The sequence below is a fragment of the Prionailurus bengalensis genome, chromosome C1 (genome assembly GCF_016509475.1).
Source record: "Prionailurus bengalensis isolate Pbe53 chromosome C1, Fcat_Pben_1.1_paternal_pri, whole genome shotgun sequence".
In the NCBI taxonomy this organism is placed as follows: Eukaryota; Metazoa; Chordata; class Mammalia; order Carnivora; family Felidae; genus Prionailurus; species Prionailurus bengalensis.
Genome location: NC_057345.1, coordinates 88,029,442 through 88,173,620, shown reverse-complemented (window position 1 = coordinate 88,173,620; position 144,179 = coordinate 88,029,442). Strand labels below are relative to the sequence as shown.

Sequence of the window (144,179 nt, the reverse complement as noted above, 5' to 3'; positions counted from 1 at the left end):
TTGTACATTTCTCGGTGACTAAAGTCTCACCAGTAGAATATGAGCAAACTTAATGCATGTCAATTATGGACCTAAAATTTGAGAAGTGTTGTCCTTTCACCACATTCTCTTTGTTCTTTTCCAGATCAGATGCAGAAAATCATAAGGTCCTACCAGACTATTTTGCCATAAAGAGGAGATTGAATCTCTGAATCACCAAGTGGATAAAGGTCTCTCCTACCAACATGCCTGCAACTAATAATATGTTCATGTTTGACTAATCTGTTTGAGGTCCATTCAGTAGCTATCCCTGTCCTAAATAATACCAAAGCTGTTAACAAAAATGCAGGGCTGGGGAATCTCTAATAATATATGCCTCTGGAGTAGGGGATGGGTGGTACATGGCTGTACAGGACAACAGATTGGAAAGCTTGAGATCTGTGTTGTATGATGTCAATGTACTTAATAAAATGTTGCCTGAGATGACTTAGAAAGCTGACCAAGTCCCTCCTGAGCCCATACTCCAAGAGAAACAGAAAGACCCAGAATAAAAATATAAACTGTTTGTTCTTTACTATTTATACCAAGGTATTAAGAGAGCAAGTAACTCGGGGTGCCTGGGTGGCTCAGTCCGTTAAAAACGTCCGACTTCAGCACAGGTCATGATCTTACTGCTCATGGGTTAGAGCCCCGCGTCAGGCTCTGTGCTGACAACTCAGAGCCTTGAGCCTGCTTTGGATTCTGTGTCTCCCTGTATCTGCCCCTCACCTGCTCATGGTCTGTCTCTCTCAAAAATAAATAAACATTAAAAAAGAGAGAGAGGGAGAGAGCAAGTAACTCAGGCAAGAACTGACCGATTTGCAATAAAATGAAGCAGCTAGAGTTCTGAAATTTGGGGCCTTGCACTTTTGACATCACAAATTGCTTTTGCACTCCCAGTAGTGGAAAATAGAATTTTAAAGACAATGAAAGCCAAGGGCGTTAAGTCTTTTCAGTTAAACAGTGGGACTCAGCAGTATGGTGGAGATTGATTGATTGATTGATTGATTGATTTCAAGAGTGCCAGTGAGGGAAGGGCAGAGGGAGAGGGCGAGAGAGAATCAAGCAGGTGGGGCTTGATCTACAATCAGGAGATCATGACCTGAGCTGAAATCAAGAGTCAGATGCTTAACTAACTAAGCCACCCACGTGCCCCTGAGGTCTGTTTAGCAATGTTATTTTCCAACCAAAAATGAGCAAAGAAACAAGAAAATAAACCATTTGTGTATTTGTGTGTGCAAAGTGGGGAACAGAATATTTCACTTTATTTTTATTCATTTATTTTTTTTGAAAAAAAATATTTTAAATCAAAAGATTGGTGAAACCTGTCTGCTCTCTACTGATTAAAACTCATTTCTTCTTTCTGGACACAAAAATGAACTCATATCCATAATATATAAAACAATTCTCAAACATGATTTAAAAAGTTGAAAAATAAATTGAATAATAAGCCAGTGGCTTAAATATGTTCTCCAAAAAGAGATTAAATATAAATTTTCAATAAACATGAATAAAGACACCCAATTAATTTATTGGCAAGGATGTGGAATACTCATACTCTATTGGTGACAGTGAAAAATGGTGCAGCTGTTTTGAAAATGATTTTGGAATATCTAATAAAGTTCAGGAAGTGAATATAGCCTGCAGTTCTAGTCCTATATATAAATTTTAAGGAATCTCCTCTCCATTAAAACCAGGATAAATTTACCAAAAAGTTATACTAACATTGTTCATATTAGTTTAAAGTGGGACATAAGCCAAAAGACCATTAACTATAGGGTAAACAAATATGCTGTACAATAATGTAAATCAATAAAAACAAATAAACAACATCTTCACACAGCATTGTGTGAAGGATTTAAAAAAAAGGATTTACCTTTTTTAAAATAAATGTTTATTCATTTTTGAGACAGAGAGAGAGAGAGAGAGCGAGCGAGGGAGCATGAGTGGGGAAAGGGCAGAAAGAGAGGGGACAGAGGATCTGAAGTGGGCCCTGCACTGACAGCAGTGAGCCTGATGTGCAGCTTGAACTCAAGAACCGTGAGATCATGACCTGAGCTGAAGTCAGACGCTCACCCAACTGAGCTACCCTGTAGATTTATCTTAAACCTATGCTATTGACTACAGTCAGCAAAATTTAAAGAAATAAGTGCAATATAATTGTATGTATTTTTATGTGTGTATAGGTACAATATATATATATATGTATATGTGTATATATACATATATATATATCTCATAAGGAGATGTAAATAACATTATTTATAGATGCAGAGAAAATACAAATAAGATAGACTATGCTCCATTGTGTAGTATTGTCATCCTAGGTGAAGATCAGTTGACAACCCACATATCTGATAAGAGGTTAATATTCTAAATATGTAAGAATCTCCCCAATTCAATAGCAATCAATCAATCAATAACTGGATTAAAAATAGGCAAAGGACTTGAGTAAATATTTCTCCAAAGAAAACATACCAATGGCCAATAGGTAGATGAAAAGATGCTCAAAATCACTGATTATTAGGAAAATGCAAACCAAAACTACAATGAGGTATCACCTCACACCTGCTAGGATGATTGTTATAAAAAAAGATAATATAAAGATAATAAGTGTTGGTGAGATGAAGAGAAATTTAAACCCTTATACAGGGGTTCCTCAAAAAACTAAAAATGGACTATCATATGATCCAGCAATCCCACTCTGCACAGATATCTGATGAAAATGGAATTGGGGATCTCAAAGATATACCTGCACTTTCATTGCTCACTGCAGCAGTATTCACAATAGCCAAGATAGGGAAACAAACTAAGTTCCCACCAACAGATGAATGGATAAAGAAAATATGTTGTGTACTCTTATGTCAGCATCAAGTCCAATGTGTCTGTTTCTTTTAAAATGGTAACACTGTATCGGGGCTTCTGGGTGGCTCAGTTGGTTCAGCTTCTGACCCTTGATCTCCGCTCAGGTTATGATCTCATGGTCTTAGGGTCGAGGCTGGAGTCCGGTTTGGTGCAGAGCACAGAGCATGCTTGGAATTCTGTCTCTCTCTCCCTCTGTCTCTGTCCCTCCCCCATTCTTGCACATGTTCTCGCTCTCAAAATTAATAAACTTTAAAACATAAAATGGTAACATTCTCTTAATGTTCACTTGGAATCAGGAGATAGGGCCTTAGGTCTGCCTGCATTGGGGATTTAGATTCTATTGGCAAAAGAATACCACAGGGAAAGTTTCCTGTCTTGGCTTGGGCTTTGGTTGGAACAAAAAAACCTCTCATGAGACTTTTAAACCATGGAGTTTCCCCACTACAAATTTATTACTATCAGGTTGATCTACACCAATAATTCACCTGACCTAGCAGAAAGAAATACAATAGTTGACTTATGGGACACATTCTCATTTCAGCATACATGATTCTCACAAGCAAGACCTGCTGGAAAATGACTTGTCAGTCCAAAGTTAGAAAAATGTCCTGAAAGAAACCAAGATGAGTGAGAGAAAGAAATGAAAATAAACAGCAGAATTAGTGCCACAGAAGTAGGATGGTAGGGCTATTTTTAAAAGGAAAATAGTTATAACTTTTGAATTCTTATATGCCAGTACCCTTTGTTGTTATTTCCTTTAACCTTCATATAATCACTGACATAGGTGATTTTATCCTCATTTTATAAACGAAGAAATATTGGTGTGTATGGTGTAGATGGCTTTGCAAAAAACACAAGGCTACATAGTGCAGCAAATGGCCACTAAACACCTGTGTGCCAGACTCTGAGGATGCTCCTAGACCTGCCTCTTCTAGAGCTGCATTCAGTTCTCATCAGGCACTTTGGGATCAAGAGGTTAATCCTCCTTCTGACCTACTCTCAATTCTTTGGGGCTTGATTTCTTTTCCTGGCTGGCCACCCAAATACCCACCAAGTGGCCCTTACCCTGTTGAGGACTTAATGCTGAAGACAACTTGGTGAACAGATTCATGGGTGAAATCAGTGTAGAGGAGAGAAAGGGCTACATTTACAGAGAGATTAAGGCAAATTTTATGTTGGATATTATTAAAATGACATTAAGTTATAAATGTGAATAAAGGCAGAGGAACAAGAAGAATGTAGTGTGAGTTTAGATAATAATGAGAAGTCAATTATAGGTGGTGATGATGGAAAAAAAATCAATATTAGATGGAAATTTCCTAATAGTGATGCCAAATAAATTTGTCTTACCTCCTTCTCTTCCCTGGGGAATAAAAAAGTAAAATAAAGTCTAAAATAAAAGAAAAAAGAGAAAAATAAGATATAATGAAAATGATTTGAAAAAGAACTTCTAGAAGTCTATTTGAAATAGGACTTCTAGAAACACATACACAAGTCATGAGAATTAATTCTTCAATTTAATATAATTATATAATTCAGATATTTCTGTAGTGATAATCAGATGGACACAGCTGAAAAAAGAATTGATGAGCCACGAATTAGGTGAGATAATATTATATAGTAAAATGATGAGATAAAAGAAAATGTTAATAGAAACGGAGAAAAAGAATGAGAAAATCTCATATATTCTAATAGGAAATTTAGGAGAAGAGGATATAGAAACGAAGGCAAAAAACAATGTCCAGGGAAATAGTGACCAAATGGTGATGGAATCACTTATTATTTCCCAGCAAAGAAAAATTAGAATGACACTTTACATCACATATAATATTAATTCTCAGTGTATGAAAGACCATAAGAAGTAAAAACAAACTTTGAAACATTTAGAAAAATATATATACAAAATGAGATGTAAGGCCTCTCATCTGGAAAAAAAATGAAAAAGCACAGCTCACGAAGAAAACAAAATTTATAATGTTAAGATTTAAAAATAGTCAGTAAGGACTGCCGCTAACTAAGTGAACAAGTCATAGCTGTAAGAGGGCATTTGTAGCACGGAAGCCAGCAAAGGATTAGGGTCCAGAGTCTACAAATCAATTCAGAACAAAGCAATGGAATTCCCAACTGAAAAATAGACAAGACCTGTAGAAAAAATGATAGAATAGGAAATACGAATGAACAAGAAATATGTGATAAAATGGATCCTTGGCAATTTTCAGAAGTCACTTTACACTCTCTGAACGATTTAGGCTTTTACTCTGTTAAATTATACTTTGTTCCTTCATTGTTATTTTTTAAAATTTATGCAGCAAATTTTACTTCAGATTTTACTGTGCATAATAACGCACAGAGCTATGTAACAAAACGGTAAAGGCTGTATGAAGTTGACCCAACTTGCTTGTCTCATTTACTCACAGAAAGTTTCAGTGGAACTTGTAATGCTCCATCCAGGTCTTAAAAAATAATGTAGTAGAATGCACAATACAAGATTTGGCAAAGTGGGCAATAAATACAATTTTGTTTGAGTTATTCCTCTATAGTTTTCTGTATTCTTGACTAGTCATGAGAAATTAATAACATTTAAAAATAAAGATATTGGGGGAGAAAGACTAGAAGAAGATAAATGTGCTGTTGGAATTTTACCATTACCAAATTCTGATTACAGGAACTTTGTGAGTTCCAATGCATCTGAAGGTAAAATTATAATTAGTATTCACATCTATTCTTCACAAGTCTTTAGCAGAGTCTGCTTATTTTAACAATTGTATTTGTAATGCAGCCCATGCCTTGACAGATACTAACAAAAGTAAATCAGCAAAATGATTCTCCCTCTTCTTCCACCCTTAGGCTCTGGGCAATCACAAAAACTATGAACATCTGCTTGGATTCTGATTGCCATGTTCACTGATTCAGTGCACCCAAATAAGCAACAATTAGTCTGTTCAGCATGTGTCAAAAGATCTGTCAAGTTAATTCAAATTAAGACAGGATAAATTGAATCCAGTTGGCATCATGAATATTTGTATGCAAAGTTTAAACAAGCATCAGCTGGGCTATGTTATCTTTTATTTACCAGCAAAACAAGAATATATTGTTACATAATTTCAGAAATAACTATTCCTCATCATATTTTTACTACGTCATTGGCTGGATGTGTTTCATGGGGTGAAAAAATTATCTAATGGATTAGAGTAGACTACTGTACTGCATTAGATCAAAATAGTATCATTTTTCTTGGACTCGTTATCTTAGTTCCATTAATTACTTCCTAGGTACACAAATGGGTTTCAAAGCTTGAGATGCGTGAATTTCCACAAATTATGCTTCCAAAGATGAGCGGTTTTTAGATATAAATCTCATATGTCCATTCTACAAAATGTTGATGTTTTTAGGTGGCCAGGTGATAGTTTTCCATCTCCCTTATTGGATAACAATCTGTAGTTTCAAACACCTCTGTACTTAAATGAAGAGAGAATGTGAACACTCAGAGAATTAGCAAAACTCTTAGGAAGCTGGCAGGCTCTTAGCAGAAGACAGAATGATTGCCATGGCATTAATTATAATCTATTCCATTTTCCAACCGTCACAGCTAGACAATGCCCCATGTTCCATCTCTATTGATGTTTGGATGGAGTCATGTAGAAGGTCATCTAATGTGCTGTACGCTATTGATCTTCAAAGGAGAAACTACATAGTACTGCTGTATCTCTGACTAATACACTCAGATGAAACATAACTTTTGGGGAAAAAATAGAAAATTGCTTTGCCAGGCACTTAAATGTTTACTTTTAATGAGTCATGTTCTCCCACTTTTTTGACACCTTTTTCTCCCACTTTCAACAGTGAGAGAGGAAGAAAGAGGCTGTTAGAAATTGTGGTTCTGATTGAAGGTGGAAATAGAAAAATTGAAAAAAAAAAACAGGAAGAAGAATGTATCTTTTAGGAAATACAAAACAATAAGGCCTAGGATTTAGCAGAGGGGAAGTTCACAACAATGGTTAAGCAAACATTTACCAGGAGGCCTGCAGGTCTGGGTATTGGTGAATATTTGTCCAGAGATTAAAGCAGGAGAAACTCTAAAAGGTATCCATTTCTACAAAATAGGAATAAGTCAGTCCTATTCAGGCAAAGGAGGTAGACAGTTCTTCCCTTCCTTTCATCTCATATGAGTATCAACTAGACACTAGGTTGGTAAATAGCATCATCTGATATGATAATACATAAATTTTAATATAAGTTCTGGCTGCTAGAATTGGCATTTCAGAAGAAGAAAAAAGGAAGTAATAAATAACATTTTTCTCAAATGGTTAAATCATGTTGACAGTGACATCCTGCTAAAAGCTGATAATGGTAGGCATCTTGGGACTATTTCTAGGAGCTATACCTTGAAGCATAAAGTTTTGCCTTTAAAGAGGCCTGATACAGGTTAAATGACTGGTCTTAGTAAGATAGACCATACATTTATTTTTATTTTTATTTTTCATTTTTTGCACAGTGTTATCTAGTGCTAACTCCATGGGGTGTGGGGGTGCAGTGTGCACATGCAAGTGTGCACATGTACACATTATCAGGTGTACATGTGAAAGCTTAAGCAGAGAAATACTGAAGTCTAGTTAGATTGAGCTGTATTTAATATCCAGTTTCAGATCAAAAGTTTTTCAGTCATTGCCTATTCTCAGGTCACATGGCCCTCTGTTTACTCCATCTTCTATTTTCAGAAACTTGTGGGGCATCATGTTTGGTTTGAACTATCCCATGGAAATGCTAATCTGTCTCTTCAGTGAGAAATATGTAATCCATTTTTTTTGCATTCGAACTATGGAAATTTGAGGAATTGGGGTGTTTTATATGATAGTTATTAGGATGCACAGTCAACACATGATGATCTAATCAATGCATGGTGAGATTTACTCAGAGGCTTCAAAGACATGGCAAAGGTAAGGGAATTTGCAAACTACCCTATCTTGAATTGCTTGCTCCTTTTCTTAGATCAGGAAGTCAACATCCATTGCAGAAAGTTTCCATGCCAAAACAACTCTCCAGCCCATGTGAGGAGGGAGAGGGCTGCTATTCCTTGTTCTTTCCAATGTTTCTGCTGAGAGCTGAGTCAATTCATCATGACTTCCTCCAAACTAATACCTGGTACTTATTCTGCCATTTACCTCACAACCACCCCTTCTGCCTTGGAAATATTTACAAGCTTTGGAGAAACCTGGGCAAAGAAATAAGATGAAAAATTGTATAGTCTGTTTCCTACTTTGCATGTTGCTTTAAAAAATATAGAGACTCCTGCCCTGACCGCCAGAGTGCAGAAGCTCTCAAGTGAGCAGCTCCATGAAGAGTGAAAGAAAATAGAACTGAGCGGTTAAAGTCTGCACCATCTGAGCTCAGATACAGTCATTCTGAAACAGGCTGTTTTCACAAGCTTAGTAGAAAGACTAAGATTAGTAAACTCTTCTCATATCTATAAGCCAGGTTGGCCTTTGTCTGTCATGGAGCTCTTCCAGGAACCCAGAAGTTGGGTCTTCTAAAATAAACCAGGTGGGTATTTAACCTCTTCAAAACCTCTTCTCCCTTCCTGAGTCATCCATGTATCAGGGTCTTGTGAGTATCCCCATATCTGTATTTATTTAATTCTTACATTGAATCTAAAAGCAATAATTGTATTATTCTCTATTATCATAGGTCTTTATATTTTTTGTTCAACATTTCAATCTTCTGATTCTTTAAAATGTGTTGCCCTCAAAGATACTAGCTATCTCAACCAAACCTTTGTCAGAAGTCTCTGTGAGAGCCATACCTTCATTCTTGACATCAAAATCGTAAAAAATGTTTCCATAGCTCTGTGTTAAAATCTAAGTTTTCTGTCACAGACAAGAATCTTCCTCTAAATTTAGATTGCATTTAGATAAAAAACACTCTAAGGAACAACATGCTTTACAATTCTATTTTTAATAAGCTATAGATATACATTTGTGTTCTGTAAATATATTCCTTTATCTTGTCCACAAGTTTATCTTGAGAATTATCATCAAATAACTGAAATCAAGAAATCTTCTCTTTGGGAGACATCTGCCATCTGGCCTGAGAAATATCATTCGCTCTACTTATTGATAATTACTCTTCTATTTTCCATCAGGAACTCATTCCATGTGGCATTTGGAAGTCAGTTCAGGACTTTCCCCAAACATGTCCTAATCCTGACCGCTAGGGGAACTTGGTCCAAGGCACAATAATCCCATTCTCCCAGGATGTTATTTAAAGTTTTTTTTTTACAAAAACAAATTTCAACTTATAAAAATAAAGAATGCACAGATTTTCTTCACCCAGATTTTCCAAGGGCATTATACTTGTTTATCATTCATTTTCTGTCTCTCAGTAGATACAGCTATTTTTTTTTCTGAAACATTTCAGAGTAAATTGCAAACACTCTAAATGCTTCAGTGTGATTTAAAAAACAAAAACAAAAACAAAAAACAAAAACAAGGGCATTGTCATATACAACCACAGCAAAATTATAAAAATCAGGCAATTAACAATGATACATTGTTAATTATATATAACATCAATTATATAATCTACCAGCCTTATTAAAACGCCATCAATCATTCCAGCATCACATTAGTTGTCTCATCTCCTTCATCTCCTCTAATCTGGAATAATTCCTCTACATTTCTTGCACTTTGGAAGAATTCATAGCAGTTATTATAGAGTGTCTCACAGTTTGGGTTTGTCTGATGTGTCTTTGTAATTATCTTCACGTTAGACATATTTGCCAAGAATACCATGGAAATAATGCCATGTTCTTTTTGGTACATTATGTCAGGAGGCATTGTTTTCATTAGTTCCATCACTTGTAATGTTAAATGTGGTACTTTGCTAACTTTGTGTCTGCCCTTTATCTCCAATGTAAAGTTACCGTATCAATAAGTACCTAGTGGGGAAATACTTTGAAACTATGCAAATATTCCATTTTCCATACTTTTCTCCACTAGTTTTAGCATCCATTGGTGATTCTTATCTGAACAATTAATACTGCCCTGGTGGTTTCCAAGTTACAACTTTCTATTTCCATCATGCTTTCTATAAGAACTTCCTCCATCCTCAATTTATTTTTTTACATCAGTGTAAACTCATACATACCTATGTTATTTTACAGATTATAACACATCACTATAATTATTTTCATTGCTCAAATTCCTCAGATTTAACTAATGGGATCCTCTTCAAGCTGTGTCCTTCACCTTTTTTCTTTGGTTGGAAGGAATATAATATATTCATGTAATATATATATTATATCATATATAATTTCATGCTATTACTTCTAATTTGTGTTCAACTGGACAATATTTATTCCAACTTTTTTTTCCTTCCATACTTGCAACTCTGTTTTCTAACATTGAGGGTCCTGGCTATCATATCAAGAAAACATTTGTTTATTTTCTTAATAATCCTAGAATACATACAATGTAGCTTCAGAATTCTTAGCCCATTCCCACAAGAGCTGCATATGATGCAGACTAATCCTGTTTAATCCACATTTGGAAACTACATTCTGAAAAAATGTTTTGAAAGATGGTGTAAAATTTATTCCCATTCATCTTCCTCAACAAGATCCTCTCATTTAAGAACTTAAAAAAATTTGAGGTAAAATTGACACACCATAATACTGTTAGTTTTAGGTATGCAACATAATGATGTGATATTTATGAAATGGCCACCACAACAAATCTGGTTAACATCTGCCACCATATATCATTACAGAGTTTTTTTTGAAAAAACTTTTTAACTAATACTATCTGCCTCCCTTCTTTTCTTTGACTTTTTATAACCTACTTTTGTGTCTTCGCTGTATGACTGCACCTTGATTTTCTACTTCTACAGAAACCTGTTTAATCTTTGTTCAGAGGTGGTCTCCACAGCAAACTCTTCTCATTCCTGTCCTGATACCAGCCACCTAGTGGCCAAAGGTTTTGTTCTTAATTTCTTACCTTGCAGATTGGCAGGGCCATTGCCTGTAGCTATTGTTTTTTTCTACCGATCTACAGAATGATTTTTTTTAAGGAAAAAAAAAGGCATTTTTTTTATCTTTTGTGATTTTATTATATTTTATTTTTTGGAGGGTTGGATTTCTATTGGTTTAAGTGGTAAAACTAATGAATATATGATAAACTAAAATTCCATTTTGACCTAATGAAGATAATGAAATATTAGATCATATTGAAAATCATCATGTGAATTCTTCAAGATCTGGCTGATATGTTTTTATAGTAGTTTTGAGAAATCTAATTTGATTCAAAAGTGCTTATACACCAAATGCGTAATGCATGTATTTTCTTTACTGACCATATCCTACCGGAAATAAATTAAACAAAATTAATATCTAGAGACAAAATTATGTTTTACAGGCATAAGTGCCATTTAGGGATATTGGATGCAGTCAGCCTTTAAAAATGTCTCTTAACCAAAATGATAATAATATGCAACTTAAGCAAACACTAGGATGAACCGTTTGGTTGTACCTAGGTTGGATTGCAGACAAATTCTCTAAGCTTTCTTTCATTTCAATCTGAAACATTAAGACGGCTGTTTGCTTTGCAGATTATATAGACACGGCCTTTGTAGCAGGTGGTCCATATTCATTTAAGGCTGCCGTCAGTGCCTTTAGCACTTATTGGTGCTAACAAGAATGTGGGCCACTTTAATCCACTGTCAAATCAGGAGTGAGTGTTGGCACAGAAGCCAAAGAGAGAAAGTACATAAACATAAAAGAAGTTATTACGGAAATGAAAAAATGCAAACAATGGATATGATTTAATTGAAAAGAATTTTCAGATGAAATACAAATGTGCCATTTTACCCAGTACATTTCGGGAAGCCAGTAGCACAAGACACATCATGGAAAGATCTACAATGTTTAGATTTTGCTATTTCCTTATCTATGATACTGGTCATTGATGAAGAGGTTCGAGTTATTAAACATCAAATGAATTGAGTATAAACTCGGCCTAAATAAGTTGGGCTTATGTGAAAGGGAATTGTCTGTTGAATTTGGTGTTTACTATCTGGCTTTATTACCAGGTCATTTTTCAAAACTAAGATAGGAAAATTTGGCAAACATAATATTCTTGGTCACCTCAGAACTCATTTTGGTACCTTCAGTCTTACTAATTTACACTGGCATTGACCTTCAATTTACAATTCTATGAGTTTATAAATCTCTCTCTTCATGATATAATACAAAAATGACCCTGTACTTTATCCTCTATAAAATACATTATTGTACTCTGTGAAATGGAATTATTTTCACCTTATGATTAGAGTGATAATATTCCTGATTCTAGTAAATTGCAAAAGCCAGAATAGGACATACGGGATAGGGTAAGGGTGTGATGAACAATTCTATTCATAGTTGAAAAAAAAATCAACAGAAACATTTGGATTAAGAAAAAGCATTAATTTCTCTCTACCACATGATCCCATAAACATATTTCACTTGGGAAAACTTCCTTATTTACTTTATTACACTTTCATCCATTGCTTCTAAGCATACCACTACTCTTTATAATTCATTTCACAATCTAAGCTTGATCTTGGGGAAAAGTAATTTATTGACAATTTTATTTCTCTTATGCTACATATGCATTTTAGAATGAATAACTTATGGGGTTCCTGGGTGGCTCAGTCACTTAAGCATCCGACTTTGGCTCAGGTCATGATCTCACGGCTCGGGAGTTCGAGCCCCGCGTGGGGCTCTGTGCTGACAATTTAGAGCCTGGAGTCTCCTTTAAATTCTATGTTTCCCTCTCTCTCTGTCCCTCCCCTATTCATGCTCTGTCTCTCCTTCAAAAATAAATAAACACATTAAAAGATTTTTAAGTGAATAACTTATGACTTAGAAGAATAAATTAAATTGGAGACAATGAATGACACGGTAAAAGCACTCCCTACACCTCCGCCTCATTTTCTGATGCTCTAGTGTCAAACCACTCCTGAAAATGCTTTATGCCTCAAAGTCTAAAGCTGCAAGTTCCTAAGTTGGAGTACTTTCTTGCCAGACTTTCATCTTTCGTGAGTATTTCCCAGTGGTTTCTGAAATGACTCCCTCTGAGGATAGTGTTGAAATGTTGTGCGCACGGCTGATTGTAGAAGCCAAGAAATGATGCAGAGCTGCTCACGTGAGCTCGTCTAATTGTTCTTGTACTAGCAACCGAGGAATTCTCACAGATGGGTTTATCATAACACTTTGTTAGCATTTTTGTATAACAACTGCCTTTTCATCTAAAGGAAACCCTGGAGGAAAATGCAGCATTCAGGAATAGGGTCTGAATATTAATTAATTGATGCTTCCAGTAAAAAGTTTTCTTTTCTAATATGCTCAATGTACATAGTGAACTTTGTGAAATTTAAGTTTTTTCAAGTGACACACAGAGGTCATACTTTCTACATTTATAATAAATCACTTCATTGGTCTTTAATTATGTCATTTTAGAATCTTTTATTTTGATATCTGCTATTCTATTGATTAATTCAGGATATTTTGCATGTTTGCTGTTGCAATTAATATTTCTAATCAGTGTTATTGGGTGAGTATTGATTAAGTGCAGATATTTCAATAAAGGGGTTACAAGCTCCAACAGGATAAATAATTAAATTAGAACAGGTTCTTGATGAGGGTTTTAGTTTGCTTGCTTGTTTGTTGTTTGTTGACTGGAAGTGTGATTTTTTTAGCAATGAATATTATTGTTTAATTAGTCATAGAAGCTAACATTCAAGTTACTAAGGTCCTAAAGAAATGATATTGAATATGGGGCTGTTTTTATACTTTAACAAGTTTGACATATTTATTGTTATGATTTAAAATTTTTTTAATGTTTATTTATTTATGAGAGAGGGAGGAACACAGAGTGTGAGTAGGGGAGGGGCAGAGAGAGAGGGGGACACAGAATCTGAAGCAGGCTCCAGGCTTCAAGCTGTCAGCACAGAGCCCGATGTGGGGCCCTAACACACGAGCTGTAAGATCATGAGCTGAGCTGAAGTCGGACTCTCAACCGACTGAGCCACCCAGGTGCCCCTTATTGTTATGATCTAAATCAAAAAGGAAACATAGAGATAATACAGACTTGATTAGGTACATTTCAGATGTCAAGTAGGTGTCCCAAAAAGAGCCCACTTTTGCCTATTGCTTATTGAATTCTGTTTTTAAAGTTGATTCTGTGTGTGTGTGTGTGTGTGTGTGTGTGTGTGTGTGATAGTAGCAAGAATAGCTTTAATTCAAGGTTGCATAAATCCTTTATTCTGGTTTTGTTTTCCTAAGGTCTACTAAAATTATCTTTCTCCTATTGTTCACATTGAGATGTTAATAAATGAGCAATATTTTATTTAATATGAAAAATGAACACAATAATCCATCTGATATTCCTCCAATTCATTATTTTCTCTTAATGAAAATATTATTAATTCATTAACACATTTTCAAATAATCTTTATGTCTAACTCTATTAATTTAAAATTCTGTCAATTAACATTAATTTATGTCAATGGTCTGCATTTTATTTGTTTATGGGAAGCGTTATTTTATTAAATTTATTTGCTAATACAACTATATAATGCACAACTTTTATTTTTTGTATACATAAAGTAATATTTTAATTTTTTCTTCTGAATTTTTATTTAAATTCTAGTTAGTTAAATAAAAAACAGTGTAATATTGGTTTCAGGGGTATAATTCAGTGATTCATCACTTGCATACAACATCCAGTGCTCATCCCAACAAGTGTCCTCCTTACTACCCACCTCCCTCCATCAACACTCAGTTTGTTCTCTAAGGGTCTCTTATGGGTTTTTTTCTCTCTTTTTTTCACCCTCCCATATGTTCAACTGTTTTGTTTCTTAAATTCCATATATGAGTGAAATCATATAGTATTTGTCTTTCTCTGATGGACTTATTTCGCTTAGCATAATACATTCTATCTCTATCCATGTTGTTGCAAATGGCAAGATTTCATTCTTTTTGATCACTGAATAATTACTCCATTGTGTATATATACTACATCTTCTTTATCTATTCATTAGTCAATGGACATTTGGGCTCTCTCCATAGTTTGGTTATTTTTGATAATGCTGCTATAAACATTAGAGTGCATGTGCCCCTTAGAATCTGTATTTTTGTATCCTTTGTATAAATACCTAGTAGTGTAATTGCTGGATCATATATAGGTCTATTTTTAACTTTCTGAGGAACCTCCATACTGTTTTCCAGAGTGGCTGCACCAATTTAATGCACAACTTTAAAAAGTGATACATTTTCTCCTTTCATCAGTCCCTATTTGTGATGTTTATCTTTCTTGTATTCTAAGAATAAAGAAAGATGTTTAAAATAAAATAAGAAATGAATTATTCTGAAAACTATCAGTGCTTTAATTTTGTCCCAAATCTATAGTAATCTATATACAGTGAAGAAAAATATTAGTAAATTTAGAAACAATCATTCTTCTGGTGAAACTCAAAACATAAAGCTACCTCCAATGCAAAAAATTTAAAAAAATGCAATGAATGAATAAGAATGATGCAATGAATCAACAACTGCCAGCTATCATGTTATAATGATTAAGACTATTGCCTACTTTTAAAAACATTTATGATCCAAATGCATTCATTTCAGTGTAACATGTTTCATTTAAGGAAGCTTCTCTGACATGCAGAATTAAAAGTATAGTTAACCCTTAACACAGGTTTGAGCTGTTCAGGTCCACTTACTAATGCATTTTTAAAAAGTGTTTATTTATTTTTGAGAGAGAGAGACAGACAGACAGACAGATAGAATGCAAGCTGGGGAGGAGCAGAGAGAGAGAGAGACACAGAATCTGAAGCAGGCTCCAGGCTCCAAGCTGTCAGCACAGAGCCTGACGCGGGGCTCGGACCCAGAAACAGAGAGATCATGACCTGAGCTGAAGTTGGACACTTAATTGACTGAACCACCCAGGCATCCCACTCATGGATTTTTCACAGTACAATATTGTAAATGTATTTTTCTCTTTTTTATGATTTTTTTAACAACATTTGCTTTTCCCTCGCTTACTTTATCATAGAATACAGCATACAATACATATAAGATACAAAATACGTGTGAATCGACGGTTCATATTTTCAGGAAGGCTTCTGGTCAATAGTAGGCTTTTAGTAGTTAACTGTTGGACTGTTGGGGGACTCAAAACTTCTACATGGATTTCTGAGTGTGCAGGAGGTCAGTGCCCGTAGCCCTAATGTTGTTCAAAGGTCAACAATATTTCATAGAGTAATATCAGAAAGACACAAAACTTTCTTCAGAGGCAGGCCAGAAGTGGCAGATGACACAGCAACCAGGGGGCACTGCAGCTTTATGAAATTACCACAGAAAAGATGACAAGAATTTGCTCTGAGATTTCTTAAGAGTTTAAGTATGATTTTTAACTTCATGTGTTCTAATTTTCAGTGACCTTGAAAGAAAGGTTTGTTAGGAGTTTATTCTTAAAAATTAAGTCAGACTTTTCTCAGTTGTTCCATTTTAAAATATGAGTTTCATTTTAAACACTTAGATATATAAAAAAAGGGAATGATTTATTTTCTTTCTTATTATTAGTTAAAGAGCTGATTCTCAGGAACCTTGAGGGATTGGTAGATGAGGTTAGAATTTTAATGTTCTATTCCATTCAATCTATTTGCAGAAAGATGTATTTCTATTAGGGAAAAATCTAGATTTAAAGCTAAAAGTTTTTTTGTGTAACATTTGGTATTTTGGCCTGCTCAAAAGTTTTTGATATTTCCAGCCTTTAATTTAAAAGATGTTATTATGTTCAATTTTATTGATGAAAATTCAATATATATTACTTCATTAGTACATAGTAGAAGACATTGAATATAGACCAAAGGAGTCTTATTTCTTAATATAAAGTCAGTAATGCAGGCTTTTCTCTAACATATTTTCCTAGAAAAAAATAAAATAAAATATGTTCCTAGAATATGTATAAATTGCAGCTTGAAGGGGGGCAATTAGGTCAATGCTATTTGTTAATTTTTTGTTTATTTTCAACATTGTTAAAATATCAAGGTTGTATGTGTGTATGTAGTAATAAACATTAATTTAAAATCTTGCATAAAGGATAAGTACTCTGAGCCAACATGAGTTGCTGTTGGTTTCTTTTAGTGATATGAAACCAATGATCTCATTCTGTAAACTTGTTACGTGGGCATATAGATAATGGACCTTCAACTGCCTCGGTAGGAAGACCAAGGTAACTAACTGTTCACCATCACTTTTAGACTCTGAGCCACACCTCAGACCACTCATCAGCCATAGGTCAATCAACCTACTGTTTCCTCCCTGAAATGTCTATATCACTTTACCAGAGACATCCAAAGCAGTTTAAGCAACCATAGTACTTATCCTAACCCCTTTAGGCACTATTTACATACAAGGTCTGAATTTGTGTATATATCACTATGGTAATCTCATTCTCATAAACTGTATTTCATCTCACTTCCATTTTTTAAAAGAGACAGGGGATTACCTTAAGACAGTGCGTTAATATTGTTTTATCTTCCCATTGCAGTTTTGCAATTTGTATTATATAGATAAGAACACCTAATTCATCAATTTAAGATCACTAATATTCTCTTTAGTTAGAAAACATGAGCTCCATTTTGATATAGAAAAGTTGATATTATACATATATATAATTTATGTTTATGTTACATTTATACTTATTTATTTAAATTTTATCTATCATCTATGTATCTATGTATCTATCTATCTATCATCTCTGACTTTATTATTGCTGGCTTCTGTATACTTGCCTTCTACACTTGCACCTGTATATTTCTTCAGAGAAATACTCCTGTGCTACAGAGAGTGGAAAATGTTTGGGAGTTTGGGAGTTTATATCCTTCTGGATGGCCCTCAGTTGAGTAACTGACTAGTGAGTGAATCTGAAAGTCCAACTAACTCTCTTGTTTTGAGCAGGCCCAATGTAGTATAATTTAGGCTTCAGAGTTCACCATGGGATCAGACTGAAGCTCTGAAGCTGAGATTTTGCATGAAAGCTCACAGTTGTCTGGCTTTTACTTGCTTTTTTTTTTTTTTTTTTTTTTTTTTTTTTTTTTTTTTTTGCTTTCCCCACTTCTTTACCAATTTCTTTTGGGAGCACTACTTTAAGAAATCACTTGCATACATATCCAGTCTCAAGATCTGTTTTCTCAGGAATCTGACTTAAGGCAAGGAGTAGCTATTCAAAATTTTCTATAACTATTCAAAATTTACTATCTTACAGAAAAAAAAATGTTTTGATATAGATAATCCAGTGAGTGAGTGAGTGAGTGAATATGTTTTCACATAAAAGACCAGGAGGGAATATTTGGTGCTTATGGTTTGAGAAACATGGTGGACTGAAATAATTCTGAAACGTCTGCCCTAGTGTGAAAATACAGGATCAAGTATAACTAAAATCAATTAAGTATGTAGTTGCACATGAAAACACAAAGAGAAAATCCCCCATGTCAGGAATGTGCATGCCTCAAACCATGAGGGGCGGGCAGCAAATAGTGAATTCCTTTCATCAATTACTAGTTATTTCCTGTGAAAACACACAACACTGGAACTTCACCAGAACAGAAAGCTAAGTCTGAAGTTATTCGACCAGTGTAGTCCAAGAATCACTGAGGAGTTTCTAAGATGCACAATGAAATAAATATTTAGGAACCTAGAGATAACAAAAATTAATGATCTGATAAAATATATTGTTGCAGCTTAGGTTTCCTTAGGAAGCCAACTCTGGGACAGAGATTATCATACAGTTGGCTTATTGGGGAGGGGTCCTGGAAGTAGTTCTTGTAGAAGAGAGAGGAAGAAAGCAGGATAAGGCAGAGGGAAAAGTTGAACTGTGAAATCTTAAATAAGCTTCAGCTGATTGTATGGGGACTTTTGAAGCTGGGATCGCTCACACATGAGTGAGTCTAGTATCCATTCCCAAAGATGATTAATCTTTTGGTGCAGGATGTTCCAGAGGAAATACTTTGGACCAGGTGGCTTTCTTTAAGCCAAGGCCATCCAGATAGGAGTTTGATGGCTGAGAGTAATCCACCAGCAGTACTGGGAAATGAGCCACTCATTCCTAAATGGGGATCTGAACAAGGTGTCAGAGATAAAGATTCCTATCAAAAGTTAAAAAAAAAAAATCCAAGAGAAATGATGAAAATCTAGAAGTATTTCTTTCAAAGTAAGTCAAGATTTGTGAATATAACCATTTTTGTTAGTATTACCCCAATGGCAGTGGTGAGTAGAACAGGAGTATGGAGTATAAGAATTAGAAATAAAGAAGAAACATTAACATTACTCATAAGTGACAGGATTAACTACATATGTCCATTTTCTCATCATGAGCTTAACCTTTGACTCTCTCCAATCCTCATCTTCTCTCAGACACATGTTTCCCCCATAGCTTCAATTGTCTCAGGTCCAGAAGATTTTTGTTGGACCTTGTGTTACTAGACTTCCCTGGCATGTTAAGCACCGCTGGCTACTACCTCCTGGAAAAGTTCTGCTCTCTTGCCTGAGGTGACTCAACTCTCCTTGTTTTTTCCTGCCCATGCCGACGTTTCTTTATGGGTATCTCCTCCCCTGCCAATCTCCATGATGCAATTTTTGGCCCACTGCTCCTTCAACTTTACAGCCTGCTTGGATAGCCACATTCTCATCTATATGCTAATGACTCTCAAACCTCTGTGGCACTCTTTGTCCTCAAGACTCCTTTGTCAAGGCTTTTAGACTTGTTTAATCAATTGCTTCCTCATCACCTTCAGTGTCCTGTAGTCACCTCAAATTCGGAATGTATAAAACTAAACTTATCATTTTTCTCCCTCACCCTACTTTTTCTACATTGCAGATTAATTACTGGAACCTGAATCCGGACCTAACTATAAGAGAAACTATCCACTTAACCACATATGCCTCAATGTATTAGATTTTTTTTAATATTTAGGAAGTTGAATTTTCCATACAAGCTTTATGTGTATTCATTTGAAATCAACCTAATCTCACATATAAAGAATTTAAATTAATAAATGACCCTCCTATTATCTTACATATTTAAAAGAGATTTAACATATGCTGTGTATAAAAAGGTTTTCAAATAAGTTTTGTTGGATTGATGTTTCTCAGTGAATTCTGTATCAGATGTAAATGAAAGAGTCTAAGGTCTTTATTCATTTTCACATGGTATGTAATAAAGAGAGATTTATATCATTTAAACATTACATACAGTTGGGAAGTCTTTGAATAAAAGGTTACACAAATTATATTTCAAGGTTCTTAAAAATGTCAACTATCTTATCCCCCTACTTAACTACATTTTGAATATAACCAGAAAAAAATAATTAAGGTATATATGTGGCTAGCTATTAACTCTATGAAACATATTTATTTTCTCTAATAAATATCTCATGTATAAAGTATTACTGCAGGAAATTAGTACAATTCTCCTGCATGGCAATCTCAGAACTATAATAATGGTTTACAATGTATTATATACAATGATTTATATAAATGTATGATCAGTGGCTTATACATATAAGATTGTATCCTCTTACTTAAGAGAACCTAAGTGTAAGCATTCTCTGGATGATATGGCTACTCAGGGAAGTCATCAGCTCTTAGGGCTAGGAAATCATCAGATATCCACAGGTTAAAAACTCTAAGTCCAAGATTGCTGCAAGAGCTTCAGGATTCCATTAACCAGTTTGTGAAGGCCTGTACAATACCTGACTCTCTATGTCCAGAACTTGGTAATATGGAAATCATTAATTGCAAGAAAACCTAGAAAATGTCATCTTTAAGTCGAATGATTTGCTTCCCCAAATAAACTTTGCCTATTTTTCTGAGGCAAAAAGAGAGGCAGGATATGGAGTGGCACCTAGTATTCTAATACCTGAGTGAGCAATTACCTTATTTAGGTCTGTTTGAATTGAGCCACACATTTCCATTTCCTCTCTAGCAAAGTGTTCAACATCACCTTTGACTTTTGTCAGACAATAAAATTTAGCTACAAGTAGTGTGTGGAGAAGAAATTAATCTAACAATCTTACAAGGCCTCAAAATTTAATTTGTGCACTTTGTAGCGATAATTCACAGAAAAAGTAATATTGAGCAATTCAGCTACAAGTCATGTTACTCAGAAGAAATTTCAAAAATATTAAAAATAGTTTACTGCAAAAGCTTTGAAAACATTTCAGAGCTACAAAAAATTTCAACAATGCCAGATTATGAATGGCATATCAAACTATCTTCATATGGAAAGAAATAGGCTAGGTATTAGAATTCTCATTTTTGGTTTGTGTATTTATAAGATTTAATCAAATTCAGTCAAAGTTTCTATATAATACATATGTGTAGTGCTTATTTTCTGCATAATACTCAGTAATGTCAACTACAAACTGGCCTATACAAGAATCAGTCACATAGAGATTTGATGTCGCAACGGATTATTTAATGTTATCATGGTATGTCTGAGTGGTAAGCTTTCTACTTTTTGCTCCAAGCACTTCTTAATTCTGCTTCTATTTCCACCTTTCTTTGACCACCTTTTTCATTTCCTGAACTAGGGTTCTTCCTTTATTTGTTTCCTTTGTCTCTATTTATTTTTCAGGGAATGCACAGTTCTTCTGATGAAAATTTAACCAGAAATGATCCAGGAACAACCAAAGTCCACACTCCCACCCCTCAATCACATCAGTCTCTCTCTCTCTCTCTCTCTCTCTCTCTCTCTCTCTCTCTCTCTCTCTCTTTCATGTAATAATAAACAATTCTGGAACAGTAAATAATGACTCACATTCTACTCTAATTATTATTCAGACTATCAATCTGTCAGAAGTATGAATGTCTCTTAGAAATATCCCTAAACCACTGCTCCATCAAAAAGGTGGAAAAACCCAGGTCAAGTTGATTGCTATTTATGTATTTATTGGTAAGTAAGTTAAATACACATCTATAGGCTTCTTTATTTGGCAATGTAATTTTTATTCCATCTTTTCTATACTCACTAGACCCCTTTTATGACTATTTTAATTCAATAAAATTGACTTAAGTGATTAAAACAAGAATTATTTTAAGTTATCTTTGTTGCTACCTGCTCCATAAGTCCGCGTTCTATCAATTTGCAATGATGTAAGAAATAATGTCAAAGTAATCTTCTAATTCTTTACAAATAATACTGTGATTTTTAAAGAGAGGCCTATGTAAAATGATCTGCTCTATTAATATCTGTTATAGAGTTATTGATAAGCTGAATTTACAATTTATAGATATGGTTCATAAATTTCAAGTACTGAAAGAACCTATAAGAAATCACAAATATCAGTTTTAAAGTTCAGAGTGATTTTGTGAAATCAGTGAACATAATTCCTTTGTATGATATAAGCTGCATGCAGGCCACACAGATTCCAGGAATTTGTACTCATAATGAAACAACAAAACCAAATACATTTTTTATATGGATAGAAAATATAATTGTTTTATTCCTTTTTATCTGCCCCTAACTTGCTATGTGACCACAGTTTTTCCATAAATAAATAAGAGTGAGTAGAGACTGTATGATTTCAAGTATCATTTTTAATACTAAGAACCTATAATATTGACTTTTTTTAGATTATACTATGACCAATTTCCGTGCTATCCAAATATGTAATACAGAGTTAGGAATGTGGCCAGAAGGTGGAATTTTACTGCAAACTGAGATGAGATTTAAATTGCAATCATCACTGAAATGGTAACAACAGTAACAATAAAAGAGCTAAAGCTTTTTTGACACATAATTTAAGTTGTGCTGAGTAGTTGGCAAATGTATCCTGTTCCTTGATGTCACACTGACACTTTTCATCTCATGGAAATAGAAAATATTATTAGTTTTACTTTGATCACTGTTTAAACATAGTTTTGATAAATATTTATTTGCTAAATATGTCTCTACTTTGAACCAGAAGGGTCCCTAGGTACTCCAGACATGTTAATTACCAAACACATACACATTGTCACTGCCTTCAAATAACTTACATTCTGATAGGAAAAAACAAGCAGCGGGTCATAAAAAATACAGTAAGCTAAATTGCATTAAATTCTAGGAATAGTAAGTGTGATTGGAAAAAGAAAAAGTGGAGCAGGATGGGGGAATCAAAATCTCTGGGGCGAGACAGTAGTAGATGCAAGGTGGAGCTGATGGCGTCTCACTTAATTTGATAAGAAAGAACAATCAAAAGTCGAAATTGTAAGATGATGAAATTGGAGGCCAATGGAATTTAAAAGACTACATTCTATTTCCATATAATGTGTTAGCCTATATCTAGGGGAAATAGTAGAAATTTATAATTATTAAAACAAATATTTTGTTTGCTTTCATGTCCCATATCACCCCAGTCCTCTGTATCAAGTTCAAAGTTTTTCATGGGCACTGTCTTTGAACATTCTCTGGAAGATATTCCTTAATGAGTAAAGTTGAGAGCCAAATCGACAATTTTCTCCTTCTTTAATACAACAAATTCTATTTTGCTTTACAACCCCAATAAACGTTATTTATGTTACTGAATGGCTCCTGAAATATTAATAAATTTCCTGGTTTTTAATTCTATTTTAAAAACAGCATCTCAAAATATCCCATCTAGGCACTTTTTAGGTGTCCTTAGAGAAAAGCAGCCTTCAAGAAAACATTCTTGGTTTTTTAAATAATAATAAAAAAAGTTATATGAGGGGATATAGATGAGGGGAAATGAAAGCTAAAAACCAAGCCTTGGTTAAGGTATCTGGAGATTTTGGTTTCTTGGTTTTTGTTTCAAGTTAGTTTTTTTTTTTTTTTAATGTTTATTTATTTTTGAGAGAGAGAGAAAGAGAGTGAGAGAGTGGGGGAGGGGCAGAGAAAGGGAGACACAGAATCTGAAGCAGGCTCCAGGCTTTGAGCTGTAAGCACAGAGTCTGACAGGGGCTCGAACCCATGAACTGTGAGATCATGACCTAAGTCAAAGACTGATGCTTAACCAGCTGAGCCACCCAGGCGTCCCTTGTTTCAATTTTTTATTTAAATTCTAGTCAATGACACCCAATGTTCACCACAAGTGACCTCCTTAATATACCCATCACCCATTTAACCCATCCCCCCACCCGCCTCCTTCTAGCAGCACTCGGTTTGTTCTAATAGTAAGTGGAGCTTTTGTATTTTAAGATTTTATTTTTTTACAGCAGTTTTGGGCTTACAACAAATTAAACTTTTTTTTTAAACTTTTTTGTTCTTATTTTGAGAGACAGAGAGAGAAAGAGCATGAAAGCAGGAGGGGCAGAGAGAAAGAGACAGAATCTGGAGCAGGCTCTAGGCTCTGAGCCTGACACGGGGCTCGAAACCACAAACTGTGAGATCATGACCTGAGCCGGGATTGGACACCCAAATAACTGAGCCAGCCAGGCACCTCAGCTTACAACAAATTTTAGAGGAAGGTATAGAGATATTTCACTTATCCCTTGCCCTCACATGTGTATAACTTCCCCAGTTATCAACATTACTCATCATAGTTGTTTTTTTTTTAACTAAGAATGAACCTATATTGACACATCATAATCACCCAAAATCCATAGTTTATTTTAGGGTTCACTCTTGTTGTTGTATTTTCTATAGGTTTGGACAAAAGTCCAATGACACATATCCATCAAGGTCGTGTCATAGAGTATTTTCACTACCTTAAAAAAATCCTCTGTGTTCTGCTGCACCTGAGTAGTTCAGTCGGTTAAGTGTCGACTCTTGATTTTGGCTCAGGTCATAATCTCAGGGTTGGTGAGTTTAAGCATCGGGCTTAAACTACATCGGGCTCTCTGCTCTCAGCACAGAGGCTGCTTCAGATCCTCTGTCTCTCTCTATCTCTCTCTCTCTCTCTACCCCTCCTCTGCTCACACTCCTCTCTCTCTCTCTCTCTCTGTCAAAAATAAATATTAAAAAAAAAAAAAAACTTCGGTATTTATCCCCGCCCCCACCCCATGCTACCACTGATCTTTTTATTGTCTCCATAGCTTTGCTTTTTTTCAGAAGGTTATACAGTTGGAGTCATATAATATGTAGCATTCTAAGATTGACTTCTTTCATTTAAATATGCATTTAAGGGGGAGCCTGGGTGGCGCAGTCGGTTAAGCGTCTGACTTCAGCCAGGTCATGATCTCGCGGTCCGTGAGTTCGAGCCCCGTGTCAGGCTCTGGGCTGATGGCTCAGAGCCTGGAGCCTGTTTCTGATTCTGTGTCTCCCTCTCTCTCTGCCCCTCCCCTGTTCATGCTCTATCTCTCTCTGTCCCCCAAAAAATAAATAAATGTTGAAAAAAAAATTTAAAAAAAAATATGCATTTAAGATTCCTCCATATTTTTTCATGGCTTAATAGCTCATTTCTTTTTAGCACTGACTAATATTCCATTATTTGGATGTAACACAGTTTATTTATCCATTCACTTGCTGAAGGACATTTGGTTGCTTTCAACACTTGGCAATGATGCATCAAGCTCTTATAAACATATGCGTGCAGGTTTTTATGTGGGCATAAGTATTCAATACCTTTGGTTAAATACGTAGGAGAGTAATTGCTGGATTGCGTGTTAAGATTATGTTTCGTTTTGTAAGAACTGTCAAACTCATATAGATTAATACATATTTTGTAAGATTCATGCCTAGTATTTTATTTGGGAAGGTGTTAACATAAATGTTATTTTAATTTCAAATTCCATTTTGTCATTCTTAGCATATAGGAAAGCAACTGACTTTTGTATATTAACCTTGTAGCGTGGAACCTTGCTATAATCACTTACTGGTTATAGAAGGTCTTTATTTTTGGATATTCTGTTAGATTTTCTGCATAGATGATCATCTGCCAACAAGGACAGTTTTACATCTTCCTTCTTAATCTGTATACCTTTTATTTCCTTTGCTTGATTTCTTGCTTGCATTAGCAAGGACTCTCAGTATGATGTACAAAGGGAATGGTGAGAGATGTGTGGTCACATTTTTGAGAGGTGACTCAGTTTCCCTCAGCAATCAGTCATATATTCATGAAACTATTAAATAAGGGAAGTCAAATCGGTACCATGTGAGAAAGAGAGTGTTATGCCTCTTTTACAACCATTTGAAGAAAAATAAAATAAAATGATGTGAATATTGAATTAAAATAAAATAATTCTAAGTTGTTTTTCCTTAAGAAATGAGGATAGCAAATAAAAGTCACTAAACATTTATACAACAGGAAATAAAATAGTAAGTAAACAACAGTCTTCAATAATTATAGACAGATGAAAATTAGGAATGTGGAGTTGAGGGATAAGCTGGGGGAAAACCTCAGGGCCAGGATCATTTATTATTCATTCATTCATTCATTCATTCATTCATATACATTTTTGGTACCTATGACATGCCAAGTAATATATTAGGTCCTAGGGATGATCAGAGCAAAAGTTCAGCCTCCTTTGATTTTTAAACTTCTGGAATCCCTTGAACACGAATTTCTTTCTTCTCTTTTCTTTTTTTTATTTGTTTATTTTGAGAGAGGGGAGTGGGCAGAGAGAGAGAGAGAGAGAATCCCAAGCAGGCTCAACAGTCTCTGCACTGCCAGCATGGAGCCTGACACAAGTCTGGAACTCATGAACCCGGAGCCAAAATCAAGAGTGGGACGCTTAACCGACGGAGCCACCTAGGTGCCCCAGAGCATGAATTTCTTTTCTTTCTTTTTTTTATATATATAATTTTTTAACGTTTATTTATTATTGAGAGACAGAGAAGGACAGGGAATGAGAATGGGAGGGGAAGTAAGAGGGGGTGACACAGAATCTGAAGCAGGCTCCAGGCTCTGAGCTGTTAGCGCAGCGCCCGACATGGAGCTCGAAACCCTGAGATCATGACCTGAGCCGAAGTCGGCTGCTTAACAGACTGAGCCACCCAGGTGCCCCTAAAGCATGAATTTCTTTAGCGGTGAACAACCTTGTTGGCTGCCCCTAGATAACACCTGGGAACTAGGCAGACACCATCCATGTCCCTCTGGAACATTCAGATGTAACTACCTTCAGGCCAGTGTCCTTGAATGATGGTCTGACAGGCATATGAAGTCAGTATGAGTCCATAGAAGACTGGACTTTGCTGCAAAATGTATCTCAGGTTTTTCAAGCCATTGCTTCTTGCTCCTTTTATTTAATTAATACCCCAGCAGCTACCCCTGCCTACACTTGCTCCATAGAAAGTAGGAGTGAAATGGTCTTCACCTATAACACTGAATCCTTTCTCTTGTCTGCCTCTTCCTCTCTGGCATGTGTGACGTAAATATTTATCTCAAATATTTGCTATTTATCTCAAAGAAACAGTAAATATTTATCTCAAATATTTGCTATTTATCTCAAAGAAACAATGAATAATGCAATAAAAATTAAAAAGATAAAGTGTGTGATTCTCCATAGGCCACACAAGTATTTCTAATGAAAAATAGGTATTTTAATTGGGGAAATGAAATACACCATGTTTCTTTTTTTTTTAATATATGAAATTTATTGTCAAAGTGGTTTCCATACAACACCCAGTGCTCATCCCAAAAGGAATACACCATGTTTCTTAAATTTTACCAAAAAAATGTCTCTAGGTGAAGATTTCTTTTGTGTGAAAATTTTAAAAATACTGTTAACAGTTCACAATCAAATAAATATATAATGAAATTGTGTATATATGAAGCAAAAATCTTGCTTTATGAGTTCAGCAGATTCTCTATGATTGAATCTAATATGTCCTTACAGTTTTGAAAAACTATACTAATGTAATTTATCCATTATCAAACTTAAATTCTCAAGTGAGATATATTAATTTATAGATATATAGGCATTGCCAAAATTATTGGTATTTTATGATAATGATGTTTATTAAGACCCACAGAGTAGAATTTTAAAAATCAATTTGGCAAGCAGAAAAATAAACTGTGATTCCCAGGCCAAGAACTTTATTGTTTTTATTGTCAAAAGTCCCTAAAGTATAATTAAAACTTTTACTCTGATTTTTTTTTCTCTATAAGACTGTTCCTGATTTAAAATTTGTTTTCCCTTAAATAGTCCATCATGGTTTGCATCTGACGATCATACATTTGCTGATAATTTGGCCTCTTTTTTTTTTTGCAATTCCGTATTTTCTAGTACCTCTATCATTTTATTTTAGACTGCCAACTGACAATGTTAATTATGAATATTTCAATGATTCTTTATTGCTATAATTGCTAATACTCATATATTTACTTGTTTATTGTGGACACCAATGGAAAAATAATCTGCAGATTATTATTTTCATTTTTCTCTACCACAAGCCTCTGTTTATCTGGCTAAATTAATCTATATCTCATTTTTTTCTCAGTGATCATTGCTCAGTGCTTCATCTGCCTTTCATTTCTCTGAGAAGTCATTCAGCTCGCGATCTCTCCTCTTTGTTTCACATAATACAGTCATATTTAACACTTTGTTGCTGGTTCTCAAACTTTGTAGACTTGAATTTTTCAGGTGAAATAACTGAGGCATTTTCTTTGCTTATTAACTGAGTGGGTCCTACAGAACATTTAATGTTTCCATAGTTTCGAAGATCCTCATTTCCTATGATGAAACAAGTTTTCATCACAAATAAGAAAGATGAAAACAATACCCCATTGTGTGAAGGATTCCTAGAAAAGGAGCTCAATAGGATAGAAAATGGCTGTTCTGGTTTTGTACATCCCCAGGAATTCATGGTCTTCTAAGTTCACTCTGAGCTCCAGTTAATAAGCATAAGAAACAATGACATATGCTGTCCCTTTGCATCATTGTCTTTATAGGAAACAAACAACCCCGAACCCCCACACACACCCCGTGCCTTCACCTTTGCCAGTGGGCTCCTATCAGTTAGGTGTGTGAGAAACACCTCTTCAATTACAATGTCAAAACCAAATATAGTTGCTTTTCCAGGTGTATAAATTCTGTATTCTATCATCTTATTTGAATTTTCAGTTAAATTATTTAAAAAATTAAATAGAAAATGTACTTGCCAGCTTTTCAGGTTGAAACTAGATCAGGTGGTAATAAGAATCTATTATAAATCTTACTTCTAAAAAGTGATACAAGTGTTATGGAATACCTCGTTTCCTCTGAATGCTATTATTCAAATTTAAAGAAGTACTAATTTCATTCATATCTATACAAAGGGGTGAATTGCAAAGTTGAAGGGAAAACTGAGATATAATATTTTATTCTCTAGTTTCTTGTCAGGATTATCATTCACATTTACTGTATTTTGAAGCCAAATAGGAATGAAAACTCTTAGACTGGAAAAAAGTTAAACAACACCTTTGTTATCTTATTTATGACAATGCTTAGAAAAGCTCTGTACACTGGCAGACACTGAGGATAAATGCCTTGGACAATTATAGTGAAAAATACTTTGGATGATTGTCATGATGATGGCAATAAAGACAATAATAAAGATAAAATCTTCTCTCTTGATGTGTCCTTTACTTTTTGTCAGAAATAGTATCACTATTCAATGAGGGCTCATTTTGAAAACATGATCTACCTTCTGTACAAAGCCCTTGACCTATCATTTATAAAGGAGCTGAAAAACATCATTTTGCTAGGTATTGAAAATCACTAGTTCAGATGAGATAGATAATGTTTATTTCTTTATCTTCAGGTAGTTTTCCTACAGCAAAGAACTGATAAACAAAATAACCCCAAAGTATTAACTCACAAGATTTCATATATCAAACTATCTTAAATGCAAGTCAGATCTTGACAGCTACTTATGTCTGGGTTTGCTGATGTTATTGGAAATTTTAAAAGGAATAGGTTTTTCCCTAAAATAGCTTTATGTGTCAGGTGCAATTCAATTTAAAAGGTGACACAATCTTTACCTATTCGAATTGAATGCAAGAAGCTAAAATAATCTTCCTCATATAGGCATTAGTTAATTTGCGCAACACAAATTATCACTCTGCTGAATGTCATTATTTCAGCTTGTCCATGACTTGTAAGGATGTTTATTTCCTGGTGCCCCTCTTGTTCTCCAATTTGAACTGATTCCAAATCAGCTATAATTAAATCAGGCCTTTTTCTACAACCATACTGGTCATTTTGTCCCATTTTTCATTAGTGCTTTGAAAACTTAATTGCAGGACAAAATGCAATTCCTTAATTTGCCTTACAAAGACAATGAGTTTTTCAAGGAGAGTCTATGATTATTTTAATTAAAAACCCTTTTCTTTGAAAGTTAAAACAACTTGAGCCTAACATCATCATTTCTTTAAACACATTAACTCGTTAGTGCAAAAATGCAATAGTAGCCCTGAGCCTGCATTACAAATTACATATTTAATGTGCCTTTAATCATTCACAATGGGTTCCCTGATTAACTAATATTGCTAAATACTTGGCATTGCATACATATATCATTAACAAGATGAAAAAACTGAAGCTTAATTCCGTTTTATAGGTACATCAACTGTTGCCAAGCATTTCAGCCAATCAACCTTGACCTAAAGTTAGAACTTGTGTTAGTTGTCATGGGAAAATGAGGACATTCAAATTTCAAGCTAGTGAATTTAGAGGAGTTTAAATTAAAATAACTTGGGGTGCCTGGCTGGCTCAGTTGGGGTAGTGTGTGACTCTTGATTTCGGTTGTGGGTTCGAGCCCCATGTTGGGTGTAAAGGTTACTTAAAAATAAAATCTTGGGGCGCCTGGGTGGCGCAGTCGGTTGAGCGTCCGACTTCAGCCAGGTCACAATCTCGGGGTCCATGAGTTTGAGCCCCGCGTCAGGCTCTGGGCTGATGGCTCAGAGCCTGGAGCCTGTTTCCGATTCTGTGTCTCCCTCTCTCTCTGCCCCTCCCCTGTTCATGCTCTGTCTCTCTCTGTCCCAAAAATAAATAAAAAATGTTGAAAAAAAAATAATAAAATCTTAAAAAAATAAATTAATTAAAATAACTCTGATAGATATATATAGTACCCCAGAAGTTATTTTTTTATTCTAGGTGAATATAACTTATTTTTTCTTAAATTGAATGTTCTGAATAATCAATCAACATGACTGTATTCTATACCATGTGATATGGTTTTGTTTGGCTTTGTGTTTGCCATTGTTCTATCCGGATAATATAACCAAATATATTTAACTCTTACAGTCAAAAGAAATATTGAATAAAGTCAATTTAATTTTTTCCCTTGTCTCCTTTTGGCTTTAGCCTTCTCCATTATTTCAGAGTTGACAGTATTATCAAAACAGGAGGTACTCAGAGCTAGCCTTATGGTTCATTTATCCATGACTTATTTATTCTACAAAATTTTAGAACATTCAATGTGTTTCAGAAATTAGCATAGACTGTGGAGATACAGACATTAAATGACATTGTTTCTGTTCCCTGAAGCTCAAATTCCAATAGAGAATCAGCTATTTATTTATTTGAATCAGCCTTTTAAATATACAAATATAATAGTCTAATTTCCAACTTTAAGAGTCTTCTATGACCCAAATAAAGGGATCCTGTTTTGGTTAGTCAGATTAAAAAAAAAAAGTCCCTACTCCAATGGTAAACTTTAGAATATGAGCTCATGACTTTGGCACCATAAGGGAGACAGGTCCCAATTGTGAAAGCAAAATGGATCAATTAGTTATTATGTTCTTGGATTCCATAAATGGCAGAAAAAAATGATATGAGGCTGATTTTCATATGCAATTTATGAACCATGAAACATCAATTAAAGCATTTAGTAGTCAAATACTGAACAGGTCTATCAAGATAACTAGAAAAAGTAATTGACCGATGTTAAATGAATGATTACATATAGTAAAATAACTACATTAGCTGTAAAACCTAAAAAAGAATTACTATTTTAATACCTTATATTTTAATACCTTATACCTTATATCTTAACTAATTCCTTTCTCATTATAGATTGTCTGCAATAGTCCTCTACTAGTCAATGAGGTGATGTCCCCGTATGTGATAGGCTCTCTGTAAAGATGTGTTTACTTACTGGCTAAGAAACTATTCCTGGTCATTTTATTTCTGTATTCCCATTTTATACCTTTTTTCCACAAAGCCCAAATGTAGTCCAAATTTTCAGGATCATATCCTGTAATCTTCCTACAATGGCTTCAATTTGAAGATCGGCTTCTACTCCTGATAAAGCATGTCATTTAAAATAAAAATTCAAGAGTAGATGGAAATTTACCTCTCAATCCACATCATCTTGGTACTAGGGTCTCATACATATTCACTTATTTATTTTGTCTCCGTGTTCTCCTGATGATTGCTTGTTCTGTTTCTGCCTCTCTGACATTTACTTACTTGTTTTGGTGGCTATACCCTTCTCCTTCATGACTACTTGTATAATTAGAGTCCATTGTACAGTTTATTTCTGGTCTCTGTATATAGTTTGTTTTTAATTGCTTATCGAAAACTGAAAAACACCCCTATCTATTTTTGTTTGTAGCTTTTCTTCACCCATCCTCTGCTACCTAATGCTATCCACAGCAACAAGGTCAACAGAAATTCTTAGAGTGCTTTTACAAACTATGACCACTATCAAAGTTAAATTGTATACTTTCATTGTATCATCCTACATATTTATATATAGTTCAACAAATATGGGGAAAGAATAAGAATGTCAAAAATTCATGAGAACATGGAAGCATTTATTTTCCTGATACATATATGTATTTTGAAATAACACAAAATACAGATTATATACCATTTGTGATATATGTATTTTAATAATAATTTACATATTCAAATGTACCTTAAGAGTCCTTGGTAAACATTCATCGATACAGTCTATGACGATTTTAAAGAAGTGTTTCTTGGGGGATGCCTGGATGGCTCAGTCAGTTAAATGTCCGACTTTAGCTCAGGTCATAATCTCACAGCTTGTGAGTTTGAGCCCCATACTGGGCTCTGTGCTGACAGCTCAGAGCCTGGAGCCTGCTTCAGATTCTGTGTTTCCCTCTCTCTCTGCCCTTCTCCCACATGTGCTCTGTCTCTGTCTCTCTCTCTGTCTCTGTCTCTCTCTCTCTTTCTCTCTCTGTCAAAACTAAATACACATTAAAAAATAAAAAAATAGAAAAGAATTGTTTCTTGGGCTTTCATGGAGATCTGAGTTAAATGGAAAAACCAAATTATCCCCTATCTGCTCTATATCATATTCCTCTATCTTACTACCAAGAACACTATGAAAATCTATGGAATGTGTTTATGCAAAGCTATGATGTACTTTGGTCATTTACTTAATATGGGTATAAGAAGGGTTTTTTATTATTTAAGGGATGGAAGAAATTGCTGATTATTTTTTTTCAGAGATCTAGGTAGAATGTTATATTATCAACCTCTTTGAATGTATTAACTGGCTGTCAAATGCCACAGTTATATTTTCATGGCCATTGTCAAAGTGCATTTTATGTCATAGAATACTTCCTTTCAAGCATACAATGTGCCAGAGTCAGTAGGTAAGCTGAAAAACTAGTCACAAGCAGAGATAATCAACAAAGAAATCCAGCTGCTAAGAGAATAAATCTGATATAACAAACAACTGACAAGTGTTGAGGACAAAAGCACTCAAATTTATGATATCTGGGTCTATGATATTTCCCATTAACTAAATAATAATTTTGTTTACAGGAAAGTAAGCTCTTCTTGTGTGTGAGGGGACTTGAATTATTAGGCTTAGTATCTGCCTATTAATAACCAATCCACAAAGTAGATTCTCTTGGATTACTTTTACTGTGTAACACTCCACCTCCAAATTTAGTGGCTTAAAACAACCTTCCATTTACCTCATGATTCTGTGGGTCAGAAATTTGGGCTGGGCTCAAATGGTAAATCTTCTGCTAAACCTGGCCTGACTCACTCATGGTCTGGTCAACTTGATGGGTTAGTGGGAGCAGATGGGGGAGGGGGCTACCAGGGAACAACTCATTTCTGCTTTCTGTGATCTCAGCAGGCTTGTGTAAACATTTTCACATGGTGCCCAGAGGGTTCCAAGAGCTTTGAGAAAAGAAAATCTCTACTCCCAAATGTTTTGCAAACTTCTGTTGGTACTTAATTAACATCTTATTGTTCAAAGTAAGTCACATGGCCAATGCAAGATTGTGGGATACCACAAAAAGTTACTTAGAGGAAGTGAACCCAAGAAGAATTTGGGGGCTATTTTTGCATTTTATCCCCATAATGTATGCAAAGTGCTTACTTTGGCAGTAAACTAAAATACTGAGTCATCTGTAGATTGCCAGATTTTTCTTAGGTAAGTCATTAATTAAAATCTGGATCTGATAGGTCTTGGCTCAAAGGACTATTCCTGCATGTATTATCAATTAACTGTGTTACACTGGGCAAGTAAACTGCATATTCAGTATATCACCTTACAATTTATGAAATTGTATGAAGGGTACTGGGGGCACCTGGGTGGCCCAGTCATTTAAATGTCTGACTTCAGTTGAGATCTTGATCTCGAAGTTCATGGGGGTTTGAGCCTACATCGGGCTGATGGTGTGGAGCCTGCTTAGGGATTCTCTCTCTCCCTCTATCTGTGTCCCTCCCTCACTTCTCTCTCTCTCTCTCTCTCTCTCTCTCAAAATAAATAAATAAATGTAAAAAATAAAATAATAAAATAAAATAAGGGTACCAGATTATATGACCCCTATCAATTCTTAAAGTTTTGTTTGATATTTTTCAAAAAAAATTTTAATGTTTATTTATTTTTGAGAAAAAGAGAGAGAGAGCATGAGCAGGGGAGGAGCACAGAGAGAGGGAGACAAGGAATCTGAAGCAGACTTCAGGCTCTGAGCTGTCATCACAGAGCCTGATGTGGGGCTTGAACCCACGAGCAGTGAGATCATGACCTGAGCCGAAGTCAGATGCTTAACCTACTAAGCCACCCAAGTGCCCCGAAGTTCTGATATTTTTTACTCCAGAAAATAATTCGTAAATACTTCCCAAAAGCAAATCCCCTTGTGTACAAAATGGGACACTACAAAGAAACAAAAGCTTGATATTGATATGAAGAAATTTGCAATCTAATATTAATCACAACAACTACATATTCAGAAACTCTGTTATCATACCTACATACACACTTTCATTTAATACTCATTAAAATCCTGCCAACTAATATTTATTTGCATTTTTGATAAAAGGAACAAAACATAAAAGAACAATTAATTTCCTTGAAATCACATATCTATGAGGTAATCTTGGCTAGGATGTGGATCCACAGTTCTTAATCATTCCATTATATTTTCTCTGGGCCCACTGAGTAGAACAACACATATCAAAGATATATAAAATGAATCAAATATATGTAAGCCACATATAAAAAGATAGGACATGTCCAAGTGCACGGGATGTAATGAGTTTCTGAGTACAAATAGTGAAGTGCGAGTCAGGAAAGGCCTGCTACATAATTTTAGCTATAAGGTAAAATTGGAAGGAAGTGAAGCTTAGGGTACTTGGGTTACTTGTCCTCTGAAGAAGTAATGAGAGAATGTTTTTGACTTTAGCACAAATTTTGTTTTAGGAAATAGTGGCATTTTCATCCAGAAAGGTAACTTGAGTAAAAATTATATTTGACTTTGTAAATTACCTTGAGTGGTTTGGACTTATTTTTGCTCAATAGGCAGTAAGGATACCTAGAATGTTTATAAACAGGGAAGTTATATCATGAAGTGTGTTGATTAATTTGGCATAACTACCTTTGAGGCTAGGAACTAGTTAGAAAATTATTAAAATATTTGGGTAAAGCATTTCTCAAAGTGTGCTTCACAGAACACTAATTCTTAGAGGTTCTAAGAGCTATTGTTTTTTTGGTTGCTGTATTAAAATAAGATTGGGAATTTTGTATTAAATAAACTAACAAAGTTTCTTTATTGGAAGACATCTCTGCTAATGAGTATTTAAATCTCTACAATGGGATAAAGCATGTGGCATTTTTGAAATGGATGTAAACACACAGAAAGTCCTCTTTTTTTTGAAGAAACTTTCAGAGGGCCAGTGTTCTCAAATGCTCTCAAAAATGCTGGCTTGATTATAAGTGATGGAGAATACTAGCAATAATGAAAGAAAAGAATTTAGGAATATTTCTTTTGGTGAAGAAAAGTGTGATAGGATTATGGATTGGTGTAAACAATATTAAAAATAGATCCACAATTTTGAATTTAAATGACAAGGAGATAAACACTTAAAATGATGACGTGTGATTGATTAGATAGGGCAAGTAGAAACAGAGGCAAGTTCAGGTTTACGTGAAGAATCTAGGTGCTCACCGGCATTTGATGAATATTCTCTTCATTCTTTCCTCTCTGCTAGCCAGTCAATTTTCTACTCCTGATGTCTCCTTCCATGTGAAGGACTCCTGATAGAGTAATATTGTTGTCCTCTTTCTGACTGCCTCTTTGTTCGATGACAAGAGTGGCTTATCTTATTGGTGAATTTCCAATTTTTGGTTGGAGGAAAGGGGGATCTTATTATTCAAAGAAAAAGAGCCATGTCCTCTTGAGGGAAAGTCTGGTTTTCAGTGCAGTACTGCGAAGTGGTGCAACAATGTGCTGAACTGGAAATACCATAGTAGTATCAAAACTAAGGCATGTTCTCCAATCTAGATTTTCTCTGTGTAACAATTGGTATTTTGATTTTCAACTACTTATTGTTTTTATCTGTCTCTCAGTTGGTTCACAACCTAGTAAATGGATTTCCTCAGCTTCTTTGAAGCACCCATGAAGGCCATGCCACAAGTCTTGACTTTCATACCTTCTCCATCCAAGACAACGATTTAACCTGAGACCTTAGGATCCAAACTGTAAATTCACAGTAGAGACAATCTAATGGACCATTTGGGACAACTGTCTTTCTCTGGTTTGGAAGGCAGATTCACTTGGTACAAATACAGCTACTGTGGGCAATTATATTACAAAGGTTGTTGGTTAGTTTAACATGACTAGCTTTAAGCCTAGTTTATTGTGAGCTCGAGAAAAACTCCATGAAGTATAGATGGGTTACATAGTTACATAACCAGGCAAGACCAGCAATGGACTTGGATTTTAGGGAAAACTGAGTGCATATTAGCATTGGTATATATAAAAGTGTTTATTTTGCTTCCCCTAAGATGTCCTTGTATGTCATGAAGGTCTGAGATAGGACAAGTGAGACAATATGAATTCATGTATATTCAGTGCATTTACAATGGCAATGCCTGAGTTAGCGCAAAACATAACTTTTCCAAAAGTTCCCTAGATCTTTTCCTGAGAGGGACTAGCTCAGTAACCTTTGGATCTACATCTAATTGCTGTTTACATATAGCTTTTTGCATTAAAATTTCATAAACAACCTCCAAACTGATCAAACCAATAGAAGTATATGAGTTTTTTCTTTCTCAGCTGGCTCATAGCTAGCTCTCTTCATCAATCAAGCCAAGCTGTGCCCTTGGCTTATCTCACTACTGTGGTTGTAAGAAGGTAAATCTTGAGCAGTGCTCATTAACTCATTTATTTTTCCACAATGTCTCCTGAGACCACTGATCTGATATACTGTACTTCTCATCTACTAAAATTATAACACTTCCTTTTCTTGATACAATAAGATTTCCTTTCTGATGGTTATTATCCAACCCTTCTGCAAAATTAGAATATATCTTCTACAATTTATTTCTTCCCTTGCTGAAAAAGGCCCTCTCTGTATATATTTTGTTAATATTCCATTTTCATAAATTATCACTCATCATCAATACAATATATTATATCAACAATGTTGAGGTATAATGACAGGATATCCTTTTGGATACAATACTGTACAGGCATTCAACTGCATTGTCAATAAAGTAGGCTCATACTGGTCCCAGAGAAGACTAGCCCATCCTCATGTTAAGTAATCACCTTGAAAAAGTAGATATCTAAGGTCCACTTAAATGAATTATTTTTTATTGGTTTTGAAGATAGATGATGATAAAGATAACAGTTGAAAAAAAACAAAACTTCGTATGGTATCATGAACAATATTTTATCACTTTGATGTGATCTGTTTAATAAGGAGACTAATATGCTTATTTGTTTCATACTAAAACCTGAAAATATGATATGTATTTGATTCTTCTTCCTGCCATTAAGTATTTGAGAATCCCCTAGACTCTCAGTCCTAGAGTGATAAGGTGAAATAATAGTGTTAAAGAATTTGCATCATGGTTCTACTTTAAATCATGGAAGAATAAATATAAATATGGAATTTTACAGGCTGTCACTTCAATTTGCCATTCCCCATCTTTATAAATATCCTTTAGCTTACAAAAACAAATATTATTTACAAGAAAGAATTCTCTACTTTATTGCTATGAGAATCAGAGAAGAAAATGAATATTATATTGTCTTATATCTGGGAGTAAAGTAACTTTCTAAAAATTAACTGATTTTGCCTTCAGTGTCTAGATATTTACCGTTAATAATTTACTATGAGTATCATGACTTTAGGACAAGGATTCAGAAGGTCAGCTTATTTTTTGTCCCATGGAAAATACCTCAGGAATGAATATCAAGGGAGGAGAAATGTAATAATTCAGGTACTTTTATGATAAACAAACCAATTATAAATGTCCCCCAAACTGTGATCTGTTCAGTTTTTCAGCCCTTTAAATATTACCTAAAATTATATTTCAAATAACTTCATGTAATTTGTTGTGGTTCTAACAAACTCAGGCATTGACATATCCAAGAATGATTCCTTTACTTTTGCATGGATTGCATTAATGGCAACAGACAAGTTGTCATAAAAGATTTTCTTGCTGTCTTTTGGTACATCTAATGTAGGGACATATGCACTAATCAGTGTCATTGTTTGAGCTCCCTCCAGCCTCAATTTTAATGTCTTAAGCCTGAGGCTGACCATATGGCTCAAAAATAAGTCTTTTCACCTTCTAAAAGGTCACAGTCTATCTTTAGTTACATTTTTAAAACTGCTTTGAGCTTATGATTTAAGTACCTAGGTGACTTTCAGAAATGATAAATCTTCCCTGAGAATAAATGTGACTTGTTTACTGAGGAACAAAACAAAGCAAGCCCATGTATCCAAATACATTTTAATATGTTGGAAAAATATATCTTAAAAGTTATGGAATATTGAAATTTGAGGGATTTTTTAACTATTTTCACATGTAATGAGGAAGAATCAAAGTTATCAGTGACAAGTCTTTAATGTTGAGGAATCTAAATGAAGGCACAGTGGCATTTTCTTATCAGATAACATACTTTCATCACCAATAATCAATTAGGAGAAACAAAAGCAAGGCTTCTGGGTGGCTCAGTTGGTTAAGCCTCTGACTTCAGCTCAGGTCATGATCTCGTGATTTGTGGGTTCAAGACCTGAATTGGGCTCTGTGCTGACAGCTCAGAGCCTGGAGTCGGCTTCAGATTCTGTGTCCCCCTGTCTCTCTGCTACTTCCTGGCTCACACACTCTCTCTCTCTCAAAAATAAACATTTAAAAAATATATTTTAAAAAAAAGGAGAAACAAAAGCAATGTATTTTAAAATTTCAAATTCTGGATTGGAACTGCCACAATTGTTGATTTTTAATAATTTTTCTTTTTCTTTGATTTTTTTTACTATTTTCTGATTTTACTCACATTTCAATATACAATTCTTGACAAATGAGAAAGCAGAAATTCCTCTTTTTTTTTGTATTCTGGATACTATTTCTTAATCCAAAACACCAAAATTAGTAAAAGGAAAAAAATGATTCTCAGTTGCAAGTTATTTTACATTCGAGAATTTAATAAAATGTTATGAAATGAAATAAAACTTTTTCTAAAAATCATTATGTTCAAAATCTAAAACACAAAGTCTAGATGAACACTTCATTAAGTGTCCAAAGTGTGTTCAGGACCTGAGGGATTTCCCCTGCCTTCTTCAGACCAGATACTCCCAATCTTTGAGTCACTCTGGTCTGAAGAAGGCAGAGATCAGAGACATACTTTCTGAAATGTGTAAATTGTGTAGTTATCACAAAAACTCTACCCTGGATGCCTACAAATCTGCAGTTTACCTCCTACTATCATTTCCCATTCCTATAAGATTCTCTGACTTAAACTTTGTTCTCCGTGTAAGTACTTCAGCCTGACCCACATCTAGGGTAGAGATGCTGATCATTTATTTGGTTCTTGCCAAGCTCATCATTTCAATAGGAACTGATTCTTAGACACCTAAGACTGCCCCAGTAATATCTAAATTTAAATTACCTTCCTGAAGGATGCTATTTCTCCTAGTCCCGCTCACAGTTGTTGGTTGTCTTATTTTTTCTATTGGTCAGTTGCGAGACTCCTTCCATGCATACTGGCCAAGTATGCAAACAGACAAAACCCCAACATAAACATGCCTTTGAGAATATATTTTATGAGTGTTTTCTTAATACTTGGAATAACATGAATGTATTTTTTAAGATCAATATATTTTCACAGGTAGTTATAAGGGTGTTCCTTCTCATGGGATGGAAATGAGATTACTAGACTGTCAATACCTGAAACTAATATTGCACTGTATGTTAACTAACTGGAATTTAAACAAAAACTTAAAACTGTCAATAATTTTCTGGGTTTTTTAAAGGCAAGTCAGGCCAATATCTACATGCCCCTTCCCAAAAATATGTGACTAGAGTGGGTAAGAATAGTGTGTTCTGTCTGTAAAACTTCTGCTGAAAGATTTCTTGGTGAAAAATTTATCCTTGGTTTTTGTTGTTGTTGTTTAAATAAAAAAATAAAAAAAACAATTATCTATCAGCATTCCAAATGAGTTAATAGACCCGGGTGACTGAATGCCCTCACTGGATCAACATCCTAAATTTACAATCACTTATCTGAGAACTCATCCAACACACACACACACACACACACACACACACACACACGCATGCACGCTCTATATATCTTGTGATTACAACAATCAAAGTATAGTCTAATCATGGAAAACAACTACAACTTCGGGTGTTGTTTCATAAATAAATAATTTTCTTAAAATACATACTTACAGAAAGTCATACAAATTATAAGATTTGTATCTGACAAACTATTATAAAATGAAAACATCTATTCATTTACATCCAAACAACAAATACAATATTAAAACATTCCCAGAAGATTCCTTTTTAACCTCTCCTAATCTCTATATTCTCTTTCCCCAAAGGTAACACCACCTTAATTTCTAACATAACAGATTTATTTTGTCTCTTTTGAACAGTATATAAGTGGAATCATATGATATGCATTAGTTTGTGTCTGTCTTCTTTAGCTTAACATTAGATTTGTAAGATTCATCCACATAGGTTCATGCAGCTGAGTCTGTACATTTTCATTATTGTGGAATATTCTATTGTATAAAAAAAACAATTACCCATTCTAGTGTTTATAAACTATTTGGTTTTCTAAATTTTAGCAATTAACTAAAACAGCTATGGAGATTCTATACATATATATTGGTCCATATATATTTACATTTCTGTTGAGTTTGTGCTTAGGAATGGAGTTAGTAAGCCAGAGGACTTGCATTTTTTCAACTTTATGAAATAATGACAAATGTTATTTGAAAGTACTTGGACTTACACTCATACCACTAGTGTAGAGCATTCCAGTTGCACTATATCTTCCTCCACACTTGGAATTTTCATTCTGTTTAATTTTAGCAATTCTGAACACAGCATAGATTGTAACATTTTTATTTTAATTTGCTTTTGCCTGGCAACTAAAAAGAGTCTCTTCATATATTTTTTTCTTTATATTTAGGTATTCTCTTTTGGGTAGAGTGTTTGTTAAAGTCTGTTGTCTAATGGATTGTCTATTCTGTCTTTGAGTTGTTTTTATACTCTGGACTTAAGACCCCGCGAGTCATACATATGGACAACTGTCCTACTTTGTCTTTCATTCTCTTCATTTTGTCTATTAATGAAGGGTTTATAGTTTTAATGTAATCTAATTTAAATGTTATTTACTTTGCAACTCATGCTTTTTATTACCTGTTGAGGAAGTACTTTTTCCTTATCATGAAGATAGTTTTCCATATCATCTTTTGGAAGTTTTGTTGTAATTATTCAAGTTGATGGAAGGTAGAAGATGCATTTTTCTATATTATTCAGTTATTTTATTATCTTTTTGAACAGAATATCCCTTCCATTTCCTCTGAAGTTGTATTTTTGTCATAAACCAAGTGTCCGTTATGTTTGAATCTCTTCCTAGACTCTTTAGTCTGTTCTATTTGCCACATTTTTTTTTTTCAAAAACTCATGCTGTGTCAAATACTCTATTGTGATCATTTTGATATCTGTTCAGGCAAGTCTTCCTAATTTGCCCTCCTGCAGGATTATTTTAACTCTTTTTGGCTTTTTAAATATATTTTTGGTTAGCTTGTCATTTTCCCTAAAATAAAGGTTGGACTTTTGACCAATACTGGAATAAAGCTCAATAACTATTTGGTCAAATAGTTCAATAACTATTTGGTCAATTTAGGGAGAGATGATGTCTTATTAATATGGCACATACAGTATTTAATATAGGTCTTCTTTGATTTTATTCCTTACATTTCCCACCCTCTTTTTTTTTTTTTCTTCCTGACTTACTATACTGGCTTTTATTGCAACCTATATAAATGATAAATCAAAGTTTGAAAGTGCTCATTCTTGTCTTATTTCCTGATGACAGAGGAAAGCTTTTAACATTTCACCATTAATTATGAAATTTCTTCTCATTGTTGTTTTAAAAAATACCCTTTATCAGATTATAAAAAGTTCTTTCTCGATTGCTGAATTTTTATTATAATGATGATGATGATGATGATAATGACGACTGTTAAATCTTATCAGATGTTTTTTATGAAAATCTCTAAAGAGCAATTTTATTCTTTATTCATTTGTACACTCTTAATTATTTTTTATTTTCATAACACTTCCACAACAGTAAATATTCTTACAATGCAATTTATAGTAGTACCTTATTTTTTGTAGTATATAAACATGCCATTTCCTATTTATTCAGTTCTTAGCTTTCTGAAGTTTAGGCTGACTCAATATGTTTAAGTGACATAAAAAATACTGCTAACATCCAGTTCTATATAATTTTGGGCACCTAATTTTTTCCTTAAATTTTTTTCTTGATATAGACGTATTGAGTCAGATCATATATATTCTTAATTCTTTAGCGAAATATTGTGAAACTTCTAATAATAATTATACTAACCAGCCCTTCAGCTGGTAGTATCTAAAGCTATTCCATCTCCTTATACTAGTTATTGCATTTTAAAATATTCTTTGCAGCATGCCATGTGAAATTGGTATCTCATTTTAATTTTCATTTTACAATAGACTTTTTAATTGGAAAGATAGATATACAACTATTATTTGCAGAACTATTAATAATAAATTTTGGCTTATGAAAGAGATAAATCTGTAAAATAGGAAATAGACCAAACAACTTGTTGCCTCAACTTAGTGGGGGTGATGGCCTCACTTTCGGAAAGTTCTAAGCATCAAATACTTTTGATCTGGTTCCAAATCAAAATTTTCTCATTTTTCATAAATGATTATACAAGATGTGAGCTATATAAACAAAATTTCTTTTAAGTTGCCCTTAATCAATCTACAAAGAGAATTACATTGTAAAATTGCATTTGATGCGTAACATATGTCCACCTTTAAATCCAAAACATGGGATAATCTCTTACTTTTCATAGAGAACCTTTAACATTTTAAACATATTATATAAAAGACCAGTGAGTGATATTTTTACATTTCTTCTAATGATAAGTTGTTTATATCATTCATAACACTAATTCTTGTTCATGTACCATGAAATGCTTCAATTGAGACCCTTTTTTAGATTAGCATTTATTTCTCAGTTTTCTGGTCACTTTTGCCATTACTTCATAGATGATTTCACAACAGAAATGCTGAAGAAGCAAATTCACCTGGCCTCTACCTGAACTACAAACAATATCCATGCATTATTTTACATTCTGTGTTAAATATGAATCTCTAAGTGCAACTCCAATCGCTTCACCAAGATGCATAAGGATAACATTGGTAATTTATAGCTCCTTCTGATAGAGAAGAATATTATATAAAATGTAAGGGGTGGTTCCCAGGTGCTAGTTTCACGGCGATTTACAATATGATGTTGTTTCCTTGCCTTTTACTGCAGGGAGTTAAATAGGAAAAGATTGATTTTGCTACTGTTGTATTTAATCAAGATATTTAGAGAGTGAAAGACAGCTGTCAGTTGCTACGTGAAATGCATGGTGAAAGAAACTTTTATTAATTTTTAGATAGTAGATTCAAAGTAATTTTTATTTCCTTCTGTGAGATGCAGGGCTTAACTATATGATCACATTTTTAAATGGATACACTTTCAAAAGCAAGCCAAAAAAAGCTTTGGAAATAAACTATGAAGCTTTTCCTCACACAGATAAAATGACAGTTACTATAGTGAGTGGTCATTTAATAATTACGATGATTATGGCCATCTAGTCTGAAATTTTCTGTAATCACATTTTTGGTTTTCTCCTGAGATCTGTCCCTTGGAATTGAAGAACTTGTATATCAATCATTTAGTATATAATGTTTTGAGCCTCATAAGAATAAAGTACCAACTTGTGTCTAGACACGCGTGGAGAATATAATATTACACAAAGACATGCATACAGAGCATTACTCACGGGCCTTTGGCCACAGTCTAGTAAAACCTCCCTATAATTCACAAATGATTGAGACAATTCTTTGGTTTCCTGGATGGATAACACATGGATAACACAGAGTTAGAGTCATTTCTAACTCTGCAGTTCCAGCCAAAGTATTTTACGTTCTTGCTGGAGGAGCCCCTGGCAATATGATTTTCTTAGCTTTAAGTTTGGTTGTATGACAGAAGTCTGTAACGGTAAACTCCTCCTAAAGAGTAAGTTTCCCAGAAATTAACTGGCACTATGCCAGTGTTCACTTTTACTAACTGAATCTCCATATATTTAATGCTTTAGGATTTGTGGCTAAATCGGTATGTATGTAATTTCCAGACACACTTTGGCTTTGTCTTATTCACGTGAGCGTTCTTCATTTATACTTACAAATGTCTTAGGCAAATGAACACCTAAACTAATGTTCTTGCTTTTTTCTACTACTTGGAGTAGATCTGTCCAATTTTGGAGTTCCTTTGATGTTTAAGATCATCCTATGACTGATCTCAAAAAGAGATACAAATTTGTTGCACCAATTTCCACCTCCACCAGCAAGTTACGAGAATTCCAGCTGATATCATTGGTACGACTTGCTGCAGTGTCTCTAAATTAATCCAGGCTGCTGAGTTTGTTTTGTTCCTTCTGGGTTAGAATTTGCATTTTGTAAATGATTAAAGATGTTGAGAATATTTTGTATTCTTTTTGGCCTTAATTTGGATCCTCCATTATCTACTGGTTTTTTTTTTTAATGGATTTATAAGTTTACCTGATGTAAGTTTTTCTTTTTTTAAAACAAGATATGCATAGTGAAAGTATTTTCTCATAGTTGGTGACTTACCTTTTCAATCTCTTACTGGTGCCTTTTAATGGATAGACCTTTATAGTTTCTGTATAATTTATCAATGTATATTTTATTGTTTGTGCTTATTGTTTCATGTTTAAAATCTGCATATATATATATGTATACACACATATGTGTCTATGTATATGTATATGTGTATATGTATACACACATGTATATATATATATACACATATATATGTATATATATATATATATATATATATATATATGAAGCTATTTTCCTGTAATTTTTAGCGAAGCTGTGTATTTCACCTTTCACATTTAGGTCTATGAACTATCTAGAATTTGTTTTGTTTAGTGTGAAGTTATGATCAAAATGTAGTTTGTTCTCATATGTATACACCCATGTTTCCCAAGTTCACTGCACTTGCATCTATTTTGTAGTCAGATGGCCTTTGTGTGGGTGTTTTTTTTTAATTTTTATTTAAATTATTGTTATTTAACATATAGTGTAATACTGGTTTCAGGAGTAGAAGTAGTGATCCATCACTTACATATAACACCCAGGGCTCCATATAGGAAGTGCCCTCCTCAATTGTGTGGGTGTTTTTTTTTTAATTTTTTATATGTTTATTTATTTTTGAGACTGAAAACATGAGTAGGGGAGAGGCAAAGTGAGAAGGGGACAGAGAATCCAAAGCTGGTTCTGTGCTGAGCCACCCAGGCGCCCCATGTGTGGTGTTTTCTTGATTCTCAATTTTGTGCAAGTAGTCTATCTATCCTTGAACGGACGCCATACTGTTTTCATTGCTGCAGCTTTATAATAATTATCAAAGTTTTCAAGTGCAAGTCCTTTGCTGTTGTTCTTCATTGTCTTTAGAATTTTCTAAGCTTCTTTAAATTTTCCATTTTCTTATGAATTCTAGAATTATCTTTCCCAACACACCATTCCCCATACACAGGAAAAACAAAAAGAACAATTTTTTGATATCATGATAGTTATTGGATTGAATCTAAAGATCAGTTTGAGAAGAATTATCAATTTAATAATTTTAAACCACCCAAACATCAGTTAGGTATCTTTCAATATTTTTCCTGCATATCTTTGTTATACGTATTCATAGTTATTTGATCATTGTATGATTTTGCAAGTGGTGTTTTTAAACTCCTGTTTACTGATATGTCATTTATAGATAGAAAAATCCACCCTTTTTAGGTGTACACTTTGATGAGTATGGACAAATGTATACAGTTGTGAAATAACTATTAGTTATTTCCCTATTGAGAAATATATCCCTATTGAGATATAGAATACTTCCATCACACAAAATGTTTCCTTCTATCACCCTATGGTTAATACCACTCCTCATTCCTAGCCCATGATACCCACTGACCTGACTTCTATTCCATTGTTTTGCCTTTTTCCAGAATGTCAGGTAAGTAAACTCATATAGTATGAGTACGGTGTCTGGCTTCTTCCACTGAGCATGATGCATGTATCTGAACTTTTTCCTGTATATGATTAATTGTATTATACTGCATGAAACTACAACAATTTATATGTCCATTCATCAGTTAATGAACATGTGAGTTGTTTGCAGTTTGGGGCTATTATTTATAAAGCTTCTATAAACATGTGAATGGACATATGCTTTCTTTCTTTTATGCCATATGGTAAATGTATGTTTAACTTTATAAGAAACTGCCAAGAAGTTTTCTGAAGTTGCTGTACCCTTATGCATTCCCATCAGCATGTGAGTTGAGCGCTTCAGTTAATATGCTTCCTTGTCAGCATTTTGTCATCTTTGGTTGCTGTTGTTTTTTAAATTTTTAACCATTTTTATAAGAGTGCAGTTGTCTCTGGGTGTGGTTTTAATCCCCTATTACCTAAAGATCAGTGATGCTGAACACCTTTTCTTGTGCTTATTTGCTATCCGTATCTCTTCTTTGGGAAAGTTTCTGGGAAAACCTATTGATCCCTCATTTTTTGTGGGTTGTTTTTCACCTTATTAACAAATTTAAAGTGTTCTTTATATACTTTGGATACAAATTCTTTAATGGATATATATTTTATAACTGCTGGTTCACAACTTGGTTAGCAGAAGGCAGGGTGGATTTTAGTTTCTATTTACTCCGTTAGCCAGGTGCAATTGTGCAGCAAACATCCCACAAAATGTATGCAGCAGCCACTGGGTATTTTTAGGAGGGTAACTCTTTAAGTTTATGATACTGTTAATTTCTGTTTGATCTAATTTTCTCTGAAATACATGGTGGACATTTCTTGTCTGGGTTTTAATTTTAATTGAAGAGATGGAGTTTATGAATGAGAGAACAGGATAAAGTGATAGGAAAGTACACATGGTACCAGGATTGAAGAAGGCAAATTTACAGAGAACATTTGGGTTTTCAAAGGGATGGATTAGTGGATTTGGGTCACTCATGGCTACCATTCTAAGAGGCTATGTAATTGGGATTGTTTATGTTTTCATCATAAAAATGTGTATATTGTTATATAAATCTGCTTTGGATGAGACATATTAAACATTTGTTGGCAATCATTCAATTCAATGACCTTCGTGATTTAAACTAAAAATATGATGCTTTAAATATGAGATTAAGCCATTTTAATATAAGGTCACATTTAAACTAATTATATAAAATCATTATGTCTCAAATTTTCCTTCTTTTAAATTTTTACTACTATTCAGCAGAGATTTCAAAATAAATTTTTAATGTTCATTTTCTTTAACTTTATAATTAATCTATATAAGCTATTTTTTCTTTTTTGGCAACCTAACTAAGATCTTTGCTAGAATGTCTTTTTTTTTTACCCCTAAGGATTCATTAGCTATTTCAGAAAAATAAAACTTGGTAGAGCAGCTAATAGAAGTATAAAATTATTGTATATGAGTTATGGAATTTATATCAAGCTAATAACAAATGGTATATTTTTATTTCTGTATATACTCACATACTGTATGCTATGTTTAATAATAGAATATAAAAGATGAAGTATTTATTTAAATATAAGCAGGTACTCCCACATATTCTGGGTAATGGTCTTGGAACCCCAACCATGTTACCCCTCTGACCAGGGTTGAAATATATAATGAATTTCAATTATATTTGATTTCCAGATAAACACAGTTAAAAAATATAAATGTGTCTATTCAATATTTGGGACATATATGTAGTATAAACTCTACTCCAGGCTCTACTGAACTCCAGATAAATTGGACCATAAGCTGTTCCTTAAGTATCACAAGTGTTACTGAATCCCAAGTTTGGCTGCCCATCACTCAAAAGGCCAATACTCAAGAGATGAGTGTTGATGAAAGGAATTTGAACTTTACTCAGGAGGCTAGCTATCTGGGGAGAAGGTGGACTCTTGTCTAAAAGGCAACTCCGGGGGCGCCTGGGTGGCTCAGTCGGTTAAGCGTCCGACTTCGGCTCAGGTCATGATCTCGCAGTCTGTGGGTTCGAGCCCCGTGTCAGGCTCTGGGCTGACAGCTCAGAGCCTGGAGCCTGTTTCAGATTCTGTGTCTCCCTCTTTCTCTGACCCTCCCCTGTTCATGCTCTCTCTCTGTCTCAAAAATAAATAAATGTTAAAAAAAAAATTAAAGCCAGCTCCGATGTTTCTGCCTAGCCAAGTGTTTTAAAAGGATGGGGGTCAGGGGCGCCTGGGTGGCTCAGTCAGTTGAGCTCTGACTTCTGCTCTGGTCATGATCTCACAGCTCATTAGTTTGAGCCCCACCTTGGGCTCTGTGCTGACAGCTCAGAGCCTGAAGCCTGCTTCAGATTCTGTGTGTCTCTCTCTCTCTCTCTGCCTCTCCTCCTCTCACACTGTAGTCCAGTCTGTCTACTCTGTCTCTCTCTCTCTCAAAATAAATAAACATTAAATTTTTTTAAAAGGAATGGGGGTCGTTAATCAGTGAGGGGTGTAGTGACACCCCTCTGTGCTGACAGCTCAGAGCCTGAAGCCTGCTTCAGATTCTGTGTGTCTCTCTCTCTCTCTGCCTCTCCTCCTCTCACAGTAGTCCAGTCTGTCTACTCTGTCTCTCTCTCTCTCTCAAAATAAATAAACATTAATTTTTTTAAAGGAATGAGGGTCGTTAATCAGTGAGGGGTGTAGTGGCCTGTAAATTCTTCTGATTCTATGTAGATTTAGCAGTGCCTATTTTATAGTTTTCAGGGCTTGAGGGTTGTGTGAAAGGTCTAATTCCTGTCCTGTGACATGCTTTCTATTCTCCTCCTAAAAAGGAATGTAAGATTTATACATACACAGGGAGGGTTAGTAAATCAATCATATAAGCGTAAGAATACCTTTTAAAGATCACCATGCTATATATGAAGAACAAGGCCGTCTCACAGGTACATTTACCTTAAGGTCTTGTCACTGTCTATTTCCTATGCATGAATGTTCTTCACCAGAATCCACTCTTAATTTCTTCCAATCTCTGCTCCATCACCTTCTCAGAGTGAGACCTGTTCTGACTGTACTATTTACAAGGGCAATCCACCCCTCACCCTGCTCTACCTTTTTTGTTTTTCCATAATAATTATCAAAAGCCTTCTTATAATTATGTTATTTGTTGCTTATTGAATATCTATCCTTGCTGTAATGTGAGATCCATGGAGGTACGGATTTTTCTGTTTTGTCCATGACTATACCCCAAGCATTTAGAACAGTGCTTGACCCCTAGGAGGCATTAATAAACATTAATAAATGAACTAATGAATGCACACATAATGATCTAAACATTTAGAGAAAAAAGTTTTTTGGGTTTTTTTGGTGGTAGATACATGGATTTGCACAATGCACAGAAAAATTAATGTTACTAACCTATTAGAATAAGATTAAGAATGTTTCCACATGTGTGTATTTGAGTGCCACTGCAATATTTTTATTATTGAGCTCACATCATAACTCAGCTTATTTTTTCCACAGCTGCAATTTTTAAGTAGTTAAAAAAATATTCTGACAAAGGAGCGCCTGGGTGACTCAATCAAGGGTCAGACTCTCGATTTCGGCTCAGGTCATGATCTCACGGTTTGTGGGTTTGAGCCCCATGTTGAGTTCTGCACTGATGGTGCGGAACCTGCTTGGGATTTTCTCTCTCTGCCCTTCCCCTGCATGCACGTTCTCTATCTCTCACTCTCAAAATAAATAAACAAAAATGTTAAAAAATATATTCTGACAAAGCTTATTTCTCATTTTAGTGTCTATACATATCTGAATAAAGCTTGTAATGATCTAGGCATATTCTGTAGGATATATGGTTTTAACTACCTATGAATTATTTTATACAGTGCTCTCTCAAACACCAATAGCAGGCTAGCTATGAAGTGATTTATCAATATGCCACTTTGCCTCTGTGCAATACCTTGCCTCCCTTTTATTGAAACTGTAAAGATTTTGAGGATCTTCATTATATTCCCCAGTTTCTTTCTCATATGAGAAATATGTAATTATAGGGGTGCCTGGGTGGCTCAGTTGGTGAAGCTTCCAACTTCAGCTCAGGTTACTATCTCACGGTTGGTGAGTTCAACCCCACATTGGGCTTTGTGCTGACAGCTTGGAGCCAGGAGCCTGCTTTGGATTCTGTGTCTCCCTCTCTTTCTGCCCCTCCCCTGCTTATGCTCTGTCTCTCTCTCAAAAATAAATGAACATTAAAAATTAAAAAAAATACATATGTAATTATAAGTATTAGAGTTGGGAGTATTTTCACTGCTTTTGATAAATATGGCATTAAAAATCTCTTGACAATGTTGCATCATGTAAGTAAAAGTATTCTCCTTTGCACTGGTTGCTAAAAACTCATGCCATTCAGTGCACATTGGACTAACATAGTAACCTCTTTGATCCTGACTTCATAATTCTTTTTTTAGTATTTTAATTTTTTCTTGATTTTTTTCATTTAAGATGTTGTAAATGTAAATGCCTGTTTTAAACTATATTAAGTATTTTATGGGGGGAGAAAAAGGACATGACTAAACAAATGAAATAAATGAAGAGTATCATTTCATTGAGCATTCTCGCCTGTACACCTGACAGTATTCAAGATGTCATCCCTGGCAGACCCATTCCGATCCCATTTACTTCTCAGCATTGCTGCACAGCTTCACTTAGGGACTATGTGCAACCTCTATGGGTTATAGCAATTATCAGAAATCATTCTACATAATTCCTAAAATTGTTAGAGAAATTGAATGTCCCAGAATTAGGCTACTAATTTATATAATTTCAAACCTATTACTGGCTATGTAGCAGGTATTCTAATGCAGTGGTTGAGTTAAAACTGCGCTCCGTAGGGGCACCTGGGTGGCTTGGTCAGTTAAGCGTCTGACTTAGGCTCAAGTCATGATCTTGTGATCCGTGAGTTCAAGCCCTGTGCCAGGCTCTGGGCTGATAGCTTGGAGCCTGGAGTCTGCTTCTGATTCTGTGTTTCCCTCTCTCTTTGCCCTCCCCTGCTCTCTCCCTCTCTCTCTCCCTCTCTTTCTCTCAAAAATAAATAAACATTAAAGAAAAAAATAAAAAAGGACCACACTCAGTAATCCTAGTGCCTTAAGAGGCATGACTCCTCAATCATTTTCAATTCCCACCCAGTCCTTCTATACTCTTTTGTGGATGATATTTATTCAAGAAATAGCTATTTTAGCTTCCATTAAAACCCTCCATCATTCTAAGCCATTTTAGACATGAATTGGTCAAATCTTTGCTTCTCCAATTTTGTCTTCACTTCTGTTTGACATTTCCCTTACAGATGATAATGCCTTATTTTTTAGTCACTCTCCTTTGGTGGACTAGAACTTGTGAAATTAAACATCTGAAAATCAGCAATGCTAAGGATTTTGTAAACCCACAAGAAACATTTTCTTTTCCATTTTTCCAACTAAGACAGATATTCACACTGAGATTTAGATTGTATGACTTAGATGGACAGAAAACTTTCCACTTCAAAAAAAAAATTCCATTTTAATAAAAAAAAAGAATACTTTTCCATTTGTGACCCCAAACCATGCATCATACTTATGGAGCTTATTTTATAAGACCATCATAATTTTTCCTTTACTTTAAAAAATTAGGGGCGCCTGGGTGGCGCAGTCGGTTAAGCGTCCGACTTCAGCCAGGTCACGATCTCGCGGTCCGTGAGTTCGAGCCCCGCATCGGGCTCTGGGCTGATGGCTCAGAGCCTGGAGCCTGTTTCCGATTCTGTGTCTCCCTCTCTCTCTGCCCCTCCCCCGTTCATGCTTTGTCTCTCTCTGTCCCAAAAATAAATAAACGTTGAAAAAAAAATTTAAAAATAAATAAATAAATAAATAAATAAATAAATAAATAAAAAATTATATTCAACAAAGGAGCTAAAACATTATAGCTTACCATATATTTATGAAGGGTTTATGTGCCTTAATTTCTGGATAAGAAGTACATAATAAATATTTTTAAAACCTACATTTTAAAAAATCTCAAACCACGGGTTATATTGTTAATTAATTTTCTAATCAACCCATTTCAAAATAATAGCTCTAATGTTTTATTCTGAGCATTTCCATTGAATTTTCTCTCACTGCATATCACACCAAAAATCTAATTACTCATTGGGTATGGGAAACCACTAGCTTGTGTAGAGAAAATGTTTAGATATGAATTAGCTTACTCCCCACCCAAGACTCTCCTTATGCTATATAATAGACAATATATTTCTGGCATAGTGTCAATATTTGTGCCTTGCAGTTTATTTGATCTAGCAATTTAGGACACACCTGTGCCGTAAACCCAGTATTTCATGATTTCCCCATGTCCAGCATTGTTGTTTTAGGTTTCTCTTCCTCTCTCAACTCAAATGTGAAAACTGTCATGAAACCCTTAGGCAATTCATTTGTTCTCCTCCATTGCTCTAATAAGGTTGAGTGCGTACTTCTATTTCAATACTCATGACACTGTATTTGTATTATACTTTTCATTAATATGTTTATGGAAAATGAATGGGATACAGAGCACTTCTATGAGCTGTTAAAACAATGACAAATAAGACAAAGGCCCATATCTCTGGGACAACCACAGTGACTCCAAATTCTTTACATCATCAAATTCTAAGTCTATTATGGACAGATATCATGGATTACTACTCATTTTTATGCTTGTAGTATTAGCAAGTTGCTAGACATACAGAATAGAGATGATATTCAATAAATAATGACATGTAAGACTGGTTGGGAAAACGAAGAAAGGAAGCTAACTGAAATCATTTCACAAAATTAACATTACTGTAGGCAGTTTCACATGTGAGAGTATTTGAACAAACAAGTATATAGTTGGAAAGGAAGAAAAGCCTGGTATTTGACCTACAACATAGGCATCTGTGAGACTGTGCAAATTAGCACAAGGTCTCTTCACAATTATTTCATAAGAAAAATATATCTAAATCATAGTTCTTAAGTATGAAACTGTCTTAACTCTCACATTAAAAGAATTTTACTTACGTCTCTGTGAGGCTTGATGGGAGATTGATGTTTGTCTCTCTTACTTCTACTGCCACTGAACAGGGCTGTGCAACCTGCAAGAGCATAAGTGTTCCATGTTAACTAGAAAGAGCCCCACATACAGTTTGTTAAACAGTCAAGACAAAATCTCTATTTATGTGGGAGAGTGGGTTGAGCAGCATCCCAGAAAGGAATTCTGGTTGTGTATATATATGTTTTGGAGGGTGGTTAAGTGGGATCTGATTTTTTCCTCCACACCAATTCAGAAAATGAAATCAGTAATATGCGGGGCATCTGGGTGGCTCAGTGTCCGACTCTTGATTTTGACTCAGGTCATGATCTCATTGTTCATGGGCTCAAGCCCCATGTCAGGTTCTGTGCTGACAACTGCAAGCCTGTTTGGGATTCTCTGTCTCTGCCTCTCTCCTGCTTGCTCTCTATCTCTCTCTCTCTCAAAATAAATAAATAAACATTATAAAAATACTTAAAAAGCAGTAATATGCCTATCACCTATCTTGACACGTCTCTAGCTCTAAATTTGCCCAAGTTATTTTCAGTGGCTTTTGTCCAAAGGGCCCTGAATTTATAGAGTTCAACAGAAAGGAAAGTAGGTAGCCTTCTTTACAGATTTTCTGAGGGAAGCAAAACCTCTAGAGAAACATGGTGATTGAAAAAAAAGTTTCAAACAAAGTAGGACATAGATGGGAGAACAAGCATCTAGACCAGATCAGATCAAAAACTCCTGTGAGAAGAGAAACTAAATATTTAAATATTTAAATCAGAATTCTGTGCACATTTTATAGTTATTCACATAAAGTCTATAAAGTCGAACTAAAAGGACTTCCATATATACAACCCCACCTCCTGTTGTGTTGATTCAGTACTTTCCAGTAATCACTCAACTATCTTTATAAAAGTCTTGAGAAATCCCCACAGGTATTGGTGGAGATCGATGTCAAGATTGGGTTGGTGCTACTTAACTATCTGTCAGTATTCTTGTGTGTAAGGCATCAGTAACCAAGAATTCTAACAGACTTCTACATAGTGCCTGGATAAGCTACAGTATATATTCTGAAAAAAAGAAAACATGTGAGAGAAAGATCAAATTGAGGAATGTTATCAAATTTAATGGGAGATTTGCTAATTTACTCTCCCTAAGAAAAAAGCGTTTTGAAAAGACAAGACAGATGATTGAATAAACTGGGGAGAAATGGGCCATGACTGGGATGCAGACTTGCGCATCTTGTGACCTTCAATCCCGTAAAGAAACACCTATGCTTGATCTTGATTTTTTTTGCTATTCCGTACAATTATTTTTATCAACCCTAGAAAGTGTCTTTTGAATTGGATTTTAATAAAATTGTTTAAGCTGATTGTAGTTCATAGGTGAGGACTAAAGATACCGTCACTATGTCTGTGCACAAACAGAAATCTGATACTGCTTTATTTCACCTAGTAAATGTAATTAAAAATACAGGTGAAAGACAGACATTAGAGCAATGAATAAAACTGCACATAACTGATTCATGCAATTCTAGGCAGAGACTCCTTAAAACAAAGCTAAATGAATGAATGAATGAATGAATGAATAAATAAATAGGTTAAGGCTAAATGTCAATGTCTGCTTTTACACAATCCTGACTTATTATATCAGAATAGTCAGAAGAAACAAAGGTGAAATGTGTCAAAGAATTTGATAGTGTGAAAGAACTAAGAATATTATACAGATCATTCACTTCATTATAGCATTTTGTGTAGATTCCAATCAGTGCATTATTTTACAAGAATTTGTGTTTTAAACCTAAACATAGTAGCCAAAGTATGTTTTGAGATTGAAATAGAAATGAAAGAAAATTGTCTTCTTCATCAGCATTTCATCTCTGAGGGAGAGATCTTTTCACTCATTTATCCAGACTAAATAAATAAAAATAATAATTTATTTTACTTAGAAATTATTTATCCTGGAGCATCTAGGTGGCTCAGTCAGTTAAATGTACAACTTCAGCTCAGGTCATGATCTCATGGTTTGTGATTTTCAGCCCCATGTCGGGCTCTGTGCTGACAGCTCGGAGCCTGGAGCCTGTTTTGGATTCTGTGTCTCGCTCTCTCTCTGCCCCTCCAACCCCCCACCCCAACCTTACTCTCTCTCAAAAATAAATGTTAAAAATTTTTAAAAAATAAATTATCCCAAAGAAAAAATAGAAAATTGAAAAAATCTGGCAAATCTAATTTTTGTCCCATAAGGAAAATTACAATCTTTTCACTGTTATTTGAGGCATGTAGCATGTGTGATCAACAAATGAGCTAGTTATCTGATCAATCCACCTATAATAAGATAGAAAAGAAACACTATTTTATTGTGATAAACTAAAGCTTAGTGATGTATGTAGTCTAATTGCTTGGATCATTTTGACATACTTGCTCTGGGTATTCATAATAATTCAGCCATTAATCATGACACAATAAACATCAAAAGTTTAAAGATAGGGGCACCTGGGTGGTTCAGTCGGTTAAGCATCTGACTTCAACTCAGGTCATAATCTCGCCATTCATAAGTTCGAGCCCCATGTTGGGCTCTGTGCTGACAGCTCAGAGCCTGGAGCCTGCTTCGGATTCTGTGCCCCACTCTCTCTTTGCCTCTCGCCCACTAATATTCTGTCTCGCTCTGTCTCTCAAAAATAAACAAATATTTTTAAAAATTTAAAAAAATACTTTAAAGATAATTCAAATTTATAAAGTGAACTATTTGATATGTGGTATCTAACTATATGCATAGTAAAAAATGCTTACCATTTTACAATTTCATCTCACCAATAGGTGTCACTATTGGTGAGTTTAGTACAAATTCAATTACTTGATATTTAATCACATAAAGTAATATTAAATGATATCAAGGGAATACAAATTGAAAATTTTCAAGAAATAAAATGAAGGAAAACATTGCAGAGTATAACTTTCTAACTAGGAATTGTTAAGTAATCACAAATAAAGAAGTATAAACATGGATATTAATGCTGGTATGCTACAATATACCCACGCTGTGCCTAATGGAATTTAATTTTACCTTCAATATCTGCAAAATAAGAAAAATAATGGGTGTTCTTATCATCTGTAATCTTCATCCTCTGGGATAAACATATCACTGAATGAAATACAGGGTTCATATTCTTTCTCAGTTTCGGTTTAGAATGATCAATCAGTGATGTGCATGCACACGTAGGTGGTGTGTGTGTGTATGTGTGTGTGTGTGTGTGTGTGTGTGTGTGTGTGTGACAAAGCAAGAGAGAGAGAGAGAAAAAGAGAGATTACATTATTTTCCAGAATTCACCCTATTAATTGTCTTTAAGGATAAATTGACTTTTTCTTCCTTTTTCTGGCCTGTACACCAGAACGATGGTATTCTGCAGATCTATACCTTTGCCTTTACCAATAGTGTAGATGTTTCTTAAAATCTCATCAAAAACCAAAAACCATTTTTAAAGGAAGCTATCTTGCCCAGCTTTCCTTGATTGTGATTTTGGTCTTTTAGGCAAACACATCTGCAAATCTCTGTCCAGCAGCAGCCATCCCCTTCAAGGAAGATAGAAACATCAAAGAGCCTAAATGCCCCCAGATAATCAGAAGAAAGGTAATTATCAGGTCTCTGAATAGCACTAACTCCCTTTCCTAACAAAACTGTTAGCCTTGCTGTAGTCTTCTCCAACTTGAAAATTATATCTACTTGAAGAAGAAAAAAAGAGAATGATTGTTGACTTTATTAGAATGGCCTTTTTAAAATCTCAGAACACTTTTTAAATAATTTTTCCTAAATGTGAAAGGAAAAAGATGTAGAATGAAAGCAAATGCAAATAACTCCAATATTCTGCTTAGTCTATTTGTTCAGAAAGTACAAAAGCTACAGCATGATACTTGAAAATGACGGTTGGTTAATTTGGGAAGCTGTGGTATGTTTCTACTAATTTATATTTATAATTAATTATTAAGGTTCCTCTCCAACTGGAAGTCATTATATGCTTGTACTTCTATCAAATTATGTTCTAATTATTTTCTTTTATTGGGATTGCCTTTTTTTCTTTCAGATTTTCGACTGTTGTCATATTACTGAAGTCTGAATGGAATTTTTGACCATTTCATGGTTCTAAGTGATACACATAAGTACAGGATTTAGCATTTCTGGTGATATGCATGTAACAGAATATTAAACTGATCTGGATTGTTTGATACATATGAAAATCCCTATGTAATGAGTAAAACTGTTTATCAATTGGACAATGTACTTCATTACTACTCAGTGCCATTCTTCAAAATACCAAATGGGAAACCTTGTGCCAGTTGCCATCTCTCACTAACTTCTGTCCTCTGAATCAATTTCCTGCCCCTTCCCTTCTCTGTCAGTTTTTTCCTTTACAGGCAAGTGGTTAACAGTTTGACTCTGGAGTCTTATTAACTTGGCTTTAAAGTCAAGCATTGCCACTTTCCAGCTATGCACACTTTGATTAATTTTTTAACTTCCCCAAGCTTCATTTTTCTCTGCTAAGTAACATAAGAATGGCAATCTCCTCACTGCTATGAGGGTTAAGTAAGGTCTCTGAGGCACATAGCACAGCAAGTGGCCCCTCATATGTGGTCAACAAGTGAGCAATTATCAGATTAATCAAGGGTGTTACATTTCCCTCCTAATTATTTCTTCAATCTGATGCTCTTTGTCTCTATCTCTATTAAAACCAAATTACTTCAGGCTCTTACTAGCTCTCCTGTATTATTCTAGTAGTGTCATGACTAGTCTCCTTTTCCTTTTCCTTAAATGTTCCAAAGTATCTTTCCAAAGCAAGTATCTGATTTTATAATCTATTTTGTATGATTCTTCAGCTTCTACTACCGTCCTCTTCATCCACCTTCAAAATATTTACGTACTCTGATTAATACGCTATATACATGATCTACTATGTTACAGGAATTATGAAATATAAGCAAAAACAGAAAATAAGATGAGACAAATATAATCAGAAAACAGTGTTTGTCTTCAGGCATTCCAATGAATTATCTTGCACAATCCCTTAGTGGGACACAAACTTGGAGGTTCCTGAGAAGATTGCTAGTGATTCAAAGCTTCCTAGCAAGCGTTTATATATATACATATATATGTATATATATATATATATATATATATATATATATATATACTTTTATATATATATAAACACATATTATATTATATATTATATTATATATAAATATATATATTTATATATATACATATATATGTATATATATACATATATGTGTGTGTATATATGTATATATATGTGTGTGTATATGTATACATATATATACACACATATATATATACATATATATATGTATATATATATTCATATTTTCTTTGTTTTTCGCCACCTTTCCCTTAAATGTTATGCCCTAGCAACACAGAACAATTCTGCTGCACAAACTGTTGTTTGTAGTCTGGGTGACTTTCCTATTCACACCCCTGGAGCACACTCTCTAGACTACAAGGAAGATCTATATATTCACCCTTCATTAACTTTCTCCTACTTCTGCTACATGCAGATTTTATTATATCTTCTTCAATATTCCTTGTAATATTATGCATAGTCCTGGGTTGTAATTATTCGGTTACTTTGATTAATCTTTTAGATTGGATTTCTTACAGGAAAGAACTGTTATTTTTTTCTTTGTATTACCAAATAATAACAATTACATAAATATTGATGGAATTAAATTATTCAGTATATATCTGTTGAACTAAAGTGAAGCATTTCTGAGATTTCTTTGATGATGATTATATACTGGACTGTATGTTCAACTCCTATTGACACTTTTTAACACTCAGAAGTATTTCCTCTATAATATTGCATTTGATTTTTCAAGCCAGAGTTGGTTTCTTGAAATTATTCTTTTACCTGGTACTTACATATACCAGTGTTTATCTCCCTAGATTGAAATGTTTGTTTTACATGTTTGATTTTTCCCAAGAAAACTTGACTTTATTCAGGACAAAGATTGTATCTATTTCTAACTTGTTACAATATTTTTTCTTGATTGAATCAATCAATAAATAACCAAAGGAATGAATAAGAAGATCATCAAATGATAACTGAATAATTCAAGATTCACTGATTTAAATGTTCTCCTTTTTCTCTTATAAATTAAAAAAAATTAACGTTTTTATTTATTTTTGAGACAGAGAGAGACAGAGCATGAGCAGGGAAGGGGCAGAGAGAGGGAGACAGAATCCAAAGCAGGCTCCAGGCTGTCAGCACAGAGCCCGAAACGGGGCTTGAACTCACGGACTGTGAGATCATGACTTGAGCCGAAGTCAGAAACCCAACCGACTGAGAACCCCTATTATAAATCTTAAGAGTGTTTGAAATGTTCTACAGTATTTACTTAGAGAAGGAAAATATTTTATGTTTCTCTGTTTGGAGTCAGAAAGACCTAAATTCTTTAAAACCTAGTATTATACCAAACATACCAAAGTTTAAACATTTATTTTAATAACATATGAACAGAACTCAGAATTAAGTATTTAAGCTAAAAACTGGGCTAAAACAATAAATAAAATCCCGAATTTTTTTCTAAGTGTCCTCATATTTGCTTCAAATAAAATCATAATCATCCATATTGTCATCCCAATTATTATTACTTATATAATATTATTATTCACTTAATCTAAATATTTTTGTTGTGAATACATCCAGCCTATTGCTCATTATAGATTAAAGGCATATGCAAAAATGAAATTAATCTATAACCAAATGAGAGATATATTACAACATAATACTTTTCTGCTCTTTTTTTCTCTGAGTAGCTATAAAAATGGGCACAGTGGCTAAATGCCATGTTTCTTAACACGCTATTGGCCATGTCTCATATAATATTATTGTTCCTGGTGGGCTCTTTAAACTTAATTAAAACGTGCAGTTTTGCTACAACTTAGAAAATAAATCTGACATGCTATAATTCAAATGTAAGTACACTCCTGGTGGCTATCAATAATTGGTGAAGCAGAGAAAGGTCTTTTTTTTTTTTTTTCCAAACTGTGCCTTATGAAGGACTGTTATGCAGTAAAATCCCATGTTTGACTAAATTCAGCTATTTTATGATTTTATCCTTACTGTATAAGTTCTTATAACTAGGACTCTAATATCAGGACATAACCTAATATATCAGGTTACGGTCTTAAGATGCATGAAGCTTAAATCCAATATTTTTTTAACATGATGTAATTAACCATATAACTGATTAGTTACTTAATGATTGATTTCATGGTTTTAGAATAGCATGGTTCATACAATAGGCGGACAACTTTGGAAAAATTATTTAACTTCTCAGCAGCTCATTGTGCTCATCTGTAAAAGGGGGATCCCAGCAAAACCTCATGTGGGTTCATAGAAAAGGACATATTTATTATTTCCTGCATTCTGACCACCCTGAATTCAATTCACCATGCTTGTCTTGAATTAAGTAAATATGAGTAGAAGAGAATGTAATTTTGGGTTGCTTATATCAGATAAAGATTTTATTGTATTTGTCCTCTAATGAACAGTCACAGAATTTGAATCCCAGACTCTGATTAATAGCTTTTGAAGACTGAAATTAACTTGGGCAAAACTTTGATGGATGAGCCTAAATTTATTTTTCTCTGGATTCATTTATGGTTAGATGCTGGCCTCCTGAGACTTCATTATCCAGGGTGATGGGGTCACATGTGAGATCTACTGAACAGAGTCCTGTCTGCTTCCTTAGGGAGAAAGATCAGAGAGACCCAAGAGGAAAGGCATCATGTTCGAGCCTTGAGCTTCCATAGCAGGAAAGAGCAGAAATTAAAACAGGAGGCAGGAATACAGAAGGGAAGAAACAGTGACCAAATATTGGAGCAGAAAGTTTGACTGGTCATAGACTGCTGCCAAACTTGGTGAATAACTTACATATTTTTCTTGAAAACTAGTAAAGATAAAAAAAAAAACACTGAATTTGTAGATGTGGATCATGAATATGGTCGGGGTGTATGGTAATTTGATTATCATGCAAAATGTAGTCACAGGCCTCGGATGTCAGAGAAGGGGCACACAGTCTCATTTAATCTCCTAATGGGGAACAAGCCACTCCTCAAAGGAGTGCTGTAGTCAGAGTAATCAGGAAGGATGCCTGGCAGTCCAAACAACAGATGCCACTCCATGATTTATTTTCCCACTACTAAAGCTACACTAATGCATACATTAGCACCCATTCATTTTGCCTATTATCAGTCAGGCAGTGCTATGATCTGAATATTGGTGTACTCCCAGAATTCATATGTTGCAATACTAACCCTTAAAGGTGATGATACCAGTTGGTGGGTGGGGTCTTTGAACCATGACGGTGAAACCCTTACTATAAGATTGACTCCAGAGAGATCCCTAGTGCCTTCCACCATGTCGGGATACAAGAACTCTACCACCCGGAAGAGTGACACGCTCTCTGCGTGACACGCTCACTCCCTGATTCAGCATCCAGATTACAAGAAATAAATTTGTTGTTTAAAAGCCATCCAGTCTGTGGTATTTTGGTATAATAGCCCAAGAGACAGATACTGTCTCATCCTTTGAAAGACTAATCTCTCCCTTTGTAGTGTCAACTCCCTTTCTTCTGACCTTTATAAAGGCCCTTTTAGTGAAGAACAAGGAGCTGTATCAAAAGCTGCTGAGAGCTTTAGGAAAATAAGTGACAAAAAGTGCCTCTCTATGAAATCATGCTGATTTGGTTTTCTCATTCTTAGATTGTTCCTTCTTAAAATCCTTTACTGCCTCAAGTACTTACCCAAGTTGTACTTACAGGACTTTCTCTGTGTCCAGTCCTGAATGTTCGTATTTTACATGACCAATTTATCGACTCTGACAATCCTACACACACACTCCTCTCTTTGAGGGTCAAGTCTGTGCATTCTACCACCTACTGAATATTTCTATACTGATTATTTTCCATGTATCTTCAATTAAATGTCAAAATATAGTGATTAATCTTCTATAACTCTACCTACTATAAACTGCTTTTTCTTCTTTCTACTGTAATTGACAAAACACACACTCACTCACTCAAGCTAGAGACCTGGAAGATCTCAGTATTTTCCTTTCTTCCTCAAGTAATCCATCACAATTTCCAATGATTCCACCAAAAATATATATCTTGATTTCATCCATATCTCTCTAACATTATTGCCACTAAATCCTTACATGGTACCATCAACTTGTATGTGTGTAACTGTATCCTCAAGAATTGGTCTCCCTGTTTTTACTCTTGCTTCCATTCAATATATACTTAGTGTAGTGACCATGAATCTAAAACATAAATTGAAGCATGTCCATTTTTCAAAATGTCCAAAATCTCCAAATGGATTCTTACTGCATTTAGGAAAAAGAACAAACTCCATATTTTATATGGCTATCCATATTTTCATAAACTGACACTGTCTATTCCTGGCTTAGGTGAATGCCCACCCAATACAATATATGGACCCATCAATAATGTTTACCTTTAGCTCATTGCTTCCCCTAGAAAGCATTTTCTGGGGCCCCAGAAAAAATAAAATCCTCTGTAATTCCCTCTCATAATACCTGACACTTTTGTTTCAAATAAAATCACAGTTTGTTATTAGTATTTATATAATTGTTCATTTTATTTAATAGTAGTCTTTCCATGTGTAATGTATTTAGTTTCTACTCTACTTCTATTTTCTTAAAGGTAACATTTGGTTTGGTTCTAAACTGCAACTTGGCACATAGTGGACATTAAGAAATACTTGTTCAATGAATAATTAATAAAATTAAAGTTTCAAAGGCAAAAATACACAAAAATATTCAATCCCCTAATATAGGTTTCCTTTATCTTGAAATTTCTGATATTTCTCCTTGGTTCTAGTAATCCTCTTGTCTGTGTCTTATTAGCAACTTCTCCATCTAATGCTTCATTCTTGAATTATAGGACAGTATAATAACTATATCAACATAATACTTAATTTTGGAATTTGAAATTTATTTGATGCTTTAAGCATCAAATTCTAGTATTGCAATAAACCTTTATCAACTGATTTCTACAGAGATTTGTTTCCTCCTATTTATTATGTAAAATACTTTCTATGATTTTACTTACTAATGGCATCTCTCTAAGAGCTTTTTTTCTGTCCAATTCAGGATACTATTTGAATAGAGAATTCAGAATACATGTGAAAGTCTTTATGAATTCATGTCTAAGCTGAAAATGACTCTCCCCATCATGGAGTGAAATATGAATACCATAAAATACTCTCAAATTGAAACACATACAGAGTAAAATAGAGATTGAGGATGACTTAACTAGTTTTTGCTTATTATTTATAATGTATACAAGGCTTATTATTTAAGCCTTGCAAGTGATACTTTTAACAAACCTCCTCAATGTTTATTTTATCTTTTGTTGACTATCTGGTGTCTTTGTATGTCCATATTTGCTCTTTATGAAATATACCTATTAGTTAGGCTCCAATATGCCTTTGGCCTGAAATTTGATATACTATAGGATCTAAAGTGATGAAATCAAACATATAAACCCTGAGAATGAGACTGAAGTTCCAATATCTACTTCTCTAGAAGTAAATTTGTCTTCTAATACATGTTAAAACATTACTCTTTTGTGTGTGTGTGTGTGAGAGAGAGAGGGGGGCGGGGGAGGGAGAGGGATACAGACAGCACAAACTGGGGAAGGGCAGAGAGAAAGAGAATCTTAAGCTGGCTCCACATTGGGTGTGGAGATAATGAGCCATGAGATCATGACCTGAGTTGAAATCAAGAGTCTGATGCTTAACTGACTGAGCCACCCAGGTGACCACAAACATTACTCTTTATGTTCTCTCAACCTTTTGCCTTATGCCTAACCCATTTTTACTACCATAGACTAAATATTAATTAGTATTTTTAATTCATTCTTACCATTACAAAATTACAAATTATAATGTGATTGAATTTTAAAGTTACCTAAATTATTTTAAATATAATTTATTGAATAACTATACAATATAAACAGATTTTTTCACAGATAAGGACAAATTTTATTTATTTCTCAACCCTAAGAAGCTGGCTTAGTTCCTGTCATAAAAGAAATATTCAATAAACATTGATTTAATGAATAAACAAGTCAATTTTAAGCAATCATAAAGAGAATTTTTCTTATTTCCACAAAATTCATTTTTGTTCCATATAAATTTCATATATATTTTGTTTCATGTATGTTTTTCATATATATTGCAGCTTCATATATATTTCATATATATTTTTAGTTTAATATATATTTTGACATATATATGGTTTCATATATATTTAGTTTCATATATATTTTGCATATATTTTTTGACAATAAAAATTATCTGATTATGCAGTCTTGCTGAGTATAACCCACCCCTAGTTTTTATTCAAGTATTGTCTTTATATACTTTCTGAAAAGACATCCATTATAATATCAAATTATTCAAGAAAAATAACTTCAATTTAGTTTTCCTAAGGCAAATGCATTTGTCAAATGCACCCCCCTTATTTAATTTCAACTATCTCTCAAAGTATCTAGTATTTTGGACTCAGGGGTTGAATAAAATCCGTGTGCTCTATTGGCTTCGATCATGTCAAAAGTACACTTTATACTGACAAGCTTTCTTTGGAACATGACATATATTTTAAAAAGTTATTTCCTAAATTAATAAATTCATTAAAAATGTTTAATTTTGCCATTTAGAAAGCTCTTGGTGGTATTAGAGTTGATGAACAACTGACAGCTCTATAAAGAGATGATGTGGTTTACATTAAAATGGCAATTTGTCTGCATATACATCATGACACTACTCACTGTGTGTCATAATTATAAACTCTGCTTCAAGGGACATTTCTTTTTGTCTCCTAACCTTCCTTCTCTATGGAGGGAACTCAACTAACATAACATGTGAGCCCCTCCCATCCCTTCATCTCTTTCTGCCCTAAGATAAGTTGAGTGACATGTCCAATTGGTGAATTTCAAGAGAATAGGAGAAGCTTGCCTCTGTTTCATTCTCTTTTGGCTTGGGAGCAAATGTGTTTATTTATTTCAGGGAAGTGGAAATTGCAGAGAAATGAGCCTGAGCATGTATGTCCAATTTCCTTCATGTACACTGCTGACTCCTAACCTTGTACAATAAACCCAACAAACTCCAGAGCTTGGAGGCTAAGAAGCTGAGCATCCATTTTTGGAATCATTTTGTACTGGGGAGACAGAACTTAGATTTCAGACCCAGCCAAGTTAGATGAACCTTAGTAAATACACAGAGCTTAAAATTAAATCTCAGAATGGTTATGAATTCACCTAAAGAATGGTGACTGTACCATAGGAAAAAGAGCTATGCAAACCTGGGGCACTGGGTGGTACAGTTGGTTAAGCATCTAACTTTGGCTCAGGTCATGATCTCACAATCCATGAGTTCGAGCCTGTGTTGGGCTCTGTTTTAGGGTCTCTGTCAGGCTCTATGCTAACAGCTCAGAGCCTGGAACCTGCTTCAGATTCTGTGTCTCCCTCTCCTCACCCCTACCCCCACCCTCTCACCTTCTGTCTCTCTCTCTCTCTCTCAAAAATGAATAAACATTAAAACAAATAAAAACAGAGCTATGCAAACCTGAATTTGACCACTCCTAACATAGCCTAAGACCAAACCTCCAAGGAAAGGTGATCTGCCAGCATTCTGAGGGCCAGCAATACAATGAAACCTTTCGTAAGGGATACATCATTCAGCATCTGCCTTCATTGACTCACAATTTCTGAAACCAATAGAAATTTATAAATGAGCCTAAAAATTATGAATAAATGACCCCCCCCGCCAAGAAAAACGGAGAAATAATTGAAACTTGTAAAAGAAGTGAGAGGAAAGTAGAATGATTTTAGGTAGTAAGGCAGTAAAATCAATAGAGCTTCTGGTGATTGTGAATGTCAAGAGAGGAGTTGATTTGGAAGCCAGATTGCAGGCTTGGAGGAAAAGCCAAAGAGCAGGTTTTGTTAAAAGGGGAATAAAATAGTTTCAGGCACACAACGTTTGAGGTATTTGTGAGGCATCAGGGTAAATATGTTCCAGAAATGATAATGAGGGAATGCATCCTTGAAGTTCAGCTCAGGGGTACATGTTAGGGTGGGATATAGAGTTTTGGAAAAACCCAACATATAAATAGTAGTGAAAATCATGTGACTGGATAATGATGGCCAGATACAAACTACTGACTGTGGTAAGGGTCCTTGGAGAGGAGCCTTGGAACAATGTGGCAAAGAGAAGAGAAAGAAGAATTGGAAAGAAAATGTAGGACATAGTTGCAGAGGGATACTAGGAGACAATAATGTCACCACAGAATCTACAGTTTTGCACACTCAGGGCTGCATCAGATATACTCAAGTCCACCCCAGATCATTAATTATATTATCCAACAGTAATATATAATCCTAAATATATTCATTCACATCTCCATGATTTCATTTCTGAATTCAATTCAGACTTTAGAAAGGCTGTATTATTTTTAAAAATTAGGCTACCTGGAGCTTGGGTGAGAATATTTTTATCTATCCTAACTAATATTTGAAATAAAAATTTTTAAATAACCCAAAGACCTTCTCACCTAGCATGTGAAGTCTATTATTTGAAAACAAACTCATAGGGTGAATTATCTACAGGAATAATTTCCTTAAAGTGTGATTTTTTTTCTTGTCATGTAATTTTTAAATTTCCTTTACCATATACTAGAGAGCTTTAGAGACATGTCAGAGTATTTAGTGTAAATCAGTTATTTAGAGGAAGAATTTACATGTATCTAAGTTTTATTTCTACTACAGTTAACTGTTAAGCAACTAATTTGGATTCAAGAGCACAAACTCCTAAAGTGAGTTTATACCACGTGGTGAACTTGACACTCAGTTTGTTTCCACTGGCAAATGCTTCATGGAAATGTTTTCATGAATTATTTTCCTCTCAAAATCAGTCTATAGTATTAACAACATTAGACTTGTAGTCAGGAAACCTGAAATCAAATTTGCACTGTGTCACTCTGTCACTATCTATATTATTGTAGACAGGCCACTTTCACTAGTGAGCTCTCTTAAGTGTGTGTATATAAGTGATCTATATATTTCATACATCATGTCCATTGGAAAATGAATATACTTGTTTCAAGAACTGCAGTGATTCAAGCATGTTATATTGTTGAAAGATGTGCCATATTGTTTAAATATGCATAGAGAGGAACACCTTCACAAACCGTGTCATATTAATGGGTAGGAAAGCTCGTATATTCAGTTGGTTGACAGTTTTAGACAGTTTAAATGGAGAATTGTGTCCACTATTCATATAATTAATGCAAAATATAGACTTGCCACAATCCTAGTGAAGTTTTTAATTCAAACTCTGCATATTGTATCATAGTCTATAAAGGTAAATATATTTTGTTATTTTGTTAGCATGGTGTTGCCTGTTATTAAGTACATATGAAAGTACATATTGTTCATATCTTAACAAATTTGTTTTACAAGAGTAACCTGTTTATAAAGACTCTCAGAGTGCCACAGATCTAAGTACATCTTGGCCATAAGATAGAACATGGGAAGATGACTGTTACTTTTACCTGGGTATGTTATCATTGAGAAATATCTGCTGCTAATTTGTCAGTTCTAAAATACAGCTTTTTGTACACTGTAAATGTACCTGACAAATAAACTGTCTTTGTTGAACAAGAATGGGCTTTGCTATTTCTCTATGATTTTTCTAACTTACCTCCTTTACTGATGAAATATAAGGCAATGTACACAATTCTTTGGGGTATCACAATCATGGAAAGAGGCGAAACATATGGAAATGAATATCTGAATTATTAAAGGTGGAGTAATAGGTTTTGTACTTTGCCAAGTGTGTTCATGCGTTAAGTCACAATGACAGAATTTTTGTTATCACCCTAAATGCCAATAATCATTATTTGTTTAAAACATTAACTTGAGAATTGAACTCAGATTTTTACCTTTCTAAACGTGAAAATTTATGCAGGTTTCAACATACTTTTAAATGCTCTCAGTATTTGCTTTTGTTTAGCTCTATTCTGTGAAAATCCTATTTTGTTAGTATAATAATAATTTTCCACATTAATATGGTATGTAACCAAGAATAAAAACTGCCTTACCAAGAATTGGATAACTTTACACCAAGTGCATCAGTGCTACTCTTAGGAAGGAGAATGGAAATTTGAGAGGAGTTTTTCACTACATAGTTGATAGTTCTTGAATCTGGTCACAATCAAGTTTGGATATTCTAAGACATTTTATTAATTCTAATCCACAGTGGCAAAACATTAAATTCAATGTTATAGAAATAATGTGAAACAAATTTTTGTAGTAAGTATAGTATTTGGCAATTTGTTTTGGCATCAAAATACATGAAGGATGCAAAAAAAAAAAAAAACAGAAAATATCCAATGATATTTGCATATATCTGGAAATTTGTTCAACCTAATGATTATATTCATTAATACAGGTCTTAGAAAGAGATATCAAAAGACTGAAACTAATACTTTTGATAGATGTTGTCAAAAGATGTGCAATTGGTCATGGAGCACTTTCCAGAAGAGTATAGGATAAAAGCTTAACGATCAGACCAGAGAGGAATAGCTCACTGACAGCTGGGAAATCATTCAACCTGACAGTTTTTCATAGATAAAACAGACAAAAAAAAACCTCTTAGTGAATCTTGTTGGGTAGGCAGTTCAATATATATCAATCTATAAAAAAGAATTATAGAAGGAGAAACTAAAATAAAAGCAAATAAATAGCAGAGGAGGAAACACTTTCCAATTCATACTTATGAGGCCACCATTATCTTAATACCAAAATCTGATATCTTAACACCAAAATCCTAGTAGTAAGAGAAAACTGCAGACCAATAACCGTCATAAACATAAACCAAAGCTCTTTAATGAAATATCAGCTGGTTAATTATAGACATGTATAAAAAAGACACTACCTCATATACAAGTGCAGTGTATCTGAGTTATCTGAAGTTGGTTCAATGTTCAACCACCAATTAAAGTAATCCATCATATTTATAGACTGAAAAGGAAATTCATATAATTATCTTTAATTGAAGCAAAAAAAATCGATGAAAGTTGCTATTCATGTTTAGTGAAAACTTTCATTAAACTAGTCAAAGAAGGAAACTTCTTGGAACTGATAAATTGAATGTTGTAAACTGGCATCTAATACTATTCTTCATGGTAAAAGACAAGACTTTCTTCCTGAAATCAGAAACATTTCAAGAATGTACATGGCACCACTTCTTTTCAACTTTTACTGAAAAGTGTAATAGGGCAAAGACATAGTTGATACATTATTACACTAGAAATGTAATATGACAAAATAGAACAGATGACATAAAGAATGAAAAAAATGAAAATACATAATTGTGTGTAAAAAAACAAAAGAACTAATCGAAAACCTGCTGAAATGAAAATGTGAGTTTAGCTAGGTTGTAGAACAAAAGGTCGATATATTAAAATTAAATGTATGGTTATGTGCTAGTAATAGACAACTAGAAATTTAAGTTAAAATAGAATACCATTTGCAATAGTACCAAAACCATGAAATCATAAAGATAATATGCTACATATTATGACATTAATGACAGCAATTAAAGATATCCTAAATGACTGGAAATATATACTGTGGCCAAGGATTATAAAACAAATCTCTTCAAATTAATCCATACATATAATAACAGTAAAAATTTCAGCAACTCTTTTTGTAGATTCAAGCTGATTCAAAAATTTATAAAGAGAAGCAAAGCTTCTAGAATAGCCAAAATAAAACTCACACTACCTGATGTCAAGACCTATCATACAGTTAAGTTAATCTTGTATGGCATAATATAAAATTAATGCACACATCAATGGAACTGACATGGAGTGTTGATAAGTGGAATCATCCATTGTACACATTGTGGTATGATCCACCAAATGGCACATCCATACAATTAAATACTATTCAGCAACATAAAGGTACTGAAATAATGACATATATAACAACATAGATGAATATTAACAGCATTATGCTAAGTTAAAAAAAAAGCCAGGCACAAAGAGTATACACTGCTTCCATTTACATATGGTCAATTGATATCCAACTAGGTTGTGAAGGTAGTTCAATGGAAAAAGGATATATATATTTTTTTGTAATAAATGGTGCTGGAAAATTGGGTGTTTTATGCAAACAATGAAATACACCATACCTTCCATTATATGCAAACATACAAATAGCTACTTGAAAGATATCCTAACTGAAAAAATCTGCAATTACAAAACTTCTCAGAGAAAACAGAAAAAGTTTTGTGACTCTGGGTTATACAAATATTTTTAAGGACACAAAAGCACATATCAGAAAAGAAAAAAAAAATGATCATTTGGATTTCATCATAATAAAAAAGCCTGCTCTTCCAAACACTCTCTAAAGAAAATTAACAGGCCACAGACTGGGAAAAAAGTACTTGCAAAACATATATCTGAGAAGGATCTTGCAGCCAGATTATATAAAAAACTCTTGGAATTCAATAATAATAATATGACAGACCAATAAAAAAGTAGAAAAATATTTGTATAGACACTTTACCCAAAACTAGGTACTAAAGGCAAATATGCATGTTTAAGGACATTTAGCATTATTAGCCATTAAGATAATGCAAATTCAAACCACAATGGTTTGCTACAATCACAGGCTTCTAGAATGGCTTAAGTTAAAACAACAACAAGCAAAATCAGATGACTGGAATTGTTATTTGTTGTTATTTGGAATGTAAAAATGGTAGAGTATTTAGGAAAATAGTTTTTCAGTTTCTTATAAAATTAAATGTCCACTTACACACTTCCAAATTAGCCAAACTACCCCCACTCCAAATATTTACTTAAGTGAAATGAGAACAAATACCCACACAAATACTTGTTCATGCATCTTTGTAGAATTTTTGGTTATAATAACTTAAAACTGGAAACAACCCAGGTGTCTGTCAAACTGTGAACAGGTAAACAAATTGTGGTATATCCATATGGTGGAATACTATTCAGCAATTAAAACATTGGATTCCTGATTCATGCAACAATTTGAATGAATATCAGTAGCATTATGCTATGTAACTCAAGACATAAATAGTAGACACTGCTTACTTCCATTTATATGATTCTGGAAAAGGCAATAGTGTAGAAACAAAACTCAGATCAGTGGTTGACAAGAGCTAGTAGTAGGGAAAAGAGCTTTGCTACAAGTAGCAGGAAGACTATTTTGGAGGTGGTGGGACCGCTTTTATCTTGATTGTGTTGTGGATTCCTAATTATATGTATTTGTCAAAACTCACTCCTATTATATGCATTTACATGTACATCTAAATATGGTGCATATTACTCCCATAAATTATTCCTTAATCACACATGACTTAGGAAAAAAAAGAATTATTTTTTTAATGTTAAAAAAAAGAAAATTGAGAAATTCCACATATATGGAAATTCCAATTTCCATATATTGAAAAACTGTTATAGAGTTCTAGTTTGTAGTTTTCCTTTTATAGCCTTTTTACATGCTGCTTAGGTATTTTCGTATGTCTTCTGTAAACTCATAGTCCATTCTAGAGAATGGTGTTTGTAACGCAGAGGAAAGGGGAGGGTAGGGGGTAAACCATAGGCCACACCACAGGTGGGTTTTCCACACTGAGTTTAGGAAGCTTGCACATTCAGGGAACCTTCATATTCTTCCTTCTTGGGTGCTCTTTTTCCTAAGAACTATGATGTGTGTTTATAATCACCAAGCAGATAGGCTATGAATGGAGAGCTAGGGGAGGGACCTGTTGTTGGATCTATTATCTGATCCCTGTTCCAGCTGATTATTAGTGTCCCCTGCTCTGGTGCTGAGCAGTGATGCTTTTCTTCCCCCCCTCTTAGTGAGTACTGGCAAGGCAATGATGCACTGATGGTAGGAAGGCAGAAAAGAAACACGAAAATGAGTAAAAAATTCTTCCCCAAATTATATCAGTCTTCCTGTGGCATTTCCCAGATACTATTGTGGGAAGAAACTAGTGGACCGTGTTCCTTCACTACTTTTATAAGAAAAGAAACTGAATAAGCCCTTCAATTGAAAATACACAGTTGAAATTAGGTTAAACCCTGACTATAGAAAAGTTAGCTCTCACTATAACAAAATAGTGGAAGCACTGCATATGGATGCAACAAGGTAGATATTCTCTAATAAATTCATTTACCTATTTTAAATATTTAATATTCCACATATTACTTTCTGTAACATCAGAATATTTAAAAGAAGTGAACAAAATTGAAACAAGAACAATCAAACTATATTGGAAAGATAGTGTTAATAGAATTTTGTGACTGATTTGATATATACACAGAGATCAGAATTCCAGAAACAAGTCTGAGCATATATATTATATTCTAAGGTATAGAGTCTTTTCTTATGTAAGACAGTTATTAATTAATAATTAAAACAGCAGCCTAACACCAACTTAATTTCTTTTAAGTTGAGTCTCTTAGCCAAGCAAATTTTGTCATTCCCTAGACTAATGTCTGGTTTTAAAATATACTTTTGTACTACCACAACCACATCTTTTTTACAAAATATAAACTACTACTCTCAATAGTTTATCAAATTCTGACGTATTTTTTTCTTTCAAAGGCTTCCAAATATTACCTGTGCCGAAATAACTTAACCTTTCCTCTCTACAGTTTATGTAAATAATCTCATTCCACCTTTCTCATATAAATAGTCTTCTCTGCCTCAATTCTATGACATTGAAATCATACCTCACAGCCTAAATAACCTCGACTTTCTTCCTTATTATTAATAAATGAATGCATAACATTGAAATACAATCTTCTTTTATCAGTTAAATGTTTTGAGAATTAATTTTCCAAGACTCAAGAAGCATCACTTGGAAACTGGCTTCTTCACACACTTAACCATGAATACTACTCCTTCTTTCCAATTTGCAATATAGGAAGTTTCTTCATATACCTGTGATTGGAATCACATAACATTTTGTTTTCAGGGAAAAAGTAAGTTTACATGTGTCCTACAGATTGTAGATCATGATTAAATTAGTTCTGGCAGTTTAAATGATCCCTCGGATTAAAACATGACTAACTTTTAGAATGAGAGAATTAGATAATGAGGAAACAAAAGAGTTTTAAAATCTTTATAATATTGATTTTTACTTTTTTCAAGTTCCAACAAATTATCTGCTACAAGGATGATGCTCTCTAATGTCATGCTTCATGGTTAAAAACTTCATTGTCAGTGGTATTGTAAAGGACTATGATAAGAACTATGGGGCGCCTGGGTGGCTGTCAGTTAAGCATCTGACTCTTGACTTCGACCCAGGTCATGATCTCACAGTTTGTGAGATGGAGCCCCACAGGTAAGCTCTGCATGCTGACAGCATGGAACCTGCTTGGGATTCTCTCTCCCTCTCTCTCTCTCTCTCTCTCACTCTCTATCAAATAATAAATAAACTTTAAAAGAGAACTATAAAATAAAAAAAGTTCTAACTAAATACAATTCTAATAAAATAATTTAATACAATAGAAAACAATAAATAGGTACTCATGGTTACTGGGGTAGAGATAGGGAGTTCTATTTTGGTGTTTCCCAAAGACAAGCTTCTGTTTGGGCTGGCAGGATGAAAGAGATTTAGATAAGAGGAAACTGCTGCTATAAGGGGGTGAAATTCCAAGTTTGAGATTCTAAACATTTCTCCCTGACCAGCTCTTGGCTTATCTGTCCCAAAGGTATAGGAATATCCCTTAGATCCAACATATTGAGCCACTCTTAGAAGACTAAATTGGAACCAATAAATTAAAATTCTGAAATGATTATTGAACTTTCTTTATCAAAAAATATACTCCTTTAAAATTAAAAATTAAAAAAAACTAACTCCTTTTATTTTAAGCTATCACTTTAGAAATTATGCCTGAGTCATTTATATACTGTCATGTCTCTTACTATTTCTTACACAGGGCAGAGTTAATAAAATTTCAAAATAAAAATGAAAATTAAATATGCAATGAATGTTTGCTAAAATGTATGATAATTAATTATATGAATAATTATGAGTCTTTAGAGAATCAAATTAAAATTTTTTCTAATAATTAAAAAGAAATTGATAACATATAAGCTATATAGATTATTATTAAAATCTTTCTAGATCTCACAAGCTGGTCTGGAGTTTAGAATAGTATTAAGTTATACACATATACATGTACATAATAAATGTATATGTATTGTGTGTGTATATATATATATATATTAAATATACACATATAAATACAATTATTGAATCTTCACAAAATTCCTCAAAATCCCTCTTCCATTGATGAGGCCATTTGCACCCTATAAATGTTAAATAATTTATTCCATTTTTCACAGCCAGTTAGTCAAAGAACCAGAATTTAAAATCAGCTCAGTCTAATTCTAAAACACTTGCTGTTAAGTATTTTTAATATTGCACACCTTCACCTTCCAGATAGTTTACACAAACGTGGGTTTTGATTAAATATCTGGCAGAGATTTCAAATAAAGTAAATACTGAAAGGCAGGAAAAGAGAAATCCTATTCAAAGAGATCAAGTTTGTAACAAGTTATTAGTGGAGCCAACACACAAACTTAAACTCCTTTTTTTTCCCACTCAATCTTCTTACTTTATTTACCTAAACTATAAAATGGAGGTAATACTAGTATTTTCCTCAAAAGGTAATGCCTAAACCTATGAGACAACATGTGCCTATATGTATATGTGTCTGTGTGTGTGTCTATACTATATATGTGTGTATGTCTATACTACATAGATTTACATGCATGTATGTGTACACATAACTGTATTGGCCACCTAACAAATGTTCAATAATTGTTAATATTGTGTTGTGTTTATAATTATATGATAGCCTGATTTATACACTGACTTTTCTATTAAAAAGCCTTTTTAATTCAGAAATATCCTGAAAGATGTCATATTTTTATGTTGGAATTTAGCATAGTATGGATTGAAGTGTGTATAGTAAGCTACAGTGGGAGAGTGGGGAGTGGCAAATGACAAGAGATCTTTTGGCTAGCAAACCAAGGGACACTTAGCAGCATCAGCAGCAATTAGAACCATTCAAAGGAAAATGGCAGCATCTAGGTGCCCTCCAAAAGTTCAAATACACTGCATAGTAAGTCCAGAGAATCGTGTTCTTGAGGGATGTACTGGAATGGAAAGAACACGGGTAACATTGTTTTTGTATCTTTAAGTCACATCAGAAGCAAAGTGATGGGGAAGCTTGGACCCAGGTGAAAACAGTCATGGGTTTGTCAAGCAGATCTGGGTGCTACTAAAGGGGTGGAGGTAGCTATGAGTCACAGCAGCACCAAGTAAATAGGGTCTTCATGGAATATTGATATTTGTGATAGCAGGGACTGTCACAAAGGCAGTTGAATGGAGCCAGAGTCTGAAGTGACTCAGTTCTCACTACTGATGTCCTATTCCTGTATACTACTATAATGGTATCAGGTTGAATGGCCTCATAGCCACTTTGAACAAGAAGTGATATTTCTCTGACACAGAATTCATAAGGAGTGACGATAGATGGCAAGACAGTGACCTAGAAAAGGTAATCAGCATCAACTACAAACCATGCAGAAAACTGTAAACTGAAAAAGGAGTACTGCAATCATTAATCAGGAACCAGACATAACAATCAGGTACAATTTCTGGAATGACTCCAGACAGGTAATCCAGAACCATGGCTATGAATGGTAAACTTTCAGTTTAGATGGATTAGGGTGACCAAATATCCCCATCTGCCTAGAACTTTGATGATTTTCGCATTGAATATCTCTCCTCAGGAAAAACAAAAACAAAAACAAAAACAAAAACTTTAGTCCCAGGCAAACCAGGAAAGTTGGTCACTCTAACATTGATGACTAAAAAACAATGTAGAAGTATATACAGTGGCAGAAGGAGGACTTGGTCAGCATCAGAGAACATCTAGCCTAACAGCGGCAATGACAGAAATATTTCTTCTATAAAAGCAGATATGGCAGAATATTCTCTCCCCCACAGATCTGGTGGTTAATGCTGACTATTGGCTGGAATTAGACTGCACTTTTTTTAAGTTTGTTTATTGATTTTGAGAGACACAGAGACAGCTCAATAGGGAGAGGGGCAGAGAGAGAGAGGGAGAGAGAAAATCCTAAGCAGACTCCTTGCTTTCAGCACAGAGCCTGATGCAGGGGGACCCATGAACCATGAGATCATCACCTGAGCCAAAACCAAGAGTCAGACACTCAACCAACTGAGCCACCCATGTGCTTCTAGAATGCACTTTAATGGAAGAAGCATCAAAAAATGTTTTGTAGACATATTTTAACAGCCACAGGAATCTTTTTTTTTTTAATGTTTATTTTTCAGAGAGACAGAGACAGAATGCGAGTGGGTTAGGGGCAGAAAGAGAGGAAGACAAAGAATCTGAAGCAGGCTTCAGACTCTGAGCTGTCAGTACGGAGCCCAACGCGGGGCTCGAACCCATGAACCCTGAGAACATGACCTGAGCCGAAGGCAGACACTCAACAGACTGAGCCATCCAGGCGCCCCCAGTCACAGGACTCTTTTTGTTATAGGTTTCTTTCAATAAGTTGCATATTTCAGAGATTCACCAATGCTTTTCTGTGTGTAAGTAGTTTGCTCCTTTTTATACCAGGCCATATTCTGCTACATAGACATGTTACAATCTGTTTATCCATTCATTTGTGATGACCATCTTAATTGTCTCCAGTTTGAAGTTTTTATGAATAGTGTTCCTATAAACACTTATGAAAAGGCATTGTGTGACTTATGTTTTTATTTCTCTTAGGTAAATATAGTAATGTATATATTAAATGACTCTTGGGTCATATAATAAATGCATTTTTAACCTTATTAGGAACTTCCAAATTGTTTTTCCAAATGGTTGTACCATTTTACATTCCCATCAACAATACAGAAAAATTTCAGTTGTTTCACATCCTCAACAATACTTGGTACTGTGGATGTGTAACAGTATCTCATTGCAGTATTTTTTTTAATGTTTATTTTTGGGAAGGAGGGAGGGAGAGAGAGAGAGAGAGAGAGAGAGAGCAAGCGAGAGAGCATGCACATGAGCGGGGGAGGTGCAGAGAAGGGGATAGAGGATCTGAATTGGGCTCTGTGCTGACAGCAGAGAGCCCTCCACAGCACTGAAACCCAGGGGCCGCGAGGTAAGGACCTGAGCTGAAGTTGGATGCTCAACCAACTGAGCCAGCCAGGTGTCCTGATGATAGAAAGTTTTTAATAATTGATACATAACTCATCATTTTTTAAAAGGTTATGTTAATGCTGGTTTAAGAAGTCTTTGTTAAACCAATATGATAATAATTTCCTCTTACATTTTTTTAGGTGACATATAGTTTGAACTTTTCACTTAAATCTATCATACATTTCAAAATGGATTTTTTTTTGTTCATGGGGTAAGGTAAGTTCTGAGGTTCATTTTTCTCCTATGCATATCAAATTTTCCCATCATTAAAGGAAACTATCATCATTTCAAATTGAAATTGTTTGGCATTGTCAAACCACAGACACACACATACATCAATTTTTTTTATACTCTCTAGTTAATTCTATTGGTTTGTATGCTTGTTTATACTTATATACACCAATACTATACTGTATGCATTATAATAGCTCTAAATTAAGTCTCAAAATAATACTAAAAATTGTTTTGGCTTGTCTAGATCCTTTGCATTTCCATGTGAATTTTAAAGTCAATTTATTCATTCCCACCAACAGTGCAAGAGGGTTCCCGTTTCTCCACATCCTCTCCAGCATCTATAGTCTCCTGATTTGTTCATTTTGGCCACTCTGACTGGCGTGAGGTGATACCTGAGTGTGGTTTTGATTTGTATTTCCCTGATAAGGAGCGACGCTGAACATCTTTTCATGTGCCTGTTGGCCATCCGGATGTCTTCTTTAGAGAAGTGTCTATTCATGTTTTCTGCCCATTTCTTCACTGGGTTATTTGTTTTTCGGGTGTGGAGTTTGGTGAGCTCTTTATAGATTTTGGATACTAGCCCTTTGTCCGATATGTCATTTGCGAATATCTTTTCCAATTCCGTTGGTTGCAGCCGCTCTGGAAAGCAGTGTGGAGGTTCCTCAGAAAATTAAAAATAGACCTACCCTATGACCCAGCAATAGCACTGCTAGGAATTTATCCAAGGGATACAGGAGTACTGATGCATAGGGCCACTTGTACCCCAATGTTCATAGCAGCACTCTCAACAATAGCCAAATTATGGAAAGAGCCTAAATGTCCATCAACTGATGAATGGATAAAGAAATTGTGGTTTATATACACAATGGAATATTACGTGGCAATGAGAAAAAATGAAATATGGCCTTTTGTAGCAACGTGGATGGAACTGGAGAGTGTGATGCTAAGTGAAATAAGCCATACAGAGAAAGACAGATACCATATGGTTTCACTCTTATGTGGATCCTGAGAAACTTCACAGGAACCCATGGGGGAGGGGAAGGGAAAAAAAAAAAGAGGTCAGAATGGGAGAGAGCCAAAGCATAAGAGACTGTTAAAAACTGAGAACAAACTGAGGGTTGATGGGGGGTGGGAGGGAGGAGAGGGTGGGTGATGGGTATTGAGGAGGGCACCTTTTGGGATGAGCACTGGGTGTTGTATGGAAACCAATTTGTCAATAAATTTCATAAAAAAATAAATAAATAAATAAATAAAGTCAATTTATTCATTTCTACCAAAAAATGCCCAAAGGAGTTTCAATCAAACTAGTGTTGAATGTCTAAATAAAGTTAGAGAGAATAGAAATAATAATCCCTGTGTGAGTAGTGCTGCAATTGTTAACTTTCCCATTTCTGGGACAATATTTATTTTTCCAGTCCATGAGCAGGGAATGTCTTTCCATTTCTTTAAATCTTCTTCAATTTCCTTCATAAGCTTTCTATAGTTTTCAGCATACAGATCCTTTACATCTTTGGTTAGATTTATTCCTAGGTATTTCATGCTTCTTGGTGCAATTGTGAATGGGATCAGTTTCTTTATTTGTCTTTCTGTTGCTTCATTGTTAGTGTATAAGAATGCAACTGATTTCTGTACATTGATTTTGTATCCTGCGACTTTGCTCTATTCATGTATCAGTTCTAGCAGACTTTTGGTGGAGTCTATCAGATTCTCCATGTATATTATCATATCATCTGCAAAAAGTGAAAGGTTGACTTCATCTTTGCCAGTTTGGTGCCTTTGATTTCCTTTTGTTGTCTGATTGCTGATGCTAGCACTTCCAACACTATGTTAAACAACAGCGGTGAGAGTGGACATCCCTGTTGTGTTCCTGATCTCAGGGAAAAAGCTCTCAGTTTTTCCCCATTGAGGATGATATTAGCTGTGGGCTTTTCATAAATGGATTTTATGATGTTTAAGTATGTTCCTTCTGTCCCGACTTTCTCAAGGGTTTTTGTTAAGAAAGATGCTGAATTTTGTCAAATGCTTTTTCTGCATTGATTGACAGGATCATATGGTTCTTATCTTTTCTTTTATTAATGTGATGTATCACGTTGATTGATTTACGAATGTTGAACCAGCCTGCATCCCAGGAATGAATCTCACTATTTCATGGTGAATAATTCTTTTTATAAGCTGTTGAATTCGATTTGCTAGTATCTTATTGAGAATTTTTGCATCCATATTCATCAGGGATATTGGCCTGTAGTTCTCTTTTTTTACTGGGTCTCTGGTTTAGGAATCAAAGTAATACTGGCTTCATAGAATGAGTCTGGAAGTTTTACTTCCTTTTCTATTTTTTGGAAATGCTTGAGAAGGATAGGTATTATCTCTGCTTTAAATGTCTGGTAGAATTCCCCTGGGAAGCCATCTGGTTCTGGACTCTTATTTGTTGGGAGATTTTTGATAAGTGATTTAATTTCTTTGCTGGTTATGGGTTGGTTCAAACTTTCTATTTCCTCCTGTTTGAGTTCTGGAAGTGTGTGGGTGTTTAGGAATTTGTCCATTTCTTCCAGGTTGTCCAGTTTGTTGGCATATAATTTTTCATAGTATTCTCTGATAATTGCTTGTATTTCTGAGGGATTGGTTGTAATAATTCCACTTTCATTCATGATTTTATATATTTGGGTCATCTCTCTTTTCTTTTTGAGAAGCCTGGCTAGAGGTTTATCAATTTTGTTTATTTTTTCAAAAAAAACAACTCTTGGTTTCATTGATCTGCTCTACAGTGTTTTTAGATTCTATATTGTTTATTTTTGCTCTGATCTTTATTATTTCTCTTCTTCTGCTGGGTTTAGGGTATCTTTGCTGCTCTGCTTCTATTTCCTTTAGGTGTGCCTGTTGGATTTTGTATTTGGGATTTTTCTTGTTTCTGGAGATAGGCCTGGATTGCAATGTATTTTCCTCTCAGGACTGTCTTTGCTGCATCCCAAACAAAGCGTTTGGATTGTTGTATTTTCATTTTCATTTGTTTCCACATATTTTTTAATTTCTTCTCTAATTGCCTGGTTGACCCACTCATTCTTTAGTAGGTGTTCTTTAACCTCCATGCTTTTGGAGGTTTTCCAGACGTTTTTCCTGTGGTTGATTTCAAGCTTCATCGCATTGTGGTCTGAAAGTATGCATGGTATGATCTCTATTCTTGTATACTTATGAAGGGCTGTTTTGTGATTCAGTATGTGATCTATCTTGGAGAATGTTCCATGTGCACGCGAGAAGAAAGTATATTCTGTTGCTTTGGGATGCAGAGTTCTAAATATATCTGTCAAGTCCGTCTGATCCAATGTATCATTCAGGGCCCTTGTTTCTTTATTGACCATGTGTCTAGATGATCTATCCATTGTTGTAAGTGGGGTATTAAAGTCCCCTGCAATTACCACATTCTTGTCAATAAGGTTGCTTATGTTTGTGATTAATTGTTTTATATATTTGGGGGCTCCCGTATTCGGTGCATAGACATTTATAATTGTTAGTTCTTCTTGTTGGATAGACCCTGTAATTATTATATAATGCCCTTCTTTATCTCTTGTTACAGCCTTTAATTTAAAGTCTAGTTTGTCTGATATAAGTATGGCTACTCCAGCTCTCTTTTGACTTCCACTAGCATGATAAATAGTTCTCCATCCCCTGTTAACTTATAACCTTCTAGATGCTAAGTCCCGCTTGCTGTCCAAACACAGTCGGTCCAGCCCCTCCCCTTTTTCAAGCCAGACTCAGAGGCTCTGCTTTGCCGGCGGGCTGCCCCTCCGCCCCGGTTCCCTCCCGCCAATTTGAGTAGCATGCACCGCCTCTCCACCCTTCCTACCCTCTTCCGTGGGCCTCTCCTCTACATTTGGCTCCAGAGAATCCATTCTGCTAGTCTTCTGGCGATTTTCTGGGTTATTTAGGCAGGTTGGGTGGAATCTAAGTGATCCGCAGGATGCGGTGAGCCCAGCGTCTTCCTATGCCGTCATCCTACAATTTTCTCTTTTAACTTACCTGTGTCTTTTTATTTAAAGGTCAGATAGTATAGGCAGCATTTGTTTGTGTCTTATTCTTTTATGCGTCCTGACAATGTCTGCCTTTGATTTAGAGCAACCATATATATGTAATGTAATTATTAATATATTTGAGTTTACAATTATAAAGATGTGATATATAATAATCACTACAAATTTTTCTCTTGACAGATACCAATCATCAGTTTTAGACTATTCCCATATTTGAATGGTTCCCATTTCTTCATAATGTCATGATCTGTCCAATGCTAGAATTACTCATACATATTTACCAAGAAGCATTCTCAAATTCCAACTAACCACAGTCTTTTCTACCTGTCCCTGCCATCTATGTCCTCACTAGCTTTTCACTCAGGAAATTTCCACTAACTTACAAGATTTCTCATAAGGAAATTTCCTATGAAATCTGCCAAGTCTGACTTCTGCCCTACCATGTTTCTATTGTGTGCTAAATTTTCATTTCCTTCACTAGTACTTACCACAGTTTAATTTTTTTAATTGCGTATTGTCTGTTCAGGTTTCCATAACAGAATACCACAGAAATAACAGAAATATGTTCTCTCACAGTTTTGGAAGTTAGAAGTTTCTTCCCGGCTTGCAGAGAGAAGTTTTATGGCTATGTCCTCACGTGACCTTTCCTCTGTGCACATGGACTCCTGGTGTCTCTTCTTTTCTTCAGTGCTATTGGAATGGGGTTCCACTGTTGACTTTATTTAACCTTAATTACCCTTTAAAAGGCCTTGTTTCTAAATATTAACACATTGGGAGTTAACACTTCAGCATATGAATTGGAGAGGCATAATACAGTTGTAGTATTTTTCCCCTTTCTTCCCATTCATGTTCTTGCACGCACAATAAAATCACCTCATCCTAACAGCCTCAATTTTTTTAGTACCCTATTTTTGAGAGAGAAGGAAAATGCACACATGTGAATGGAGGTGGGACAGAAGGAGATGGAGAGAAAGACTCTTAAGCAGGCTCCATGCCCTGAGCAGAGCCTGACACAGGGCTTCATCTCACAACTGTAGGATCATGACCTGAGCTGAAATCAAGAGTTGGATGCTTAACTGACTGAGCCACCCAGGTACCCCTCAAAATTCTTAACCTATTTCAGCATCAACTCCAAGTCTAAAGTCTCATCTAATCTAAGTATCATCTACATTAGGTATGGGTGAAATTTGAAGTATGATTCATCTTGAGGCAAAATTCCTCACTAGCTGTGAACTTGTAAAACTAGGTAAGTTATTTGCTTCCAATGGATAACAGTGAGACAAGCATAGTATAGACATTCTCATTCCAAAAGGGAGAAACTGAATGGAAGGAAGAAAGGGCAAAAGGTTCCAAGCAACCTCCAAACCTAGCAAGGAAATTTTCATTAGATCTTATGGCTTGAGAATAATCCTCTTTGGTTAGATGCTCTGCTTTCCAAGTCCACATGGTGGTGGCTCTGCCCTCCTTGACCATGGGTGTAGGGTTGCCTCTGAATTTCTCAATGTGGACACCATGTCCTATTGAAATTGCAGAGGAGGCCTCACTTCCTGAAAGCAAGGAGTAGACACCTTTACCCCACCAAAGTCTGTGAGCTCTGTACCTGTGGTAGCATTGGCAGCCCTGGTTAAATAGCCCTTGGAGTCATTCTTCTTTTTGTTGCTTTCAGCCAAACAGCCCTATTGTCCTAACAGAACCCCCAAACTCCGACAGCTATGTTTTATATCCTCCTGTCTTTTTCTCCTTTAATCCAAACTGACAGTGGTATAACCCCACCTCTATTCCTGGCTTCAGCTGAGATGGGTGATTAAATCAATAGGTCATCTCTTATGGGGTGCTTGGCAAGCCATACCCTTGATATTCTCTCCAAAATATACTTTCTCAATGTTTGCAATATGGATAGTCTGAGAACCCTATATGTCTTTATGATTCCTTTTTGCTTAACAATTTCCTCAGTTTATCTCTTTCTCCCTACATTTTACTATCAGCAAAAGGAGGAGCCAGGTGCATCTTCAAAACTTTGCTTAGGAATTTCCTCTGCTGCATATCCAAGGTGGTCATCACAACATCTATGTTCCACAAAACACTGAAACATAATTCAGGCAAGTTGTTTACCACTTTATGACAGGGATCGCCTTTCTTCCAATTTCCAGTAACATGTTCCTCATTTCAATTTGAGATCTCACACAGAACCATCTTTAATGTCCATGGTTTTTATCAAAAGTCTCTTTGAAGCAATCTAGGTTATTTCCAACAAGTAACTCAGAAACCTTCCAGACTCTGTTCATCACTCGGTTCCAAGGCCACTTCTTCATTTTTATGTATTTGTTACAGTAGTGACCCACTTCTTGGTACGAAAATCTGTGATAATGTACTTGGGCTACCATAATAGAATACCACAGATTGGTTGGTTTAAACAACAGAAATTTATTTTCTCACAGTTCTGGAGGCTGAAAGTCTGTCACAAGGTTTGGCTTCTGGTGAGATCTTTCTTCCTGGCTTACAGAGGACAACTTTGTCTCTGTGTCCCTAGATGGACTTTCCTCTGTGCATGCACAATTCTGATGTCTCTTCCTCTTTTTATAAGAATATCAGTCCTATTGTTTTTTGACCCATTCTTTTGGACTCACTTAATCTTGATTACCTCCTTAAAGACCCTATCCTAAATCTAGTCACATGCTGGGTTAGAGCTGCAACAGATGAATTTGCAGGGGGACATGATTCAACCCATGACAAGTGTACACTTGTCTGTATCATCTACTAGACTATAATCTCTAAGACCACAAGGAATATATTTATCCTCTCACAATCATACTATCGCCTAGTACAGACACAATGCAAACCCTTGATTAATACTTAATGCATCACATTGCACTGGAGTATGAAACATGAAAAGGAATTACAGCCATTAACCTGATAACTGTCAGTTTTGACAAATTTCCTGAAGAGGTTACACTAGTTAAATTCTAGCAGTCTATCAAGCCATATATTTGGTGGATTTCACTATGGACGAATACTGACAGTGCCTGCAAGAAAAGATTATGTTCAGCTGTGATCATTGTTCGACAATTTAAAAGTGTAAAGGGAATAGTGAAATAAAATGCAACAGGAATCATCCATAACAGAAGCAGAGGCACTAAGGAGGGTATCTTTCCTGAAGTGGCTTTCTTGAGTTATGCCAGATGCCACTGGAGTGAAAAAAGTAGAGATGACAGCCCCAACTGTAATGTAACCACTTGATAGAATTGAAGCAGGAGTAAGAAGAGGCAGTGATAGGGGAGCAAGAGTATAAATAACTATGTATGCCCATACACGGAGCAGTGTCCAGTGGAATGGAATCATATAGAGTGTGGCTGTAGCAATTGATTCATTGGGCAGCAAAGGAGACAAAGGAGTGGGATTAGTGCTATTCCATTATAGCCATTGGATAGTCTCCTGTATAATCAAAGGCTATAAGTAAGCAATATTGGAACACTGGCAAATAGAGCCTACAACCAAATCTAAAGCAGGGATAACAGTATGGAATTCAGACAGCCGTGGTGAAAAAGTCAAGAACAGAGTTTCAGCAGTTAGAAAGGTAAGGCTCAGAGACATCATCAGAAGAAGGTGTTGGTGATATTCTTGGGACACTTCCATTATTGATGCTGTTGGGGTATAGGGCCAGAGGGTACAGTATAGTTTTTATTTGTTCCTCTAGGTTCATTCTTCACCCTTCCTCACTGTACTCTTGATCCCAAAAGCCTTAACTGTATGGACACTATTAAAAGAATCCTGGTGTGCCTAGGTGTCTCAGTCAGTTATGCGTCCAACTTCGGCTCAGGTCACAATCTCTCGGTCCGTGAGTTCGAGCCCCGCATCGGGCTCTGGGCTGATGGCTCAGAGCCTGGAGCCTGTTTCCCATTCTGTGTCTCCCTCTCTCTCTGCCCCTCCCCCGTTCATGCTCTGTCTCTCTCTGTCTCAAAAATAAATAAACGTTAAAAAAATTTAAAAAAAAAGAATCCATTGCTCACTGCTTATTTTTAAAATGAGACATCCAGAAGAAAATATCAGGGCAAGAGGAGAGGAAGATTGAATTATTTATTTCTCTGGATCTTTCCATCCGGGGTCCCCTTGGCTGACTGCATTATATATCCCAAGGTAATTTCTCCCTTTAGGATCCCCTTTCCAGTTGAGTTCCTTTATTTCAGGTTTTGGTGACCTTGGCCCTGACTTGTGATTTCTGCCCTGATGATAACCATGGCCCCCTTTTTTCTCCTTACTAGATTAAAAATATTGTACTATCTCTCTTGGCTCTACTATCAATAACCTGTAGAGAAATAATACTTCTGTTAAACTTTACTCAATTTACCTATTTTGTGTATCTTAATTAATTTCTGTCTTGATTATGATGAATACAGACTGGGGCAACATTGATGTTATTATACTGGAATGCCAACCCGTCTCAGTTCACTGCAGGGTAAGTCAAGCTCACTGAAAAATAGAACATTTGGGTTCCCAAGGCTGATATTGGGCTCCAATGGGGACAAATGAAACTGCCTAAAAGAGAAGGACAAGGTAAGTGTGTCTTAATAGACTACAATTCCCTACAGCATGCATGATCGAGATGTCTGATCATAGATTTGCAGACTTAATCAATGACTTCTACAGCTGTAACCCCAGTATATCAAGCTATATCATCTCTTCTAGAACAAGACTAGAGAGTAGAAGAACTAAAATGAGGTTAATCTTGTTCAAAATGAGAATAATGGTTTATTAAGTAACATCTGCTTTCTTCTGCACATTTACATTAATTATATTTTTTTTAATTTTTTTTTTCAACGTTTATTTATTTTTGGGACAGAGAGAGACAGAGCATGAATGGGGGAGGGGCAGAGAGAGGGAGACACAGAATCGGAAACAGGCTCCAGGCTCCGAGCCATCAACCCAGAGCCTGACGCGGGGCTCGAACTCTCGGACCGCGAGATCGTGACCTGGCTGAAGTCGGACGCTTAACCGACTGCGCCACCCAGGCGCCCCTATTTTTAAAAATTCAATTAAGAACAATGGTAACTTTGGAAGTAACAGTGCCCTTGAATTTTCCTTGTTCTTAATACTAACTTCCATTCCTCTTTTAGCAGGCAAAATTATGCTCCCCTACTGGTACCTTATTACTTCATTTCTTAAACTCATAAATAAGGTAACATTCTGTAATAAATTTCATTTGAAGAGAAAGCATATGTGTCCCTTTATCATATATGTCTCTAAAGATTGCATGGAGTTTATTGATTTGGGTCTCTTTTTATTTTCTAACTAATCAGTTTTCTAAAAAGCAATGCAAACACGAACGTCAGTATCTGTGGTTAACTTATTTTTTTTTATTCATTTATTATTTACTGTTTCTTACTCATATCTTTTACCATTAAATAAGAGCTACTCTTAATTGTTGTTTTCCCCGCACCAAATAGTTTGAAATAGCTTTTTCCAAATTTTGTATTGTAAGACAAATTCACAACTTTCAAAACTGACTATATTTTCATCACATATGGAAGAATGAAGAGACCACAAACACTGGAAACTTATAACATTATAGATGGCAAATTGGTTGATAAATGCTAGAACATACTGAATTCTTACGACAAATAGATGCAAATGAGATCAACATCTTACAACAACATCTATGGTATCTGTGGCCATCTGAGATGGTCTGTTACCTATTCAAAATGATAGACGAGAACAATACTATGGAGATACAATGATCAAGATGTGGTACGTTGAAGGGTGCTAATAGAGACAATCTCACATGAATATTCTTCATAGAAATTGATATGCCCACTATTAGTTTCTCTTTGGGCTCATCACGTTACTTATAAAGGACACCAACACATGTAAAGTAGGACAATTAATGTAATTGCACATTAGCACTAATAAGCTAGAAACTGGAAGTGAGAGTTGTGGTTGAAAATCATTAAAACAATAACAAGAGAAGACAGGAAAGAGGAAAAGTGAACTTAAAGGGGCTTATCCAAGAAAATACAGGCAAATGTGGCCAAATTCAGTAATATTTAATGTTCGTTTTGATAGTGCTGAGAAATTCAAGTACTGTAGCATTCATTTCAATCAAAGGCCATTCTATGTAGTGCAATACCTTATGATTACATTCATCTGATCATTTCATTCATATTACTTTTAAAAATGTATTATTCCCTGTGCCCCTTTGCCTCTGCTTTCTTGTGTTGTTGATCTTCACAGGCACACAGAAAAAAAACAAAAACTGAAACTAAAACTAATCTATGGAATATTGTCTCTAGAATTTTAAACTGCAGTGTGACAAAAATCCTCTTTTGCTTATAGCAAACTTAATGATTTATTTTTGTAGAGTTTTTTAGATAATGTTACAGTAAATGAGTTTCTAAGAATAATGACTGACTTAATGTATATATTTCAAAATTTTTTCATTTAGCTGACACAAGATATATGTTTTCATTCAATTAAAGGCTGAAGTTAAGTGTTACTGACAGAAAGAATCTAGTTCAGATTATCGAAAAGCAATTCACTATCTTGTTTATTTGAGAAACTTTCCATAAGAGGTTAACGTGCAAGCATCTAAATGTTGTCCATTTTGTTACTGTTGAATGTAATCAATGAATCACAGACTTTAAGGCCAAGGTTAGCCTTTCAAACAGTGTAGAGGGCAAATTTTCGTTTTGTTTTCTAGTCCAATGCTCGTTTCGTTTCCTCATGAAGAATGCTGTGTGTGAAAACAAATAAGTAGAAATACCATCAATTATTGAGAAGGATTATAATCGAAAAGTAGTATCTTTTATCCAATTTCCACCAAAAGATGCTCTATCAAAAACAAATGAGAAAACTAATGATGATGATGATGATAATAATAAAAGTTAACATTTAAAAATATTTAATATGCCAACATATTTGCACATATTACTTCTTTAATTCTCACAACCCAGGAGGCAGAATTCAAACTCAAGTTATTTTACTTCAGAGACCATTGTGGTTTTTTTTTTTATTGTGTGTGTGTGTGTGTGTGTGTGTATTAGTTTCAAGTTTTTATTTAAATTCTAGTTAGTTAATGTATAGTATAATACTGGTTTCAGGAGTAGACTTTAGTGATTCATCACTTATATACAACACTTAGTGCACATCACAATAAGTGCCCTCCTTAATGCCTATTACCCATTGAGACCATTATTTTAATCACTAGGCTATACTTGAGAAAAATACCCTCTTGGCCATTTCTTCAAAAGGGAAATCTTACATCATATTTCCGAAGTAACTGACTTTTCTTCACGTAATTGTTCTTCTGGTTTTGTATTTTTGTTTTCTTTGGTCTTTATCCCATTAGCTGAAATATCTCTATGTCCCAGAGTTTCATTTAGTACCCATTCTATGTGCTCAGAATTGTGACTCATAGATAATCTTGTCTCTTAGAGCTGCAAATCTTCCACTGATACCTTGTATTCTCCATGTTGTATGACATTCTAAATACCCTTTTAGTTGAAAATTTAGCTCAGTCAATTTATCTGAAGGAGCTTCTACTCTAACAGAGCTGTAAATAGCCTTGTGCCAACCAACAAGCTGTACATCAACAGTCCACCAGACAGTACAGTAGTTTCTACTGATGCAAACATTTCCATACCGAAAGCTTCAAAAATAGATTTTGTTTCCACTTTTCTCCTCACAATGAAAGATTATGGTATGTATTTCTTCTTAAATAAACAGAAAGACTGATAAATATATATACATGTATCCACATACATTTATCAAATATGCATATTTTCAAGAGATACATTATTTGAAAGGTAACCAACATATAATGCAACCTAAAGGAGTAAACAATGTTATCAATGAGTGGTATTTGTCATCCTAAAACTAATAAATGGATTTTTTAATGATGATAAAAAATATGATGATATATGAATTTCCAGAATCCTTCTAAGAAATATGCAAAGGAAACACAAAGGCTTAGCATCAGATACTGTTAAAATATAATAGGCAACCTGCTATTCATTGTAAAACAAATTTTTAATAAATTCTACTTCTCTTTCATGTAAACTTTTACATACTTTATTTCCATGCTGATTAATAAAGTGGCAATTCATGTCTTAAAAGAAATGATAATATATAATTTTTATGATCAATATTGATTATATATTTTTGGGGTATTCTGGTGCAATGAATATTATTCCAGTTAGGGTAAGGATTCCAAAGAAGGGGCCATATCTGGATGAATTGTTTGAAGTTTCACTAAGTGGCAGTAATCTAAGAAGTAGCTCTAGTCTAGTTGCTACTTATTATTAGTACTTTTTAAAATTCACCTGTGTAAAATTATTTAAAATAATTTCCTTGGCCATTTCCAACTTCCATTGGAAGTTCGTAGCTTTGTCACCCATGCAATGTGTGATATTGGGAAAGTCTCTTCATATTTTATTCTTAGATAGGTTCCAATATAAATGTTTATTAGTTTCAGTTCTTTTGATTTCAAGTAACACACACACACTGGCTTTATCAGTGTTCATGGACTTTCTTTCTCAAGTATTGCCATTAACTTTTTCCATGCTGTATACTACTGAATTTTTGTGTTCCATCATTAAAGATTTTAATTCTTTCTCAAGAGACTGTCCCTGCCTCTCTTAAGACAGGGATCTCTAGCCTTAGATCAATCAGTTATGCTCACTTGGACAGGAAATTTGCACAGGTTGACCTCTGGTAAAATCTTATGAGCAGAAGGCCATTCCAATTTGTATGTATGGCAGATTAAATGATATTCAAAGTAATTTTAAACCATGATAAAATATTCTATTCACCAAAATAGGTTAAAGCATAAAAGGACAGTTTTATAATTTCTATAACTTGATAAGTGATGTTCTACCATTAATGTCTTGGCCTCTTACTTTAACCTCAACCCTAGATTCTTTCCAGTTTAGGTCAATTACAGTGGAACAACCCATGAGACCTAATATCATCTGAATTTGTTATACATCCAACATTTCAAATCAGGATATTATCTGTTTCCAAAATGTTTTCAAAAAATACTCCTGTCTCTCATCTTTTTGCCAGGTCTCTCACTTATTTTGTTGTTATATGATTGCTTATCTGCTCACCTCAATAAGGCGTATCCAAAGCTATTAAAAAGGCATCTATTCATTTCATATAGAAGAAAGAAAAATTACTTCTACTTATTAAAACTCATTCTTTTACCTCCACAACTACCTGCTCCCATCTCCTCTAGGACACTGTTATTTCATCTATCCAACTTAATTTACATCTTTAGTTTCTTTATGAATTTCTTCCATACATTTAGCAATCTATTTTATAGCTCTTGGGATAAACACCAAAGAGATGGTCCCTTTTCCCTTTTTGACAGTACTCATTTTCTTGCTGGAAAATATAATTACACAATGTTCAAGTTTTTCCAACTAACCCTAACACAAATAAATAAAAAACTTAAAATTTCTTTCTATAGAAAATACTTTTTTGAATTTTCCAATGTTTTCATAATTCTTATGCTTAAATCAAAAGGTGAAACATGATTCTAATATTAGTTAAAAATATTCCTAATCCTCCAATGTCCCCTCCATGAATCATTTCTTTAAGCCTGAAAATTGGGATTTTTCTTCTTTTAGTTATTTAAAACTTAAAAGGTTTTTGTTTGAAACGATCTCATGGTATATATTTTTGGGACCCAAACTTTAGGAAAGACATTATAATTTTATAACTATGCCTTGAATGCTATTATTCAGACCATACTCTTAAGATAAGAGGTTTCAAACAAACAAAACAGTGATTAACAATTTAAAAAAAACTATATCTTTAGTTCCTGTGACTGATTTAGCTCTTTAAAATATTTATATCGTATGTAAAATTTACAAATATATATTTTTCTAAATATAAATGTGTATAAGGAATAAACAACATCGAAGTTGATGACATCACTATTCTACCATTTCCTTACTCCTGAGTATTTATAGTGGCTTCTAACTTTTCCTCAATGTCCAACTTATCCCACACTATTACCCTAGATATATTTTGCCACACTAGCTTTTTTCTATAATAACATCTTACACCCATTACCTCTGCTCTTAGTAAATAGTTTCTTACTACATGAGTTAGAGTTAAAATTCTCCAGGCTTGGGGCGCCTGGGTGGCGCAGTCGGTTAAGCGTCCGACTTCAGCCAGGTCACGATCTCGCGGTCCGTGAGTTCGAGCCCCGCGTCGGGCTCTGGGCTGATGGCTCAGAGCCTGGAGCCTGTTTCCGATTCTGTGTCTCCCTCTCTCTCTGCCCCTCCCCCGTTCATGCTCTGTCTCTCTCTGTCCCAAAAATAAATAAACGTTGAAAAAAAAAATTAAAAAAAAAATAATAAAATTCTCCAGGCTTGCCTTTGCTCTTCTCATTCTTATTCACATATGCCCATCATTCCAAGTGTAATTTCCACTCTTTTCTCAAGGAAGATTTTCTAATGGAATATAATTGTTTTTCTCTTAGAAGGTCATTTTTATGTCAATCTTGTAACCACTTCTTCAGTGTTCTATATGCTGTGATCCTCAAACACATCTATTTTCCCAAGTCATTCTTTACACATCTATATTTGTATAATTTCACTCTTGTCTTTTGGCAGACATAAGCTTTGTATCACACACTGGGTTTACTATATCTCAAATATTCATAAGTTAATAAAATTACTTCTTCAAAGATCTCAGTCTTACTAGGGAAGTCTTAAACAAATAATTGCCATGTAAACAAATTATTGCAATGCAAATGATAGTGCAAACATGGAAGGTAGTATGAACTCAGGGAAAAAAAGTTAAAATCAGAATGTAGAAAAGTCGGGTCTGCAGAGGAGGGGCCAAAATGGCAGAACAGCATGGAAGTTTTTGGTGTGTCTTGTGTCCATGATATACAGCCATACCAACACTAAACCATCCAACACACCTAGAAAACTGACTGGAGGATTAGCACAACAATCTGCAAAACCTGAACCACGAATTCAGCAGGTATGCGGCACAGAGAAGTGGACTTGGGGAGTGAGAAGGAGCAGGAAGGGAGGTGCTTTTGTGAGGTGGAGAGAGGATGGGGGGTGCGGGGGGGGGGGTAGAATACTGGAAAAGCAACCCTCCTCAAAAGCAGCTGGAGAGAAGGTGGAAAATTGAAAACATCTGCAGGGACTAAACTAGAAAGGGAGAAAGGAGAAAGGAGAAAGGAGAGGGTTTAAATTCCATTAAGACTGTAACAAGGGGAGCACAAAAGTTGCAACTCTGCAGCTCGATACCTGGTGGGGCTCTGGTGGAAAGGGCGAATCCCCAGGAACAGAGTGGGGTCTGGGAGGATCTTGGGCCACACGGGGAAAAGCAGTTCCACTTCTGGAAGGATATTTGATTAGAAACTGTTGAAGCCACCTGGTCCCAGCAGACCCCAGAAAACAGCCACATTTTCTGGTGCTAGAACAAGGTCCTTAAGGGTGAAGCCTGGTGCCAGATGTGTGTTGTAATCTTCCATAATCCCTGAAACACTGCTGCTACACTATCTTGCAAACTTTTTCTGAGGTGGGGTGGCACCCAGCCACAGTCTCGGGGCACCGGCAACAGCAGGGTCCAGCAAGCGTTCCTGAGTGAAGCTGGCATTCAGCCATTGCTCATTCAGCCATTGCTCCATGAGACCCTTCCAAGAGGGGTGGAACAGGTCACAGCCACAGTCCTTCAGAAGTAAGGGGCTGGGGAAAACGGCTGCATGTGAGACAAAACTCGGGAGAGAGGTACTGCCTGGGGCCTGGTGATGGAGAGTGAAGAAGCGGGAAGTGGATGAAAGCTGAAGACAGAGGACAGATGAGCGAATGCTGATCTGGGAGAACAGACTGGGTAGCTGGGTGGTGCCATTTTCACCACTCCCGTGCATGCACATGTGCAACTACAAGCACCACAACAATCCACCCTAGGAGGCTAGTAGTGCTATCTAGTGGAGAAAGTAACTGTTACGTTGAGCCCTGCCCAACTGGGCCAACTTCTCTCTTCAAACACAGAAGTCTCACTGTCTGCTTAGTTTATGGACTATAAAGTGCTACATAGACTGACTTCTAGGGGAAAACAAAGCAATTTCAGTCCTACTTTAGTATGCTAGCAGGTCCAACTATTCAATTTCCTTTCTTTCTTTCCTCTTTTACACTTCTTTTTCTTGAATACAGAGAAAAAATTCATTTTTATTTTCAGTTTTTATTAAAAATATTTTTCTTTAATTATTATTACTATGTTTTTAAATTTCGTGTAAATTTTTTCAATTCCATTTTACTTCCATCATTTTATTTTAGTCTACTCCAGTGTATTCACCTTTTCCAATTGTCAATCTCCTTTTCTCTTTTTTCTTTTTTTTCTTTTTTGTTTCTTTTCTTTTTCTTGAATGCAGAAAACACTTCATTTTTACCTTCAATTTCTATTAAAAATATTTTTCTTTATTTTTTCCCCTATATTCTTTACTTCTGTGTATGTTTTTTCAAATTCTATTTTACTGCCATCATTTTATTTTATTCCACTACAGTGTATTCACTTTTTCAAATTTTCAAATGATTTCCTTTTTTCCTATTTTTATTTTTTGTCTTTTCTCTTTTATTTCTTTTATTTTGTGTGAATATTGAAAAATATTCACTTTAATTTTTAATTTTTAATAAAAATATTTTCCTTATTTTTTCCACTATATTTTTTACTTTTGTGTATATTTTTTCAAATGCTATTTTACCTCCTCAACTAATTTTAGTCTACTTCAGTGTATTCATTTTTTCAAATTTTCAAACAATTTCCCTTTTTTTTCCTCTCCCCCCCCATATTTTTCTCTAATCTGTCAAACCACTTTCAACACCCAGACAAAAACACACCTAGGATCTAGCATCATTTATTATATTTGTGTGTGTGTGCATGTTTTTAATTTTTAATTTTAATATTTTTTAATTTAGTTTTTTTAATTTTAATTTCACTACCTCATTAATTCCTTTCTTCCCTTCAAAATGACAAAACGAAGGATTTCACCCCAAAAGAAAGAGCACAAAGAAATGACAGCCAGGGATTTAACCAACACAGATAGTAACAAGATGTCTGAACCAGAATTTAGAATCATGATAAGAATACTAGCTGGAGTCAAAAATAGTTTAGAATCCTTTTCTGCAGAGATAAAAGAATTAAAAAATAGCCATGATGAAATTTAAAATGCTATAACTGACCTGCAATCACGGATGGATGCAGAAGCGGCAAGGATGGATGAGGCAGAACAGAGAATCAGTGATATAGAGGACAAACTTATAGAGAATAATGAAGCAGAAACAAGAGGGGGATGAAGGAAAAAGAGCACTATTTAAGAATTAGAGAAATCAGTGACTCATTAAAAAGGAACAACATCAGAATCACAGGGGTCCCAGGAGAGGAAGACAGAGAAATAGGGGTAGAAGGGTTATGTGAGCAAATCATAGCGGAAAACTTTCCTAAGCTAGGGAAAGACACAGACATGAAAATCCAGGAAGCACAGAGGACTCCCATTAGGTTTAACAAAACCGACCATCAACAAGGCATATCATAGTCCAATTCACAAAATACTCAGGCAAGGAGAGAATCATGAAAGCAGCAAGGGAGAAAAAGTCCCTAACCTATGAGGGAAGACAGATCAGGTTTGCAGCGGACCTATCCACAGAAACTTGTCAGGACAGAAAGGAGTGGCAGGAGGTATTCAATGTGCTGAATCAGAAAAATATGCAGCCAAGATTCTTTATCCAGCAAGGCTGTCATTCAAAATAGAAGGAGAGATAAAAAGTTTCCCAGACAAACAAAAACTAAAGGAGTTTGTGAACACTAAACCAGCCCTGCAAGAAACTTTAAGGGGGACTCTCTGAGGGATGAAAAGATGAAAAAAACAAATATATATATATATATATATATATATATATATATATATATATATATATAGCAACAGAGTTTAGAAATGACCAGAGAACACCAGCAGAAACTCCAACTCTACAAGCATCATAATGGCAATAAATTCATATCTTTCAGTACTCACTCTAAACCTCAATGGACTCAATGCTCCAATCACAAGATCCATCCATATACTGTTCACAAGAGATTCACTTTAGACCTAAAGACACCTTCAGATCGAAAGTCAGGGAATGGAGAACCATCTATCATGCTAATGGTCAAGAAAAGCAAGCCAGAGTAGCCATACTTCTATCAGATAATCTAGACTTTAAAATAAAAACTGTATCAAGAGATGCAGAAGGGCATTATATCATAATCAAGGGGTCTATCCACCAAGAACACCTAACAATTGTAAACATTTATGCACCAAATGTGCAAGCACCCAAATATATAAATCAATTAATCACAAACATAAAGAAACTCATCGATAGTAATACCATAATAGTAGGATACTTCAACACCCTACTCATAGCAATGGACAGATCACCTAATCAAAAACCAGCAAGGAAACAATGGCTTCGAATGACACACTGGACCAGATGGACTGAACAGATACATTCAGAACATTTCATCCTAAAGCAGCAGAATATACATTCTTCTCCAGTGCACATGGGACATTCTCCATAACAGAGAACATACTGGGACACAAATCAGCCCTCAGCAAGTACAAAAAGATTCAGATCATACCATGCATATTTTCAGACCACAACACTATGAAACTCGAAATCAGCCACAAGAAAAAATTTGGAAAGGTAACAAATACTTGGAGACTGAAGAACATTCTACTAAAGAATGAATGGGCTAACCGAGCAGTTAAAGAGGAAATTAAAAAGTATACAGAAGTCAATGAAAATGATAACACCACAACCCAAAACCTCTTGGATGCAGCAAAGGTGGTCATAAGAGGAAAGTATATGGCAATCCAGGCCTTCCTAAAAAAGGAAGAAAGATCTCAGATACACAACCTAACCTTACACCTTAAGGAGATGGAAAAAGGACAGGGAATAAAACCCCAAAACAGCAGAGGACAGGAAATAGTGAAGATTAGAGCAGAAATTAATGCATCAAAGCCAAAAACAAAAAAACAAACAAACAAAAAAAACAGAACAGATCAATGAAACCAGAAGCTGGTTCTTTGAAAGAATTAACAAAATCGATAAGCCACTATGCAGTTTGATCAAAAAGAAAAAGGAAAGGACCCAAATAAATAAAATAAAGAATAAAAGAGGAGTGATCACAACCAACACAGCAGAAATAAAAACAATAATAAGAGACAATTATGAGCAATTATATGCCAATAAAATGGGCAATCTGGAAGAAATGGACAAATTCCTAGAAACATATACACTACCAAAACTGAAACAGGAAGTAATAGAAAATTTGAACAGACCCATAACCAGTAAGTTAATCAATTTAGTAATCAAAAATCTCCCAAAAAGAAGAGTCCATGGCCAGATGGCTTTCCAGGGGAATTCTACCAAACATTTAAGGAAGAGTTAACACCTATTCTCTTGAAGGTGTTCCAAAAAAAAAAAATGGAAGGAAAACTTCCAAACTCTTTCTATGGAGCCAGCATTACCTTGATTCCAAAACCGGAGACCCTACTAAAAAGGAGAACTATAGACCAATTTCCCTGATGCACATGGATGCAAAAGTCCTCAACAAGATATTAGCCAACCAGCTCCAACAATAGATTAAAAAATTATTCACCACAACCAAGTGGGATTTATACCTGGGATTCAGGGCTGGTTCAATATCCACAAAACAATTAGCGTGATTCATCACATCAATAAAAGAAAGGACAAGAACCATATGATCCTCTCAATAGATGTAGAGAAAGCTTTGACAAATTACAGCATCCTTTCTTGATAAAAACCCTCAAGAAAGTAGGGATAGAAGGAGTATACCTCGAGATCATAAAAGGCATATATGAATGACCCAACGCTAATATCATTTTCAATTGGGAAAAACTGACAGCTTTCCCCCTAAGGTCAGGAATAAGACAGGGATGACCACTCTCGCCACTGTTATTCAACATAGTATTGGAAGCCTCTGCAATAAGACAACACAAAGAAATAAGAGGCATCCAAATCGGCCAGGAGGAGGTCAAACTTTCACTCTTCGCATATGACATGATACTCTATATGGAAATCCCAAAAGATTCCACCAAAAAAACTGCTAGAACTGATTAATGAATTCAGCAAAGTTTCAGGGCATAAAATCAATGCACAGAAATCAGTTGCACTCCCGTACACGAACAATGAAGCAACAGAAAGAGAAATCAAGGAATCAATCCCATTTCTAGTTGCACAAAAAACATAAAATACCTAGGAATAAATCTAACCAAAGAGGTGAAAAATCTATACACTAAAAACTATAGAAAGCTTATGAAACACATGAAGAAGACACAAAAAATGGAAAAAATTCCATTCTCCTGGATAGGAAGAACAAATATTGTTAAAATGTTGATACTACCCAAAGCAGTCTACATATTCAATGCAATCCCTATCAAAGTAACACCAGTATTCTTCACAGAGCTAGAACAAATAATCCTAAAATTTGTATGGAACCAGAAAAGACCCCAAATAGCCAAAGCAATCTTGAAAAAGACAACCAAAGCAGGAGGCATCACAATCCCAGACTTCAAGCTTTACTACAATGCTGTAATCATCAAGACAGTATGGTACTGGCACAAGAACAGACACTCAGATCAACGGAACAGAATAGAGAACCCAGAAATGGACCCACAAACGTATGGCCAACTAATCTTGGACAAAGCAGGAAAGAATATTCAATGGAATAAAGACAGTCTCCTCAGCAAATGGTGCTGGGAAAACTGGACAGAGACATGCAGAAGAATGAACCTGGACAACTTTCTTACACCATACACAAAAATAAACTCAAAATGGATGAAAGACCTCAATATAAGACAAGAAGCCATCAAAGTCCTTGAGGAGAAAGCAGGCAAAAACCTCTTTTATCTTGGCCGCAGCAACTTCTTACTCAACATGTCTCTGGAGGCAAGGGGAAACAAAAGCAAAAAGGAACTACTGGGACCTCATCAAAATAAAAAGCTTCTGCACAGTGAAGGAAGCAATCAGCAAAACTAAAAGGCAACCAACAGAATGGGAGAAGATATTTGCAAATGACATATCAGATAAAGGGTTAGCATCCAAAATCTATAAAGAACATATCAAACTCAACACCCAAAAAACAAAGAATCCAGTGAAGAAATGGGAAAAAGACATGAAGAGACACTTCTCCAAAGAAGACATCCAGATGGCCAACCAACGCATGAAAAAATGCTCAACATCACTCAGCATCAGGCAAATACAAATCAAAACCACAATGAGATACCACCTCACACCTGTCAGAATGGTAACATGAATAACTCAGTCAATAATAGATGTTGGCGAGGATGCGGACAAGAGTATCTCTTTTGCATTGTTGGTGGGAATGCAAGCTGGTGCAACAACTCTGGAAAAGAGAATGGAGGTTCCTCAAAAAACTAAAAACAGAACTACTGTACAACCCAGCAATTGCACTACTCAACATTTATCCACGGGATACAGGTGTGCTGTTTCGAAGGGACACATGCACCTCCATGTTTATAGCAGCACTATCAACAATAGCGAAAGTATGGAAAGAGCCCAAATGTCCATCGATGGATGAATGGATAAAGAAGGTGTGGTATATATATACAATGGAGTATTACTCGGCAATCAAAAAGAATTAAATCTTACCATTTTCAACTATGTGGATGGAACTGGAGGGTATTACGCTAAGCGAAATTAGTCAGAGAAAGACAAAAATCATATGACTTCACTCATATGAGGACTTTAAGAGACAAAGCATATGAACATATTGGAAGGTTAACAAAAATAATATAAAAACAGAGAGTGGAACAAAACAGAAGAAACTCACAAATCTGGAGAACAAACAGAGGGTTACTGGAGGGGTTGTGGGAGGCGGGATGTGCTAAATGTGTAAGGGGCACTAAGGAATCTACTCCTGCAATCATTGTTGCACTATATGCTAAATAATTTGGATGCAAATTTTAAAAAATAAAAAATAAAATTTAAAAAAATAAAATAAAAAATGTAGAAAAGTCAGGGGAACTTGTTGAAACTGAAAATTTTTGGGACTTTCCTGAGGTACTCTCCTATAACAGTTCTAGGATAGGGACATAAAGTTCATGCAAGACACCTAGAGAAAGATTTGTATTTTCTCAAGTTCATCGTGTAACAGGAATCAGATGAAGAGCTAAGGTAAAACATAGATGAGACCTGTTTTAGCAGTATAGAATGAATCTTTTGCTAGGATTAAGATGATAAACTAGGGATGTATTTTAGTAAAAAAAAAGGATTAAAAGTTCGTATTCTTGGTGCCAGTGTGTTAATTATTCAGAGAAATTTTTAAAGCTTTCAAAATTAAAAAGTGTGCTTAAAATTTTTGCCAGTCACTTCAATATGCTAGGTTTAGAATGTCACTTTGCATCTTACAGGGGATCAGTTTAGGATGGCTTCCAAGCAGGGATAAAGCCTAATGACTAACTGGCAAAACTCCAATGGATTTTAGATAAAAATCTCTAATTAAATCTCTATAGTATAAGCATATTGCAGATTTTCCCAAAATTCCCTACAGATTTCTACTGTCCTTGGAAAAACTTTCTGAATTGAAAATTTGTTCAATAATCTTCAGGTCAGGTAATAACAATGTATTCATTGTTATAAATAATCAAGGTTTTCTACTTTTTATTCTATTGAAATTATATTCTTAATCTGTGATCCACCTATTTGTTTCACTCCTTTTTTCTTAAGATATATTATTTTTATGTGGCAAAATTATATATGAAAACATTTAGGAGAATTAAACATGCTAGTGCATTCAAAGAAACCATTTAACTCTATTTTTTTCACTACTATCTCCACTATGGCAATCAAATGGCTAGAATTCCATAATAAGGAAAGAGTGGCAGGAATATTATTTTTAATTTCTCCATAATGTCAAAAACATATAGTGCCTTGTAGGTCTCTATTTAAGGAGATAGTTAAATAATTTTGTGATAGGAATAATGACTTGGTTATATGGATGGTACTAACTTGTATGATGCTTTAAAACATTTAATAACTTTTGTAAATATATATTATCTTATTGCAGTTGCATATCAATCTACCAACAATGTTTTCTTTTTGCAAGATTCATTTTTTAAATTAAATATATGGGGCGCCTGGGTGGCTCAGTCGGTTAAGCGGCCAACTTCGGCTCAGTTCATAATTTCACGGTCCGTGAGTTCAAGCCCCGCGTCGGGCTCTGTGCCGACAGCTCAGAGCCTGGAGCCTGTTTCAGATTCTGTGTCTCCCTCTCTCTCTGACCCTCCCCCCATTCATGCTCTGTCTCTCCCTGTCTCAAAAATAAATAAACGTTAAAAAAATTTAAATTAAATATACACACACAGAATTTCAGAGTCACAAACATAGATGTATATGATCAGTGACAGGTGAGAAAGGTCAGCTCATGGTTGATGTACTAAATGTGATAGCACCTGACCTTGTTTGCATGTAGCTGTAGCAATGGGGTCACATCAGTGAGAACTACAAGGAAGTAAGGTCCCTCTTCCCTACAAATACAGAAGGACCATTACCTATGTACTGCTTAGAACTAAAGGCATCACCTACATTAATGCAGCCACAGGGTCATTCATTCTTGAGTTTCAGAGTTTGTCTTTTTCAATGCTGTTCATTGATGTGCCCTCTGAGGGAGAAAAATCTGTCTTCTACCTGTCTAGGGTCTATGGCTGGCCATAAAAATTAAACTGGCATAAGATAGATTAACAAAAGAATAAAAATTGTGTTTATTATTTTCACATGCACACGGGAGGAGTCTTCAAAAGGAAAACGAAGGGGAGTTGCGGCAAGATGGCGGCTTAGGAGGACGCTGGGCTCACCGCACGTCCTGCTGATCACTTAGATTCCATCTACACCTGCCTAAATAACCCAGAAAACCGCCAGAGGATTAGCAGAACAGAGTCGCCGGAGCCAAACGCAGACGAGAGGCCCACAGAAGAGGGTAGGAAGGGCGGCGAGGCGGTGCGCGCTCCACGGACTGGCGGGAGGGAGCCGGGGCGGAGGGGCGGCTCGCCGGCCAAGCAGAGCCCCCGAGTCGGGCTTGCAAAAGCGGAGGGGCCGGGCGGACTGTGTTCCGACAGCAAGCGCGACTTAGCGTCTGGGAGGTCAGAAATTAACAGCTCTGCTCGGAAAGCGGGAAGGCTGGAGGACAAAGGGAGGGAGAGCTGCTGAGCCCCCTGACAACAGAGCTCAGTTTGGTGGGGAACAAAGGCGCTCGCCAGCGCCATTTCCCCCGCCCATCCCCCAGCCGAAATCCCAAAGGGAACCGGTTCCTGCCAGGGAACTTGCTCGCTCCGCGCAAACACCCAACTCTGCGCTTCTGCGGAGCCAAACCTCCGGCAGCGGATCTGACTCCCTCCCGCTGCCACAGGGCCCCTCCTGAAGTGGATCACCTAAGGAGAAGCGAGCTAAGCCTGCCCCTCCTGCCCCCGAGCACCTTGCCTACCCACCCCAGCTAATACGCCAGATCCCCAGCATCACAAGCCTGGCAGGGTGCAAGTAGCCCAGACGAGCCACACCACCCCACAGTGAATCCCGCCCCTAGGAGAGGGGAAGAGAAGGCACACACCAGTCTGACTGTGGCCCCAGCGGTGGGCTGGGGGCAGACATCAGGTCTGACTGCGGCCCCGCCCACCAACTCCAGGTATACACCACAGCACAGGGGAAGTGCCCTGCAGGTCCTCACCACGCCAGGGACTATCCAAAATGACCAAGCGGAAGAACTCCCCTCAGAAGAATCTCCAGGAAATAACAACAGCTAATGAGCTGATCAAAAAGGATTTAAATAATATAACAGAAAGTGAATTTAGAATAATAGTCATAAAATTAATCGCTGGGCTTGAAAACAGTATACAGGACAGCAGAGAATCTCTTGCTACAGAGATCAAGGGACTAAGGAACAGTCACGAGGAGCTGAAAAACGCTTTAAACGAAATGCATAACAAAATGGAAACCACCACAGCTCGGCTTGAAGAGGCAGAGGAGAGAATAGGTGAACTAGAAGATAAAGTTATGGAAAAAGAGGAAGCTGAGAAAAAGAGAGATAAAAAAATCCAGGAGTATGAGGGGAAAATTAGAGAACTAAGTGATACACTAAAAAGAAATAATATACGCATAATTGGTATCCCAGAGGAGGAAGAGAGAGGGAAAGGTGCTGAAGGGGTACTTGAAGAAATCATAGCTGAGAACTTCCCTGAACTGGGGAAGGAAAAAGGCATTGAAATCCAAGAGGCACAGAGAACTCCCTTCAGACGTAACTTGAATCGATCTTCTGCACGACATATCATAGTGAAACTGGCAAAATACAAGGATAAAGAGAAAATTCTGAAAGCAGCAAGGGGTAAACGTGCCCTCACATATAAAGGGAGACCTATAAGACTCGTGACTGATCTCTCTTTTGAAACTTGGCAGGCCAGAAAGAATTGGCACGAGATTTTCAGGGTGCTAGACAGAAAAAATATGCAGCCAAGAATCCTTTATCCAGCAAGTCTGTCATTTAGAATAGAAGGAGAGATAAAGGTCTTCCCAAACAAACAAAAACTGAAGGAATTTGTCACCACTAAACCAGCCCTACAAGAGATCCTAAGGGGGACCCTGTGAGACAAAGTCCCAGAGACATCACTACAAGCATAAAACATACAGACATCACAATGACTCTAAACCCGTATCTTTCTATAATAACACTGAATGTAAATGGATTAAATGCGCCAACCAAAAGACATAGGGTATCAGAATGGATAAAAAAACAAGACCCATCTATTTGCTGTCTACAAGAGACTCATTTTAGACCTGAGGACACCTTTAGATTGAGAGTGAGGGGATGGAGAACTATTTATCATGCGACTGGAAGCCAAAAGAAAGCTGGAGTAGCCATACTTATATCAGACAAACTAGACTTTAAATTAAAGGCTGTAACAAGAGATGAAGAAGGACATTATATAATAGTTACAGGGTCTATCCATCAGGAAGAGCTAACAATTATCAATGTCTATGCACCGAATACCGGAGCCCCCAAATATATAAAACAATTACTCATAAACATAAGCAACCTTATTGATAAGAATGTGGTAATTGCAGGGGACTTTAATACACCACTTACAGAAATGGATAGATCATCTAGACACACGGTCAATAAAGAAACAAGGGCCCTGAATGAGACATTGGATGAGATGGACTTGACAGATATATTTAGAACTCTGCATCCCAAAGCAACAGAATATACTTTCTTCTCGAGTGCACATGGAACATTCTCCAAGATAGATCATATACTGGGTCACAAAACAGCCCTTCATAAGTTTACAAGAATTGAAATTATACCATGCTTACTTTCAGACCACAATGCCATGAAGCTTGAAATCAACCACAGGAAAAAGTCTGGAAAACCTCCAAAAGCATGGAGGTTAAAGAACACCCTACTAACGAATGAGTGGGTCAACCAGGCAATTAGAGAAGAAATTAAAAAATATATGGAAACAAACGAAAATGAAAATACAACAATCCAAACGCTTTGGGACGCAGCAAAGGCAGTCCTGAGAGGAAAATACATTGCAATCCAGGCCTATCTCAAGAAACAAGAAAAATCCCAAATACAAAATCTAACAGCACACCTAAAGGAACTAGAAGCAGAACAGCAAAGGCAGCCTAAGCCCAGCAGAAGAAGAGAAATAATAAAGATCAGAGCAGAAATAAACAATATAGAAACTAAAAAAACTGTAGAGCAGATCAACGAAACCAAGAGTTGGTTTTTTGAAAAAATAAACAAAATTGACAAACCTCTAGCCAGGCTTCTCAAAAAGAAAAGGGAGATGACCCAAATAGATAAAATCATGAATGAAAATGGAATTATTACAACCAATCCCTCAGAGATACAAACAATTATCAGGGAATACTATGAAAACTTATATGCCAACAAATTGGACAACCTGGAAGAAATGGACGAATTCCTGAACACCCACACGCTTCCAAAACTCAATCAGGAGGAAATAGAAAGCTTGAACAGACCCATAACCAGCGAAGAAATTGAATCGGTTATCAAAAATCTCCCAACAAATAAGAGTCCAGGACCAGATGGCTTCCCAGGGGAGTTCTACCAGACGTTTAAAGCAGAGATAATACCTATCCTTCTCAAGCTATTCCAAGAAATAGAAAGGGAAGGAAAACTTCCAGACTCATTCTATGAAGCCAGTATTACTTTGATTCCTAAACCAGACAGAGACCCAGTAAAAAAAGAGAACTACAGGCCAATATCCCTGATGAATATGGATGCAAAAATTCTCAATAAGATACTAGCAAATCGAATTCAACGGCATATAAAAAGAATTATTCACCATGATCAAGTGGGATTCATTCCTGGGATGCAGGGCTGGTTCAACATTCGCAAATCAATCAACGTGATACATCACATTAACAAAAAAAGAGAGAAGAACCATATGATCCTGTCAATCGATGCAGAAAAGGCCTTCGACAAAATCCAGCACCCTTTCTTAATAAAAACCCTTGAGAAAGTCGGGATAGAAGGAACATACTTAAAGATCATAAAAGCCATTTATGAAAAGCCCACAGCTAACATCATCCTCAACGGGGAAAAACTGAAAGCTTTTTCCCTGAGATCAGGAACACGACAAGGATGCCCACTCTCACCGCTGCTGTTTAACATAGTGCTGGAAGTTCTAGCATCAGCAATCAGACAACAAAAGGAAATCAAAGGCATCAAAATTGGCAAAGATGAAGTCAAGCTTTCGCTTTTTGCAGATGACATGATATTATACATGGAAAATCCGATAGACTCCACCAAAAGTCTGCTAGAACTGATACAGGAATTCAGCAAAGTTGCAGGATACAAAATCAATGTACAGAAATCAGTTGCATTCTTATACACTAACAATGAAGCAACAGAAAGACAAATAAAGAAACTGATCCCATTCACAATTGCACCAAGAAGCATAAAATACCTAGGAATAAATCTAACCAAAGATGTAAAGGATCTGTATGCTGAAAACTATAGAAAGCTTATGAAGGAAATTGAAGAAGATTTAAAGAAATGGAAAGACATTCCCTGCTCATGGATTGGAAAAATAAATATTGTCAAAATGTCAATACTACCCAAAGCTATCTACACATTCAATGCAATCCCAATCAAAATTGCACCAGCATTCTTCTCGAAACTAGAACAAGCAATCCTAAAATTCATATGGAACCACAAAAGGCCCCGAATAGCCAAAGGAATTTTGAAGAAGAAGACCAAAGCAGGAGGCATCACAATCCCAGACTTTAGCCTCTACTACAAAGCTGTCATCATCAAGACAGCATGGTATTGGCACCAAAACAGACACATAGACCAATGGAATAGAATAGAAACCCCAGAACTAGACCCACAAACGTATGGCCAACTCATCTTTGACAAAGCAGGAAAGAACATCCAATGGAAAAAAGACAGCCTCTTTAACAAATGGTGCTGGGAGAACTGGACAGCAACATGCAGAAGGTTGAAACTAGACCACTTTCTCACACCATTCACAAAAATAAACTCAAAATGGATAAAGGACCTAAATGTGAGACAGGAAACCATCAAAACCTTAGAGGAGAAAGCAGGAAAAGACCTCTCTGACCTCAGCCGTAGCAATCTCTTACTCGACACATCCCCAAAGGCAAGGGAATTAAAAGCAAAAGTGAATTCCTGGGACCTTATGAAGATCAAAAGCTTCTGCACAGCAAAGGAAACAACCAACAAAACTAAAAGGCAACCAACGGAATGGGAAAAGATATTTGCAAATGACATATCGGACAAAGGGCTAGTATCCAAAATCTATAAAGAGCTCACCAAACTCCACACCCAAAAAACAAATAACCCAGTGAAGAAATGGGCAGAAAACATGAATAGACACTTCTCTCAAGAAGACATCCGGATGGCCAACAGGCACATGAAAAGATGTTCAGCGTCGCTCCTTATCAGGGAAATACAAATCAAAACCACACTCAGGTATCACCTCACGCCAGTCAGAGTAGCCAAAATGAACAAATCAGGAGACTATAGATGCTGGAGAGGATGTGGAGAAACGGGAACCCTCTTGCACTGTTGGTGGGAATGCAAATTGGTGCAGCCGCTCTGGAAAGCAGTGTGGAGGTTCCTCAGAAAATTAAAAATAGACCTACCCTATGACCCAGCAATAGCACTGCTAGGAATTTATCCAAGGGATACAGGAGCACTGATGCATAGGGCCACTTGTACCCCAATGTTCATAGCAGCACTCTCAACAATAGCCAAATTATGGAAAGAGCCTAAATGTCCATCAACTGATGAATGGATAAAGAAATTGTGGTTTATATACACAATGGAATATTACGTGGCAATGAGAAAAAATGAAATATGGCCTTTTGTAGCAACGTGGATGGAACTGGAGAGTGTGATGCTAAGTGAAATAAGCCATACAGAGAAAGACAGATACCATATGGTTTCACTCTTATGTGGATCCTGAGAAACTTAACAGGAACCCATGGGGGAGGGGAAGGAAAAAAAAAAAAAAAAAGAGGTTAGAATGGGAGAGAGCCAAAGCATAAGAGACTGTTAAAAACTGAGAACAAACTGAGGGTTGATGGGGGGTGGGAGGGAGGAGAGGGTGGGTAATGGGTATTGAGGAGGGCACCTTTTGGGATGAGCACTGGGTGTTGTATAGAAACCAATTTGTCAATAAATTTCAGAAAAAAAAAAAACCACTAAAAAAAAAATAAATAAATAAAACAAAATAAAAAAAAAAAAGAAAAAAAGAAAAAAAAAATAATGGGTTAAATAAAATATGCCATTAAAATTTAAAAAAAAAAATAAAATAAAATAAAAATGAAAAAAAAAAAAGGAAAACGAAGATCTGAAGAAGCTAATAGGCTGAAAAGCTAATACATCTTTTAAAATAAGGAATGATAAATTATGGGGATGTGACAAGTCAAAGGGGCTTGGACTAGGGGAAGTAGATTGGGGTACAATAACTAGGAAATATATGGGTGAAACTAACAGAAGATAAGGGTTATTTTAGTAGGTTTGTTTACAGAATACAGTTGTTTACAGTAGGTTAGTAGTACGGATCCATTTCCTTGTCAACTCCCAGTCTCTGATAATAAGAACGTTTTGTCTCTTCCTGCTAAAGAGACGGTACCTTACGCATGAGAGATTTTACAGTGTGCTTGTAGGCAGAAAGGCAGAGGTCAAAAAGTACCTTCCTGCATGTTCTATTTTTAAAGTGCCATCAGTTGAAAATAACCAATATGTTAAAGTGGCATATTTTGGAGTGGTATGTTCTGAACCCCTTCACACCATTTTGTACATCAAATTTGCTTATTTATAGCATTTTTTACTCTAATTTTTTTACATACTCTGTTCAATATGGAAATCAAATCAACTTATAAACATAATCTTAACCCACTTCTGTTCTTTCATTTTGTTATTTTACTGCCTCTGTGAGATACATTCCTAAATAGATATCACCTTCTCATTTTTTATGACATGAAATATTTCTTCCATAAAAGATTATAACATTTTCATGTTCACTCTTCAAATACCTGGAAACTTCTTGAAGTTTGATTTTGTAGAAGATAGATATTACAATTGTTCTTACTGCTAATTACGTAATGATGAGTTTGAGAGATAAACAGGCGAGAATGTAAATCTTTGTCTGGCTTGCTAAGAAGACTGAACTTCATCTGTAAATACTGGGGATCACTGAATAGTTTTAATAAAAAAGGCAGAATATGACATGATCAGATTAAGGAATAATCCTATTCAATCAGATGTCTATGACATAATTTGGGCAGTAAGAAACACTGATTTGGAGGGAGCATGAGTGGAAGGCAGAAAAAAACATGGATTCTAGCTCTTATTGAGGTCAAGGAATTGCTATTTCCTGAAAGCAAATTTGAGCAATAAAATTTTTTTTTTTCAACTTTTTTTTTTTATTTATTTTTGGGACAGAGAGAGACAGAGCATGAACGGGGGAGGGGCAGAGAGAGAGGGAGACACAGAATCGGAAACAGGCTCCAGGCTCTGAGCCATCAGCCCAGAGCCCGACGCGGGGCTCAAACTCCCGGACCGCGAGATCGTGACCTGGCTGAAGTCGGACGCTTAACCGACTGCGCCACCCAGGCGCCCCTAAAATTTTTAACTATAAGTATACCTACATTTGTTTGAGGCAATTCAATTACTTAAACTATTTACTCTCCTAACTACACTCAAATTACAAAAACAAAAGTATCTACTTAATAAAATTTAGCTAGCCAGATTATGCATTTAACTGACAATTTTGTTTTACAAAGTAGGTTTGTTTTGTGCTCCTAGGGTTGTGTGGACATTTCATGGTGCTGTATTTATAGATCCATACATTTGCTTCATTCATTTACTCCTGTAATTACAACTCTTTTTTTTTTAAACCTGGGCACAGTTTTAAATTTAGGTTTAAATGGTGTAGATAAAAGTTTAATCAGTTTGTACCAGCTAAACTCAAACTCATCCTTTCTTTTCAATAGTTATTATTTCTCCTTGACCAAGGTTATGCTCCTTACCATTCTCTTAGACCAGAATGAGTTTCCTACATTACATTATTCAGTCACTCCTACTTAATATGGCATGTGCTGGCTTTCCCTAGCAATTCTCAATGCTTTTCAACGTAGACAGGAGACAGCTAGCTCTCTATAAATGATTCATTTGCTCTTTCCAGGAGCAGAATTGTTGGTTGGCCCATGGCTTCGCAGCTGCAACTACATTTCCCATCCTCCTGTTTTTCTGGGGGGAGCCAGTGGTATATGGACAGAAGTTATGATTACCACTTCCAAGCTTAATAAACCTTCAAATCTGTCATTCACTCACTTTATCTTTCCCATATGTTGGCTAGATATGGATCCCGAGGGTGAGCTTAGAAGCCACAGACTGAATATGGCAGAGCCTCTATTAGCCTGAGTCATGAATGGTTGCACAGAGCAGAGCTCCCCATTATTCCCGTTGACTTTACTTGGATGAGAAATAAATTTGCATTTTCTTTAACTACTGAGAGTTCATTGCTGATTGGTACAGCAGCTACCCAGTGTTACCTTAAGTCAAATAATACAACAGGGAATTCTGAACCACTGGCTATAGATAGCTTAGGCCCTTAGGTTGAATCTTCTGTTAAACATATCGTCAGGGCCAGCCATTGAGAAAACTCCAGCCTAACTGTGTTTGCAAATCAGGTTTCTTTAGCATTAGCGTCCACAGGCTCCTTTAAAGAAATATGGAGAGAAAAGGAAAGTAGCGTTGTTGGAAGCACACTATGTAGTTAGATCTTAAAAGGTCATCTCACTTATTTCTCATAGAAACTCTGAACTGTTCCTATGTGAATAAAATCAAATAAGTCATTTTAAAGTTTAAAAAAAAAAACCCTGAAGATCAGAGAGATTAAGTGACTTGCTGAAGGTCACAGAGCTATTGGAATTGGAGTTTATACCTAGAATTATATAACCCATGCATGTTCTTTCAACGACATCACACTGTTTTCCAACAGATAAAGCTCTAAAGATTTGTTTCTCTGAAAAACTGTACCACTTCTTAAAGAGACAAATAAAACTAATTTCAAAAATTCATTCTTCAACAAATACAAGCTCTGAACAAACATTTCAGGGTAGAAATAATGACTATTCAGGGGGACTATAACCCACAACAACCACCATATAAAACAGTGTCATTTCGTTGAAAGATGTGTGTTTCACTAAGATGCAGCCATGCCTGCAATTTTGTTATTATGTATATTCATTGGCTTCAACTTTCAAAGGATTAGGAAAGAGCAATCCCATTTGTAATACTATACACGCACATATCAATAAAAAGACTCCCTGAAGGTAATATAAAAGCCAGTGAAGATTGAAAAACCCTCTCAGAAATACAGATAGAGTCATATGGGGTCACCTGCATTGTCAGAGAGAATATAAATGTATTTGAATGCACTGAATCTGAGAACACTTATAAAATAAATGGTAGGAATATAAATTCAGGACCAAATAGCTATTGTACCAGTGAAATAGGTAATCTAGATTTGCTTTCTGTTGTAACCCTTTTGTGGTTTTATATTGGAAGAGGATAATTGGAAAGGGGGCTTACTTGGTATTGAGGATAGTTAATGAAGCACATTTTCTTTAAAAGCCAAAGTAGACACAGAGCCTAAAAAATTCACACATCTGTAACTAATCTATTCAACAACCATACTGGTACAAGAAGAAGAAAAGGATAAGGATAAATAGGAGGATGACGAGATTGGGGAAAAAGACAGAACCAAGGCATATAATTTTAAAAGTAATCTAAGATAACTGCCCTCCCTCCCTCCAAAGCCTCACCATTTTATCCTTGAATTCTTGTACTTCACCAATAGTAAACAAAATCCCTTAAGTCCTACCTTACATAAGATCTCTCACAGTTTTATTTTCTGGTTTCCAAACCTACAGAGAAGTAAATTGGAGGACTGACTGAAACTACAATGATGTCCATGAGACAGGCCAGCATGACAACAAAAGAAAAAGAGGAAAAAAAAAACAACCTATGAAAACAATACTTGCATGCCCCCAAATTGGAGATACTTGGTACCATTAACAAAGGCACAGATTGTTAAGCGTTTGACTCTTGATTTTGGCACAGTCATGACCTTGTGGTTTGTGGGATCAAGTCCCACATTAGGCTTTGTGCTGACAGTGCAGAGCCTGCTTAAGTTTCTCTCTCTGCCTCTCTCTCTCTCTCTCTCTCTCTCTCTCTCTCTCCCTCTCAAAATAAATAAACTTAAAAAAATTAAAAGAAAGACATAAGCAGCTTTTGTATGCCCGAGAGCATTATTCTATTAGGAAATACATTATTGTTTCCACTGATGAAACTTAATCTTCAAGGAAAATTAAAATATTTAAGTGTTCTTTTGAGGGGAGATAGGGATATATACTTTTATGTACTTTAAAAGATCTACATTTCTTCCTTTATTCAACCAATATATATTTAGCATTTTCTATTACAGATACTATCCTTACTGTTGGAACTTTATTATGAAAAAGAAAGAGAGATGCAAACCAAGAAACTTAACTATACAGAACTAATGGTTACCAAAAGGGAGGTGGGGGAGGGGGAATGGGCTAAACAGGTGATAAAGATTAAGGAGTGCGTGTGTTGTGATGAGCACCAGGTGTTGTATTGAAATGTTGAATCACTATTTTGTATACCTGAATATTATACCTAATATTACATGTATAGTAACTAACAGGAATTTAAATAAAACTGTAAAAAATAGTAAGACAGATAGACCCTGCACCCTAACATATTAGGGTTTGGATAATGGGAAAATTATAATTCTGTTTTATAAATACTATTATCCTGATGCACATGATGCAGAACCAAAAAATTAGTATCCCGTGGCACCTTCATGCAAATTAGAAAAAGGCATTTCTTTCTCCTTGAACACAATGGAACATCATGGAACATAGCTTGGTGAATGGATTACAGGCTGCATTTCACTCGTTCTCTACCAGGTGCCCTTGTGTGGGAATGACCTGCTCTAACAAATGTCACAGAGTACTGGGAATAATGAGAGCATGTAATACAGTCTGGAAGTTGTAGAGGAGGATTTTACAAGTAATAATATCTGTGGGAGAGAAGAATCAAGAATGAGAATTATTATAATACAGGGAACGAAGCATTATAATGAAAGTATATACAGGGAGTATATGCATCAGGAAACATCTATCCCATATTGGGGACACTTCACTTTGAGACACCTGTGATGAGCCTGGAAGGACCATTAACATATAGCCAAGTAAATAAGGAGTAAAATACATTCTAAACAGAAAAAGCATTTTTCCCTTTAATGTTTGTGCTTAACGTTTGTGTATTAAAGAGTAATATAATCGGTAATACAATTTAAAATATTCCAGTTTCCCATAACCCTTGTAGTCCTTTTAATATTTCAAATATTACTTACTATACTAAAATATATAGACATCTATTCCAAATGCTGAATATAATCAATACAGTAATATTTAGCTTTGAATGTAATTGGAAATAAGAAAATACAGTTTTATATTTGGATGGTTTGACTTATCAGTGACAGCCAAAAGAGGAAGGGCTGATTCTGCATGGTATCTGCTTCCACTCATGTTTTTATTTTAAAATATGTAAGAAACTCTTGCAAAAGCAAAAATTGTACTGGGCAAAGTTAAACAAACAAGGAAATTTTTATTCAGGGATATTGCAATAGAGAAGAGAGATCAGAATGCATTCTAAACTCAACTCCATTGAAATTGAAGGTGTGATGGCCTTGCTTTTAAGTGCTAGGGTGAGCTAGTGAAAAAGTGCTGGGGTACCTTGTGGGGGAGGAGAATGATCAATGGCATGTGTGGGTTATTTCTGAATTTGTGAATGCTTTTCTCTGTGGTTAAACCATCTCTGTGAGCTAACTGGTGCCTAGGCAAGTTAGACTCCTACCCTCCCACAGAGACTGGAAGATAAAGGAACTCTCTTCCTTGATGTTTACATTTTTAAAAAAATGGCTCCTGGGTCCTTAGGGAAGACATTCCTTGGTTTCAATATTAGCAAGAGGCTTTTAAAAATTTTTCATATATATCAAAGGGGTGGAGAAAGAATTTACAACCATACATTTTCTAAGGAAATGGTTTGAGAAAAGGGAAGTCAGGGTCTAGAGTCAGGAAGAAACCTATCTGAACTTTAATAAAGCTGAGGGAAATATTAAGGCTGTCTTGGTGAATCCAATTCTACCCACGGTTCGAAGTTTAGATCAAGTCACTTTGTTCATGAAGAGTCAAGAACGTAGGATTTCCTAAAACATATATTTTTGATTCTCTCTTTGAAATGTAAAAGCTATATCCATTACTTTGCCTATTAAGTATAAAGGTTATTTGGTTTGAATATCCAGTGAAATGGACAAAACACATTATACTTGTTAAATAAAAAACAAATCTGGAATTAGGTAAGGAGAGATTTTATTCCAAAAAATGACTGCAATAGTTGGAGATGAACTATTGCAATGGAGAGAATGCTTCCATGTTAAGATCCTAAAGCATCTCAAAGGTCAGGCAGAAAAGACAGAGTAAGTAAAGATAGAAAGAACAGGGTATGGGGGGAATGGTATGAGATGGTGTGACAGGACAGTTGAGCAGAAAATAGGCATTGTTGTATGATCCAACATTTGCTTAACTTCTAGATACTTGCTTAAAATCAAGAGTGGGTCAAAGTTCAGGGGCCTGGGGATAAGGAAAGAAGCCTGATTAAAGTTTGGTCGAGTAACCTTTGGAGGATATTTTGTTTATATGTGTTGGTTGGGACAATCATTTAGCTTTGTAATAGGTAAATCATAAGTCATATTCGAATCTTAGCTAAAGCAAACAGGGAAGAATAGTTCTTTGCAATATGCCATTTCCTAGATCACAAAATTGTGGCAGGGTTTTCAACCATCAAGATTTCCCAGGAGCACAGGCTCAGTTAAGTTTCAACATTCTCATATTAAAGCCTAGGCATAAGAATATAATATATTTTTATCATTTGATATTTGAACCCATAAATTTGAATTGGTAAATAAACAAAACTGAACCAACAATGAATTAATCTCACATCCAAAACTTCTAAAAGTAAATAAATCAAGAAATGTAATTCTTACTTCTGATATCACAGCATTGGAGAAGTTAGCAAAATTCAAGTTAAGACTCCTTCAATGACCAGGAGTTGTATGGAACACTTAAACATGTCTGAGCCTTCATTATAGCTTGAAACATTGGAAGTGGAATTGCATTGATCTAGTTTCACTGAGGGCCTGAGATTCAAACTTATTTTCAAAATTGCCTCTACCTAAGCATCGGTCCCTGGGGCCAAGAGGGACAACAAAACTGAATTGTGCTGTTAGTGGAGCCATTAAGATCACCTCCAACAATACTTATATTAAAATGTTTACATTTTGATATAATAGTCTTTCTATTCATGTCCCTCACACCACCTACCACTCTACTGAATTTTCCTTTTTCTCTTAGTCTATGGTAAAAAGTCTTTATCAAAAATCATAGCACAAATAAAGTTTTAGCTCACTATTTACATAATGACTGTCACTTGTATTGTTCTTCTTAAGTATATTTAATTATTGGACCTTCATATCTCTTTTTATATATTTGTGCAAAATTTTGATGATTAGACTAGAAATTCCTTACATATGAGAGTTAACTTCTGAAATCTTTCTCAAAATCAATTACAGTTATTTGAAAAAATAAAGATGTCATTTATTGTCTAGTTTTTACATATGTTTCATAAACTTGCCTCATTAGTATATCTTTAGATATTTTCTGATATTTGATCAATTAATATGTTATATTACTTACAAACATAGAGTATTAGAAAGCATCAGACACTAAAGTTTTGTATAATTCAATTCACTCATTTCACTGAGGAGGAATTTGAGATCTGGAGAGATCAAGTTTTTGCCTCAGTAACTCGTTGGGTGGCATGTGATAAACAATTTTGATCACTACTTAAGTAGTAATGCTCATCATTTCTTCATTTACTTAAAGGGTTCCTGACCCCCCAAATGGTTCAGAAGTATTCACCTGGATGATTTCCAAGGGCCTTCACCCTTCTCACATGATTTAAGTACCATTTTGCTCTATATACATATTCATGTGAGAAGTTCAGCTAACTATTTAAGTAATTCAAATTGTAATTGTTTAGATAACTCAGTTCAAAGTGTCAAAGTATCTGGAAAAATCGTACCAATTCTTTAATTTATAATTAAATTTACCTTTGATGAAGCATTGTTGTATAATAAATGTTTCTCCCCAGACCAAAATGCTTTACAATTATAAGACATGAATGATTGTTTGCAAGATTAAGCCCTTCAGGCCATAGATAACCCACTGCAATCTCAGTCACAGGAGATGCCAGACAAATGCTTCTGCATCAGTAGGAGTCAGGACTAATTTGAGGACTCATGCAAGCAAAGAAAGGCATATTTCCTTCCAGAGGAACACAGAGACATAATTAGATATTTGCATGTAACACTTAACCCTTGAGTGTGCTTTTCAGTTAATTATTTAAAATTATTGAACTGCTATTTCATCATGGACTAAAAATAAGTACAGGTGTACACAGTTCATACCTTAAGGAAACAGTTATAAATAAAATATTATAGAAATGCAAACTTCATAGATATGAAAATTGAACAAAATTAAATGATAACTTGCAAGATTTGATCTTGCTTTGTCTCTATTATGAGGGCTTGCTTGTCAACATAAAATCATTTGAAAAACAAAAGAAAACAAACAAACAACAGAAACATCTGGTTTACCTATTATCTATTGATTATAAAGTGCTTGGGATAATATGGATCAATGGTTTTTTTAAGTGTTTTGAAGTCTTACATCATGTGTAGGAAGGTAGGGGTAAATCTTCATCAAATGTGTGTGTGTGTGTGTATGTGTGTGTGTGTGTGTGTGTGTGTGTGTATGGCAAGATTTTGCACACATTTTGTAGTATCATTTATTAATTCCAATTAGGATTAATATAATAACTATTGAATTGACCTAGATAAAACACTTAACTTCTCTGAGGATTAGTTCCATTTTCTATAAAAGTTATGGTAGATCAAAGAAGACTAATTTGGAATGCAGGGAAAAAAATCTACTTTTCTTTTGGTTTTAATAATAGACTTCCTTGTGATCTTCATTCTTTAAGAAAAACATTCTATTAGGCTTCAGTAGAGGGTTAAAAGAAGATTATTTTTAATTTCACTCTTTGAAACTGAGTCAGAATTATTACGTTTTCAGCTGTCTGTGAAATATGAAGTTGAAAATGTTCAGTCTTTGTCTTCAAAGAGCTTACAATTGAATATTAGAATCAACCATGTGAATAATTACTGGATAAATGAAATTAAGAAATACAATCATATGGAATCATAAAACAAAGAGTGAACTCATTCTTCTAGAGAATATGAAATAATTACTAACAAAAATGATAAGAATATTGGCTACTGAACTGTATTTACAATATAGAGTGAAAAGGCTGGTTAGGGAATGGCATGGAATGCAGGATACAAAGTTTACAAAGAATTAGTGTATGTTTGAGTACTTTTGAAAAACAAACTTGTTAGAGTCCAAAGAAAAAAGCTCAGAATAGTTAGCTCTGCATGATGTTAAAAAAATTATTCTGACCTTTATTGAAATGGTAAGGAAGACTTTATTCAAGACTGTTGTAATGGGTCTAAGTATCAAGAGTATTGCACTCAAGGAGAGATCAAGCTTGACTCTACATACAACAAAAACAAGGGGGATCTATAGCCAGGGAATAGGTTGTGGGAAAGGATCACTGGGTGGAAAGTTACTAAGAGGGGACATCAGGGGAAGAGGAATTCTTGCTAAACTGACCTAACAGGATTCATGTTGAAGGCAGGCCAGGAGAAGCAGATATCACAGGTGGGGAGATTCTCTAAACTGAATTAGCAGGATTCTTGCTAAAACTGGACTCCAAAAAGATGAACACAGAACCCTCAGATCAAGGTCTAGTCAAGAAAAGGGTTCAGAGGAGTCTGACTAAAGTTTGGTCAAGGAGAGTCTTTGTCACAGTCAGGTGGCAGGGATGGCAGAAGTAGTTGAGTACAAAGGAGCAGAAGGGAATATTTGGGGTAATAGGATTGTTTTGTATCTGGATTGCAGGAGTACTTACACAACTCTATGTATTTGTTAACATTATAGAACTGCACATTAAAATGGGTGTATTTTCACGTAATTTATATACCTCAATAAACATACAGAAAGCCAAAAAAATCAAATGTATAAAATGTATAAATGTATAAATGTATCAAATGTATAAAATACCCCAAAGTATCACACATGTGCGTATGCACACACACACATACACACACACACGCACACTGAGAACTGCTTTGCCACCCAGCAGGCGGATGACCTATTCATAATTCAGGACAGCAGAAAGATATAGAGTCTCCAAAAGGTAAACAAAGGCCGATTTTGGCCCAATTAAAGAAATGCTGATAATTAAAATATCACAATAGAGTATAACTAGTGGTTCAATGACACCTCATCATAAATATTGTAGGAGGGGATTTGAACATACAATTGGGAATCTTACTGGATAAACCAAATCTCTTCAACATCCAAATTTCTGTAATTTGATGATTTTAATATCTTTCCATTAAAGTAAAGAAAAGGGTAAGTGTTGCTGGTTTGTCAAGTGCTCTCCAGAGGGAATCAGAAGTAAGCAAAGGACATAAGCAGGGGACAGAAAATAAAAATAAGCTTGGAGCACTCCAAAAGATCTTTCCAGTTCTATTGGTTGTAAAACATTATGCAAAGTTGGAGGGAGGGAAAAAAGGGAGAATATGAATCATGCATGTTAGTATCCTACCTCCTAAGAGGAGTGTACAAAACCCACATTTGTATTCAGAGGAGGTTGTAAGAGTAACATCTTTTTTTTTTTTTTTTTTTTTACCCTGGACATTTTGGCTCTTGTTTGTTTTCTGTTCTATATTTTTACTGTTTTCTTTTTATGTTATAATGGACAAAGAAGCTATGTATACACGGTAACTACATCATTCAAATGATTACAGTAACTAAGATTTGACATTTTTATGCTCAATGACTTAACCCATTATCTGAGTAATAAATATTCGTAAATGAATATGGTTATAAATTGTAAGTTCAAAATATTTATCAATCAACTGCAAACAAAATAATTCAGCAGAGAATTATCAGAAGCTTTACTCTTATGATTCCTAAACACAAAGATGAACTATTGCTTATTATCTAAACTTGTGATTTTTTTTGTATCTTACCAACATTCTTTAATGCAAACAGAAGTTGATATAATCTTCCTTCTTAATTACCTTCCATTACTAGAGGCATGATACAATTCCTGAAAACTAAGCCTTCTTATCTGTTTTTCATGTAATTGTTGACATAATTGGAAACTTTTCCTTTTGAAAATCGGTGTTGATTTCCCCCATCGTTTAATTACAGTTCCCTGAATTGGATCCTCTTTTCTATTTTCAATTTTCAATATTACACACACATACATAAAACATAAGGAAAAAAAATAGTTGCATTCTTTTAAGGAAAAAAAATAGTTGCATTCTTTAGAATATAGTTGAGTCAATCAGAATGCATGTAATATATGTAGAATAGCACATAGCATAGAAGAAGATATAATTTAATAATGATATTTTTATCTTGACCAAAATATATTTCCACAGTTTATGGGAAAAAGTATTATTGTCAAAGAGAGCTATGGGAGGTAGCTCTTGTATTCTTACAAAGTTAAACCCTAGTTTAATCCATACTTCAGAATCATGTTATATCTACCCATAACTTAGTGGCCAAAAAAAGGAACAATAATCATAAATAAGTGTTTTCTTTTGGCATTGAAAATCCAGTGGGGATATAGTAGAAGCTCATTTTTAAATAGCTTATTTAATATGGATTTAACATCTATCACATTATATTCACTATTCTCTTATGTACAGATATTAAAGTTCAGAGATTGGACTTAAATTTCTGACTGGATTTAAATCCTGATTTAATAAATCAAAATAATATCATATAATTGCCAAAAATTCTTAGTTAAAATCTAAAAGAGTTTTAAATGATTTAATGCTACTGAGTCTCTGATAAAGAATACTATCAACCAAAAAGGAATGGCTACTTAGGTCCAGTTAGCTGAAGAGCTAGGACTAGATCATCAAATTCTGATCCTTAATCTCTTTTCTTCATATTTATTCATCAAGTACTGTCAGATATATTTTCAGAATTATCTAAGTGTACCAGGGATGCTATTATTAAACTACTTTTACAGTTAAGAAATATGCGATTTAGAATGATTCTCTGATTTTATCTGGGTTGCACAGAAGGGACCATCTCAGAAAATCTTATGAGACATTCTTTAATTCTTAAAAAAATTATATATTCATTACTTTGTGAAGCTTCTTATATAGCTTTCCTTCACCTTTACCTCTGTATAAATTTGAATTAGGTCCAGCTTTATACTGCCAGAAAGTAAAACTTTTCCTTACCACCTTAGATTCAGTAACTGGGGGATTGTGAATTACATCTTTTTTTTTTAAGTTTTATTTATTTTGAGATAGAGAGCACAAGTGGGAAAGGGGCAGAGAGAGAGGGAGAAAGAATCCCAAGCAGGCTCTGCACTGACAGCAGAGAGCCAGATGCAGGGATTGAACTGTGAGATCATGACCTGAGCCAACATCCGGAGAGCTTAACCAACTGAGCCACCAAAGCACCCCTGGGGGCTTGTGAATTAAACTAACACAAGACCAATTAACAGAAGAAAAGGCACAGAGTTTTCATTAATATTTATGTGCAAGGGAGTTCACAGAAAAGAAGTGATACTCAAAGAAATGGTTAAACTGGGGATCTTATATACCTTTTAAACAAAGGGATGTGGGTTGGGCTTCAAGGGATGACAATTTGTGGAGAAGTAACTAGAAAATATATGTGGGAACTAAGGGAAGAGAGGAGCTATTTTAGTAAAGTCTGCTTATACAAATTGATCTTGGTATAAACTCATCTGAGATGATAAGATTCCCTCTCTCTCTGATATAGGATTTCTTCAAAGGGAAATTGATGCTCAGTTTTTGGGCAGAGAAAAGGCAGAGAACTCTTCAGATCAAAATATTACTCATGCCAACATGGCATATTTGGGGATTTGGAGGTGCTTTACAGTTATCAGAGACCCAAATCCCTTCCATATATCTGCTCTTGAATTCCAGCTGCAAGGTCACGCCATGGTCCAAGATGGCTGTCAGAGCATCAGTCAGATCAGTTACAGGCTTCAGCAAGAAGGGAGAGAGGACAAACGGCTCATCACAGCTAGCTATATCCCTTCTTAAGGAGCATGCCTTGAAGCTCAACCCAACAATTTCTATTCATATCTGAAAAAGAAGTTAATCATGTGGTTATGCAGATAGATGCAGAGGAACTAGACTAGTCTAAATGACTAGAAAAGCAGTCATTTAGCTGGGTGTTTTCCTACTCTGAAGTAATATGAGGATCATTTACTTAAAAGGAAGGAAGAAAGATAAGCAATTCTGCTGCATAATTTCTATTTGCTCTTCCAGTCTACTTCACATCATTGTCTACTGTTTTTCCCCCAGGAGGCTAGCTTACACAAACTGCATCATCAGAACACCCTTGCCCTCTGGCTGCCAATTAAGACAAACAAGAAAATTGAAGGACAGAAGTAGTAAGTGTTATGGATATTTATTTTCCATGCTTCTTTCCTGCCAGCCTATAATTCTTTGGCAGCTGCATTCAACTTCTTGAGGCCATAGCTTCTACAAAGGCAATCTTTTCCTACAATTACAGCTGGCCTTGGACATAGGAGTAGAGATAGTTCTCGGATTTGTTATTCTGTGAGTTCTCCACCATTCCTATCTCTGTCCACACATTCACGAATAGACCTGTATCAGTTTGCTTGGGCTGCCAGAACAAGTACCAGAGACTGAATGGCTTAAACAACAGAAATCTATTTGCTCACAATTTGAAAGGCTAGAACTATGAAATCAAAGTGTTGGCAGTGTTTCTTTATTCTGAGGTTTCTCTCTTTGGCTTCTAGATGGACGTCTTCTCCCTATATCTTCTCATGGTCTTCCAACAGTGCCCATGCTTCCTCTTCTAAGGACACCAGTCACATTGGATTAAGGCCTACTCTTATGACCTCATTTTAACTTTATTACCTCTTTAAAATCCCAATCTCCAAATACAGACACATTCTGAAGTACTAGGGCTTTACCATGGGAATTTCTGGGCAGGGGAGGTACACAATAACAGCCCATAGCAAGTCCCTTCAATAACATTTCTTTAATTACTCTTTGTGAGTCCATTTGTCCTCTCTGGGAGGCTAACAATCTTTGTATCTCTGTCTTAGTCTCCATAATATTTATGGCAGTGTTTCCCAAACTTTAATGTGCATGCATACTACTTGGGAATTTTGGTAAGAATGCATTGGGATTCAGTAACGAGGAGGAGTATTGCTATTTTGCATGCTTCCAAATGATGTCAGTATAATGCACCACATCTTGAGTTGCAGAGTGCGCTCGCGCTCTCTCTCTCTCTCTCTCTCTCTCTCTCTCTCTCTCTCTCTCTATATATATATATATATATATATATATATATTACCCAGTTGTTGGCATGAATAATCATTCCACTCAGCTGGTCCTGTCTTACCTTGGACTTAGTGAGGCTAATTGATGGTTTTGTTTCATTTTGTTTTGTTTTTATCTGGGTTCCCTCCAAACATCTTGACATGAGGATTCATACATCTTCACATAATAGAATAGTGTGCTCTAACTTACTGGAAGTGTGAGTTCTGGCTTTCTAGTTCAATATAACATAGATAATGTTTATTGTAACTTGTTTATTAATGTCTCCCCAGAGTAACATTTTAATGAACTTTCACTTCCATTCTTCAAAGTTGTTTGGACTAAAATACATTCTAAGTAGTATTATAAAACAAAGATTAAACATAAAAATAAAACATCATAAAATCTTTATAAATTAAATATATTGGCATTTCTTAGTCTCTTCTTCTTTTATAACAGCTCATTAGCACAAAAGTAAAAGTATTTTAATTTAGACTTAGGAGTTACTACCAGTCACTCCTCTGGGAGTCAAGCATTACTGGTTTTCTCAGGAACTTAACATTTTTCATCTTAAATAATAATGTAGAAGAGGGATAATGCTGGCAGTATTAAATTATATACATAATGGTAGTTTTTTAAATAACCATTACCTTATAAAACTAATAAATATCAACATGTTAATTGAATAAATGGATAAATAAGGGATTGGTGGAGTAAATGAGCTATATATTTACAAGGTATCTAAAAATAAAGATGAACAGTATGGATGAAACACCTAATTGCAATGTTAAATGTACTAAGATCTTTTTTGGAGAGTTTATATTTAATTGTAGGAAATAAGGTCATTAGAGTTTTAGGTTTTTGACACATACTTTCTAAGGGGGCCTCTTTCCTCAGGCCACATGAGCTTGTACTGAAAATATGGACAGCAAAATAGTAAAAATATAGTAAATCTAGCTTCAGACAACAGCTCTTGTCCACCTCAGGAGAAGGAAGCTCACGTGTTTATGCTGCTCATGAGAATCAGAAGCAGAGCATCTGCCAATCCCCTCCATTATTTGTTTCCTTCAGACAAATACTTATCACAGGCTTGATACATTCCATATTGACATTGTCTCATAGTTTTACTGTCGCCATTTTGAAGTGCAGGAATAGCACTATTACCAGGCAAGTCTGCCTTAGGCTCTGTGTGAATGAAGATACTTATGATGTAAGAAAAACAAGAGGACAAAAAGAAGATAAAGCCAGGGGGCAAGATCACTATACAAATATACACTGTCACATCCTTCACACTAGCCAGAGGTAAGTCACAAATTACATCACCTGAAAAAAATGAAACAAAGTCAGCTATTTTAATCAGATTAATTCAGCCATAAAATTCACCATGTATTCTATATAAGAATATTTTTCAGGTCCTGAAAACACCCGAGAAAAATCCCCTCAGGAGTTTTCTAGAATATGGCACCATGAAATGTGGTGAATAGCATTACTGTCTGCCCGTAGACATTATTCAATGAATGTGTATCAGTTTATAGCACTGATTTGCTAAAACATGTAGAGTAAATATAACAACATAGTTGTTATAGTTCCTTACTATAGGCTAAATAGATATTGTCATAGTTGTATAAAACTAATTTAACAAAGGAATAAAACATTTAGATTTGAAATCTTTAGTGCTCTGACTTATCTGAAGTTTAAAACTTAAAACATTTAGAGAATAAATGTGTTGCATCTCTTTTAGTAAAATGTACTTACTATCTCATTACTGTGGGCTGAGGAAATGGTTTCACAATTGCTGATATTTTTCTTGATGAGAGAAGCAGCTATTGAATCACTGGTCTTAGGTGACAAATGTACTTCAAAAACAAAGTTAGTAGACTTCTCTAACTGTGGGAGGAAAGTGGGGTCCTGGCAATTTTTATTCAGGGTTCACTTACTATGAAAGACAATGTCTTACGCACTGAGGGGGAATATGAATATGAATGAGCTATATCTACAGCTCAAAAAATAAGGTAAAAATTTAGTAGACATGATGAATAATTTGTTCCTCTAAACCCAAAAGTTTATCTCAAGTCAGGCTGCATGGAGTCTATAAAATTATTATGTACACATAACCAATTGTACTCACTCCTCTACATAGGTTATAGTCAAAGTGAGAAAGTGGTCCCAGACACTCCAGGAAATAGTATTCTAATAATTTCAATGACCCAAAAGGAAGTGTTCATGTAACAAACAATAGATGGTCAATTTTTCTACGGAATTAAGTTTAGACAATCTGTGGAAAACACTTGAATTCTTGCACATGTCAATACAATTAGGAAGAGATGCATCCTTCATCTCACTTTTACTTGTAATATACTGATATTTGCTCATATATTCAGCTACTTAAAAAATCTGTTTAATGTCTATTAATCTTTGAGAGAGAGAGAGAGAGAGAGAGAGAGAGAGAAAGAGAGAGAGACAGAGAGAGAGAGGTGGGGGGAGGGGCAGAGAGAGAGGGACACACAGAATCCAAAGCAGCCTCCAGGCTCTGAGCTGTCAGCACAAAAGCCCGATGCAGAGCTGGAACCCACTGACCATGGGATCATGACTTGAGCCAAAGTCAGATGCTTAACTGACTGAGCCACCCAGGTGCCCCTATTCAGCTACTTTTTAAAAAAAATTAAATGTTTCTATATTCCACTAGAAAGTTCAGAGGGCCCTACGAGAGCTATTGAGTGAAAACATTTGAAGTAGTAGTATTGAAATAGTTTTAAGAAGATGTAAACATTACTTAGTAACAATTTCTCTTAAGAAATGCAGACCTTTACAAACTAATATTATTGGTTAGGAAAATGGGCAATGTCTATATGGGACACATGATCTAAAGCAACCCTATTGATGTTCTTTTAAGTAATTTGGGTATTTAAATATAAAGCTGATTTCTTAGCTACTTCATACCCGTAGGTGAATTATGGTAGAAGGTTCCACTAAAAGGTTAGAGCACTAAACACAAAGTTACTCCCAGTGGTAAATGGAAAAGGGACTAAATCATAGTGAAACAATTATAACAGGTGGTATGCAAGTAACGTAATAGTTAAGATTAACAGTAAGATAAAGCCAAAGAAAAATCTGTACACAAATAAATATGAGATTACTGAAATCAGGGACATTCTGAGAAAGTTAATAAGGAAATTTAGGGCCATTCTTTAAAAAAGAAGATTATACTGAAATAAAATTGTGTAAAAAAGAATTGAAATATAGTTGAGAACTTTCCATTTTAAATGTTTGCCTTCATAGGGTGATAGTGTCTTAGTTAAATACCAGGCCCTTTCAAAAGAAAATAAGATAAGTATATTCCTGGGACCTAATCATACCATTTTAATGAATTAGTTACAAAGAATTTTGGAATCTGTCCCTTGTTTGAAAAAAAAAATGGATCAATATTTTTTATGAAAAAAGTAAAAGTAGTTGTTTTTAAGAGGTATTTTAAAATTTCAGATATTTTTTATTTCTTCAAATTTACTTATCAGGAGTGACTGAAATAAAAAATATAATTGAGCGTCATCATCACAGAAATAGCTTTAAGAGAAAACCGGTCAAATGAATATTATTGCTCCCCATTTTCAACCAGTAAATAGTTGCCACTGACAGATAGCCAATAGTCTGTCAGGAATGCTCTAGGTATGTTACATAATACAACATGCCTGTTCACAGGGGGAAAAACTCGGAATTAACTTCCGTGAACTTGATTTCATCATACAAGTTAGGCACCAAAGCACCACCCATGCCTCTGAGGACACTGAACCATACACCCTCAAAAAAAGCTTCAGCTCCTTCACTGCAAGAAATATCCCACCAGCAGTCAAGCCTGCCTGTGTACACGATGTCACCTCCTTTGTGCCCTGACTGCACCATCATATGGCAGTGAACAGTGTCAGATGGACAAGAAATCAACCCGGCATCCATTGTGATGGATTGTATTATCATCCAGCTGATGAAGATGTGAATATTCTTGGGATTTGGAAGTGTTCCCTTTGCAGTGTCCTAGACACTGAAGTAGGCAGCTTGGTAGGTAATACCCTGCATAGATACATTAAAACCTAGTACGGGCCCCTCATCCCACCAGATTTGTAGTCCTTAACCTGGCAGTCACTGAGGCCTTGGGATTTCTTTTCAGCTCCAGCTTTGCCCACAGCAACTGTTAGATGGGTATAGACAAAATCAAGAGGATACACAAAACACAAGGATGGGGCTGCAGCAGCACCACTTGATGCCCGATTCTCTGCAAAGTAGTGCCAAAACTGGGTTCTCTTGTCCACACCACCCAGGAAGCTCTGTTTGTATGTATCTTTGAAGGCAAAGTTGAGAACCTGGGTGGGGAAGTATTTGATGCCATTGGGCAGGTTACCACGCTGGAAGCACGGGACTCCCTGCTCCATGGGGATATGAACCATGCAGTTTATAATGCCCTTGTACTGCTTATCTGCAGTGATTTGCCTGTGGGCACTGTGCACTTGCAGCATCAGCTTGACCCAATGGATGGGCTCTACTATGTCTTGGAGGTCTACTGCGGCCACTCCACCCTCTAGGAAGTCCTTGGTGAAGGACATAGAGCCATCTGTCATGTTGAAAGGAAAGAGGGGGCAGGTGACTACAGTAGGAACTGGCTGGGACTTTAGGAAGCATATTTTAATATTTAAGGAGTCATTATCAAATGACTCCATATGGCAAATTAATATGCTTTGTTGGCTTGCAATTTTTAAAGCCATTTAAAAAGTATTGAAATAACATGAATTGCACATATTTAAAGTTTAGGAGCCCTTTTTTAGATTCTTTGTGATTATCTGTATAGACAATCATATCTTTTGCCTATCGTATCTTCTGCAAATAGATGTAGTTTTACTTCTTCTCTTTTTCTAATTTATATGCTCTTTATTTTCCTTTTTCCTTTTGCCTTATTGAAAATCTATCTCATTAGCAAACCAACATAACATTGAATATGAGTAGGGGGAGGAGATACCCTTGCCTTATTCTTGATCTGAGGCAGAAAGTAGTCTCTCACTATTAAATATGATATTAGCTGGAGGATTTGTTGATGTTCTTTATGAGATTAAGGAAGCACCCTGCTTCTAGTTTGTTGAGAGCCTTTATCAGGAACAGATGTCTGAGTTTTCCAAATGCTTTTTTCTTCATCTGTTGCTACAATAATTTTTTTTTTCTTATTTAGTTACTCTGTTAACATGGTAAAAAAAAAAAAAAGCAAACATATTTTTTTTCAATATTGAACAAGCCTTGCATTCCTGGGATGAACCTCACTTGGTTGTGATGTAGGGCTGGGTTTGTTGTTGTTTTGGTCATCCTCAGTGCATCGGAGTCTAGATTCCATTAGTGATATCTTTTGTTTGTCTCTCCACTTAGTTTTGAATTTTCCTTTGCACTTCCCCCTAGAGAAAGCCTGTGTCTTGCAGTTCTCACAGGTGTCTCCCACTGTTAGTTGTACTAGATGAATGTCAGCTTGTTGATAGGGAGTTGGTAGGGGTGTTTGATGCTCTGATAAGCCTTAGTCTTAAGCAGACACTATGAACCTTGATCTCAGGCATGTGCCCTTTTTAAGTATCCGATCTCTTCTCCAGATGCAAAGCTAGGGCTAGCACATTCTCTAGCTCCTTCTCAAAGTAGAAACATTTTTTAAAAATTCCTTGTTTCCCTCATTAACTGCAGTGCTTCTCCACTAGTGCCCTTAGTTTACAATTTTGAGGCCCTAACTCCTGAAGATTAAAAATTTTGGGATGCATCTCAGATGGGAATGACAGCCAACAGTTCCCACCTTCAGTTGCAATGAATTTCCACTCTGCACCTGGTCTACGAATTTGGTTGTCTTCCTACTCACAAAATCCTCTGCAGAAAGACCTTTTATTTCAATGGAGATAGAGAGAGAGAGGGTCTGGGTAGAGTTTTGGCAGTGTCTATCATTCTGCAACCCCAGCAAGAACCATGAAGGAAGTTGTTTTTTGGTTTTGTTGGTTTGTTTCAGATTTCTCCCTGATATTCCCAAAGCACCTGGTGGGGTTCCTAGAGAAAACACTCTGCAAAGACATAACTATCCTATGTCTGTGACTCTTGGGAAATTTCTTTCACACTAACCCTACTCAGCCTTTTTCAATTAACTAAAAATGTCTAGCTTAATATTTTTACTGACTTATATGGCATTTGGCGGCATCTTGTATTCTTTGTGGTTTTGATTTGTAGTTCCCTGATGATGAGTGAAGTTGAGCATCTTTTCATGTATCTGTTAGCCATCTGGATGTCTTTGGAAAAGTGTCTATTCTTGTCGTCTGCCCATGTCTTAACTGGGTTGTTTGATTTTTGGGTATTGAGTTTGAAAAGTCCTTTATGGATTTTGGATACTAACCCTTTATCAGATATGTTGTTTGTAGGGATGCAAACTGGTACAATCACACTGGAGAAGAGTATAGAGGCTCCTCAAAAAAACCAAAAATAGCACTACCCTATGATCTAGCAATTTTACTATTAAGTATTTACCCAAAGGATACTGAAATACAGATTAGAAGAGGTACATATACCCCCAATGTTTATAGAAGCATTATCAACAATAGCCAAACTGGAGAGAGTCCAAATGTGCATCAACTGATGAATGGATAAGAGGATATGGCATATATATATACAATGTAATGTTAATCAGCCCTTAAAAATAATGAAAACTTGCCATTTGCAATGGCATGGATGGAGATAGAATGTATTATGCTAAGGGAAATAAGTCAATCAGAGAAAGAAAAATATCATATGATTTCACTCATATGTGGAACTTAAGAAAGAAAATAGATGAACATAGGGGAAGGAGGAGGAAATCAGAAGAAAGGGAAAGAAACCACAGGAGACTCTTAATAATAGAGAACAAACTGAGGGTTGATGGAGGGAGGTGTGTGGGAGGTGGGCCAGATGGGTGATGGGTATTAAGGAGGGGACTTGTTATGATGAGCTCTGGGTGTTGTATGTAAGTGATGAATCACTGAATTCTACTTCTGAAACCAATATTGCACTGTATATTAACTAAAATTTAAATAATTTTTAAAAAGCAGATGGAAAATGATAATAATTTGAAAATAAGTCCTCATACACTCATATTATTTCAATAGAACAGGTATTCTTTTCTTGCTCTAAACATTTATTAATCAAAATTATTTACTAAGAAAATGTCCCAGTTCTCTATGAAAATTCTTGTTGACTAAATTGCTAGGCAGAAACTATAGCTCCATGATCTATATCATGTTACAGATAAATAATAAGATAATTGCATTTAACCTGTATATTTGTCTAGCTAAAACTTTTACATCAATTCATACTTGCAATTAAATGTGAAAGGTAGGGGTCAGACATATGAATGAGAAAGAAAGCAAACTGAGAAGTATGGTTGATAATTAGAGCACCAAGAGGAAACCTGGGGAGGTCAGACCAATAGGATATAAACTTTGGGATTAGACAGATCTGTCTGAATTTGAATTCTGACTCAGACATTTAATGAGTAATTTGCAATCAATTACTTAACATTTAAGGCCAAGCTTCCCCATCTACAAAAGGAGAATATACTCATCCAACTGGATATTCTGAAGGATTAATATAGAGTAGATATAAAAATATAGGCAATAAACACTTAATTTCATGGATTAGACATGAAATAAATTATAGTAACAAGACTTTCAAAGATTGACAGGTCATCCGGAGAGACAGAGACATTATGATACAAATCAACAGAAAATATCAGATCAATACAATGGGACAAAGCACAATGACTCAAACTGAATTTACAAAATATTACAATGTCTTATCACAGGGCAGGGAAAAAAGGCATGGGACACTCTGAACAGTAAAACCTTGTAAATTATTTTGAGTGAGAGATTGTCATTTGAAACCATAACTACATGTGTATAGTTTTAACTGTAGATAAAATAGAAACATATGTAGCTTTGCATATTTATTTAGCAATACCAATATCTATATATTGCTTACTGTGTCCCATGTGCTTTTTAAAGATTTTACTTTCATAAACTCATTTAAACTCCTCTCTCTTAAATACAAACCAGTAAGGTAAAGATAAACACAATCCTCATTTTATGGCAAACAACTTGAGGCGTAGAATAGTGTCTTACTCAAGGTCAACAGAAAATAAATGATTGACCAGAATTTGAAACCAGGGACTACAATTAATGGCCAACCTCCTTCCTTACCACTGGTGGAGACATACCAACAAATTAATTATATCCATATTTCTTTTTTCAATCATTCTTAGCAGTGAGCAAAAACCTCTGTCATTACATGAACCATCGTTGATTCCCCCTGAAATATCCAATCATTCTTCCTAACATGGAGTAGTGAAATTTTAAAATGCATTAAATTTTAAAATGAAGTCTTTCTAATGACTATCCAAGTAGCATCATACAATTCTACTTTAATGATATAATAACTATGAGAAAATCCTATAAAAAGGATAAATTTCATTTATCTGTATGAATTTTTCTATTTTTAATGAAGGTGACACTTTCTATGCTATTGTCCAAATTCAGAGACAATCCTTTTCATGATTAAATAATTTTATCCACCTAATCAATTGACTAATATTTATATGACCTTTGATTGTGTGGTACATTTTGACTTTTCTAGCACTGCTGTCTTATAAATTTATATAGTTATTTAAAATTTTCATGTTTTCCTACAAAGAATCTGTACTCTTTAAGGAAAAAGACTGCATTTTATCTAATTTTCTCCATCACAGTGCTATTCATGAAACAAGAAATCAAAATGGTTTCAAATAAAGCAGGTAACATGGTTTGAAAATACTCATAGTGACAAGCACAGATTCCCATATTATATTACCTGAATCTTCAACTTAGTTACCTCTTATGATATTTTCCTTACATATTCTTACTCTATATTCATCCTGCAATCTCTGTCCTTTCTCTGTGGTTTTGTGACAATAAAGGGTGCATGATAGTGAGCTCCCTTTAAAATCATCCTTATGTAGAAATTTTTAAGGAAAGTTGAGTGTCCCACCAGAGTTAAAGTCTTTCCACATAGGTATGTGAGAATGACTAAAATTCATACTTTATTTATCCATTAATGCCTTAGGATATGTTAAATACTAGGTTAAAAGGCAAATTCATTAATTAGAAAGGCAGCACACATTAAATCATTTTCACCCATTAGTGTTTTATTATGAATTGGGATATGTAATTAGCAGGCCACTAACCTAATGAGGCTTTGAAAATATAAAACAAATTAATAGTGACATTTAGCAGTAAGAAATCAGCAGGGCAAGGTGCAGAGTATTAGCTTCATCTGAAATGTTTAGGATTCAGGCTTCAGTAACAGCACGGTGGAAAACTGAGAAGGAATACGGGGTTTCTGGTTGCCTTTTGATTAGAGGTTCTCTAACTGGTCCACACTAGAACTACCTGGGGAGCTTTTAAACAATACAGAGGTGTGCCCTTCTTCTGGACCAGGTATTGCCCGATCCTGTGTAAGTTGGGCCAAACAGCCTTATGAGTTCAAGTCTTTCCCAGTAGGTTGTAATGTGCAGACAGAGCTGGGAATAACTCCCTCAGCTGGAGATTTACCATAAGGAATCAAAAAAGGTTTAAACAAAACACCTTTACTAACTTTGCAATTTTCATCTAGGATCTGCCCTAGGGAAGGTCACTACAATTTCTTTCCCTTGAAATGTCCTATGCTATTTCTTTTTTCATTTATTTGGCTGGGACAAAACAGAGATTATTTGATTTAAGACTGGCATATGATATGCCCCAGTAGTTAAAACTGGTTATTTGGTAAGTTCTATTTAGGCCAAATAATTGTTTTTTAAACCTCTTAATTTAAAACTTGTAGACAGTCATTCTGCTAATAACAATCATACCCTTAGTAACTGAAAAGTAATGAATATTTTCCCAGTTTGCAATCTTTAATAAGTATTTACACATATCATGTTAGATTGGATATGGTGTTCTATTCAATCAGATAAAGTACAATAAATGTTTTAAGAAATATTTTTATAATTCTGTATTATGTAGAATTTTTTGTTATTTAGTTTTTATTTTTAGATGAGAAAACAAAGTACAACAAAGAATATAAAAAAATATAATCTAGAATCATCACAATGAATTACCATGACTAATACCATTCTGCCGCAAGTAACCAAGAAAGCAATATGTAATATATGTCTTAAGTCTGGATATGAAAATATATGGTGTATATATATATGGCTTGAAAATTAGAAACAGAAAGCTTCATATGTCATAAATTCTCATTACAACCACATATATAAACAGATACGGGAAAACAGTCTGGAAATAAGGAATGTGTGAAAAGTAAAGATAACAGAGCTCGCTGTTCATCTGTTCCTCATTGTTATCTTATTTCCTGGCATCCTTTAAAGGTAGAATATTAATGAATTCTATAATCAATTTATCAAGATCATGTGGCCATATAGAGTGCTTATTTATCTTTGAAGCTTAGTTTTCCAAATAAGTTTTGGACTCCAGTAAACATAAGCATATTTCAGCATAAGAGAGAATTCCACAGCCTGGGAATGTGGCTTTATTTGAACTTCAGAAGTGATGGGCACATTTCTCCAGTACACAGGAGAAATGTGCCTGACACTTTTATTTGATCACAAATAACAGTATCTGAACAGCTTCCTTAAACCCAGTCTTAAGGTAGTTTTCACACAGCAGATGCCATTTAGAAGATTACAGAATTAATTTAATATATCTTTTACTAAATCTCCCCCATTTTTCTTTGAAATTTACTTGACCCTAGCTACATGAATTTCAAACATTCTAACCCAGTGCTGTTCAAATACATGTAATGTGAACTACATGCAGACTTTTAAATTTTCCAGTAGCCAAAATAAGTAAAAAGAAACAAATAAAATTGCTTTCAGTAATTATCTTTTAATCATTTATCCAAAATATTATCATTTCAGTATGTAATCTATATAAAAAATGAGTAATGGCCTATGTTATATTCTGTTTTTTCATACCAAGTCTATAAAATCCAGTGTACATTTTGCACTTATAGCATGTTATAAATCAAATTGGCCGATTTCAAGTGCTCAATAGCCACATGTACTAGTTAGTAGCTTCCTTATTGTTCAGTGTAGCTCTAATTTCCTTAGTAGTCCATAATGTAAACTGAACACAGAGTATCATAAAAATGAGTTTGCAAATCTTATTACTTACACAGTAATATTTCATCCAGTTTTCTTCAGAGCATTCAATTAAAATTCTCTTATGTGTGAGTCCCTTTAGATTAATATAACTCTTGTGATCTTAAAATACCTGGGCATCGATTGTTTAAATAAAACATAAAAAATATAGATAGATGGATATGTAGATAGATAAGTAGCCACTGGATATCTATCAACCAACAGATGATGTAAAATGCACATTTACAAAAAAACTTACAAGTTGACTTTTAACCTAATTTGTACAATGCCCAGAACTGCAACATGGAATATATGTGCTCTAATGATGATGAAGCTGATCATGATGGGGACTGATTACAATTTATAAACAGCGAATTAATGTGTCCTCACTAAGAGATATAACATTCTTATAGAACACAAAGAGGGTACTCTAACACTACTTCCCCTCTCTCCAGTGACATATGAGTATCTCCTGTTGACCTAAATACACTGCAGAGGGAAGGAACCAAAATCATGATATTAAAACTGCTTTTAGAAGCCCTTACATTCTGATTCTCTGTATTTCATAATAAGTAGTTCTGCTAACACATGTCAACATCTAGTCAAATACTGTTGTGTATTGTAACCACTTTAAAATTTAGTGGTTATACCATTAATGAGAACATTTCTCATTTTCATGTGTATTCCCTCACCCATGGAATGTTGTTCACACCTAAAGGACTGGGATAATGTATTTTCATGTGCTGTATCTATAGAATATTGAACAACTACGGACCTACAGTATACCTATAATTTTCCCCCGAGGGCATTTGATTATATCCTATTTCCCTCTTAATCTGCACGCAGAACTGAATTGTTGACAGACTGGTGAGATACTCTCATAGGAGAACAAAAACAATTTACAGTTCAGCCGCAGGCCTACAGAATAAAATCAGATATCCTAGATAAAAGATGTAACCAAGGGCAATCCTGTAACAATCATTTAAATATGTTTTGTTCTAATACTTCTGGAGAAGCTATAAGCATATTTTGTTGAAAGCAAATCTGTTGAGATCCCAAAAGTAATATAATTTTTGCAGACATCCCTGGGAGAAAAATGACTAATTGTTGAAAGATAATTCATCATATTTAACTCAGAGATGGGACATTATTTCACTTTGTGTATGTATTCTTACATTCTAAAATATTTTTATTAATATCACTTCATATAGAAATAAAATCCATATGTCCACTCATGACTTAAAAAAACTTTCAGAATTATATTTCTGTTTGTAATAGTAATATTATTAAAACATATCACTCAATACTTTCAAACTACTATGAGAAAGTATTTTCTTACTAATAATATTAGTGACTAGTATTTTTAACTCTAAATTACAGTCCTCATCAAGGTAATACTTATTGAATGTAGATGCACAGCATCTACTACTAAATACCAATTAATAGGCTTGGAATTATAATAAAATAAATAGCAGAATAAAGCTTATGCTCTCAGGACGTTAAAAGACAAATACAGGGAAAGATCATTTTAATAAAATTCATAAAACAACTACCACTTTTGAGCCTTTACCACCTAACAGACACTGAGTATTATACAGATGATATATGTTAAATTCTCTAAGACTACCATGGAATAGGTGATTAATTTAGCTCCCTTTTAGGAAGTTCCGTACTGATACGAAAAATGAAAAATGAATTGAATCTTAAATGATGACATTTCCCGGAAGGAAGGAGGGATTGGGCATTCCAAAAATCTTTCCTTAAAGCCACAGAAGCTTGTTTAGGATTGAGAATGTGTCTAATGTGGCTAAAGGATGCGGTATACAAGAACACAATTTTGATAGCAATAATGGATGGACCAGGACGGTGGGATAAAAAGCTATTGCTAACACTCAGATGGCAATAAGTTACATACAGTAGACTAAGTCAGTGTTGATGGTAATAGAGAGAAAGAGAACATGTAAAAGAAGAGCAAGAAGAGGTATGGGGATGATAAAATGAGTTTACTATTGGACATGCTGAACGTCAGATTGCTTCAAGATATTCCCATGAAGATGCATAGAAGCCAGCTGGAAATAGAAATTTGTATATTATGGGGAGATGGGATTTGGAGATCTGATTTGGAAATCATCAGCATGCAGGACTGATTGAGATGGCTCCGTGATATAACGGGGAGGGTTACAAGATGCCCAAATTATTCACAAGTTTGTAACTAGGCTATGGAAAAACTCAGTATAACATTTTTGTTTAGACTTTGAGTTGAAGGTACATTAAAAAATGAGTAATAAAAATGTGAAATAGAGGTTTATACTCTGTAATAATGTTCCTGAACTTAGAAATTTAAAGAAGGGCACCTGGGGGCTCAGTCAGTTAAGCAACTGACTAAGGCTTAGGTCATGATCTCACCATTCATGATTCGAGACCCATGTTGGACTCTGCTGACAGCTCAGAGCCTGGAAGCTGCTTTGGATTCTGTGTCTCCCTCTCTGCTTGCTCTCACTGTCTCTCTCTCTCTCAAAAGTAAATAAACATTAAAAAAAATTAAAGTGTAGAGGGGGAAAAATAATGACTTCATCAATATAAGCATAAAAATCTTACCAATTTATAAAGAAGGGTTTATGTAACTAGTAATATCTTCTGGGATATCCAAAATAAGTTTTAAGTGACAAAATTCTCAGTTGTTTCATATGCAAATTTTAAGAAATATTACATAAATAAGGCACACCTAAAATCTAAGAAATAGGTCTTTGTAAAGTATATAATCTCCCAATTGTTGCTACACAAAACAAACAATAACAAAGTGGCCTTCCAATACTTTTTCTATAATGACAGAAATGTTATCCCCTCCCATCCTGCTTCCCCACTAGTAAATTATAATTAGGTGTTTCCTGAAAATGCAGTTGTGCAATGCAGTCTTAATATTTGCCATAAGTCTAATAATATACTGTAAGAGAGGAAAACTTTTTCCTTCCTCCATTTTCTGGGTTCTTTGCCTGGTCTATTAATTAAATTGACGTAAGACAGATTAACAGGAGAAAAACAAATTTAATTTCCTATGTACAGGAGCCCATAAAAATATGAGACTGAAAGAAATGACCAAAGCAGGTAGCTTTTATACTTTTTTGACAAAGAAACAATAAATTTGTGAAGAATTAACAAGATAAAGAAGTTTGGGTTTGGGGTAGTAAATTAGTGAAGAAGTAACAAGATTTGTTCATACAAGTTTCTAGTCCCTGAATTTCCTCTCCCTGGTGACAAGGATGCCTTCTACCTTTCCGGTACAAGGAGGGTATCTTTCACATGAGAGATTTATATCCTGTTTTCAGAGTGACATAGAGGGGGTCAGAGTGTCCTTCTTAAAACTGGCTATTTATTAACTTTAATTCAAAATAATCAGTATGTCAAAGTGGTATATTTTGCTTCCCTTAAAGACATAACCCCAGCAGTTGCTAGTTACTAAATATTATATTTCTTTATGTTTTTTCCCCCTAAGGTAAACTCTCCTTTCTGGAGTTTGTGTAGGAACATGGTTTGTCACAAAGTCAAGAGAAAGTTTAAAATTAATTATAACTACTCATCTCCCAACCTATTGCAAATAGAGGGTTTTTACTAAAGATTTATTGCTACTTTCTTTTGATGTGATGGAATTATGATGTACAACCCAGAATACCATGCATAATCATAATAAAAAGTGTAATATTGTTATTTATAATAAGAAATATATAATCAGTCTTCCACTGTTCCAGCACGGAGATCCTAAAACCCTTGGAATTCCATGTGATAAGAGGGATGAAAAAGTCTTCTTTTATGTTAATGAGGTGACTTCCGGAAAGCCCTTAGGTAACCTAAGTATGGGGGGGCCAGTTGCCCTTGGAACCAATCCTGTGATTGGAGGGTTGGAACTTTCACTACCCCCTTAACTTCCAAGTAGGGAATGAGGGCTGGAGGTTAAAGCAATCACCAGTGGCCAATAATTTTATCAGCCATGACTATGTAATGAAGTTTCCATAAAAACCCAAAAGGACAAAGTTTGGAGAACATCCAGATTGGTGAACACGTGGAGCAGCACACCTGGAGAGGGCATTGGAGCTCTGTACCCTTTCCCCATGATGTCCTACGTTTCTCTAATTCCTGGCTGCCACTAAGCTATATCTTTTAATAATAAATCCGTAATCTAGAAAGTAAGACATTTCTCTTAGTTCTATGAACTGCTCTAGTAAATTAATGGAAGACAAGGAGAGGGTCTTGGGAACCTCTGATTGAAAGCCAGTGGTCAGGAAGGGGAGCCAAAATGGCAGAACAGTATGGAAGTTTTTTGTGTGTCTCACATCCATGAAATACAGCCAGACCAACACTAAACCACCCTGCACACTTAGGAAACTGATCCGAGGATTAACACAACAATCTGCACAACCTGAACCACAGAATTCACCAGGTCTGCGGCGTGGAGAGATGAACTTGGGGAGAGAGAAGCTGCGAAGGGCAGGGAGTTCCCTTTGCACGGAGAGAGGATGGAGACTGGGGAAGGGGGGAAATACGGGAAAAGCATCCCTACCCAAAAGCAGGACAGAAAATGGAAAATTGAAAGTCTCAGGGACTAAACTAAAAATGGAGAAAGGAGGGGCGCCTGGGTAGCTCAGTTGGTTCAGCATCCAACTTTGGCTCAGGTCATGATCTCACGGTCCGTGCTGACAGCTCAGAGCCTGGAGCCTGCTTCAGATTCTGTGTCTCCCTCTCTCTCTGACCCTCTTCCGTTCATTCTCTGTCTCTCTCTGTCTCAAAAATAAATAAAACATTAAAAAAAAATTTTTTTTAATGGAGAAAGGAGAAAGGAGAGGGTTTAAATTCCATTCAGACCAGGGGCGCCTGGGTGGCTCAGTCGGTTCAGCATCCAACTTTGGCTCAGGTCATGATCTCACGGTCCGTGAGTTCGAGCCCTGCGTCGGGCTCTGTGCTGACAGCTCAGAGCCTGGAGCCTGTTTCAGATTCTGTGTCTCCCTCTCTCTGACCCTCCCCCATTCATGCCCTGTCTCTCTCTGTCTCAAAAATAAATAAACATTAAAAAAAATTAAAAAAAAATTCCATTCAGACTGTAAAAAAGGGGAGCGAGGAGTCTGCAACTCCTCAGCTTTATATCTGGTGGCGCCCTGGTGGGAAGGGCGAATCCCCAGGAACAGAGTGGGGTCTGGGAGGTTCTGAGGCCACATGGAGAAAAGCGGGTTCCACTGCTGGAAGGACATTTTGTAGAGATTGTGAGGCCACCTAGTCCCAGCAGACCCCAGAGAACAGCCACATTCGCTGGTGCTGGAACAAAGTCATTAAGGGTGAAGCCTGGTGCCAGATGCCTGTTGTGATTTTCCATAATCCCTGAAACGCTGCTGCTACAATATCTTGAGAACTTTTTCTGGGGAGGGCTGGCACCTGGCCACAGTCTTGGGGCACTGGCAGCAGCACAATAATGCAAAGTCTCCTGAGTGCGGCTGGCATTCAGCCACTGCTCAGTGAGACCCTCCCAAAGAGGGGCAGAACAGGTCAAAGCCACAGTCCCTCAGAAGCAAGAGGTTGGGAAAAACAGCCACATATGAGACAAAACTCGAGAGAGAGGCACTGCCTGGGGCTTGGTCATGGATAGTGTAAAAGTGGGGAGTGGATGAAAGCTGAAGACAAAGGGGTGCGCAATTGCTGATCAGGGAGAACAGAGTTCCGATACTAGAGACTGGGTAGCTGGGTGACACCATTTTCACTGCCCCTGCGCATGTGTATATGCACCTACAAGCACCAAAATCCACCCCAGTAGGCTAGCAGCGCCATCTAGTGGAGAACGGAGCCATTATACTACACCCCACCCAACTGGGACAACCTTGCTTTTCAAGAACACAAGTCTCACGCCTGCTTACTTTATGGTATATAAAGCGCTTCATAGTCTGACGTCTAGAGGAAAATGAAGTAATTTCAGTCTTATTTCAATCTGTTTGCTGGTCCATCTATTCAATTTTCTTTTTTTTTTTCTCTTGTTCATTTTTATTTTTCTTGAATAAAGACAGAGAAAAAATTCATTTTTATTTGCAATTTGTATTAAAAATATTTTTAATTTTTTTACTATGTATTTTGCTTTTATGTAATTTTTTTCAAATTCTATTTTACCTCCATCATTTTATTTTAGTCCACTACAGTGTATTCACTTTTTCAAATTTTCAAAGGATTTCCATTTTTTCCTTTTTCCCTTTTTTGTTTCTTTTTCATGAAAAATTCATATTTACTTTTAATTTTTATTAAAAATATTTTCTTTAATTTTTTCTACTACATTCTTTACTTTTGTGTAAGTTTTTCCAAATTCTATTTTACTTCCTTCATTTCACTCACTTTAGTCTACTACAGTGTATTCATTTGTTCAAATATTGAAATGATTTCCTTTTTTTTTTTTTGCCCCTTTTTTCTTTAATCTATGAAGCCACTTTCAACACCAGACCAAAACACACCTAGGATCTAGCATCATTTATTCGATTTGTGTGTGTGTGTGTGTGTGTGTTTAATTTTTTAAATTTAACATTTTAATTTAAATTTATTTTAATGTTAATTTTTTCTACCTCATTAATTCCTTTTCTCCCTTCAAAATGACAAAACAAAGGAATTCCCCCCAAAAGAAAAAGCACAAAGAAATGACAACCAGGGATTTAACCAACACGGATACAAGCAAGATGTCTGAACCCGAATTTAGAATCACGATAATAAGAATACTAGCTAGAGTCAAAAACAGACTAAAATCCCTTTCTGTAGAGATAACAGAATTAAAAAACAGCCAGAATGAAATTAAAAATGCTATAACTGAGCTGCAATCACGGATGCATGCAGCGGCAGCAAGGATGGATGAGGCAGAACAGAGGATCAGTGATATAGAGGACAAACTTATAGAGAATAATGAAGCAGAAAACAAGGGGGGGATGAAGGCAAAAGAGCACTATTTAAGAATTAGAGAAATCAGTGACTCATTAAAAAGGAACAACATCAGAATCACAGGGGTCCCAGGAGAGGAAGACAGAGAAATAGGGATAGAAGGGTTATGTGAGCAAATGATAGCGGAAAACTTTCCTAACCTGGGGAAAGATACAGACATCAAAATCCAGGAAGTGCAGAGGACCTCCATTAGATTCAATAAAACCAACCATCAACAAGGCATATCATAGTCCAATTCACAAAACACTCAGGCAACGTGAGAATCATGGAAGCAGCAAGGGAAAAACAGTCCCTAACCTACAAGGGAAAACAGATCAAGTTTGCAGGAGACCTATCCACAGAAACTTGGCAGGCCAGAAAAGAGTGGCAGGAGGTATTTAATGTGCTGGATAAGAAAAATATGCAGCTAAGAATTCTTTATCCAGCAAGGCTGTCATTCAAAATAGGAGAGATAAAAAGTTTCCCAGACAAATAAAAACTAAAGGAGTTTTGACCACCTACACCAGCACTTCAAGAAATTTTAAGGGGAGAAAAGATATACATATATATATGTATATACATATATATATAAAGATAATTATATATCTTTATATTTATATATGTATATATATATATATATATATATATATGTATATACACATATATGGAGAACCATCTATTATGCTAATGGTCAACAAAAGAAAGCCAGACTAGCCATACTTATATCAGACAATCTAGACTTTAAAAAAGACTGTATCAAGAGATGCAGAAGGACATATCATAATTAAGGGGTCTATCCACCAAGAAGACCTAACAATTGCAAACATTTATGTGCCAAGTGTGCGAGCACCCAAATATATAAATCAATCACTCACAAATATAAAGAAACTCATCGATACTAGTACCATAATAGTAGGATACTTCAACACCCCACTCACAGCAATGAACAGATCATCTAATCAAAAAATCAACCAGGAAACAATGGCTTGAATGACACACTGGACCAGATGGACTTAACAGACATTCAGAACATTTCATCCTGGTTCCTGCTGGTTCCTTGAAAGAATTAACAAAACTGATAAACCACTAGCCAGTCTGATCAAAAAAAAAAAAAAAAAAAAAAAAAAGGAAAGGACCCAAATAAATAAAATCCAGAATGAAAGAGGAGAGATCACAACCAACACAGCAGAAATAAAAACAATAATAAGAGGCTATTATGAGCAATTATATGCCAGTAAAATGGGCAATCTTGAAGAAATGGACAAATCTCTAGAAACATATACACTATCAAAACTGAAACAGGAAGAAATAGAAAATTTGAACACACCCAGAACCAGTAAGGAAATCGATTTAGTAATAAAAAATCTCCCAAAAAACAAAGTCCATGGCCAGATGGCTTTCCAGGGTAATTCTACCAAACATTTAAGGAAGAGTTAATACCTATTCACTTGAAGCTGTTCCAAAAAATAAAAACGGAAGGAAAACTTCCAAACTCTTTCTATGAAGCCAGCGTTACCTTGATTCTAAAACCAGACAGAGATCCTACAAAAAAGGAGAACTATAAACCAATTTCCCTGACAAACATAGATGCAAAAGTCCTCAACAAGGTATTAGCCAACTGGATCCAACAATACATTAAAAAAATTATTCACCATGACCAAGTGGGATTTATACCTGGGATTCAGGGCTGGTTCAATATCCACAAAACAATTAGCGTGATTCATCACATCAATAAAAGAAAGGACAAGAACTATATGATCCTCTCAATAGATGCAGAGAAAGCATTTGACAAAATACAGCATCCTTTCTTGATAAAAAGCTTCAAGAAGGTAGGGATAGAAGGAGCATACCTCGAGATCATAAAAACCATATATGAACTACCCAACGCTAATATCATCCTCAATGGGGAAAAACTGAGAGCTTTTCCCCTAAGGTCAGGAACAAGTCAGGGATGTCCACTCTGGCCACTGTTACTCAGCATAGTATTGGAAGTCTTAGCCTATGCAATCAGACAACACAGAGAAATAAAAGGCATCCAAATCGGCCAGGATGAGGTCAAACTTTCACTCTTCTCAGATGACATGATTCTCTATATGGAAAACCCAAAGGATTCCACCAAAAAACTGCTAGAATTGATTCACGAATTCAGCAAAGTTGCAGGATATAAAATCAACACACAGAAATCAGTTGCATTCCTATACACTAACAATGAAACAGAAAGAGAAATCAAGGAATTGATCCCATTTACATCTGCACCAAAACCCATGAAATACCTAGGAATAAATCTAACCAAAGAGGTGAAAAATCTGTACACTGACAATTATAGAAAGCTTCTGAAAGAAACTGAAGAAGACACACACACACACAGAAACACACACACACACACACACACACACACACACACACACACACACACCATGCAAAAAAAAAAAAGAAAGAAAGAAAAAGAAAAAGATTCCATGCTCCTGGATAGGAAGAACAAATATTGTTAAAATGCCAATACTACCCAAAGCAATCTACATTTTCAAAGCAATCACCATCAAAATAACACCAGCAAACTTCACACAGATAGAACAAATAATCCTAAAATTTGTATGGAACCAGAAGAGATCCCAAATAGCCAAAGCAATCTTGAAAAAGAAAACCAAAGCAGGAGGCATCACAATCCCAGACTTCAAGCTACACTACAACGTTGTAATCATCAGGACAGTATGGTACTGGCACAGGAACAGACACTCAGATCAACGGAACAGAATAGAGAACCCAGAAATGGACCCACAAACGTATGGCCAACTAATCTTGGACAAATCAGGAAAGAATATCCAATGGAATAAAGACAGTCTCTTCAGCAAGTGGTGCTGGGAAAACTGGACAGCGATGTGCAGAAGAATGAACCTGGACCACTTTCTTACACCATACACAAAAATAAACTCAAAATGGATGAAAGACCTAAATGTAGGACAAGGAGCCATCAAAATCCTCGAGGAGAAAGCAGGCAAAAACCTCTTTGATCTTGGCTGCAGCAACTTCTTACTCAACACGTCTCTGGAGGCAAGGGAAACAAAAGCAAAAAGGAACTACTGGGACCTCATCAAATAAAAAGCTTCTGCACAGTGAAGGAAGCAATCAGCAAAACTAAAAGGCAACCAACAGAATGGGAGAAGATATTTGCAAATTACATATCAGATAAAGGGTTAGCATCCAAAATCTATAAAGAACATATCAAACTCAACACCCAAAAAACAAAGAATCCAGTGAAGAAATG

At 35.4% G+C, this 144,179-nt stretch overlaps 1 pseudogene; it reads right to left on the bottom strand.

Annotated features, from left to right (window-relative positions):
• Window positions 1-126,471: 126,471 nt before the first annotated feature.
• Window positions 126,472-127,388, bottom strand: LOC122479432 (annotated as a pseudogene).
• Between the last annotated feature and the right edge of the window lie 16,791 nt (window positions 127,389-144,179).